Source organism: Leptosomus discolor, chromosome 3 (assembly GCF_034619465.1).
Source record: "Leptosomus discolor isolate bLepDis1 chromosome 3, bLepDis1.hap2, whole genome shotgun sequence".
Lineage (NCBI taxonomy): Eukaryota > Metazoa > Chordata > Aves > Leptosomiformes > Leptosomidae > Leptosomus > Leptosomus discolor.
Genome location: NC_141393.1, coordinates 14,798,489 through 14,919,750, shown reverse-complemented (window position 1 = coordinate 14,919,750; position 121,262 = coordinate 14,798,489). Strand labels below are relative to the sequence as shown.

The following is a 121,262-nucleotide window of genomic DNA, read 5'->3' as shown; positions in this document are numbered from 1 at the left end:
TTCTTTGCCAGAGGATTGCAGAACCCAGGGCTTCAATCTTGAGGAAATTAACTTGGACTGCTGCCCCAAATGCATCAATTTAACGGCTGCTATTTCAAGGGATGATCCCCTCCAACTTCATGTACAAAGCTCCTCAGGTAGTTTTCACTGAAGACTTAGCGCATAGGTAAGTGAATTTAAATATGCATATAAAACATCTTTGTAGACAACTGAAAATTCAGCACTCAAGTCATCCTGTAAAGTCATTGAGCGTCATTTTACCCCAGGAAGACACTTCATAGCTCAAATGGAGCTAAGTATGAAGAGTAGCAAGCCTAAAACCCCCAAACAATAACACCCCAATGTACAGCACTGTCACGCTCTTCGGCAAAATCAACGATGCACATTTTACACTGAAGATTTATGCTGCCAAGTAGAATCTTAGAAAGAACCTGATAATACACCCTAAGAGTATAAAGATTGTTCAGCTGAACTACTGGCTACCCTGTAAACTGGCTCTTCAGGATTTGCAGCGCTAATGGACCTCGATTGCACCACTATTTCCCTTGTAGGTGAGATCTACAGGAGGAACAAACCAAGCTTTGCTTGAAGACATTGAATAGATTTTGAGAGAGATTAGATAGCTGGGAATATTTGAACAGGAATTACATAGCTGGTAAGACTAGTAATCTGATGAGTATAGCTCTTGCCTTCTCGAGAGGACTCACTAGTCTAATATACTCCTAAAACAGCAAGCATGTCATCAACCCAATTAACTCTCTACAACTGCTGACAACATTTGCATTGCTTTAGTTAAAATTCACTGATGTAAATTAACCTTGTTCCCAATATGCTTAAATTCTTTGCTTAATCCAGCGATTAGATGCCACCAAAATTAAAATGGACTTTCAAGCAGATAGATTAAAGTAACCCTCTGTTTGACATTAGCTGCTAAGGGAGAATGATGCCTCTGCTTCACATCGCCTCTTCTGGTCCGAAAATCTCAAGGTGTAAATTGTACAGAAGGGAGACAAGTAATCACTAGTGATTAGAAACTGGAGGTCAAAACAAAAAGCAAAGGGGAGGAAATCCAGAATCCTCTAAAGAGGCCATATTTTAAAGGACACAGACTAGAATGGATTTTTCCAGACACACTGGATGTAAGTATTAAGAGTTTGCTAGCTCAGCGTTTGCTGACTGAGCAGTACTAAGAAATAAACTGGAGTGTGAGAGTATGCTTGTGTGTTTTGGGGGTGGTTCTTGATTGTTTTTTTCAAACAACCTACTCATCTTGACTGTTACATTTTTATTTCTGCAATGAATAATGAAGTGGTGCTTACTTGTACTGGTTACTATATATTTTGGTTGTATTCCTTCTCTGTTTTTTTACTGGTTACAGATCCTGGCTCTGACACTCCAAATTCTTTACCCAGGCATCTGGATTATTGTATTCCATGGGACCAACTGCCTTTCATAATTTGCAGCATGGGCTCCTTGGTATTGTATTGGTGTTCCCTGTGTATACAATGCCACAAGTCAAGAACTCAATTGGTAGAACAAATTAAGTTAAGAGGAAGAACCTGTCCAGCTAATTCTGCTGTCTGTAGCTGTGACTGATTCTTATGGGGAATAAAAAGAAAGTGATGGTGTTTGAGGTCATTAAATCTTTGAACTAATCACTAAAATCGATACAACTTTTGAAGAGGAGGCTTTGATCTTTTCACATGTCTGTCTTCAAAATTATTTTACACCAATTGTTTTAATAACCAAGCCCCGCTTCCTTGGACTATTGGGAAAGAACATCTAATAAAATACAGGGACAGCTGCCATGACAACTTGGAAAAGGGGGTCAAATTCTTACAACTATGCAAGCAGCTACTCCACAAAAGCAAAATGTAAGTCCCATTGTTTTATATACAACCATTAGAAGAAGGAAAAACCCACTTGTTTTGGTTCATTAACAAAAATAAAGCTTCAATGGCAGGAAGTAGTCTCACCCGGCAGCCTGTGTTTATGGAGTTTTTATTCAGCTCGGCAAGGTTGTTGTTTGGTTACCTTACACAGGAACCAGTATAGGTGAGGGGAAAAAATACCCAAATCTTCCTCATGTGAAAGATGAGCTGCTCTCGAAGATCCTGTGAAAGCCATAAGCACTGTTAGGATGGCAGTTTCTGCTGAATTATTTTGTAGTGAAAGCTTTACAGGAAAAGTGTTGCCATATCTGTAGGGAATACTGGTGGGTGGCTAAGTGACTTCAGTTCATTCACATTACGCCTGCAGAAATCTTGTGTCATTTGTTCACGAAAAATAGTTCATTAACAGCTGATACGGAGTCTCAAGCCCTTCTGTACGCTTGTGTGATGAGTACCACCATACACCGTACGGAGTGGTACCCCTGACTTGAGCTTGCCACTCAATATTGTCCACAGTGCCTTGTGAAAATGGTTGCATGCCAGTCTTCAAGATAAGGACCTCGTTAGCAGCTCAGGAGCTTGGCAGGCAGTAAGCCAACAAATTCAAATTGCTCCTTCCTTGGAAGGTGCTGCCTGGAGCCACTAACCCAGCTATGAATCACTGACAAGCGGGTGGACCGGAGCGATACAAACCGTGACTTCTCCGCAGGTGAGGGGTTCTTCTTGTTCCTCTCAGAAATTCTCTTGAGTTAGTTAGTTAATTCTACAAACAGACTATTACAACAAAGCAGGTTTGAACTACAATACAAATGATGCAAGTCTGGCATATTGGATGGTTACCCATTGAACAGTAGTTCCAGAGCACCACAGCCTGGAAATCAGGCCTTTAGCTGCCATATTTACACTATTGTTACAAAAAAAAAAAGCCAAAGAAAAAAAAAAGAATAAAAGAAACCCTGAAAAAAACTCAACCCCAACTCCCAAAGAATAGGCAGCCAGAAATGCTGAGCTCTGCCTCCTTAGTCTTCACAGAATCAATCACTTCCAGCCTCCGGAATGGTGCTCCTACAAGGGACCCTTGAACTGGTTTCCCGAAAGATGTTGCCTGATGGAGGGTTTGGAGCTCGCAGCATCACCCAGCTTTCGCCAGACAACCTGTAAGAAAAAAGAAAGGGGTGGGGGAGAGAAAGACAGGAATTAAAAATCCTCACAGCCTCTGATGAGTTGCAGTATTTTTATAATTGTAGTCTGAAAGTAAAAAAAAAAAAAAAAAAAAAAGCTGTTTCCCGGAGTTGGGCTGTAAGTCTCAGCAGAGCCACAGGATGGCATCCGTGCACCAGTTTCCAGGGAAAAAAAACATTGATGCATTTTTCTAATTAGTCTCTCTTGAAATTAGAACCATTTTTGCCTGGGGTAATAGTATAAAACAAATACACTAGGTTCAGAAGTTAAGTTCAACGGTAGGTCAGCTGTGCCATGCTTACAGAAATTATGTTACCATGAACAGAAAAGATAATGAAAAAGATAATGATTACAATTTTATATATATATATATATATATATGCATGACTTTCTAAAAACATACATTTTATCACTCTAGGGCCACTGGAGTAAGGGAGACTATTTTTCTAAAAAATAAGAAACTGCAAAGCCCTTCATAGCTGTCTGCAGTCTACATAAAATGAATATTTAAAGCAAAACCAGCTGATGATACACAAACAGAAATGAGTCCGTTTGGGAGGATGAAGTTACGGTGTTTTACCTTTCCCCCGCACGGCTACAAGGGAATGTGGCATTAAGCAAACAAAATACCCTAAAAGCAGGCCCTCATTTACTCTGATCCTGGCTTTGCTTATAGGGATCTAGAAACCAAAGTGAAGTGCCCCAACCCTTGCCAAAGACACTTGCAGTGATTTAGATCTGCAAGATTCAGTTGTGTTCTCTACACCCTCTTTTTAGGGTGGAGGTGGTTTTCAAGAATTTAAACAGAGGGTTATTCTCCTCTCTGCTGCCATGAGGCACTAAATGATGCCACTTGGGCTGACCTCTAACTCGGACTTCTGAAAGAGAAGGCTCCATAAACATCCTCCTCCCTGCTGGGGCCACTGCTGGTAGTGTCAAACAGCACGTCCCTGACTGCAGGCGACATGCAGCTTCAGCGATGTTCTAGCAGAAACCCCAAACTCTTTGTTCAAAGCCAAAGCATGGCCAAGCTGCTTTGAAGCTAGAGGCAGCGCCACAGCAGCAGGCACGGCAGAGCAGAGGTTTGATATGAACGCTCACCATACAAGACGTGGCAAGCTCAGTAAACAGTGTGGTTGCCCAACATGGTGGCAGTGCTAAAAGCACCTCACACACCATGATGCTGTTCAACAGCTTCAGACATGAATATTCTTCCTCTGATGTTATCTTACGGTTTAGGCTCAAACCCATTCAAGCTATACAGCTTTAAAGACAGCAACCAGTCACTGCTCAGCCCAAACTGAGTCCCCCTAAGGACACAACTGGAGTCAGCTCCTAACAGGACTCTCCAAGCCCTTTGCACAGCTCTCCGTCAGCTAGACTAGCTTACTCTGCAGCCTTAAAAGCAGCAGTGAGAGGTATCTGCTGAGCAAAGGCTGCTCCATGCAGTAAACAAGTCGTTGGGTTACTGATACACCAAAGCAGTGGTCAGCAGAGCCTCCACTCTTCCTTTGTGCCTATGGATCTCACACTGAACAGGGCTTGTATGCAGCAGACCCCTGTTCCTCCATATTTCTAACAAAAGACCACAAAATAAACCCATAGAGTTGCTGAGAGGAGTTATTACATTGCACATTTCACGAACAATCGCCTTCTCCTTTTCACTCAGGTCTTCTTCATAGTTGTCTTGCATTTGCCTGTCCAAATTTTCATGGACCTCAAGGACCTACAAAAAAAAATTACAAAAGCATTATGGTCCTCAAATAATAATTAAGTGTCCCTAACAAACTCATCAACCAGTATTTAAATTGGCAGGATTCACAAAACCTTGATGACAGTCAGAGAACTGCAAAGACGACCATGACACCAAGCTGGGTACCGACATCCTCTTCCTGCCCTGGTGATGGCACCTGCATGGCTGCCACCACAGTCCTGGGGGACCACGTGATAATTGTCAGTGACTTGTCTGCATCCACAAACACATCTCTTCCAGGAAGGCTGCTGGTGGCCCCACCTTCCAGGCAGCTCCCCCAAGGCAATCTCCCAGCAACTCGTGCTCCCTCCATTCCCCTCTTTGGCAGGAGCGGAGCTTCTCCACTCCCTTCTACTAATGTGAGTCATGGGGCAACTGTGGTCAGCCCAGGCTGGCAGCTTTTAGGTCTAACAGGGGTTTAGCCATCAGCGAAAGAGGCAAACGGAGGTTTGTACCACTGAAAAGCAGCAGTATTACCCACTGTGCAGCTTAAGTGTATGGTCTCCAATCAGCCATGAACTTTCAGATCTTAAGCAGGCATAGCAAATTTCACTCACCTTTTGGCTGAAAATTGTTTTTAACGCATTTAGTTTCTCAAGGGAACCCCTCAGAGGCCCACGATGACAGTAAGCAAGAGACACGCAGTTAGCACAGAGCCCTGGGACTCAGAGATCCCACTTTGATTCCCAGCTCTTACCCACTCCCTCTTCCAGCTGGATGCAGCCAGGCTGTGAAGGGGATGGGAATGGCGCAGGGAAAAAAACAGCACTGCCTCCCAGGACCCTGCGTGCCAACGGCAGTACTCTGCGGGCGCCGTCCCCACCGAGTGCTGAGTGCTGCGGCGAATCTGGGTCACCCTCTCCTTGTGCCACAGACGCCCTCTGAAGATGGAGATAATCACCTCGACTCCCCAAGCTTTACTTTAATCTCCATCAGCACCGTTTACAGCGCATGCCCCGTGAAGGCAAGGGAACAGGCGGCCCTCGGCCGGGGCTGGCACACACCCCACACCCAGGACCGCAGCCGCGGCTGCAGGGTGGCATTTACCGGCTGTCCGGTGAGTTCAGCTGGTACAAGCACTGCTGAAGACAGGCCATACCCACAAAGCGCTGGTGCCAGGCCCGTCTGGTCCTCCGCAAGCAGCTCCGTTTTGCCGTCTTTCCTCTCATGCCTGGCTACAGGCAGCGGGCCCAGGTACATGCCTGCAGCACCCTGCCTGCAGAGGCCCCTGGAGCAGTGAGGCATCGCCTTTCCTTTACCTCCTGCCCGTGGCTACGGGGCTTTTTCCACAGTATTAATGGGAGGAAAGCACTGGAAAAACAGGAGACATGGATGCAAAGACAGCAACAGCCTGAAAGGGGAAAGGGGGAAGGATTCGAGGCTGTGCTCTGTGGCTCGGAGAGCATCTCCAGCAGGCACTCCTGGATCTGGGAAGAACCAGGTTTCCTTGCAGAGACAGAGAAGTTACAGCTCCAGCACTGACACCCCAGACCTGACGTGTCCAGTGCTCGTGTTCGGGGGCCTCCTGGATGCCATTAGCCTGGTGGCTGCAGATGTGCCTTGGGAAGACAAGTAAATGAGCTGTGAAAGCAGCTCAGGACGCTGCAAAAACCAGTGCAAACATCCTGCCTGTGACTTATTTTCTTAGCTTTCAGGTTCACAAAGTTTGAAAATGGAAAAAAGTCTGATTTTTAACCTCTTTCTTTTAAATGGCACTTGGAGACGCGTTCCCCAAGCGCTGACCCCAGGCCACATGGCTGTTATGATGCAGCATGTCCAGGTGGTTGCTGTGTGCCCCCACGTGCTGCCCACACCTCGCACCTCTGTAGCAGCTGGGAGCCAGCCCCGACCCTCCATGTCCTGCCTGGGCACACACCGTCCCGCTCAGCCCCACAGAGCACCTCCAGGGGGGCAGTGCCCGGCTGCAGCCAGGTGGTCCCTCCATCAGAGACGAGGCTGCCTGGGGCTGAAGGCAGCCTTTGTGTCCCTCTGGAAAGACATCGACCCACAGAATACCCCCTCCAGCACACCTGCATGCATTCAGATAGCTCCTCCGGACGGGCATGTAGCACAAGTCGGGCATATCACAGTGCAGGACCGCCTCAAGATTTTACTGCTGCATCTGTGCTGACCTACATAGCTCAGCCAGGGCTCTGCCACTGATGAGCAAGGTGGTCAGCTCAGTGTGCAGGGTCAGAGCTTCTGGAATCACCCAATGCCATCAAATAGCGCATGGTCTTATTCACCACAGTACATCTGCATGCATATCAAGCTGTACAGCAGGTGTATTTGTGCATGTAAATATCCCCACACCTCCTAGGGAAGTACAGAGCTAGATGCAGTGCAAGGATGGGTTTCACCCTTTGCTGAGGTATACAGCACCGGCTGCTCCATGAAACAGGACAGCAGGGTAGATTATCCCCTGGTCTGCCTCGGCACAGCAATCCTGCTGTACTCGAACTGTGTTACGAACAAAAATAGGTCATTCTCCCAGGGTCCTTAACCTACTTCTAAAATGCACCAGCTAGTTTAACTGACATAGCTGGGACCAATCTTTGCACAAACAAGAATTGTCCACATCCCTTCTAAGAGGAGAGGAAGGGCAAGAGAGATGCAAAAAGCATGTACATGCTGACAAAGACGACATCTATTTTTTGCCAAAGAGGAGGGAATTAATTATTGATCCAGCTGGACTCGCACATCGAACTCGCTCGTCCGGAGTCAGCGTGCCTCCGCAAAGGCAGCAGCCTGCAGGATCACATCCCCGTGCGAAGCGCCAGGGCTGCCTGGCTGGCAGCTAAGCACTGGCTGTGTCCACAGGGCAAGCGTCAAGGACAACCATGGTTTAGATTAGTTAAAGATCACATCAGCTCCAGCCTCTGCTTCCACCAGCCATCAATCCTGCAGGCACAAGAGTATCAGCGGACAAAAATAAACAGTTTTTCTACAACCTGCGCTTAAACTGAAACTGTATTCCCTAGTCCCAGGAGGTGTGGAAGGGTGGCACGCCCCATTTCTTTCAGTGGAAATGAATGTGTTAGCATCTTGGGTACAGGAAAAGGGGATTCAAGGGGATAAAACTCAACAGCCTATCCCAGAAAGGCATGCTGGAAAAAAATACACTGTGAAGAGTGAAATCACCTCCTGAAGAAAGACAGGAAGGCCTTTTAGTGCTGACCCAGCCCCGGCCATTCTCAGATCCTGCCAGGCGCCGCCTCAGCTGTTTAGAAGGACCAGGCTAATGTTCCTCCAATTACACCGCTGGGGACTATGGATGTGCCTTCACATAAATTGTCTACAGCTCAGCTGAAGTTCAAGGACTACGGATTCAGCGTGGATCTAAGAAACTGGGATATATCCTCCCATGACTTCTGCCGCATCCCAACCCAGGAGCCCACGGAAAACAGACAAGCATAAGCCAGGCTGGAAGCGGCTCACACAGTCCCCTCCTTTTTGTTCTTCGTCAAGCTGCACTGACAGCACTTGGCCCTTTGGACGTGCTGGCGCTGTGTGATCTCCCTCGGTAAAACACCAGCCAGAGAGGGCAGCCTGCTCTGCTCAGGCAATTCCCCCTGCAGGCGAATGGGGCTGGACCAGCTAACGCTGCTCTTCTGCTTGGGGATGCCACTTTCCAAAGCCAGCCTGCACCTCACTCTTGATGAGCACACTGGCTCATCTGGCTTTCTCCCCGCTGATATGTAAACTATGAGGAACACCTCGGGTGTATTTAGTTCTCCTTCATGACTGCACTGACATCTGTGACCAAGGCAGCATCACCTCAAAGTCACCCAGTCCATCACATCCACCTCCCTGCTGACTTGCTGCACTGGTACGCATGACCACAAAATGCATATTTAAAAAACAAACAAAAAAATCCCCAAAAGAGTCAGAATGATAAAGCTTTGGAAGAGGAGCTGAAAGTGGAGGTAAGCGTTTGTGTACCAGGAAGCACTCTGAGATTGAGGGATGCTTTCTGAAGGTTGCAAGCTTCCCTGATTTTATTGATTTATAAGTCAACTGGACAAAGCACTGGGGAACACTGCATCCTGCTTTGGCAAGGGAACAGTCTATATGCCCTGCTAGGACTTTTCCCGAGTGTTACAGGGCCAAATCCTGCCTTATCCAACATCAGTGGGAGTGACTGATCACCTGCTCAATGGCTCTGTGCACATGGAAGAGGTCCAAGCTCCTGCTGCAGGGGGAGTTGGGTTATAGGCTAAATGTCACTCTTGTGCATTTGCCTCTTCCTCACCTCCCCACGTCTTTAGCAGGTTTGCTCAATTCCTAAGAAAAGTGCTTTGATGTTCAGCGAGATACGAGCTGTAGCATATGTACCTTTTATTCTTGTTAGCAAAAACAGCTGTTAGGAGTGCCAACCTGTCATCTTGCTCCTTATTTAGAAGGTGCAAAGAAACAAAAACTATTTTAGAAGCAAAAATAAAGAAAATCCCTAAATGTGCTCAAGGAAGAATGAATTTACGCTAAATGGCAGGCAGCGCTTCAGCCGCATAGCTAGCGTTCAGCTGCCAGAAAAAGCCAAGGAAAAAGCCTAGGGGACATTATGTAGATGGGTGCAGACGGAGGCAATCCAGAAGCCCTGCAGAGCTGTGCAGAGTGCACAGCCTCTCAGTGACCTTTGCGTGGGCACTGAGCCACATCCCTGCAGCCACAACGCTTCTGGACAGACTTGCATTCAAGCAGCCTGCAAGACAAGCGAAGCCAACTTCCAACTGTCCTTGCTTTTCCTCGTGGCCAGAAGCTAGCCTGCTACAGCCATAAGGATTTCTTTACACAACCAAGAAAGGCGTTTTCTAGTATCTGATGTGGTATAGCAAAAGCACAAAGTCTCGTTTGTAGGCTAGTCTCTTCTCCTCCTGAAGGGAAGGTCATGAGCTGTATCACAGGCAGCAAGGGTCTAAGCTTGTAGCTGCATCCAGTTTCCCACATGCAGGGGCTGGCACTGGAAAAGCTGCCCAGGTCTGCAGGGAGCAAGTAAGACCTACTCCATACGCTACAGCATGCCATTGGCCAAAAAACGTTATCTTCTACTCAGTTTAAGATCTACAACTGGAGACCAACAGCCACAATTTCACTGTGCCACAAGAAGGGAGGAAGAGAGATTGAGACCATGACCAGTTTCCTCAGCCTTTTCAATTTCCAGTAGATCTTTGGAAATGGGCCACAGGATGGAAAAATAAAACACCTTCTCATCCCTCCCTGACACACTGACCTACAGGAGAGTTTCCTCCTCACTTCATATGTGAGAATATTTTTAACCCTAAGTGTGTAAGCAGGACACATGACGTGAGATCATTTATGCCCCGTGACATGTAACTGCTATGCCACCTGCTTCCTCATCCCAGCTGTGGCACTTTCCAGGATTTTGAAGACAGACAAACGTACTCCCACTGGCCAAACTATGAAATTGCAGAGGAGAATTTCTTCCAGCCTTTCCTAGTGATCAATAAAGCTCTGAAGTAGAGGATTAATTATCATCATCATGATCATCATATGTGCAAATAACCAGTCATCCAACTTCCTTTCAACTCCTTTACATGCATCATTGCACCAGACCTCTCAAACCTAACTTCCAGTTTTCAAGAATTGTCCTCATTAATTTTCCAATTCTTTTCATAAGCTTACCAAACCACATCTTAAAACCATTTATGTTTCTTGCCCTCCCTAAGAAATTCAGTCCCATAACCCTAAAGCAAATAGGAACCTAATTTCCTCCCAGAATGTGCTCATAATCAACTTAGAACTATTTGATCTTTTAACTTAAAAACATTATCATCAACTCTGCTTAATATTGTCCCTCACCAGCACCTCACCAAATTCAATGAACAGCAGGAGCAGAAAGGTAAGATGTGCATGGTTTGGGAAGAAAAAGCCAACAGCAGTAGTCTGGACTGCATAAAGGCTTGGATGATTAAATGCAAGCGAAACTGGATTAGCACAAAGCGTCAGAAAAGCAAAGGTATGGCATGAGTCTGTAATGTTCCGCCAGGCACCGGTTTAGCAGATCCATATGCACAGATACACAGGAGAAACGTCACCCACAAGCGCAATGCAGCACAACAGCTTTCTGATAGCACAGAACCATTCACAAGAAGCAAAGAAGAAAATTGTCTGGAAAAGAGAGGACAAATATATGTAGGCAAGTGAACTGCCACTTGTGTGGCCAGGGCCCCTTTGAGAACTAGTAAAACCTGTATTAAAGGTATTTTTTAATCCTTGATGGTGCTGGACACCCTTCTCTTAAGATTCAATGAGAGTTATACAACCTGGGTGCATAAAGCCTCAAGTAAGCTGAAAAATCAAGATTTTCAGCTTGAAGGGTATTTTAGAATTTAAATTCAAAAGTGATCCAAATCAAATCAAACTTGTCTTTCCTTTCCTAATTCCTCACTCACCATAAACACATCAAAGATGAACTACTTGAGAAATAGTGACACTCAATATCCTCCCGGGATCTTGCAACTGCCTGGTGGAACCAACATCCTTGCCAGCTGCACTACCGCTTCTCCTGACGCTTGTTGGTTTTACCACCACCACCTGCCACATCCGTCCTGGAGCAAAGAGACCCTGGACAGGCACAAAAAAGTAAGCTGAAAATACTAAAACCTAGAAAATTTAGGGAACTTGCAGATCAGAGCTACGAGCAACACCTGTGCCATTTATTTAGCTGTCAGATGTGGAAAGGTACAAAGCAAAGAGCTTTGTAAGCACCAGTCTCCAGGTCTAGGACAGGTTAAGGTAGTGCTGATGCCACTGCTGGACCTTTTTTCCAGCTACGACCATGGGGATCTGAGCTCCAGAGTAACCATCCAGGAATCCTCCTTTGATTTGATGAAACAATTTTGGTTTTTTTTGATGTACAACTTTTTTCAGCTTCAACAAATCCAAATCTATAACTCTGTATATTCCAACCAGAGCCTAATCGAGTTAGAGACTTTCCAGCGATCCCTATGGCACCTTGGAAAGGATTTGTGCTTTTGTGTCCCTTAGATACTCAGAAGCAACTTGCTTAACTACTTAAACATGTAACACCAGGGTATTACATTTTTCCTGCTAATGGATGGTCACTACTGTGAGCTGATGAGAACTGCTGTGAAATCATGGTGCAAGTTTTCTCCTTTAACTCAGCTCACAGTGTCCCATGGTTTTTATTGATGACAGTCCTGATTTTAATCCCCATTGACGATGTACACATCTGCATGGGTATGATGTCACGTTTGCTGTGTATTTACATAAAATAAACTCTTTCTTCTTTGAAGACTGCTGCAGGATTTTCAATAACAAAACATAGGTAGGAACTGCAGGCTTTGTGTCCCTTTTAAAAACAGCATTTCAGTCACCACTGTCACCCCAGAGACTCAGTTTATGGAGGACTGATGAACAGAAAGGGTAATCAACGCCTTCAACATCAGCAGCTTTTGTTGGAGGTTTCCCACCCGAGAAAACAGTCATGCATGATCTTGCTTAACTCTGCAACTATTTAAGTAATGATCATTCATCGTGTCACAGGTGCTGGTTACCATTAATCTGCCTGAGTACTAACTTTCTATTTCTAGTTGTGTTTCCACAAGAAGAGCAAACGTCCAGTTCTGCTACTTTGGCATTTGTTGCACCAGACCACACTGTACCACACCACACTGCACGGCCATGTGGGGATCTGGGGCACCCTTACCTTCATAGCATGCACAACAGCCTCTGGTTTCTGACCAACAGGGACATATCCTGCCGCAGGAGAAGATGCAAGATCAGATGTCATGCGAGCTGGTCCCTGTTGAAATAAGAGAAGATATGCTTTAATTCCCTTTGGGTGATTTAAGCAAGGAGGAAGAAAATATCCAAAAAATTTGACCACTAGCTTCTCTCAAATTCAATCCCTTTCAGCCACCCGCAAAGACAAAAGACACCGCTACCCCTTCCTCACAAGACACTTGATTTAATGCAATTTAAGACCACCATCACTCAGTCTAGATGTACTCAGGCAGGAGATTACCCTTGTTTAAAGCTGAATTGATTCAAGAAACACTCTTTGCTCACTTAGGATAACTTTGTACAAGGACAAGATCAAGCAGTTCTCATCCTTCCCGCCAAGGGAGCGATGCATACAAGATGCTTTTCCAACATAAAGCGGTCATTTCTAAGAAGCTGCATTCATGAAAGAAACAGTTGGCATAACTTCATTGCTTTTCTGGCAACATTTTCTCATAGACATCAAGTACCAATCTTCAGCTACAGAGAAAATTGTGAAAGCAACCTTAAAACAAGCAGATGTCCAAACCTAATGTTGGCTAGGTTTGTTCCCAAAATGCTGGCCAGTCCTCCTGCATGAAGGATCCTATTGGGAAGGATGCCGAATTTACACTTTACAAAAGATTTCTGCTGTCCAAACAGCCTTGTAAGCACTTTTCATAGGGCTTTCCTTTTTTAAAGGCATCCGACTTGGATTATGAGAGACACAATATCTTTATTCAGTGAGATGCACCCTGCCTGTCCCTAATATTTTTGCATTGCTTTGTAGCAGTGGGAGAAATCAACAATGAAACCATTGACCAAACTCATATTTAGTCTTCACATCCTTTAGGAAACACAAAGAATGATTATACTGGGGCCTTCTGAAAGCAAATTAGGATGGCAGAGCAGCATGTAGCACCATCACAGGAATGCTTTCACGTACAACACATGAGGCATTCCATTTTCATCTTTTCCACATTCAAAACCACAGCATGTTTTATGCTTCATCTCATCACTTTGCCTTCTAAGCCAAGGCCAGCAAGCTAGTCGTGCCAGAAAGGAGGACCAGCGGACAGGTACTTCGCCACCTCTCATTCTTCCAAATGTTTTAAGTTGTGGGGGCCTTTTTACTAATAAAAGTGTTCATGTGCATACATTGAAGAAAAAGATGGGTCAATCCATTAGGCTAAAGATAAAAATAGCATGAAATGCATGGAGCCTTTCATGCCTAGGCCACTGATCTGTGCTTAACCCAACAGCCATCTACTCGTAACAGCGACCTTCATGAACTGAGTTGCTGGTGATACAAAAACTTCTTTCTGACAGGCAGGCATCTTAGAAAAAGGAAAATTAGACTTAATAACTCCACAGTAATTCTCCAAGGAGACTTAACAGACTGCCAAAGCACAGAGACCAAGAGACACTCACAGGCTGGGCATTGCTCTGGACTGGCTGGCAGAGAGTTACAGCTTGCTGGAGCTGTGGCCACCTGAGGACATGTCCTCAGCCATCCTGTCCATAGCCTCACACAGAAAACGCAGAGGCTGGGGTGGGAGCACCAGGGACCGAGTCCAGCCAGTCTACAGCTGCGACTTAAGACTGCAAAATGGGCTACAAATTTCTCACAGGGATGGTAAATGTAACAGAGTCCTTCCAGAATCAGCTTCCCGCAGAGGTCAAAAACACCAATACATGCGTAATTCCTCTGGCTTCAGCATGAAAGCTGCCGCCTTCCCATAAATAAGCATGATCATGACAACTGAAAGCAGAATATTCAGGAGTTTGTGGCCATGAACCATACTTGATATGGATCTTCCCCCATGGCTCTCCTTAGAAGTAACACAGGAAATACCAAGCAAAGGTCTAACATCGAGTATTTTTTCTGAGTTGAAAGTAATCTGGCAAAGTAAAAGGAATTCTGCTGGATCCTGCTGCTGACAACATTTTAAATAAAGTCTTCTGACCAAATTAGAGTAAATCACAAGGTCTCCTGTATGATAGAGTGGCAGCTTCTCCTCAAAGAACTGAAGTCACTAATGAGCTACAAAGCATTTCCATGATTGTAATCACTCTCAAAATTATTACGGAATACAAATGAAACTGGAATGATTAGAGAGAAGTGTTTTCTAAAGAGCTTGATCATACTTAACTGATCACCATACTGACAAGATAAAAGTAATCCTGCAAGCACGGTGATGCACTGGATACATCGTATCGCACAAAAAAAAAAAAAAAAAAAAACATTCAAAAGGTCACCTTCCTTCTTGGACAAGCAGCTGAAATTCAGCAAGGGCAAATAACTGAGCTCCACCTGAACACAGGTAGAGAATTTGACAGAAAAAGAGAAAAATAATGTTGAAGAATGAGGGATGCAGAAAGCAGGTAAACCCAAAACTTGCTGTCAGACTCTCAGTAACAGATGACTCCATTTCTAAAATAGGCCTGATCCCTGATCCTTAGCTTGGAAGTCGAAGCCCCCAGCCAACTGAAACAGATGTCCAACCTGCTGAGTGCAATCGTCGGCAATGGCGAGTGCACCGAACGACCACGCTGCCGGCCCGCTACGCCTCAAGCCACAGAGACTCCCCACCACGTCAGACTGTTAGTACAAAAGGCCAAACACGCACGTGAAGAGAGTGGGGGAGCAAGCAAGCATCTCACCAACGTCCCCACTCTTTGCAACTGCAGGATGCAACAAGTAAAAATACCCACGCTGCTAAGGGTGGCTTCGTACTTATCATTACACCCAGTGCTTTTCTGCAGTTGTGCCTTTAGAAAAGGCGCTTTCCAGACACACATAGTCACAATTTTATAAAGGGGGGAAGGTGCTTCATTCCCACTGATTCCAGTGTGGTTCACAAAAAAAAAAAAGCTTCAGCCAAACTCCTATCAGCTTCCTGCATGGAGGCATACATAAAGGAGGCCAGAAAAGAGGGGACTGTAGTCAGCAAGGAAAGCAGGATGCATTTGGAGGATGGAGGAGAGGAAAATGGGCACAGTTCAACGATAGTGTTAGCTGAAGGGGAGGAAATGGAAGGAACTGGAGATAAGGTCAACGTTGCTGGACTGGAAAACTGCCAACAGTGGGAGAGAAGGGAGGGAATAGGAAGAAAGAGGAGGATGTGCATTTTACCCAGCAGGAAACTAGTTGAGATGAAATGCAGTGGAGGGGGAACCAGAGATAGAAGATTGGAAGAAGGGCAGGAGGGAGAGGGAAATCTCACGAAGTCAGCATTAAGGCAGTAGCTGAAATCACACAGATGGAGGAGATTCCTCACAGCTAAAATACATGCATTTGGAAACTGTGGGCAAGAATTACCACAGCTGCACCCCAGCACTCTAACTCAGCTACTCTGAGAAGCTCCATCACTGCAGAAACCCATGCCCGTCTCATTCCCTATAGCTGACATTTTCACAGCCATGGGAACACAACTGACTCAGCATCCTCATGGACAATAATAGCAAGGTTAATCTGATTACATCCTAAGAAACAGAAACTGTCCATATAGGCAAAAAGCAACAGAGTGTGTTTTGGTGCATGCATCACTCTCAATCTCCTTCCCTTGTCTTGTTTTGTCAAACATGCACACTCTGTATTAGATGGACATCTGGATTTTCCACTTGCTAGGTTTTCATAGTGTTTGGTAGCTCAGAGATGGTTCACTCTTCATCCTCAGACATGTGGCTGAGGTGTCACATAATTATATAAATTAATGGAGCTAAAAGGCAGCTTAGAAGCCACCAAAGAGGATGCCATTATATTTATAATAAAGCTGCTGAGAAACACCATCTTGATAATTTTTCTGGTTTACTTCCCCTGAGGCTGAACCTCAGCAGAATGAGAAGTTGAGTCATTTCAAAACGCAAAGTTTCTTATTCTCTTTGGCCCCAACTAGCTTTAGAGATGCTCCAGGTTTACAGCAGCAGAAATGAGATTGGAAGTTAGGTTGTTTAACTCATCACTTATACAAGGAATTTGTAATCTATGTGTAGTGTCAAATGGTCACCTGGGTAGAATTACATTGCATACCACTTTGTTTCATCAACAGCCACGGTTACACTGCCAAAAGAAAGAGCTGCCCAGCAGTGAGACTACCAGCCTAATTAAGGTGGGCGGGGGGTGGGTGTTCTGACTTACGTATCTGATGCACTGGAGTTCCTGAGTGCTTGGAGGAAGGACCTTATTTTGCCTACACACAGGGTTTGTTGACCACTGCACCTCCGAGACCCAGAAATAGTTCTCCAAGGTATGTCTTTAAGAAGCAAAAGTCCCAGGGAACCAAAGGCTGTGGAGCCGTGTGTGACCCATCCGATGCCTCCTAGGTAAGTTGGTGCTTTTGCTGCTCTGCAAACCGCTGTGGCAGATCAGAACATTCAAAACTGCTGTAGCATAATCTCCAATGAGTTCAGCCTTATCTCTGCTGCTGGGACGGCTCTGGGACTCCAGTGTCCTGAGAGGATCCTGGTGAGGCTCTTCCCATTCCTCATGGGAGGCAAGTGACAAATACCCACATACCCAGTCTCTCTCCCCGTGGGGAAACTACAACAAGAGCTATTTCTCTGCCGCCTCTGTGCAGACAGCAGTACTGAAGCACCACTGAACACACTTCCCTTTCAGCCCTCGCTTGCTCCTCCATTTCAAGCAGATCAGCATCAGATATCTGCTGGTATCTGTGATGACACCAATGCTCTTCTCAGAGCTTACTGCCCCCACATAGCATCAGCCGCCTCGCGATCCCAGCAGCCCCAAATCATGCAAGCCCAAACCACAAATCTACCAGAAAAGCCCAATTCTGTTCGAGACCCTCCCAGAAACCTCTCACTGGAGCCTGCAGGGCTTGTGGTTCAATCTCAGTTTGTAAGGAGATTCACAGGTCAGCTGTATTGTTAATAGAATCTCTCATGCCAGAGCATCCTTGAAGCAATACACTACACACAGGGCATAAATTCCCCAGTTCTCTATTGCTAAGAATGATGCTTGACCTGGTGACAGCCTCAAATCCAAAGCAGAAACCAAACCAAACCAAACCAAACTAGCCCCATTCACTGCTCCAGCCCAGAACCCAAAGACGATCAGCGAAGCAACAGTGCTGATGTGAGAAAGAAAATCCAAAGACTGCCAATGATCCTTTTTTAATCTGACACCAAAAAATGAAGAGCAGAGACCTCAACTTGCAGCTGCTGGAGAACATCTGCTGCTCTGTATCAAGCCACGGTGGCATTGCCAGTGTCTAAGACAAAGTTGCCTAATGAGTCCTGCTGGCTCTATCTGGCTGCATGGGATGTGACCCAGCACAGATGCTGACAAACACTGCTGTCGATACTCCATTCCTACATGTTTGGAGGAACAAAATTAATAGAAGTCTCTATAATAGGGCATGCTGGGAACTCCAGATAACGACACACCTCCACAGAGGCAAAATAAGGCTTAAATATGAACATTTCTTAATAACAGTGGGAATGCTTTGGAACCCAAGAAGAAAAGAGCCTAACTGGGCATGACAGGTGTCTGCTCTTTTAGAGGTTTTGGGTTGGAAATCTCAAAAAGGAACAAAGAAATTACGATAAACAATTTCTTCTTGATTCCTCCAGGGATCTGAAAAGACATGAGACCTTGGTCCTGCCATCAGTTTTCAATCTCTTTCTGCTCAATTATATTCTGTCTTTTAATGACATCCTTTCCTACCTCAGCTCTGAGAGCTATTCCTGATCTGCAGAAAGACTGCAAAAGCCTAAGTTTCAAAACCCAGAGTAGAACGTCATGCGTCATGCTGATTTTACTTCACCTAACAGTCACCGCCCAGGCACTGACAATGCTTCAGACCATCGTGGAGTGTGTGAGCAAGCGTTAATGCTTCTGAACCTCACATCTTCTCCTTGCCTTCTGTTAATTTTTGTCTAACGTTTCAAAAAAACAAGCAGACATTTACGATTCAAACCCGATTAAATAAACCACACTTTTCTAATGGCCTACCTCAGACAACATTAAAGCTAAATGGAGTCATATCAGACACTGTGAGGTTTTTATTGCAGAGACAGAACAAGGAAAATTACATTATAGGCAGGCACTGCCAGACAACTCAGAATAAAATTCCCAGGCAAGTCTATTTATCTCACAGTGGTTTTGTTTGCAGCCTGCTTACCCAGGTTTGAATTATACTCAGGCCCTTCCTTAGCACCTGTCACCATCCAGGTGTTTTACATAAATAAAGGTGCTGACACCTCTCTCTAAATGAGGAACCATTAAGGGACAAGCAGGAGGCAGTAACATGCCCACAGCCATGTGGAAAGCAGGTGGCAGAGCCGGGCAGTAATATGGGAAGGTGCCATGTGTGACTGCAAACCTCAGCCCCAGCATGCTGGCAGAACGGGGGGGACCCAGCATATTTTGGTTTTGTGAATGGCACTTGTGGCTACAAAATTTAGAAGGTGCCTAAAGCGGCTCCAGCCAGAGACAGTTTTGGGGCAGATGGGGAAAACCAGCAGCAAAACCAAGGACTGAAAGCACAGGGCCACTCTCACATGGGAGAAGCACCCCTGGAGCCTCGCAGGGAATGTGCCGAAGCCCCGAAGCATGATGTCCCCATCAGAAACGTAGCACAGGCAGCACTGAGGGAAAAGCACTGGGCTCACAGTCAGTCCGTTCAGAAAGAGAAATCTCCCTTCACACAGAGATGAGCAGCATCCCCGAGAGACTGCACACCAAAAAAATAGCTCCCATTACAACCAGCCTGAGAAATTCCCTGCGCCCTACAAAGGCAGATCGGACCCCCTCATTGTTTTGCAGCCCAGGCCACATTTCTCGTCCTCTGCTGCCTTGCAGCTGCAGGGGGGTTAATGGCTGAAACAAAGCGATGGTGCTGCACAGCACTGAAGCGTGACATGACTCCCTCCCTTCCTTCAAAGCCCCTTCCCTCCCTGCTGCATCTTCTCATGCCCATGGCAGCTCTGCCATTGCCACCACACATGGCGCTCCTGAAGGGGTCTGGCTCGTCTCACGGCCCCGCAGGGACAAGGCTACCTGAAGTCACCCTGACAGCAGCCCCAGGGCTCCCTGCTGGCTGGAAGAAGGAGATTTCCCAGAGGTTCAAAGAATCAACTGGTGCCAGCTCCTTTGCAAACCACGCTGAGCAAAGCGCAGCCTTTTTGCCACCCTGCTGCGGGTGATGGCAGGCCTCTCGTGCCTGAGCACCAGACACGCTCGCCAGAGCCAGGGAGCACCCAGGTCCCTTATGTGTCCAGTCTGCCTGGCAGATGATCCAAAGCAACGATGACACTTGGTTGTTGTTATTCCGTGCCTACTGCGCAGAAAGCCTGCCAGCATCCAGCTCAAAACAAACCACCCGCTCCCCCCTTGTGCACTTCAATGGCTGCACGGCTCTACGTTCCCAAAGTCACAGCGGGCTGCCTCGCAGCTGCAAGCATTTGACACCCTGCCACCAGGCACAGGAGAAGGAACACGTGGGAGATCCCACAGACAGACACTGGCTCCTGAGCACAACACTGGTTTTGGCCACTGGCAGGAGTGAGTGCAGGAGCCATCAAGTACTCCATATTAGCATCTTCCCCATCAAATCAAGGAACTTTATTGCAGATGCTAATCTCCTTTGGCATTACTTAATTTGCTGCCTTTAATCATAGAGAGCAGCTGGTCACGTAAACATTCAAATCCATAAATTAACCGCTGGGTCCAAACAGGAGCCAGGCAGAGCCCGTCTGTACAGCTCAGCCACCACATCCTGCATCTTCACGGCCTCCACTGCATTCACACACATCTACCGAAGTAACAAAAAGGGCCTACATGGCCCTTTGGATTAACAAAGAAATAATTTAACTGTTTCATTGTTTTCTGAGCATAAACATAAAGGACACCTGACAAAAGAATAGCTCTTGTCCCCGTCAGGCATGACACAGTGCTGGCTGTGCAGGCTACGCTGGGGCACTAAAGGAAAGGCAGGATTTCAAGGACTGCCCCAGACAGAACAAACAAAGTCAGGACATTGTTTGCAACTGGATCTCATCTACAAACAGGAAGGGTGTCTTTTCTCAGCACTGTGCTAACGGTGGATTGCAGCTCCAGCCCTGGGAAACTCCTTGACGCATGCAAAGCCGGTGAGCCAGCTTCCTCCAGCAGCGGAAGGGGAGCGGAGAGCAGTTGCCGTTGGGGTTTGTAACAGCGCTGCAGAGCTGGAGCAGCTGCACTGTTAAAAGTCCCACCGACAGCTTCAGCTGCCCCCTCAGACTGCAGCATGACATATTCAGAGCAGTTTAAGCCCATAACTACCTGATACAAGCAAACAAGAAGTCTGACTGCTACAGACACAGAGAGCCAATGCTGTACCCACGGACAAAGCGCACTAACTCCAACTGACTCAGAGGGGCACTATGAGCATAAGTATTTTGAGAGGTGCTAGTTCTTTTAATAAAGGAACATCAAGCACATTTGATTTCAGAAGGGAACAGTGGTTATTTTTAAGACTTCCCTGATTTTGATGCAAATCTGATTTGGGGATTGCCCAGGTGAAAGCCTCTGGGTGGGTGAAGGATACACACAGACGTGGGAGGATACCCACGCACATTTGTATTGCCCCTCCAAGTCTCCATCTCAGCCTGGCTGCCCTGGCCATTGCTGGCGAAGCAGCCTCCTCCTCCTCTCAGGCCTGGGGCAGAGAGAGGGTCTGCTGTGCCCCTGTCTCTCCCCCAACCCATTGCCAGCCCTACACAAACACATGTGATAAATCAGCATGAGAACCTACACAGCAGATCCTCAAAGCAGATGAATTTTTCTCGCCTCCTGCAGTTACCTGTAAGGGCGGATTATGGATACGGCCTATCAGCATCTCTTGCTCATCAAATCCCCAAACTTTGTCATCGCCAAACTTTGTGCCGGTTGGCTGCTGTGGGGAAAAAAGCCACCCGCCGCTCAGAGCCGCTGCAATAACTGCTGATGAAGGGCAGCTGCTTTCAAAAATGGATCGGCTTGTTCTCAGTGTAATACACTCTGAAGGTTCACAATAGCGCTCCCCGGGCTGCAAATCCCGACAAACCTTTCGTTTTACTTTCCCTTCTGCAGCCACTGTTGCCGCAGCAGCCAAACGGCTGCCTTGAATTTCTCTCTTTGTCTGCTCAATAGCATCCTGGTGGTATCGGTGCTGCCGGCAGGAAGGAGCTGCCTTCTGCCACGCTCCTCAATCATTGTTTCTCCCTGCCTAAAATGGGATCATGGCCGTTACTGCTGTCATAGGAAGGTGAGAAACAGGCTGGGGTCATCCTCCGACACACGCTGGCAGTGCTCAGCTCAATTGACAGCCGTGGAGATGGGGTGTGTGGATGGGAGAAGGTGAAGGACCCTTGGGACACGGCACAGGAAAGGCTTGGTGGAGCCCCAGAAGGGGCTGAAGGCATTTTAAGAGGCTGCGACATGACGCTGAAGCTGCAAAGAGCAGACCTGGGGATGCTAGAGGCATGGGGCAGCTCAGGGGTCCCTGCGCCTGGGGCCTTTGGGCACCACAGCAAGGGGCTGGGGCTCTGCGCTGGTGGTGGCAGGGTTGCTGTGCTGTGCAGGGACACCTCAGGGAGAGTCCCCAGCGCTTCGGGTGGCTCTGCAGGGGCATCAATGCCCAGAGGGCTCCTCTGGCTCTTCTGGGTACGTCTTGTGGGCACCACGATGGGATCAGTGGTCTATGGCCGTTTCAAACTTGATTTTAAAAGTCAGGTTGGCTTTAAGAAGCTGATCCAGTTCTCCTCCCTGAGAGGAACAGATTTACTCCCACGCAGGCTGCGGAAGGGACTAGCAGACTTGCTCTGGATCTCCCAGTGAGACCTGAGACCAGGCTTGGCCCACAGCCATGTGTCCCTGCCTACACCAGGCTGGCGCAGGGGCCAGCTTGGTCCTTCCTCTGCAAGGAGCTGATGGAGAGATACCCAGTCACCTTCTTGCTTTCCTCCTGCCTTAGCCCTTGTATTGAAGAGCATGGAGACCACTGTCTTTACAGCCAGAAGGAAGAGATAGGACTGTTACTGGGGCTGAGGTTTAGCTACTACGTGCCCTCATATCACCTCCCTTCACCACCCTTCTCACAGGCTCAGGAGACAGCCACCATGTCAGCCAAGGACTCCCTTACCATCCCTTCCCACCCTATCTAACGGCTTCTCTTTACACCTACAGACCACAAACATTTGGGTTTGTTTTTATAATAGTGTGCACGCCATCTGGCAGAATGAAATATGCTTCTCACAAGTATCTCTACAAAGCAGAGCTACGAAACGCAGCTGGTTATGACAGTGTGGTGGGAATCAAGGGAAGGAGCTGAAGAAGCTGGTGCTGCAGCCAGGCAGTCAGAGTCATCTCCCAGGCTTTGCATCCTGCATGAAACAGGCACAGGAGAAAAACTCAACGAGAGGCAGTGCCAGGAAGCCAGGGACTTGGCAGTCCTCTCAGTTGCGTGCTCTCCACTACATAACCACACTTGTCCTGCTTCTTTGCGTTTTCCTATGGACCATGCTGGTTTTGTAGTAGATTTAGGGAGGAAAATGGAATTCCCAGCCTGACCTGTAGTCTAAATCAGACCCCTGAGAGAGATACCTTTGAATACCCTAATGGAAACCTCACTTTTTTTCTGGAGATACTTATTGTAGTCCCTAGGGACTGGGCAATGGCACCATCATCACTGTCTTCTCAAAAGAGGGAGCTTTGCTCAACCCTCACAGAGCATATCTGCAGGCACTTTCCTGGGGGATTCCCAGCTCCAGACCCTGGATGAGCAAAAGTCCCTTCCTCCAGCCACCACTTACAGCACCTGCAGACACATCCCCCAACACCCATCTGGGGCACCGTTGGGAGCTTCTGCTCCTCAGCAAGGTGCCACACAGAAAACGACAACAGCACAAACTCAGTACGAAAACTTAAGGAAGGGAAAGCTGATACTTACTTTAACATAAAACTGACTTCTCTAATGTGTCACTCACACCCACACACCTACAAACTCACACTCATTCGTTCACCAAAAGGCATACATCCATGTGGCATGGTCAGGGTCGCTGTGTGTGACACAGAGGGCAAGTGACACCCACCAGCAAGTCCTACAACAGCTCTGGCATCCCTCCTCATTGACAACAAAGAACTGGGTTTTGGACACATTTTTCACATGCTTTAGGAGTCAATGGTTATTACAGGCTGATCTTTTATCTCTGCATCTTGCTTACTCACCCCCCATAAACCCTAGGAAAGCTGCTGCCTGTTGTCTCCTTTCCCTCATTTTGGGCATCTTATCTAAGCCTTCCTCTTGGAACCACAGGAAGCACAACGGCACATCATGGTGTAACCTTACTCCCGTTATCAGGGAACAGGTCTTCTAGTGATGAGCCATCTGTGCTGTGTCCTTATCACAGCACAGACCTCCTGGTCCTGACGCATACCACACACCCCATAGTGTTTACCCATTTGTTTGCTGCCGGTTGTGTCTTTGGCCACCAGCACAGGCCATCCCTGCATCCCTTGCTCTAGTGTTCCTGCTGGTGTTTGCACACACACTTTTCCATTTACACTCCACCCATACTAACTTTAATACTTCCATTCAAACCGCTACAGTTACTTCCACCAAAGGCAGGATTCCTATTACAAATCACACGGACGCCTCTAGTAAATTTTAAGTCTAAGCCAGCCAGGCTAGCTCTGATTGCTAGTAACAGGCTGGTTCACTTTCAATCATGTTTTATGCCAATGTGGATAAATAGCTCCTTCAGGCAGCTGGCTTATGAGCTCCTCAAGGTGAAGGTACCTCCAACCACAGGAACATGAGCAGCCCTCAGGCCACCTTCCCATTCCTGGTCACTGAGACATCCCTAGGGCACAGCCACAGGGCAGCAGGCAGGAATGTGAAGGTCTGCAGGGACCGCGTGTCCATGTAGGCAGGCGGAGCACCCATGAAGAGGCCAAAGAGACCAGAGAAGAGACAGAGATGCAAGCTCTAGGCCATGCCTCAGCCACCACATTCATCCTCAGCTGTGCTACAGGGACCTCGAATGCTCCAGAGGTCAGCAGGTGAGATTCCACTTCTTAGAAAATTAACTGCTGAAACATGACTATGAGTAACGAAATAAAAGCCTTACTGCTGTGGATGAGGAATTTCCTTTTCCACCATACACTCTTCCCACATCAGAAATGTAACTAGCAATCATTAGATGTGACCAAAGGTTAAGCACAGTGTAGGGTGGCTTTATGAAAAGCAAGAGACCTGAGAGGTGACACCAAGCACGGACAACTCCACCTCCCAGTCTTCACTCATCATTTGATTAATGCTGGAGAAAGCCCATGAGAGAAGCAAGTGAACTCTCCAACAACACTATACTGTTCCAAAAATTAAACACTGCCTTTTTGTGTCCACCCTGGAGGATCCTGGAGCACTCAGTCCTATTTAGTTTAATGATAAAGAACCGCCTGAAAGCCATGGTATGGAATGGGTAATTTCCCACCCACTTCATTCAAGGAAAGTATTGCGGCACGGAGAGGTGAAAAGAAGGTACATATGTTTGTGGGAGAAGAGTCCCTCCACAGCAGCAGGCATGGCTCCCAGTCCTGATTGACAGCACTGTGCTGATAGGGCTCCTCCTCCCTCTGCAATGGCAATTACACAAAACTGCCGTTATTCTCCTAAAACTCTCGGTGTTACTGAAATGTAATTTCCACCTCACTAACCAGAGGTGAGACGATATGACCAGGCAATCCAGACTCCTTGGACAATGCCAACAAACAAAACTGAAAGCAGATAACTCTCACCTGGTACTTCTATACTCCAGAAAACCTCTGAGTGGAACAGTTTCCAGGACAGACTGAGCATCACCTTCTCTGTGCACTCCAGCCACACATCTGAGACTCCCCAACATCATTTCTCCAACAGCTTCCTGTGGTAAATCAGAGGGCTGCTAACTTGAGTGCAGCAACTCATCACAAGTGCTACTGCATCCACATGGAGGAGCAACAAAGGGAGCACATGCAGTGCAAGTAAGACGTGAATGCAACATGGGTGAAAAAATCTGCTCTAGGTACCACGGAGAACCAAAGTACTGAAGACATAGCAACAGCCGGGGCTAGCAAATGCAAGAACAAGCCCTCCAAGGATGTTTTGGAATCATTTCCATTGCTGATACACAGACACCAGGCTGGCTACTGGGTCCTCAGCAGTGCACTGCTTACAGGTACCTCCCAGTCAGCTCCCATGCCTGAGACATCACCTGATACAAGGCTGAGCAGGTCTAGAGGCTGCCGGCGATGGCAAAGATCAAGCCAGCCCAACCTGCTTGCCCTGGAGCCCGCCTCTCTCTTCCCAGGGGAATGGCAGGTCCAACAGGGAGCTGCTTGTTGCCACCTCCTCTCACGCCTCACTCAGAGTCCGAGTCCAAGGGAATCACCCTCACCTCCCAGAGGACATGGGGAGCCTCTTGTACACCATGAGATCTGCAGGATGTACCACTGACTAAACAGCGCACAGATTGTAACTGAGTGTCTTTCGATTCTGCATCCCAAGCGTGCACCAGTGTCCACGATCCAGAATCCATTAGAAACACCAAACTGTTTCATTAACTGAGGTACGTCAGGGCTGCGAAGAGCTGGAGTGATGCCTACGTGCAAACTGTGTGACAGTGAAGGATGTGCTGAGGAACTTCCCCAAAGAGTTGCACAGGCAGTGACGATGATGAAAACCTGAAAGGATGTGACAGGTTTGGAGCTGACACTGATTGTCCATCACTCACCCATGTGAAGCCTGTGCAGGCACAAAGAGGAACGATTTCTCACAAACTCATGCCTGCTGTCAAAAGAAAAGGCTACAGAGAAAGTCAGGTACATCTAACTGTCCACTTTCCGGGAGGTGCCCAAGACATTCAAAGACATCTGCACAAATTTGTGATCATTATCAGTCGTCACAAAAACAATCTATCATGTCAAGCCACAAACCAGAGAGATTTTGGTAGAAGTAAGTAAATAAATGGCTACGTAAGTATCCCAGATGATGTGGATTTGGATCCAGAGCTGCTTTCGTTTTTTTCTCTATTACCTTGCCACAAAGACGGCAGAACACTGACAGAGTGACAGATGAAGGTGAGTGTCATGCAGCACCTGGGCCTCTCCATAAACACCAGGTGCCACTCTTCCTTGAGGAAGGAGGGAAAGGAGGACAAGTGGCCGGGAAGGGCTCCAGCAGGCAGCACCGTCTGTCGCCAGCCCTCACACAGCCCTGGAGATCTGCAGGGGCTGATGCTCAGGCAAAGAAGTCTCCTGCCAGCTCCCAGTCCAGGCACAGCTCCTCTGCAGAAAGCTGCCAGCCGTATCCCACAAAATAAATGTAAAATCCTGTGTAGTGGCACTCCTTGGGGCAACCAGCACAGGCCAACTGAGCATCCCCCACCTGGAACCAAGCTGGGGAGCAAAAGTCTGAGGACAAGGGAAGCAAAGTAAAATCCCCAAAACTGTAAGGCACGGGCACAGTCACACAAACATCTCCAGGCTCATATCTCTCTGCCCTCCTTAAAAAGTCTCCTGACTTGATATATGGAGCATAAAGTTAGAAAAGTGGATATTTAGCCACTTTTATTTCATTTGCATGGTTTTGTCCCAGTTTTTTTGGCTGGAGGGTTTTCATCCATCCTGCAGTGCTTTCACACTGGAGTTTTATTTATGTGAACTTTCTTAAATTATTATTACCCCCTTTCTTACGGCTCTAAGCAGCACACTAAATCTACAGAATGACTTTTACCCAAGCAGGCAGCCAATGTACAACTGGTCCTGCAGCACCCACAGCTCTGCTGACCAGTGCCATTGACACGGAGCAGAAGACACGGAGCAGCAGGGAGGTCCCCTAGCTGTGCTGCCACCAGGCTTTTGCTCACGTTCACAACACACACAGCCCACTCACAGCAGGACTCCCTGACTGCACCTACGCTTTTCCTGCAATCTGGAAAATGATGTCACCAAGCAAATGCAGTGTCTCGGGCAGTCAGGCAAACAGCTAGAAGACAATCATCCGGGAGGGCTCAGCCTCCTCAGACATGCCTGACACCGCAGCACAGTATCTATCTTTCACAAGAGGCTTTAATCAAGATTCTTCTGTTGTTTGAGAAGAAGCAATGCAGGCAAATCTCAGGAAACATAAACCTCATTTGTGATACAGAAACACCTGCAATGAAAGTCCTAAGAACTTAATCGCTAAAGCAACCCCGACCACGCACTGCTGGACACCCGGCAAACCACCTTTCACTTTCATCCACGACCAGCTTTTTGACAGCAGGCATACAGGGCATTTACAAAGTAGGAGCTGCAGGTGTAACAAGGCTCACCCTTGCTTTAAAAGATGCACAACAGTGACCGTCAGTTAACCAAAAAACCTATGCTGGGATGTTGATGATCCAAACTGAGGTGAAGATCAATGTTTCCAGGGGCTCCCCATCCTCCCAACAGCTGCAGGTTTCAGCTGCGCGTTCGCACCATGGGTTTCAGGGTGAACTCTCAGCTGGGAGAGCTCCCCCATAATCTTCACGTGCCCCCCTCCAGCCATGCCCACTTTCGGGGAAACCCCGCGGCTCTGTCTGTATAGGTAAGGAAACGTCTCTTACGTTTTGCAGGGCGTCTTGATACTGCGGCAGTGACGAGAGCTGTGACTCAGAGTGGTATGGGGACAACCCTTTCCTCAGAGTCCTCAAGTCCCCTGTGCTGGACTGCTGCAAAGACAATGACAGAAAACACGACAGTCTGTATTACTGAGAAGAAGAAAAGCTGTGCCCTTCCTGCTGTATTGGCTTTTCCCATGACTGCTTCTGTCCCGTGACCTGTTCCCACTACTTCTCCCTGCAACAGCAGTGACAATGAACATTGTAATAAAATGCTTTTTCCATGCCCACACCTGGAGAAAACATTTGTAAGCAGATGGAGGTGAACTGTTCAAACTCTACTCCATTAAGTGATACAGAAGAAGGCATTTTTATTTTACCTAAGATCCTACATGTTGTTTAAAAACACTTGTTAAGATACAATTGAAAAAATATTTTTAGGACTTCAGATAAAATCAAAACCAGCAAAAGAAATCCACCAGGAGACATTTTCTAGATTTTTCTTTTTCAAACAGCATAGGCTATCCCAATTACCTGCAAGTGAAAAGCCAAGAGAGTTTGTAAATAGTGCTACTGTGATTCCCCTAAGCTTGCAAAATGTGTGACAGGAACAGTTTGTTATTTGGTTATAAATTTGCATGCACCCACAGGTCTTAAACAAAGTCAAATAAATAAAGGTAGTCTATATGACCCTAGAAACCAGATAAATGCAATCACTCGTCTGCGCACAAACAGAGAAACAGCACTGGGTGTCGAGAGTACTGGATAATCTCCCTGGGACAAAGTTTCTGCCTCGTGTTATTAGTTCTCTGTCTCTGTAATTCTGAAACGGGACAGTTCTAGAAGGAAGGAGTTTCTCATTTATAAAAGTACACCCATAAAAAGCCAATACACAAGCAGCCAAAATCAAAGGCCTGGAAGATTATATCTTTTTATTACCAATAAACATCCTCATTAACTTTTCATATTTTTAAGAGTATCAAGCAGTGCGCTGTCCTCCATTTTAAAGCTATAAAATCATGACCTTTTAGATTTTTATGCTCCATTAAGATTTTTGACTTGCATTTGCTGCAGAAATGATGTTTTCTACTTCAAAAGAACTAAAGAAAAGCCACTGGTGCAATAAAATTTAACAGGAGATCTCATAAATCAGCTCAACTGTATATAAACCCCCCCCAGTAACCTCAAAGGCCTGACCATAACAGAGACTGGGGACTGTGGCCATCACAGATCTCTGGAAACATGGAAAGTTTCTTTCCATTGCTTGCTCCCATTTAGCAGAGAAGAATTGGTGCATTCAGAGTGGATACATCATGTTCTATCAGTGTCAGAAACATTTTCTAGCAGTTACATGGCCTGTTTTAGGACATGTTCAGCTTTGGGTTTATTTCAAATTGGTTTTTTAGGTTAAAACATCTAGCGTGACCCAGTGCTTTCACAACCCTTCTGGCTCACTCACCCTATCAACTTTCCTTTTACCAGCTGTGAAGGGCAGTTTTCAAGAAAGCCATCATGAGAAATGGATGCTAGTCCTGTATCACCCAATCGGCTGGGAACTGTTGTGCCTCACATGGAGTCAAGTGATATCGAATGCCTTCAGCATATTGGATGTCTGGGATTCCTTGAATTTACAAGGTGGCATCAGAGAAGATCGTGGCCTATATTTCCTTCACATTTCACAATAGAGAGTCAGAGACAGAAAGATCTGAAGGAGATAACTCCTTCTGAAGCTAAAAAGTGACTGCTGCAAAACTGAGCTTCCTCCGCCATGCCTAGGAGGTGGATATATTTTCAAAGGAAGGTTAGCAGGTCACAAAGGAAAATGATGAGAAGACTCTTAGTTTACTGGCATTGTGCAGGGGCCTCTCAGTGGTTATTCTGAAAGGATTTTACCCTGGCTGGTTACACTTTCAGTGCCCTGCTGTGTGCAACCTCTTCTTTGTTACTGGATGTGCATGGGGGGACAGCAATCTCCTGAAGAGGTCCTGACACTCTGCTACCCACTCCTTTAGTTTATCAGCCCAGGAACTCATGCACCCTTCCCTGACATCTGTGACGAACGGGCACTTGCACAGGCAAAAGAAAAGCTGAATAAAGCAGCAGAGTGAAAACATGAAATTGTAGCTTTGTGCTGGAGACCCCACGGGTCACAGATCTCCTCGAAGGCTCTGCTCCAGAAGGACATGCGCTGCCTCACCAGTGTTTAGGGGTGCTGGATTGCCCAGACTTTTACAAACCACACTCAGACTTGCAAGATGCCACTTGCTTATGGGGCACCTGGAGTGTAGACACAGGGATGAGAAAGACAGATTTGGTGGACGTTTGTTTGCCTCCCAGAAACTTGTTGTCTTGCCCCCAAATTTGAATGGGTTGGTCTACATTAGACATAGCATGTGTTTCATCACACTACAGCTTGTCCTCATAGAAAGTCAAAACGCCTTGCCCCTCAAAGGAAGTAAGGCAACCCGACCTAAGTCTAGTCAACACACAATATCATACTGCTGTGGCTAAAAACATGCTAGTTTAAATTGATTTAACTGCCCTATGATCCCACCTGGAGCAAGAATCGGTATTAATTTCAATTTGGCTTAAATTGGTTGAAATTGTGTTAGTAAATATACAGATACAGTCAAAACTCTGCTCTAACAAGTGTTTATAATGGATTAGTTCTATTGCTTTTTTTAAGCAAATCCCAGTTAAGACAGTGCACTTGCATGTGACAAAACTATTGTTAGTTTGTTTCAGTGACTGCTGATTATGAATCTGACCTAATGCATTTAATTTGATGGAAAGATTCCCACTGAGTTCAACGAACATAAAAACAAGCTCTTAATTAAAGAAAAGAGAGGAGAGGAGGAGAGGGGGGGGGGGGGGGGGGAAGAGAAAGAGAAAAAGAAAAAGGAAAAAAGAAATCTAAGACAAAACCAGTGAACAGAGATATACCCAGAAGAGGAATGAGGTGTTTGGGGCATGGAGTGGGGTTGGTAGGGCAAGAAGAATCTTCATCTGCCTTTATTTATAACATATCCGTATTGGAGATGGCCAAAGAACCTCTTTTTCCTACCGCCATCAGCTGTAAAGTCACTCCTTTTCACAAGCACTCCACTCAATGCAATTTTCCTTCTATATTTTTCAGAATTTCATAATATATATATATATCCAAAATATATCTTACTCTAATTATTTTTTACAGCAGCCTACCACAGTTCTGCACTATTTCTTTTCCTTGCACTAAAAGCAAATGTGCATTTCTTTACCATTGAAGGAAAACTGCTTTTTCTTCCTTCTTTAAATTAAAATCATGCAGTGATATATATTCATCAGACCTCCCTAAACATGTAGGCATTCATTGGGCTTTGCTATCAGTGTTAGAGCTAACCAGGAAAAGAAAGTGAATCTCTCATTAAAAAGCAATATGACTAATGATGCATCAGAATGAGTAGCCATTACTCCACTTAAACCTAAATTAAAAATCCTGGTATTTGCATTGTCAATTCACTCACAAAATGGAATCTCTTATTACCTTACCCAATTTTCATTACTGAGATGTAAGTAGATCTCAAATTGCTTTTCTAGTCAGAATGGCATTTTAAAAGTACAATCCCTGATCATCTCTGTTCATCATCATTGTTGGAGATTATCTCAATTAATAGGTAACATGTCTATAATAAATTGCTCTTCAGGTAAAATCACTTCACATTTCTGGAATTTCAAGGAATTTATCAGCAAAATCATTTTCATCTGAACTGAAATTCCATGGGAGAGTGCTGTTTTGATAGAACTTTTATCGGGAATGTTTTCTAAGCTGAGGAGCAGAGAGGGAAGGACAGACACAGAAAATGAGACCAAGAGACACCTGAGGAAACTCATAGTCTTTACTTAATCTGATCAAATTTACAACTTGCGTAACCTGAAATACACTTGGTCCCAGCAAATGCCAACAACTGGCCATTGACTACTCTGGAGTAGCTCTTGCTCTTTTACTGTGAATTTCTTTCAAAACCTTGTTCCATTCAAATGTTTTTTAAAAAAAAAAAAAAAAAAAAAAAGAAAAGAAAAGGAAAGGAAATAGAGAAAGAGAAAGCATCTCCTGACTTTCACAGTGGTCTAACTCAGCACCATTCTACATGGTGTTGCCTCCCTTTACCAGCCGATGTGCATGGGGACAAGCCTGCAGACGCAATGCCTTCGCCTTCAGTGCAAACCTGTGCTACACACTACCAATGCCGACAGCTCTGCAGTGGTCCCTCAGGCACAGTAACTCTTCATTATCTGGAAATAATGACATGACATTTATTGCTAAATTTTTCAACTAGGCAGAACTTGAAGTGACCCTGGAAGATACTGTTCTTGGACCAAAGACAATCTTTGTCAGCACTGTTATGAAAGGAATGGACCTAGGCATGCCCTCTTGGCAGAGAAGGGAGTTTTGCCTACTCATATCAGTGAGAAAAGAATATGACCAACAAATCAGGTTTTTAGTAAAAATGGACTGCAAACTCAACTTTTTCTCTGCCTAGAAAGCAGAAGTAATTTGATTATTAACAGGGGTGGAAAGCGGTAAATATTTTCCATTAAAAATAAGGTATCATTTTAAATACTTCAGATATAAATTAAAATCTTGGTGCTTACGAGAGCCTAAAATCACATTATTTAAGAAATCAGCAAATATTCATTCCTATCAAAGCTTTCTATCCTGTTAGCAGGGAGAAAATGGTGGCCTCTGACTTTTTGACCTGACGTGCTGAGTGATTCAATTTGAAAATAACACAAATAACACAAGAAGATGGATGGTGTTTGTGGTATTTTAAGGTCAAAGTACTATGAAGAAACATTTATTTTCCTTTCCGTTTCTGTCCAGTGAAGTCAGATCAGTGCTGTGTCCATGTTGAACCAACTGTGAAGATAAAGTGTTGAAAACTTATAGACAAGTTAGACAAATTATCTTTTCTGTAACCCTTCAGTGTTACTTCTGCTGGAAAGGGAGAAAAAAGACAAAGATTTAATTCTGAAACACTTTGATGTAACAAAATGGACCATTCTTAACAGAAATTAAATGCAGAAAAACCAAAATTCACTTGATAGATATTTCTCAGTATTTATGAAAGAGATTGGCAAAAAAACCCAGAACAATTTGAATCAGAATTATGTGCTGAAGTGACCGAGGAAAATGAAAAAGCAACACTGTCAGCTTCCAGTAATTCATGAATTAGCATTCAAAACAGGGTTGTTACATAAGTAGCCTTTAATTGAAAACACTATTTTCTCCTTTTGTGTAAGTTGCAACAGCTGAAGGCTGAACAGAGGTTAAAAAAAAAATTAATCATAAATGATCAGTTTGACCCTGCTCCCTGTGGAAATATTAAAGCCTTTACAAAGGGTCACAGCTTCCCTTCTCCCCACAGGCTGCAAGGTCATCTTGGAGCAATTTGGGAGTCTACACACCAGCATTCTGTGCCTGAGCATATCCAAGGCACCCGCGGAGGCTTGGCAGACGTGACGAAGAGCTGCTAGAGACCTACGTCCTTCTGCTGCACAGCAGGAGCCAGGAGGGACAGCCCTGCTGGCACCTGAGGACTAAGTCTGAGCACCTGAGATGCTGCTCTCTTCACTTCTTTGTAAGTCATTTGTAACCTTCTGCATTGTGAAAGCTTCCTCTCCTGGTCCACATGCCATTTAAAAACCCCCAAAACCAAGCACCAATTCAAAGGCCAGGAGCCCTACAAAGCCCCTTTCTGTTTACCTCTGGGGAGTCCCTTTATTATAAAGGCATGTAAAAATGCGTCCAGAATGAAGAGGAGAATCGAGCATACATGAGTCACCAGCAGCAGACTTCCCAGAGGACTGTCATTTTGGAGGCTTTATAATAATCAGCTTCGTTTCCCTACAACGCAGACCCACTGGCACTAAGCTCAAAAGACAGCAGATTACACATCACACCACTTAAATGTATTAGTATTATAGCTGCTATTCAACATAACTTTAGAAGAAATTATGTAACTTAACATGAAATGCAACTAGACGGAAAGGAATACTGTTGAGGAACTCAATATTGGCAATAGAAAATACCCTTATTGACACCAGTTTAGAAAATTTTCTTTGGACAAACAAATATGCCAACACCATCACCCAGTCCTCAGAGAGATAAGCAATTTCCATTTTTTAGTGGCTACTCCACCCTTTTACAAAGCAGCTGTCATTTAAATATCACGGTGAACTTGGTTCTTAGCAATAGGGCAAGGCATTCCATCCTGACCATATAAGCCCATAAGGATTTGGGCTATGATGGGGTAATTCTTTATATGAAAAAAATATGAAAAAATGTCATTCTTACTTCATGTTCTAGTTTTACCCCATAAATCTTGGATGTTAGATGGAAAACTGCTGAGACTTTGGCTTTTGATTATACATATTTGTAAAGAGAAAAAGGAGGAAGGTTTTATTTCAGTCCACTGGGTCATGCTGCCTTCATCTTTATGGACTAACGTACTGCCCATTACCTGAATTACTTGCTTGTCACTATAATGTAAATTCTTAAACCTACTGGCAACAATTTTCTAAACCATAATTGCTCCAATAATTGAAATTGCCTCAATTTTGACACTCAACAACCCATTGTTTGCAACTGGGTAATTAAATGGAAGGTTTAGCTCAAAATCTTTTCCTGTTATTTCCTGCAGCAATTTAGCTAAAAGTATCAACTTCTCTTCAGGTAGGTAAATGTCTTTGGTTTGAAGATGCTCAAAACTCAGATATTACTAACGAATGTCTTTTGCACAAGTACAGGAGGGAAACAAAAAATAATTAGGGGCATATTTAATACATTCCGACGATTAAAAAATGGAAATCGCCAACATTAGCATGTGAAAGAACAAGCAAAAGCCCCAAACAACCAGCAGCAATATTAAAAGGCAGCTCCCAGATCCCAGAAGCTGATTGTAGATGCATTAGTTCTCTCTACCTTACTGAAATTTCGTGGCAAGCTGTTGCAGTCAGCCAGCTAGAAGGGAACAGAAGAACATTATACATTTGGAAACGTAATAGAAAAAAGTTATTTTATCATCTTGGAAAAAACTCTACCACAGATGACCAAAATAAGCTGGTCTTACATGCAGCACTTGATAAGATAATAATATTATTTGAAATCAAACACATTTTCCCATATTAATAAACGAAGTCCTGCAGAACCCATTATTATCTGCACAGGCATTAACATTTTACTATGGCGATTTAGAGCATGGTGACCCCACAAACAGCTGATAAAGCTTCACCACCTTACTCTTCTTCACAACTACAGATATTTTACCATACCCACGGCATTCAATGGCACTATCAGAACACACCACTCTGTAAGAACGACCTGGCTAAAGATATCCTTAGTAAGCTCAGCAGAGCAGTGATATTTTGCCAAGGCAAGGCAAAGCAGAAGCACACCGCAGATAACGTGAAGGAGATGCTGCGAAGCACTTGCCTTGCGCAGTCTCACACGGGCACCAGGGCAACGGCCCTGGGTTCTCGTGACCTCAGCACCACGTGTGAGCGGCCCTTTCAGGCGGCCTTGTGCCCCAGCAAACATCCCCTACCACACAACCTTGCACAAAGATTTCCTCCTTATCTCATTAATGTGTGTCTTAGGGTCCCATGCACCAGGAAGTTGAGGAATGGGCAATTTCACTGTGTGAAGCTAGCAAATAATTGAATTAAGGTTCAGTAATTGCAGTTATCGCTACAAGACATATTCAAGCAAAAATAAGCTCAGCAAAGCTCATATCTGACTTTAAGTATATGTGAAGAGTCCCATTAGCTTCAACAGCATTTATCAGGCAAGCTGGAAATTACACACACGAGAGTGCAATAAAAAAATCAACGCATTTGATTTTGAAAGAACGCTACAAATAAGAAAAAAAAATTAAGGGATGAGATTAAAACTATTTAACATCTTCCATGTCATGTAATAATATGAGATTTCTGCAACAGGAGAGATTAAATTCCTTTACACTGGTTCATATCCCTGTTGTACACGCAGCACATCCAGGGATCATTCCCTAGACTGGTGACAAAGGTTTTAGAGGACAATGGTCTGCCAAGACACCTCCTCTCCCAATTCCCTCTCTAGTATTCAGCCAGCAGGTCATAAGCAGAACCTCAGCCAGTTTCATCAGCAAAGACACTTTCAGTCGTTCATGTGGAATTGGAAATGGTACGGCCCCGAGAACGAGGAGCACAGCCCATGTACAGCAGCAGCACAGGGAGCTGTAAGGATGCATTTGGATGTTGTGCCATGGCTGGGCCTCAGCCATTCACAAACACAACACAGGAACGAGCATCCTCACTTCTGCCTATGCTCTGACTTTCCCCTCATATCACGAGCTGCATTCATACAAGCTGGAGAGGCAAATCAGCAGATTTCATCTGGTTGCAATGGTGACAACTGGAATTCTCTATTGTCAGGGGAGCTAACACTTTGGGAAAGGCTTAATAAATAATGGGAGACAGTAAGAGGCTTAGCAGATTTTACCATGTAAAACCACTCTTGGAAAAATATTTTTATTAGTATCTCAGTGGGGTACAGGCAATAAAAGCAGTGCAAGTTTCAAACCTCTCCGTTCTCTGTAGCAACTGAGGTAGGGAACCTTAGTACTGTTAATATTCAAAAGTGTCTGTATTTTCTTCCTGTTGTTTTATATCAGCAGAGAAAGATCAACCCCGTAACTCATGGGAGACTCAGATAATCAGCTCAAATCAAACTGCAGTACATAATTATAATCACACAACTGGCAGGCTTTGCTCAAGAGTTATATGGACTGGCACAGCTGAGATTCAAGCATCACAGCCTATAACCCAAACAGAAGTGCAGCTCAATAGTTAACAAAACCAAATGGAGCTATAACCATTGACATTCCGTGTAGCCCACATCTGGTCTGTGGCTTGTACGCAACGAGTTTAGGGGTCTCAGACTAATGGAGCCCATCCATACCTTATTAGCACTAAAATCAGTCTCTTCATTAGGGATGTCAACAGAGAAGCTACAAAATGCTGCCCCGATTCCACCAGGCAAGTAGATGCAGATGGGGATGTAGTATTACAGACACGAATAAGCTCACTGGACTATCCTCTGAGCCACCTTTCATTTTCTTCTGCCAGCTGCACCCCAGGCAAATAGGTTGAAGGGAAGCATTGCACCTCCTCCCAAAAGCTCAGCCACAACAATGCTGCTCGTGCTGCCTTCAAGGCACTCCCCACATCCCATAAAACGAGGGAGCTGGGAATAAGGAAGGCAAATCCCCTTCTCATAAATCAGAAAAGGTCCCTTTCAGGCTTTAACTAATGCTGTGTGCAAGGTGGCCAAGGGCTTCTGCTGGCCTCCTCTCTCTTCTTTTGAAGAGTGCTCGGGGCAGGATGGACACTCAAGCCCCTCTCTTCTGGTGGACCGCTCAGATGTTCAAAGCTCTCTGCTGAACCAGGACTTGAATAGTCAGGATGAATCAGTTACAGTCAAGTCGTAATTTTTATGAGATAGTTTGAATATTCTTTAAAAGTCTCCTATAAAGATTTAGATTTGCATTTTTGGCTTCATGAAAAGCAAAACAAAACTGAAAATTTTGTCACAAATTCATAGTTTTGGATAAAGCCTCCTTTTTTTTTTTTTCAAAAGCAATGAATGATTAACATCTTTCCTCATACTTCCCCAATTTGTTTTCAGATAGCAGACACTGAATTTTTATTGAGCTGGTCTTGAATTTGGCATCGAGCTTATTGCAAAAATCTGGTTTTAAGCCTCTGCAGCTATGGCTTAGTTTCCCCTCAAAACATTTTTCAGTTCTTCTCAGATGGACCGATCACTGAGAACCTGTGTACTTTGAACCTCTCTACACGTTACAAAGACACAAAATGCTCCTTCTTCATAGCCTGTATCTAACTGCAATTAAGAGCTTTTTCCCTGACCCTGTCCTCATATACAGAAAAAAGTAGAATCTAGTGAAATTATTACAAAGCTGGTTAAGCATCGAATATGACTAATCCCACATTCCACAGCTGGAGGTTAAACTGAGCCTCATTAAACCCAATGTTCTTGCTTACCCACAACAGAAACAAATGGGGCATGGCAGAGCTTTTCATGTGTGCATCTCTCACACTCACACTCTTGCAGAGAAACTCAGCTCTAGTCCTTTGACAATTTTGACCGAAGTTGCAAGAAATTATACGATTGTCTCAAATTCCTAAGATTCAATAAAGACTGTATGTTCCTGTCTATCTGTTAATCGACTACTGGATTCAGAACTTCTTGAATTATATTTCCTAGGCTTTTGGGGAATTCTATTTATATGTGTCAGGTAAAATCCCTTGCTTCCACAGGTGCCAATCCCCAGAACACAAAGTACATCATCCAGCTTTCATTAGAAGTTGAAAAAGCTAATTTCTGTCATTGATTCTGCTTTTAAATGAGCTCCTACCAATGCATGGGAGGTGAATACCAAAAGAATATTTTGGTACATAGAAGCCCAAGAATCTGATGTCCAAAGTCAACAGAAGGAACTCCATTGCCTTAAAGAGCTTGAAAGTATTTGGGTGCAAGTCTGAGACATCTTTGAATTGCTCTTATAAAACCGGGCATCTCTTATTTGGGGGAAAAAACATTTTATTCAATAAATACATATTGTTTGCTTAAATCTCAAGTCCACTTATTTGATAGCAAATTGGTCAGATCAGTTGTCACTTTAATTCAAAGGAGGAGGTGAAACTAAACACACTTAGACATAGATTGGTTTTGCACGCTAGTTTTTCTTGAAGCTTCTGCTGCCATAGCTAAGGAAGCTACTTTTGGGTGATTCTGCTAACATTTTTTGCATTTAAGCATGTAAGCAATGCAACGCAATTAGAGGCCTAAATCAAAGTTTGGAGACTGGTCTCGTGAAAGGTCTCATGAAAATCTGGTTCTGTATGAGCTGTACTCCAAAATGCACGAAGTCCTGTAGAAAGTCTCACCACTGACTTGAAAATTTGGATGAGGCCCCAAATATGCATCTCCTTTTTGATTAGTTAAAATTAATATGCAGCTAAACATTTAAACAGCACATAAGAACAGTAATATAATAACCTAGGGCATGTCCCCTTCAGTATTCTGAATTTAAATGGAGACCAAACACACTGGAAAGCTTTCATGTCTGAGTTGCTCTCTATTACAAAAAAATCCAATTTCCCTTGTGAGACCTTAAATTAAAGCAATTATACTAATCCTCCTCACACACAAACAGTAGGCAGACTTTGGGGAAATCAGACAGGTTTGTAATTTTGTTCCACTCACGGTGAGCATGTGCAATGCTCCTGGCGCAAGGTATGGCCTCACAACAAAACTCCGGAGCCACAACTCAAGGAGAGGCCCAAATGTTAAGCAAGTCTGAGAGCCGTGAGGCAACTCCACAAACAGGAACTGTTAATGGCAGACTTGGCACAAAAGCAACCGATAATAAAACAACAGAGGGAATTGCACTCCAACTCTCCTGGAGCCAGCCAGCACATTGTGGGCAATTTCTTTCTCTCCTCTGTCCTCTGCTCTTCAGGAAGAGATCAAGCTCTCTGCTGAACGGCATTTACATCTTTGTTGTCTGCAGTACTAATGATTCTCAGGCTCTCTTGAATCCTGGGGTCCAGTTTTTTCCCCTCTCATTTTCAAAACAATATGCTAGAAACTGCCTGCTGAGTGCATGTTTGTGCCAAGTTCCCATTTGCCTAAGAAGAACTGAAGCAGGCTATAGATGCCCTTACCATGGAAGCTCCTAGCTCAAAAACCTCAGCGCTGTTTTGACAGCAGTGTTTACAGGCATTATTTACTATCATTTTACTACCCATACAGCTGCAGCCTTCTTTTAACTCAGGCTAAGCATGCAGCTTCTTAAAAATAAGACTAAGCACAGTTTTCAAGACCTTCCAAGGATGCTCTAAAGATCTTCTAAGGATACCCTAAATCCCAACCAGCTATCAGGCACATACTGAAATGCTGTGAAGTGCTGGTAATGCTGAAGTCTGTTTGGCGATTCTAACTAAATACTCTAATGTTCCTCACAAATCCCAAGGGTTGTCCACTCCCTAGAGAAGATTTTTTTTATATTTCTGCTCTGCACCAGAGGACCTGAAATTTTCCCTGAAAGATGCACCAGGACCTCCTTGTCAAACACCCAGTTCCTCAGAGTTTTGCCTGCCCAATACATCTACTCTGCTCAAAGCTGGGCTTTTGAAACAAAAGCGTGCAATATGCCCTGGGCACCTTTGAGTAGGAAAATGCCTCTGGCATTCCTGTTCTGAAGGCAAAAGCCAGACACAGCTCAGCAGAGACTATAAATCAAAAAAAGTCCAGACAGACAGCCCACAGTGCACAGGACTTAGTTACGAGGAGAGAGAAGAGGGTGATGAGTCCACAAAGCTTATAAACTTCAGCTTTAGTTAAAAATTCCCAGTCCTTGACATTGTACAGAATGAGCTGAAAATGCAAAGTAATGTGCAAGAATGGCCAGAAGATTTTCATAATTATTATCTCAAAAATCTATGCATTAGTTATAAAACTAATCAGAATTGACCTTTGGAGCTCCCAAAGCTCATGAACATGGGTTTGTCTAATCTTGAGGGGAAAGTGTGTAACACCAAATTAAATTCAGTTTAAGGGTCAGTGTGAGGTGGCTTTAGGGGTCTATTTTCTGCTTGGACACTTTCAGCTCAGAGGAATGGAAAAGAAATATGGTCTCCCATCTCAGGGATTATACCTTAGTAATATGGAAGGTACCCTCACCCAGTCAACCAGACACCGCAGAAGAGAGGTTAACACCAGCTCTCCGGGGCACTCCCCAGAATGACACAGAGGAAAAGCAGGACTTCTCCCACATGATGCTGCAAAGATTAATTGCATGCACATGGCAGAACTTAGGGCACTTCTTCCCTAGAGAACTTAAGACTATAAAAGTGATGCCTGTGAAGCTCTCCAAAGCCAACACCCAACATTCCTCAGAGCTTACGTTCACCCACCTTCTTTACACTTCAGCTAAAACTTCCAGAAACCAGTTACACTTGTGAGAAGGGCTGACACCATCAACCCCAGGACACTGAGGTCCCCCACCTGCTCTGCAGGCTCTTTGCCACTCTGGTTACACCACAGGTGCCTACCAGCACTGGTAAGCAGGCATCAAGGGGCCTTCTCTGGTAGTGGCATTCGCTACAGCACCTCCCCAGCCAATATAAACCAGGGCAACAAAAGCTGTGTGTCATCAGAATTGCTGCCAGGGATTTTGCCACCACAGCGATCCAAGAGCATGAATTTCTAGTTAACACGGCCGTGCCAGCAAAACATTACAGTGCAAACCTGAGTCAAAGAAAGGTATAAAACTGGAGTTGTTTCTCCTCAGAGAAGGGAGAATGGGAAGAGCGATGATTACTGGTGGGTTAACAATGTCAGAAGCTCATTTCCCAACTGGAAATACAAATCTCCTTCACCAGAAAGAAAAAGAATTCAACCCCCAAAAAATCCATATACAGCCAAATAACATCCCCTTCTCCATTTACTTTCCTCACATTGCAAAGTGCAGCTCATGAGATGGTACTTCTTGATCTCCCAAAGGGAGGAAAAGCTCTCTCCATTAATCTGTTCATATGAGTCACCAGAAAAAGAGAAGTGTGGATCCCAGCACACCTGCGCTGCAGGTAACACGTACAGCGCAGAGCGGCTGCCTTGGCAAGGGCTGGAGAGCTCTTGCCTCTCCCACTGAGACTTTTTTATGAAGTGCTTATGAAGAAAGGAGATGTCAGGAAGCAGAAGAAAAAGTGCAGGCTGGGGACCCTGCACCCCTACACCTGCCTGAGGTGGTACAAAGACACCACCTCTCAGCATAGCTTCACACCGCAGATGCCAAAGAAGATAAAGCAACAAACCTCGCTCAGAATGCAAAGGGGCATTGTGTCACTGGCCACTGTAATATAAATCCTCCCGTAAAGCTTGCAGTATCATTTGCAGCACCGGCCTTCTCATGTTTCTCTGGGTGAAGCACTACTTCAGCTCTATGTTTAGCACTTGGAGAGAAGCCAGGCAGAATTCCATAACCACCACTGATTTGTTAATCCCTTAATGCATAGGCACTGTTTGTTACTTAGGACGTCAGGTTTCATCACTCCTCAGCGCGCTGGTGATAGAACTTCTTGACACCAGGCTGCAAATATTATTGCAATGTCGATACTCCCAGGGAGAAAGTCAAGCCGAGTTAAAATGTGACTTTGGTGTTGACAAGCCAGTTTGGCATTGGGGAGTTCAAATAGACAGGATCACCTAGCAACTTTAAAAACAGAAGAAAGTTTGCCAGGATCCTTTTGACTAGAGTCTTATCCCGAGATCCACACGGTAACAGGTAAACACTTTCCAATCAAGTAAGAATACAGTAAGTGGATTATGCTTTTCCGGGAAAGTGCTGGGAGCGATGTGTACATGTGCATGTGAGTTTGTGCCTATACAGGTTTTCCTCATCTTTCTCATAGAAAGAGAAGAAAATCCAAATCTGGGTTTGTAGCATGACAGACTTGGAGGTGATGCAGCTCAGCATTCCCAGGGAGTTCACCCAGACCACGGTAGTTTCAAGACTTCTGCTGTTGCGCTAAGGAAAGCTGTCTCCCTGATTACGATAAAAAGAGGTATTTCCCTGAGCGTGATCTAAAACAGGTCAGATCCTGGACTTTTTGGAGGCCTGTTAAGACATCACACAGGGGCTGCACAGAACATCACAGCCAGGCTGGCATCGGTGCCTGCTGCTGCCGGGGAGGCGGCTGGCCTTCTCCAGAGCACAGTGCCATTTCAGGATAATATCCCCCCCTCCTGGATTCAAACACTTGTAGTGACACAGCCTGAAAAGTGAAGACATGGGAGGATGACTGTGCACGTGGAGGAAAAGGCACAGCCTTCCCACCCAGGACAGCACGAAAGTGAAGGGCTGATGCGCGGGGGCTGCCTCAGGCTCACACACGCCAAGACTAACTGGGCTTCATCCTCCCAAAGCAATAAGCCCAGGCAGCTACTCAGCTCCTATTAATTTACCACCATTAATTACCAGCCACTTTTTTTTGACCTCACAAGGCAGATCTGACAGAGTAATGTGCTTGGCCATGGCATGACTAAGCCGGGCCAAGGGCACATCAAGCCCATCGCCGACCCCATGCATATCCCAACTGCCCACACACAGCCCATCTGCTTATCAATAGCTCCAATTAAATTGTCTCGGGGTTTCGACTGCCACCAGCTCACTCACGGGTTGGGAGAAAGACAGAGGGAGTTAAAATTAAATTAGCGATTGATTAATACATGAGGCCACTCGGTAGCTGTTGAACTGAGCACCCTTTTGGGGTTTTAACCCTTTGGTATCTTGTGAGTTTTGTTTCATGGCTAGCAATGACAATGTGTACACTGGAAATTTGGGGTAATCTTTAAGAAAAGCTCAGAGTCAGGTTGAAATGTGTATTTCAGTAAAAATAAGGTTTTGATAAAATTATTTTATTGAAATTTCAGTAAACTTAGAGCATCTTCTGTTTTTTGAAACAGGAATGTTTCAGAAACATGTGATACTGGAGCAGTCTATTTTCAGACTTGGTGAAGTGCAAAGAACAGCACAACATACACTGGCAAAAGGTATTTTTTTAAAAAATAATTAGGAGGATTTTTTTATTTCCAGTCCTTGTAATTGGAAAGAATCTGGAACAAAATGACTGTGAAACTCAGTGCTTGAAGTAAGACGCAAAGTACAGAAAAAACCCTTTAAAATGCCAGGGAGGTAGAATATACAACAGCAAAAGGATGCAAAGAACAAAAGAAAAAGGGTAACACTTCCAATGGTTTAAATAGACAGTGTTTCACTGAATTCAGCAAAGCTGCCCCCGTTTACACCAAATGCTGTGTTTTACAGGGGATCTAGGGGACATACCAGACAAAATGACTGTTTTCTTCCCGCTGCCTGACTTTGCTATATTCAAACAGGTAAGCACCAGGAGTGATCAAAAGCCCAGTGGCACGTGGAGTAGACTTTGAAGGGCAGATGCAAGCAAAAAGTTCCAGTTTAGAGAGGTCTGTTTGGTTTTAAGCAAGATCTCAAATAAAAGCTGGGAGCCAGCACTGCACAAAACTATTCCCAAGGCTATTCTTTGACTACAGCCTCCTCTTTCAACAAGATAAAAGTCAAATGTAAATGGGCAAGCAAGACAAAATCCTACAGCAAGGGCACAAGCAGTGCTGGACCGTCACAGCATCCCCAAGAGCAGTAGTGGATCAAGGTGTTCTGCAGGCACTTGTTAATGCATCTCCGAAACACACATAGACACTAAAAGGGTATACTTTTTTCCCTCTTTTTTTAAAAAAAAAAAAAAAAAACAACACAAAAGGAGACCAAATTCTATCCCTGGGGGCTTGATATGAAAAGACCATTATGCTCTCCCCCTGGTAAGGTATGCACCAAAAGCCCTTGTGCATTCAGTGAGCAGTCAGACACAACTATATGGAAACAGGAGAACACATTAATTAGGCAATAAAACCACATCTATTAGGCAATTAAAAAAACCTACCTGGGAAAGAAGCTTGTTGTCATCCTCCAGCAGTTTCACTTTTGTTTCAAGTTGCCTGATGTAGTTGGAAGACGAATCTTTAGGAAAAGAGAAAAAATACATTTCAGCTTCGCATGTGACAGGCAAGTACTGTAAGACAGGAATATGTTTTCCCCTTCTATCGAAGGCAGGTTTGGGAAAGACCTAATGAATACACATATTCATATATATAGGCTATATATAGGGTGAAGAGGGGATTCTGCCAAAAGCTTTTTTCACTAAGAAGCTGAGATTCAGCAACAGCAATATCTTGTGTGAATCTATATCAGTGCCATCAGGTTGGGCAATGAGGGGTACAGAAGGAAAGTGAAGTTGAAATACTGTTTCATAATTGTATAAAAGTAATTTCCTAGCTTTGCACCCATTCGTATTCATCTAAAATGCACCAAAACACTCAACAACAGAACGAGATGTTTCCTTTTAGGTTTGAATAAACAATCTCTCCACACACGTGCCTTTTTCTTTCAAAAACAACTGAAAAGTTCACAAAAATAAGCTGCTGGCACAGCTCTACATGGAGGTCACTGCCACAACTCTCAGTGCTGTAAAAGGGGAAGAAGTGAATACAGCAAGGCCACAGAGCTGCAGCTTGCACACAGCCTGACATACACAACAAGTGCCTACCCAGGACATCTGTTTTTTCTAGTGGAAGCATGTGACACAAACAGACAAAAACAGGAGGACAATAAAATACAGAATACCCTCACATAAAATGGTAATATTCAACCTGAAGGAATGTAATGGCCAGTTCACCATTGCAGTAAGAGAGCAACACCAGATCGGGTGACCTGGTGTAGAAGATAACTTGCTGAAGAGCTCTGTGGGTGGCTTACTGCTCTCCAAAACATCTGGGTTTTGTTTTGAAATGTGCTTTGAAGCAACACATTTGCAAATTTCACAGGAAAGAAAATAAAGGAACCTAGGAAATCCTTTTCTTCGTTTTCATTATAGCTCAGCAGCTTGCAATAGTTCCTTCTATCCATCTGGATATTTGCAAAATTTCTCCTCCACTTACAATTTTGGTAGCAGAGGCTGTGAGTTGTTACAGCAAGAGGAAAAGAGGGAGAGAGTTTTGCAGCTTAAGCATATGAAAAAACTCGAACCCTTTCTGCACAAATGTGAAATGGCACTATATTTTACGTCATTTCATTTATTATGGCATGACTGCAAAAGCCACTATTCAACCACAGGACTTCTCGCCAAGCATGAATCGTCAAGGAACTGGGCGTTCACACAACCATGCCTATGTCGGTGCACGTTGCCGACTAACAGCACTTTTCAGGGTCAGCCCCACCATGGTTAGCAGGCACCACTCTCTGCCCATGCACACGTGTAAGGTTTAGGCTGCCTCTGTGCTAAACACCTTACCTTTGCCAGTAGCTGCTGAACGCACTCGGCACAAGCCCGAATGCCGTCTCTTGGCCACTCTGGGGGCAGTTTAGCAGAAAAGCTAGCATGCAAGCTCCAGCTAATCACTGAGAGTCCTTTGACCATTCAAGAGAAAAATTGGAATATGCCTGAAAAAGTGCTGCCATAGACAAGTGCCAAACCGCACATAAAGGAACAGCAGGACGGACCAGAGTCAAGTGCCCATCTAAAGCACAAACACTCTCAGAGGAAACAGGCTCACTTTTTTGTTTGGATTGCACTTTGTCCAAACCCAGGAAATTCAAACAAGCCCTCACGAAAAAGGTTAAGAAGACACCATAGGAAGCTACTTAAGTTCAGTGAACAGTTTAAGTGGTGGTAAGGTTCACAGCAACACCTTCAGCTGCAAACTCTCTCTGCCCAACAACCTCCCCAATGTGGGAGGAGTCTCTAGGTCAGAGAAGAGGGCAAACCATGTAGGTTATAGGATCAATCCGTAGCACCTTCCCTGCAAAGGCATCCTGCCAACAGCATCGTGAATTTAGTCATGCATATCAAAAGGTGGTGAGTATAATGCTGCAGAAGATCAGTGCTTAAGTAAGCAAGATTTCAGCATCAGCTTGAACAACTTGCTGAATTAGTAATGAACCTGTCCTCCAGTGGGGTGAGAGGGGAGTTTGAGATTCTTAAATACAAAGCCAGGAAGACCATGGACCCTTCGGTCTGACCTCCTCTGTGCCTCAGGCCACCACACTTTTTTAACTTACCCCTAAATTCAGTCCAGTAATACCCATTTGGCTGAACAGTTCCCATAGCAGTCTCCAGCTCTGTCTGAAGACAACCAGAGACTCCATCATTTCCACCCAGGTTCTGGATACAACAGCCTCCATTGGTAGATCTGGTCGGATAAGGTGTCTTTCCCTACCTGCCCTCCAGCTTCACCAGCACCCACATGCTGCCAGGGCTGCAGCAGAGCTGAATGCCTCTACACAATGAATGCAGTGATCCTGATACAGCAAGTCCTGATTTACATCTCGAAGTATCAGGGCACTGAAAGCAGCTTCAACGAAGGATTCAAAGTGGTGTCAAAGGAGAGGCTCAATCCACGCCTGCCTGGGAATCAGACACATGCCTCTGGATGGAGCACTGTTTCTGTGTGCATAAGTGGCACAGACAGCAACACTTGCATAAACAAGTGTAAAAACGCTAAAGATCTTGATGTGATGCCGGTAACAGTTACAGGCTCCACAAGAGCCACAGCATTGACTAAGCCCGTTGCCCGTTAGCAGTCCAAGCCTGCTTCCCAAACAGCATGAAGCCTGCTATATGCACTGCCCCGCCTCACCTTTGTACTCTTAGCACTACTGTTTATATTGTGGCCCACCACGCCATGTCACGTGCAAAAAACAGCAACCAAAACAAAAAGCTTATGGGAACTGTTTCTGATACAAACAAGCCCTTTCTCACAGTTCTGTCCCCACAGAGGGCAGAGAAACTGCAGGAGGTCCTCTCCAGCAGCTCTGTGTTCAAGCACAGTTGGAAGTTACCCAAGGTGGAGGCTCGCAACCCAAATCTTGTAAGCAACCTCTTCAACATGTGCTTGTGGTGTGTTCCTGCACTGCTAACAGCTACAGAAAATTAAGGTTAAGCAGATGAATAGTGATGCAGAAGCTGTTGTGTTCAGGCCCTGAAATCTACAAAGACTGGTTGGTTGATGGATAGAATAGAGCATGTCTGCCAAAGAAACGGAAACAGAATTATTTCTTCACTTTGGTTTTGCATTCCTTGCAAAAAAAAAAAAAGGGTACTCCTTGGGAAGGCAAGCCCTGCATCCCCAGGAGCCAATGCACACCACAGCTACCCCCAGTCTTGAAAACCTGCTCTGAGATTTGCTAGAATTCTTCAAACACCACTGTTCAACCCTAAACCACGTCCGATGTCTGACTTCAGCCAAAAGCAACCTCAGCTCCACAGCAACATAAAATATGTGGAGGAAAAAAGAAAAAAGCAAATAAGCTGTTTTATCAGCAGAAGCTGCTCCATCTCAGGTAAAGTCTTAGAAACTGTGCTCAGAGCCATCACCATCCTCACCGTGTCCTCAGAGATGAATCGCCTCCATCTTCCAGACCTGCCTGTGCTGAGGTAGGTGCCGGATGAGCCGTTTTCATCTTGATCTCAGGTTTAAAAAATCCCATAACTCTCACGACAGCAGGCAGTAACACTGACGGGCTGAGCAGCAAAACCCCAGGCTGGGTCTCTCCCACGTTAGATCAAGAAACACATTCCCAACATTTTTCTGCCTCTGACCTTCCTCTTATCAGTGAGTTTCCCTCCTCTCCTGCCTCCCCCAGAGCCATGGGGCAAGGACGGCCCCACTAACCCACTCAGGAGAGGCACTAGAGCTGGACCACTGACAGCTCAGACCCCCTCAACCCCTTCATTAGAAATTAAATGAATGGTCCTCATTGCCTTGTCAAAGCCTGCCTCCAGCTGTGAGGAATGCTCCACCTTCACCAGCCCAAATACACTCTCCTCGGTGGCATAAGCAGCTCCCAAACCCGGCTGCTGAGGCATACCCCCAGCACACCCACCCAGCCACCACCTCATGGCACCAACTTCGAGTTCACCCACACCTGCTGGTGCCTTGCTGATGACTTGACACCTCATCCTACCCTGGCCAGACAACCACACCGGCTGGCTCTGCAGCAGTGTGGCACACTGAAGGGGACGCACAGTATCAGGGAAGCAGACAAGGAGCGGTCAAGAACACATGGTCAAGGACAGGGGTTCCAGGATAAGCTTTTGAGGAGGATGCTCTGGCACTTGGTGCTGCCTAGGATGCCAGTGAGGCCAATGTCCTCCTCCAGTTACTCCTCAGGGCCATGAGCACCAGCTCCACAAGCAATGGGTGTCTTACTGGACCAGGTGGAATCTGAGGGAAGGAATTTCCCATCAGAACATCTTACCTCCCACCCAACACCCTCCCTGTCGCAGCCATTACACTTGGTGCAGAAGAGGAGGTGAGGGGACAACAAAACAGATGAAAACCATAATCACCATCAGCCATCGCTCACTTGTACAACGTAAATGCTTCAAGCTAAATTGTTCACAGAGCTGTAAAACCTGAAGTGCCGTTTCATTACAAAGCCTTTGAAAAACTAATTGGATGTAGCTCCACACATTATCTCCACGAGAGGTAGAAGAGTTGCATTCCAGCCCAGGAAGGAGCATTACTGTTATTATCCACCCTCCTCAAGATTTACTGTCTTAAAAAATATACTCCATCTGGAATGGGGTGTAATTCAACTTGGATATAATCTAGCTGAGTAACTTTTCTCCACATAGATAAACCACTTAATACTCATTACAGCTAAATTGAGGCAAGACAAATCACTCTACCTTGTTTTAACTCAATGGCCTCTGAGAGAGCAGGGAACTGCCTGGCTCCTGAAGCTTTTTTAAAACATAAATTAGAAACTGTTTTAACAATCAAAACAATCTTGCAGCCCGCAGAGTACAGATCAGTGTCATTTTAAAAGACACTTGGAGACACTGGAGCCTTTCCGATTCTCATTTGAGATTTCAGAGGAATCTGTCAGAGGAGTAACTGTGATGAATTATACATTTATTTTGACAGTAGCAAAAGAAATGTTTTTATTTCCTTGTATGTCGTTTCTCCAACCCACAAGCACTCAGAGCAGAGGTTTGCATGGTAGCTACATGGTTGGGATCGAGACACTTTTATTGAAGACCTTTTTGTAACGAGGCCTTAGCACTTAAATGAATGTAAGAAAAAAAATGCAATGGGTTTACTTAGGGCAGTTCACAGCAGAGATGCAAGAAAAGGTTAATGTAGGTGTCCATGAGGTGAGTAAGCCATCAAGAGTCCTCTGATGGGACTCACAGCAGGATGGTCCCTACACCCAGCCTGGGCAATACTAAAGAACCCAACATGAGCAGACTTGAGACAACAGAGGTGCCTTAGTCCTCTTCCACGGCATCCCACTGAGGTTTGATTTGTCTTTTCGATGTCTGCTACAAAGAGGGGCTTATGTAGTGACCAGATGGGGTGCTGGCTGGCAGGTCAGGACTGTGGTACCTGACTCCAACACTGTCCCTGCATGCAACACGGAGGTGCCCCGCACCCCCAGCAGTGAGGCTGGACACCCATTGCCTCCTACTGTGTTTTCTCCCCAGGAGCTACTTTCACTAAGTATGATTTAAGACAGTTATATTTTGTCAATGTCCTGCAAACAAGGCTCCTCTTCTCCTCATAAAAAGCAGCATCCCCAGAGGGACTCTCCCAAATCCAAACCCAAGGAGGAAAGATGCAGGAAGGAGTGATGCTTTGCCAGGTTTACATCTTGCAGTCAGCTGCCACCTTCTCCTTCACCAGATGGGATGCTGATATTTTCACTTCCTCCCCTTCCATCAAAGACTGTCTCATAAAGAGGCCTTCACCTGTGCTCAATAAAACATTTTGCTGTATGTCGGTAGTTTCGTTACCACACCTCTGCTGTTCAGCACCATATTTCAGATTCGTATTGCTCTGCTGGTTTTGCTCGACACAGACGGCAGGCTGAAAAATGGGCCAGTGGTTACATCTTCTAAAGTTGATTCATTAAGGCAACAGCACTCTTTCAGACAAGCTGGGAAGCAGATGAAACTCACATCTCTCTATATATTGTCATTAAAGGAAATCATTGAGAGAGGTGGACAATCGCACCACCCTTGCATTTTCCTAGGCAGCCCCCATCTTTCTGCCCCCCCTCATCTTTCTTCCCTGACCAGCAAACTCCAGTCCCAATGTCCTGTTTCAGACTGGTGCGTGAGGCAAGTTTTCATGTCGAGCTTAACTTGGCAGATGGCTCAAATGTGAGCAAGGACCCCACAAAGCCACTGCTGAGTTACTTTAGTTTTGCAGGTGCTGCCCTCTGCTACGGCACTAGCAGGGTTTTCAGGGTATGCTCCTTGGTTCACCTCGGCATCCTCAGCTCTGCAGTGACTTTCACCCCGACTCAGGGAGAAGCCACTTCTTCCAGCACCTGGATGATGCTACTGGTGTCTGAGGGACCTGGCCCCATCTCCAAGTTAGCCCTTGTCCCCACTGAACAGAGGCAGCTCTCTAGCCTGGCACCCAGGCTCCAACCCAGCTAGTCCCCACTGAAAATATCACTATACGCAGCTGTGAAAGCGTGTGAGTAGATGGGAGGGCAGGTCTGCAGATGAAAAGCAGGTAAAAGCCAAATTAAGTATCCCAGCAGTGAGGTGAAGAAGCTCACCTGAACCCTCCTTCTCTTCTCTCAGGTCCAAAATACCATACTCTGTTAACCCCAATCCCCACGTCTCTCCAGTAGGAGGTTGGGCACAATTTGAGGGTCTCTCTCAGGACATGGTGAGAGAATATGCAACGACAAGGTCTATGGCAGACAAAAGCTCCCAGCTTTTTGTAGCTTTGCAAGACACTCTGCAAGCAAACCACACCACCCTGCTCTATGTCTTGTCCCACCACCTCATTCACCATGGGTTGTGTAGGGAGCAGCTTCCTCTGCATTCTGCCAGGCAGCAGTTTAAAGAGGTGGCAGGAGGGCACTTACAGAAACAGTACTAAGGCCAAATCTTGATTATTTCCATAGCCGAGGTGCTGCAGCACACTTTTACTGAATAGACACTGCCTTAGACTATGCTAAATAAATAAAACGCCCATATGTCGCATCCAAAGCCACCCATGATAACATCTGTCTGAATAAGACTGGTAGGATCAGCCCTCATTTTCAAGGTGCAGGTGATAGCTCAGGTATAGAATAGGTATTCAAACACCAGTCAAAACAACAGAGAAGTGTGTTGTCAGTCCAATCACAAATAACAAAGAAATCTGGTTTCAGACTAACACACATTTTTTTTAACTCTCACAAGGCAGTGGTTACGTGCTGGCGACACGGCTGTGCTGTTGCAAAGTGCCACTCCGACAAGATGGAACATATGCCACTGCAGCTATTTAATTAACATTTCATAGCAAGCCTGTAACTATGAGCTCTGAAGTTTTTCAAGACTGCACGTTCCCGACTCAGTTCCAGTTCATTAGGCCTGTCTGGGAGCTTAGCGACCCTCAAGTCAGCCTGTAACAGTCTGATAACGTCTCTCCTGACTTCGGCTCTTACAGCTCACTACTGTGACTTCCAGCCATGACATCACCTCCATGCACAGCAAAACATCTGCCCGCGAAGACTGTCAACAGGAGCTCAAGAGCTCCCGATATCTTATCGGGATTTCATTAGGAGGCAGTTGATAGGGAAGAAGGAGCGTGTGCATGTGTGTGCCCATGTACTGCAGCACAGCTGGGAGAGAGCTGCCTCATCCCGTCAGAAAGTGGCCACTGAAAGTTTCTCCTTCCTTGCTTGAGTGACCTTCACATTACAATCCTGGCGGGGGCTGTCCTTCTATCACAGCATATGTCTAACCCACTCAACCTGTAAAACCTGCTTAACAAGAAGGTGGTAAAACACCTTCCAATCCTGTAGTCTGACACCACACATCCCCTCTCCTGAGCTGCTCTTCTGCTGCTGGAGTGGGCAAGGACTGACAGAGCTGCTGCGGCTCTCCAGGGCTTCCCACAGCCCTCCTTGTAAGCCTGCTTGCAGAAGATGGCACCTTCACAGGATGCTCAGATGCATTCCCCACATGACATGCTGGTGCTGCCTGCATGACAGACAGGCTCAGCCCTGATTATTAGTCACTACTGTCTGTCCAGGTTTCCTGGGGAAATCCTTCCTTCTATCCCTCAGAGATTTTGAAGGTAAACAACCAAGGAAAAGACTGCATTTGTTTTACAAGTTGTATTTAACGCCTGACTGTGGGCATCACTCTGAGAACAGTGCGAGTTTTTTGAGGTTCAGCCTCAGACTGAGCTTTCAAGCAAGAGTGGACAGACTGTAATTAGATGCAATGAGCAAACACAGTGATAGAAATATTAATGTCCAAGACACATACAGCCAGACAGCCTTGACTGGTGTACATGTAACAGAGGAAAGTCAATTGACATCCACTGCAGCACTCTTCCTCCCTGCACACGGAAGCCTGCACTGTCCGAGGGAGCAGGTGCTCTCTGGATCAATTACAGGTGCTACAACATCTGCAACATCCACCACAGCTCAGTGACAACAGGCAGAATTCAGGTTTTCCTTGGCCTCTTTAAGAAGCCATTTGCTGTGCAACCATGTAGATATACTCAGTGGAGGACTGCCTGAATGCAGAATGGATGGTTCTAGAGAAAGTAGGACAATGTTCAAATTGCAGGTGGATCAGAGCGATCCTCCCTTCCAGATACTGCGGTACCAGCGTTTCTCTATCAGCACTTACTAGCTTATATGAAGGGAGACAACAAAAGATACAGAAGCTGGAGGAAGGACAGGGAAAGATCAGACTGACTACTGGATGTGATGCTGCACTCATGAAAACTTGCAAGAAAGGAAAAGATGAATAACACCAACAAACTGGAGGCTCTTTGCCTTGTGCCTTAGTCAACGTAGCTCCATCCAAAAAGCTTTGCTTCCCATGTCAGAGCTGCACTGCAGCAGTGCAAGATCTGCTGTCACCAATCCCAGCAAATTAAAGCCATACTGTTGACCAGTGCCAAAGCAGTGAATTAGGAGATCATCATAATCTTCCTCATCCTGTACCTCTCTACTATTGCCACAGATGGGCAAGGGCTGATCTACCATAGTATGGCCTAAGCAGAACCTTCCATGAGTCCCTAATTTTAGAAACAGAGAGATAAATCCTCTTCTTTTGACAGACCCATGGATTGCTTCTCATTGGTGTGATGGACTCCTCGATGCACAGGAAGGAATGTCCAGATTCTCTGCGTAAAGTTTGGGCCCTACCAGTCAGTTGTGCCAGACTCTCCCTCAGGGGAAGGTGAAGGTGAACGGAAAGTTGTGCCACCAGTGCTTGTTCGTGGAGTGGAGCTGCAAGTCACTCACTGCTAATGGGATTCTGCAGCTTTAATGATTATGAAAAGGTTAAAATGACCTGCCAGGCACCCTCAGCTGTTTAAGCCTCTTTTCCTTCCTCGTGCTGCTTTAATCTTGGTAGCACGGTCACGTGACCCAGTCAAAAAAAGCTCTGAAGCCGATTAGTGGCTTTCCACCAGCTACAAACCACTCAAAACATTTGGGATGGTGTGGATGCTTTGGAAACAGTAGCCTGCTTTGCTCCACACCCTCCTTTTGGGTGCACCTCAACAAACGCTGCAGCCTCTAGAAGTTGCAAGAGGGTACAGTCCCGGGCAAAAATCCCTAAAACCAAGGGGACAGGCTGTACTCATTTCCACCTGTATCAATACAGTTACTTAATTCCTCCCTCCCACCTCCAAAATCCAACCCTTCCTACCTGGCTTTGGCTACTAATACAGTAGCCACTGTCCCTGTCTCTACAATAGCAACCAAAGGCTAAGCCCATCCCATTGCCAGAGTGCTATGCTCAAAGCCTCTGCTGAGGTCGACCTGAACTTCTGTGGTAGCATCCTTTGATTCCTCATACACTGCCACTCTGTGAAAAAGGATCTGGGGGGCTATTGCAATTCATAAACTAGGCACGAATCAGTGTCACACTGGGGCAAAAGCAGTATGTGGGATCGTATCATGATGCAAAAACAAGAGCCCTGCATGTAAACAGGGGAAATAATCCTCCTTCATTGGTGCTCTTAAAGATCTTGAATAGGGATCTGTGTCCAGTTTTAGGCATCACGCTTCAAGACTCATGAGGACTAGTTGGAAGGAATTCAGGAAAGAAATAAGGAGGATCAGAGTGTGGAACGCATAATCTAGCAGGAGAGCTTGAAGGAACCCAGATTGTTTAGCCTGGAGAAGAAAAGACCAAACATAGATGCAGGAATGGATTTAAATATGTAAATGATTTTCAAAAAAAGACTAAGTGAATAAATTGTTCTCCATGTCCACCCAGGAAAAGCAAGCTCTTTAATAACAGGGATATTTAAGGGCTAAAAGAGGTTGCCTTGGGAGATGGTGGAATTGCCATTGACGATGGCTTTCATGAGCAGGTTAGACAAACATCTGTCAGGAGTCATTTAGGTAGAGCTGAGTCTGTCTTGGGGCAAAGGAATGGGTTACGTGACCCCTGAGAGCCCATCAGCTCTGTTCTCCATGCCTACCTTGGTACAAACATGACATGAGAAAATCTGTGGCTATTTTACTTCAATTCCAGAAAGCAAGCCCCACAATTATTTCAAGACAAAAATGAAATCACTAAACAGCCTTTGATTGGCATATCAGATTCAGTAATCTCAAATCATCCACGCATTTTGGTTTTCCATCACCTGCAGAAAGTCTCACCTAACTGCACGGTGTCTGGCAAAGAAGAAAGCAGAGCTGGCAAGAGCATGTGGAGAAGGACAAGTGTTGGGGGGTAAGGCCCTCCAATATTAATGGGATGTTTGCAATAAAAAGGTTATATTGGAAACAGTTGGCTGATTTAAAATACAGACAGGGATTTCAAGAGTTAGTTCTTATCTTCAAGAGTTATTGTTTCCAGCTTTTCCACAGAAATTCACAGTCCTAAATCACAGAAGGCCAACATGCATGAGGCTCAGCATGACTATAGTAACAACATATGGTCTCTAGCCAAGAGAGCTTAAAAAAAGAGGAGCTCACTGAATGCAGACAAGCTGGGGAATGCGAGGAAACCATGTGGGTTAGGAAACACTCTCAGCAGCACAGACAGCCCAACTGCAGTCAAGGCTCATAGGCACCACGACAGAGGAAGGGGCTGGAGAATGCTATGGAGACAGCCATGTCCACGTCTACAAGTCTTAGGGCAGCACAAGAGAAAGCACAAAGGTGCCAGTTCGAAAACTGAGTATGTGGGGAACAGAGGCCAGGTTGTCCTAAGCTATTTTAATAGTCCAGAAACCCCCATAATAAGCTTCTACCTTCCCCGTAACAACTACATGGTCTTTCAAGATAGAAGGTAGCTATCAGAAGCCCAAAGACTCTTGAGTTTGCACTAGGGAAACTGAGTTGCAAATGAAGCCAAGTTGGGTTCAGAGCCTTTTGTCGCTCTGTCACAGCCAGAAAGCTCTGGAAAACAGGCTGCTCTGAAACATTTGCGCGCCCAAACGCCCTGTTAGTTACCTTTTTCAAATCCACTGAAATGAGCGCAAGCGAATCCCAGAATCTGCTCCCTAGTTTCCATTTTGCACTATTGCTGCTCCACCTCTCAGCAAGGAGAAACAGCGAGCACCTGCAATTGGTATTTTTCTCTTTAAACTCATCACACTGATCCAAGCTGCGCAAGATACTTGCCGCCAGATCTGAACCCACCCAAACACATGCAGATTTGATCCCAGCCTTGAAAGATTTGGGGCAGTTGTTGGAGTTGCAAAAGTTTCACCATATTTGACAAGACCTTTGCTGAAGTTTTTCCATTTTTATGGCAAACTTATAACCATCAATGGTTCAAAAGCCTGTGGGAAAGACATCAGGTTAATCCAAAGCCTTGTGAAACAGAACAAGTGTGAGTGAATTTTGCTTTGAAATTTTAGGTTTGTTTGAATCCTTCAACATTTTCTCCTGGCTAGATTAACACTACCTCCTAGGTAAGAAGCACTGCCAAGTTTCAGATGGCTATAAATCTTATATTCGACATTGTACATACAATCAGGCTGGTGGGTTTTATGCAGAAATTCCCACTGCCTTCAAAGGAATCCTGTTTAGAAACTGATAGCACAAAGCAGTCCAGCTGCAGAAGGGCTCTCTTGAGTTTACAAAACTACTTCCTAAGCAACCTGCGGGGGAAAAGGCAGATTACCAGATTAATTGATGGAGGTTTTTTTGTTAAGAGGGTAAACAAGAAGATCCTAAATATTTGAAAAAGTCTTTCCTTGCAAACATCAAGCTGAAACTTTTGCAGGCTCTGAAAACACATTTTGGGCTGTAAATCTGCTCCCCCCTTTCACTTGGGAAGATTCTTCTGGACAATAAATGCAGCGAGCCCAGGAGAGGGCTGCATAATTATCCACTCCACACAATGGAAACCAGCCTTTCCAATGCAGTCCTCAACCGTCAGGAATCCAAGCTGCGTGATAATTAAAATCCAAAAATCCTCTTCTGTCCAGAGAGAAATTAAACTTTAATTTCTACTCCTCAAATACCCCCACCATGTTCAGGAAGCCCCCTATTAGGAAAAAAAAAAAAAAATCTTATAGATGCAAATGATGCCCTTCTGAGTACTGACAGGAAAAATTTAATTGGCAGCAAGAAAAAACTAATGATTAGGTTAATGAAAAATAGGCTCTATTGACTTGGGCCACTCGACCATTCCTGATGAGGGTAAACAGCCCCCCCGCTCCTTCTTCCCTGCTCCCCTCGGCTTTGTCTGCCATGCACTGCAAGGCTGAGAGCAGGGACGCATTCAAAAGAGATGCCTCGGTGGGAAAAGGCTGGAGACAGATCAAAGTCCTTCCACCCAGGGGCCCAGTTCTTGCTGAATGGCCTCGTGTGCCCAGGAATTCGTTATCACCCCCAACCTGGTCCAGGCTGCCCCACACACAATCAACAGCCCCAGCACTACCTGTCCCCATCTCTCCCCCTGAGCCTAAAAAATGCAAGGTAGCAAAGATGTTAAAAATTGCTGGTCTTTTTCCAGCAAAAAGCATTTGTCCAGTTATTGCTGGTGTTTACATACTGGGCAGGATGGTAACAAACCTCATTCCCACACCTGAGGCCAGCAGGGGAGGGCTCTTGCCCAAGTGACAAGCAAGATGCATGATTTCATGGTGTCACCCACCCTTGCACTCCACTTGGGATGAGGGCTGCTTGGGAATTTTTAGGTAAAGCAGTTTTCCATAGGAAAACATCGATTTATCAAGACAGCATTTTTAACACAGGCATCCGATTTCATGCAGTTTTTAGCTCAGGATGAAACTTCCAGTCAGACCCTCAGAGAGGGAAAGGGAGAAAGCCTAAAACAGCTGCGAGCCCACAGCTTAAGGCAATCGCCAGGGAACGTTTGAACCCCTGCGCACTAAGCTCTTCTGGAGTTGCGGACTGTATGACTCTGTGTCAAAGACACACAAATTTCTACGGCTAAGGACAACTGCGAGCAGAAACCCCAGTCCCGGTCCTATTTATTAAAAATAACTGCAGCTGTAGAGCCAAGTGGCTCCTACCAGCTTGGATGGGCACCTGCACAGGTCACAGCATTCACCCACAGTTCAGTTTTGGATTTACATGTATTTTGCAATTAGCTGGCTTAATGCGCTGGTCTCTCCCAGCAAGCCGGTTTTGGGAAGCGAAGCTCTGCTCCATTCCAGAGCACCAAGGGCACCCTGTTCCCCTCCACCCAGTCCCCTCTGATTTGGGGTATCTTCTGAGGTGGTTCTTCTTTCTTCCCCTGCCCAGCTCCTCCTTTCCACTCAGCAGCAGAAAACCATTCAGCCTCGCACTCTCCTACTGCAAACCATAGTTAAATATTATGTGCTGCAATTGCCCAGTAATTTACCCCACTTTTGATAAACACATTCCAATAGCAGCATGACCGTGAGAGGAAGCTGTGTTTCTTCCCAAACACCTCTAAGGACTCTGTACAGACAGGAAAAACAGCTACACATAAAAATGATAAAGTATGTACAGTTAATTCACTGTACTTCAGTGTCAAGCTGGAAGATGGCACAGATCCAATCCCTGCCAGATTTCACCTGAGATAAAATTTAACCCAAAACAATACCCCAAACCAAACCAGGGTTACAGAGCAGCCACTTTGTGCCATCAGATTACACAAACTGAGCAGAGACTGTTGCCTACGTTCTTACACAAGGGTGGAGGAAAATCCTTGTTTTGGAAAGCAAAACCTCGTACCTGCAGCCCTCTCCTGCCTGCACCCACTGTCCTGCCATGGGAGTTAGCAAAAGGAAATTAAACAGGAGAAGGGCTGTTGAGTATAATGTGTTGGCTATGCTGAATTGGCATGGGCTTTGTCGGGGCCAGCTGGGAGCAGCAGTAGGCCAGCCAAGAACATGCTATAACCCAAAACTGAGCGGAACAGGGACTCCAGATACCTAAGCCAAGTGACACATGGTATGGCTTAAGAATCTGAATATAGCAAACATATAATTAATGCCTGGAAAGAAAGGCTAGACAATACCGAAGCATTTCAACTGTCTAAAGGGAGTAGGAACAAGACAGAGGAGCGGATTACAATGTATCACTGGGCTGAGGAGACAAAAGGAAACAAAACCTGTTTTAAAATAAGTTAATAGTACAACGCTACTACAATAAAAATAGGATAAATCATTTAGAAATAGCAAGTCAGTTCTCAGATAAATCTCCCTGATAACTGTGACTCACTCTCATCCACACTACCACACTCAGCCAGGAGTTTTAGGAAGAGCTCTGCAAAGCCAGTCCTTGCTAGCACTGACCCTTTCCAGGGGATGCTGAGCAATCCCTGCCACGAGGGAAGGTGGCTAGGGAGCACCCCGCAGGATGAGTCCCCTGGTGATTACAACAAAACAGGGAACTGCACCGTCACCTTGCCTGGGGCAGCCAAGGAGAGCCCAGGAATTTGGCCACAAGGGATAATAAAATCAATCCCATAATGATTCAGAGAGCAAGCAATCAGAGGAGACTTTCTGATCCCACAAACCGAACGAGTGCTTGCTACGACTCTGCAAAAGGACTGTGCAAACCATGTTTCCCCTAAAGTTATGTTCAGAAATTAAAACTATGCAACACAGCCAGCTTTCCCTGTTACTTATTAACAGGTTTATTACCTCTCATTCAAGCCCTTTGGACTAGCAGCTGACCGCTCCCAGCAAGGCAGGTTAACAGATGCTTCCCTGGGTCTCCAAGGCTTGCTCTCAGTGTTCTAGTTTGGCTGGGGCAGAATCACAGCCCAGCCATGCTAGGCAGGCTGTTAGCAGTTTCCAGTCAGCCAGGGCAGCTGACCTGAGTTAGCTACAGGTGTGGCCCATACCCTAATGTCATGGACATTATAAAGGGGGAAGGTTTACTGAGAAAGGGGAGCTCATGTAGGATTGCTGCTGGAATTCTGCCTGATCCTGAGGACTGTAAGAGACACATATTCTAGGCTTTGTATACTTTATTTGTTTTGTGGTTTCATTAAATCTGTCCTTGCTTCAACCCTCAGATCTCTTCTCCTTTTCCCAGTTCTCCCTTCTTAACTGTGGAGGGGTGACAGAATAACTGCTATAGTTTAGCCCAAAGTACAAGCTAAATAGAGGCACTTGGCCTTGCTGCTTCAGTGGCATGCAGGCATGTGCAGGATCCGCCTTTGTATGTTGGCCTTCAGATGCTTGTTCTGCATTTTGGCCTTAAAGAGTGGGCTGTCAGCAGCATAGGCCCCTGCTTGCTCTGTAGTTTCATGTTTGTGAGGCAGTTCTGCTTATGCACATCATGGCAGAATGGGGGTGGCAAAGGGAAGGGATATGAAAAAGGACTTGATATAGAAAAGGACCTGACATGAACATCTTCCTTCCCAACCATGTGTTGCTCCAGGCATCTCCTGTCTCCTCACTGCAGAGGGTCACCTGGGACTTGTCTGCATCTGTCCTGGTTTGAGCAGAACAGCATCTCAGGACCACCTCAGAGCTAGCAGAGGGAGAGAAGATTATCTTTTTATTTCCATAGGACAGCTCTTTATTACATCCATAAAAGAAAAAGACTACTAAGCACAGGCCCCCTAAAGTCACTGATACGCCCCATCTCCCCCCCAAATAACCAGGCAGGCTTGTTTTCTAGGGTGCACATCACATAGAGATGGGAAATGAATCATTACACCCAAGATAAAGGGGGTTGCTTTGGTCCAGGCACAAGGATGGGGAAGGAAAAGTAATGGATGCTCAGGGTAACACCATTCATAAAAGTATAAAGATGTTTCAGGTCATCTAGCACAGAGGTTCCCAAACTATTTTGTTTGCCAACTACTCTCGCTAGAGGCATATGCCCTATGCCCTCCTCCTTACAAGCCAGGCAGTATATAGAAAGAATATTTTGAAAGACCAACAAATTTGAGGAGTGCTGATTTGGGGCCTACCAGAGCCCTGCCTCACACCAGGACAAGCTGCTGGCTTAGCAGTAACATCTTCCTTTTGTAGACAGCAGCCCCCAGCTCCCCTAAGTTCAAACCTCAGCTGAAGACCCTGCCCTGCAGAGAGGCAAAAGTCCCACTTGCAGCCCCCTCCATCCCTCCCAGAAGTGCACTGTTCCAGGGGGTGGGGTGGGTGGGTGTCATGGTTCCCTGGAGCCTCCTGAAGCTGCTGATATCACCCATCTCCTCCCCAAAGCCAGGTTCTACTCATGTTCTCATTTTAACATGACCCAACCAAGTAAGCACTCATTGCTTCCCTGGAACAGCTGTGGTGCAGCCTAATAGCTTTCACCTTGAGGGAACCTCTCCTGATGACTTTCTCCTTGCCCAATTCATCCCATTAATTCTGGGTCCACCCCACTCCTCCCTCACCCTGCAGATGTGGGAGCTTGGCAGGCACAGCCCTGACGAGGTCGCTTGCCCCCGCTGCCAGAAAAGCGGGGACCTGACCCTCACACTCACTTGCCGCAGGCTTAGCCTCTGCAGGCACGTGAGAAATGCCTGGGAAGTCATTTGCATGGAGGGATTTGTCCTTTCCCCCCAAAAAAGTGTCCCCTGAATGCAGTTTTAAATGACAGGTCGTCCCTGCCTTTCTCTAGGAAGTGCTTTGCAATGCCAATTTCCATCCCATGAACGCACAGCCTGCGCAGCACTATTTGTGTTGACCAACAGGAATTTAATCAACCAACAATAATAAACTGGGTAATACTCAATTGTATGAAGCTGCCAGTCAGATGAAAGGATTTAAAAAGACTGGATTGATCTCCAAGCCCTGGCAGCTTTCCCACGGTCCCCCTCTAATCTGTGGAGCCGAAGAGAATACGTGAAAACTCCGAAATCCGGGTTTTCCTGCGGAGTGTGTTAAGTTCAAATAAGTCTTTTGACTACAGATGTGTATTTTTTTTTCACGTCCCCCTGCTCTGTGGCTGGCCCTTACCTAACCCTAAAGGAGCATCATGCCAGGGCAAAGCCCCCTCAGAGACAGCCAGCTTATGTAACCGCTAATGCCGTAAGCACTACAATGTCTTTAGCGATAAAAAGGCTCAACACAGGCTCAGACCAACAGCAGCCAATTCACCACAGAGAATTAAAAGAGAAGAAACTGATGTTACTTTGGGAAATCAATCAGTATGGCCACTGTGCTTTAGCAGACAGCATCTTTACAGCAGGTATGGGAACATCTTCTGACATTGCAAAGCATTGGCAGGATGGTGTTTGCTTACCTGAGGGCAGGGAAGCAAAGAAATGCTCCAGGCTACCTTTCAGCTGCAAACGCCCTCGGGGAACAGCAAACCTGAGGGTGTCCCTGAGGGTGGCTGTTCGCAGAACCCCAGAAGGATCTTATCGAGGTATTGCCACGTGGCCCCTCTGGCTCTGCGTTGTGCAGGATGCTTGCACCCTCACCCTCCTTCTGCAGAACCTGCCCGCCTTTCCAGCTGGGAGCTCTGCAAGCCAGGGCCAGAGGAGGGTGACACTGGTCACGGCTGTGGGAGTTGACCCATTTGGGGTGGTTTTACAGCCATCTCCTCGCAAACCAGGCAAGCATCTGGGTTTGGGGGCTGAGCCACCAAACCCAAAGGTAACACTCCTGGCTTGGGAAGTCCTCGAGCTGCAAATTGCTGGTGGCTGGGCAAGTATCATAGGGAAACACATCATACGTGATCATCACATTGCCCTAGTTTTAATTCCCCTGGGCGCTGCTGGAGACAGGACATCAGGCCAGGGGGATATTTGGTCCGACCCAAAGCAGCTGCTGTCACAGTTTTAAGGCTATTATCACCTCTGCTCATCACATGGCTCGGAAATGATGAAGTGGAGGAGAGGATCAGAGCAGCAGCGTGTCCATTGCTCTGCCCCACATCCAGCCAGCTTGTAACCACACTGACCAGCACATCAGGGAGATGAGGGCAGAATTAAAAGGAAAAGTAAATTTAAACAAAGACAAAGAAGTATTCAAGCAAGGGGAGCAACAGAGCAAAAAAGAGCAGCACTAACCAGCAGCACAGGCAGGCTGGCTGCAGCTGCTTTCCAAGGGTCACCTGCAATATCTGATTCATCAACAATTCAGCCACATTCCCATCAACTGTCATAGCATAACACCTAATCAAAGACACCTTAAAAGTCCAGCAGAGTAATAATTTTACTAGGAGTAGTTATTCAATCAATTGATGAAGAACAAGATGGTCTGGGAGGGCCCTGCAAGCAGGGATGCCTCCCTTGGCTAGGAAGCAGCCGCGAGAGCAAGCAGAGAGCCCACAATGTGGGCTTCAGCTCTGCTTTATGGCCAGCCATGGTTTGTGGTAGGAAGAAAACAGGGACAGAGATTTCCTGTAGTGGGAGGAGGCTTGGGCAGAGGTTGGCAGCTTTCACCCCCCAAGCCAAGGTTGCTGTTTGGGTGGTCACTGCCCCCTGTCCACAGAGGTATTCACCACAAACACACATCAGAAAAACAAGGGAAGCATCTCTCTGCAGTTGTGAGTGATCCCCTCTCCAACCACCGCTTCTTCAGTCCTGGGGAGAGATTGAGTAGGCAAACCTGGGAGTCACACCTCCACCCTACCTCGGCCAGCTCACAGCACCACCACTGGTTGGCTCAAGCCTTGCAGTATGGCAGGGCCCTCCCTCCCCTCCAATCTGCACTAATCTCCTCTAGTGTCTGTGCTGCAGAAGGTAATTTAGAGGCAATGGCATGCTCCCGAACACATTGCCTTTCTCACACAGCAATTAAATGTACATCATTGTCTCACTGTCCTGTATCCTTGGGGCAGGAGGGATTGTCATCATCTTAAAGTCATGATTTACAGAGGTAATAATCATGGCATCAGCCTCATTACATGCCAACTTTCAGGAAATTAGGTGATAGATATTATTCATTAAGTTGCCACATGATACCCATATCCATCCATCTGTTACAGCTGAGCTAACATTTTGGTTTGGAGCATGCAAGCTAATGGCTTCTTTAGGAAGGAAGCAGGCACTGTCCTGAAAAGCAATGTGGAGAAAAGAGTAAGATTGCAACTGGGTAAATCATTTAAAAAAAAAAATAAATGAAATTAAACAGAGACCTCTTAGACCTTGGAGGCTTTGTGAGTACCCAGCGGCAGGACACTCAGGCCAAAGCAGAGCAATATGCAAGTCATAAAGTGGTGCTCAAAAATGGCACGCGTGAGGCAAAAGCTTTGTTCCTGGCGAGCTCAGCCCAACCAGCTGCACGTGCCACAGAATGCACTAATTTTGGGGTGCTCTGTCAAGCTGCTCCATCATACTGAGCTGCTTGGGACCCTCCAAGGACCTACTCAGACTTTGGCCAGCTCAGGGTGCCTGGGCTGTGGGTTGCCGCTCCCCTCTCAGTGACCAGGACAGGACTGCACAGGGGTACAAAATCACAGTATCACAGAATGGAAGGGGTTGGAAGAGACCTCTGGAGATCATCAAGTCCAACCTCCCTGCTAAAGCCGGTTCACCTAGAGCAGGTCGCACAGGATCACATCCAGGCTGGTTTTGAGTATCTCCAAAGAAGGAGACTCCACATCCTCTCTGGGCTGTCACCCTCAAGGTAAACAAGTACTCCAGTGTGGCCTCACCTTTGCTGAGCGTACACTCTGTCCCTTCATCCAGGTCACTGATGAATACATTGGACAAGACTGGACCCAGTATTGACCCCTGGGGAACACTGCTAGCTACAGGCCTCCAGCTGGACTCAGTGCCACTGATAGCAACTCTGAGCTCTGCCATTCAGCCAGTTCTCAGTCCACCTCACTGTCCACTCATCTAACACACTCATCTAGCAAGTTTGCTGATGATACAAACCTGGGAGGAGTGGCTGATACACCAGAAGGCTGTGCTGCCATTCAGCGAGACCTGGACAGGCTGGAGCTGGGCAGAGAGGAACCTAATGAAGTTCAACAAGGGCAAGTGTCGGGTCCTGCTCCTAGGGAGGAATAACCCCAGGCACCAGTACAGGTTAGGGGTTGACCTGCTGGAGAGCAGCTCTGAGAAGAAGGACCCGGGAGTTCTGGTGGACAGCAAGTTAGCCATGAGCTAGCAATGTGCCCTTGTGGCCAAGAAGGCCAATGGTATCCTGGGGTGCATTAAGAAGAGTGTGGCCAGCAGGTCAAGGGATGTTATCCTCCGTCTCTACTCTGCCCTGGTGAGGCCTCATCTGGAATATTGTGCCTAGTTCTGGGCTCCTCAGTTCAAGAGAGACAGGGAACTACTGGAGAGAGTCCAGCGGAGCACTACAAAGATGATACTGGAGCATCTCTCTTATAAGGAAAGGCTGAGAGACCTGGGGCTTTTTAGCCTGGAGAAGAGAAGACTGAGAGGGTGTAAGAGTCGGTCTGAGTGGACCGTGACAGAGGGGACCTTATCAACGCTTATAAATATCTAAAGGGCAGGTGTCAAGAGGATGGGGCCAGGCTCTTCTCAGTGGTGCCCAGTGACAGGACAAGGGGCAACGGGCACAAACTGGAGCACAGGAAGTTTCACCTGAACATGAGAAAAATTTCTTTAAGGGTGGCAGAACACTGGAACAGGCTGCCCAGGGAGGTTGTGGAGTCTCCTTCCATAGAGATATTCAAACCCCGCCTGGAGGTGATCCTGTGCAACCTGCTCTAGATGAGCCTGCTTTGTCAGGGGGGTTGGACTAGATGATCTCCAGAGGTCCCTTCCAACCCCTACCATTCTGTGATTCTGTTAATATGTGAAGCCACACTTCCTAAGCTTACCTATGAGGATGTTATGGCAGACAGTGTCAAAATCCTTGCTGAAGTCGAGGTAGACAACATTCACTGCTCTCCCCTGATCTACTCAGCCAATCATGCCATCACAGAAGGCTATCGGAATAGTCAAGCATGATTTCCCCTTGGTGAATCCATGTTGACCACTCCTGACAACATTCTTTTCCTGCACATGTTTACAGATGATATCCAGAATGAGCCATTCCATCACCTTTCCACATTTGCAAAAGCCCAGCTGCCCTTCACCCTCAGAGCCCAGGGATCCTCCAGCCATCCTTGGCTTCTATCAGGAGCCAAGATCGGCCTTTGACAGCCACGAACCATGGAGATACGTGTCCTTTGTCCCTACATTCTGTGTAAGCCTCCTGCCTCCACACACAAGGGAGTGAAGGAGGAAGATGCTGGAGATGTGGCTATCACCCAGTGCTGGGACAAAAAAAAACCCAAAAGTGCACTAGAGTGCACGTCCCAGAAGAGACCAGGGCCTCCAAGCGCTTCTCTGTTTCTTGCCCCAAAACTACTTATCCCCCAATTTTGCCTCAACAAACACAGAAATGGGCATTTTTAGAGAACTCATTTTCAGGATGATTCACTCTCAAAAAGGGGGAATGAAAAGGATTTCTCCAAAATATTCTTCATTTTTATCTTTTTAGGGAAGGTTGTGTTCTTAGGCACCAAAAACAGAGGGTAAGTGCTGAGACCTGAGAGGGACGCAATCCTACATTGCACAGATATCCACTCTCAAGTATTAGTCATCATTAGTTAAATAATACAAATGGTTTCCCAGCAAATTTCTTGCCAGAAGGAGGAGAAAAGTAAGTGCTGATGGTGCTGCAGTAGCCAATGCCTGCCTTTAATATGACGGCTCTGCAAGTCTCTGACAGAGGCAGAGGCAGAAAGAGCTTTGTGCCCATCAAGCTACAGCATGCCCAGAGGCCCAAATTTATCTTCTCTAACCCTACTCGACCCTTTTAACAAACGCTTCCTCAAGCAAAATGCATTAAGAGATATCATAAAAATAAACGGGTTCCTCCTGACTCCCTCAATGCATAAAAGTGCTGGTTTTGGCCACAGAAGATATCAGAGCTGGCTAGGGATCATGGATCTGGGAAATACTGTAACAGCAATTGCAGGAGGGCAAGGACTGGGGTTTGGGGGAGGCAAGCAATCAAGGCCTGGATGCTGCGAAGTCTATGTTATACTTAAAAGCTCGTTGCTAATGACGGGCAAGACCTAGGCTTTTGTGCCCATCCAACTGCAGGCAGCTGCCTAAAGGGGCAATGCTACCCCATGGCATCCCGCGATGACCCAGCGATGCACAGCATCCCCGGCTGGGGCTGGCACGAGGCAAGAGGGGACGTGCAGTTGGGCATGGGGAGCCAGCACTGGCCCTTGGCAGCCGCCCAACATGAGGTCAGTCGCACACGAAACCACATGCCCAGCACTTCATTGCCGAACCAGAGCTAATAGCTCCCCGCTGGTTTTTCCCCTCCGTAGCGCAGGATATTCGGCTAAGCACAATGAAAAGCACAAAGTGTTGTTATTTGGCAGTAGTTCAGTCCAGGTAGCATCCCAACCACCCCGGGTAGCAAACCTGTTGTCTCTACAGCATTAACAAATCCAGCACTGCCAACAAATCTGGTGCTGCCAATACACTACATAGTACTTACAGCACTTCCCACACAACTTGATAAAGTTCTAGGTACCAGGCTGGCGCTGCCGGGCTCCAGTGGTGCCGTACAAACCCCTCCCATGAGCTCTGCCCTGGGCCTCCCCATCGAAAGGAAAATTGTGAATAAACTACATATCAATAAAGCTAAGTGAAGCTTCCCGCAGAGGTAAGGAAGTGTAACACCCTGGCTGAACAGCTCAGTAACCTGAGGAATGATGAAAAGCCAGCGCCTAGAGTCAGTCATACATCCATATGCTTTGCTGCATCAGAGCTGTGCATCATGAGCCTTCAGCACAGCCATGAGCAGAGTCCTCCTTGCCTATCCCCAAGCCCCACTCTTCAGGCAGCAAGTTGCCTTCTCCCGTCCATTCCCCACATGCCTGACACAGCTAACGGGGCAGGGACATGTCCTGCTCGCTAGCACAGGCAAGGTGGAGGACGCAGAGTGCTCCACATCCCTGGCAAGACCCCACATGCTACTCAGCCCCAATGTTCACCTTTGCTTAAAACAGCCCAGGGAGGGCACCCAAAGTAAAAACGCTGAGCAGAGAGCTGCAAGGCACAGCAGCACAGTGTACGCCAGAGGAGTTACACTACCCTCTTTGCGAGCCACATGTTTCTCTGTAAATGTAACAACCAACTGGGAATTTTAAGGTGCCGTTGACTATGCTCCTATAGGTGTTCTTCCAGCATACGGCACTAGCACAGGTTCCCAGGTAGGAGCTGAAGGGTTAAGAGCCATTTTGCAGGGCTGCCTGTGACATCAGTAGCATATATCATGGCGTTAGATACTGTTATTAGGATGAAAGGGACATAATGATACCAGAACTCAGGATTCACACCAACAGATTCGTGTTCCTTCAGGACTTGGTAGCATTTGCCTTGAGCAACAAGACGGCAGGGAAAGCAAAATGTTCAGCAGCTGAAAGGGATGGACATAGACTAGATTTGAAGATGTTTAGGCTAAAAATTAGGAAAAGCAGGTATGAAATTCAGGAACAGACTTGTAATACAAGCAGTAGGGACAAAAATTTCAGAAGGCAGGCAGCATCAAGCGGGAGTGCTCACTATGGCACAAGACTGCATTCACGGACCCCAAAGGTCCCTTCTGATCTTGTATGTCCTTTAATACTGCTACATTTTGCATATATCTATATATAGATAGAGAGATATACATATATACACACTATCACCATATGTCACACACAGCATCAATGTAACATTAATCTAAGGGGCTGGCCATACTCACTGTGCTTGTTTTGGATATTAGAGCATTCCTCCCTTGTGACAGGAAATCTGCTATATTAGGCAAGGCATAATTAAAAGTAGATTCCACCCAAATTAATTTGCAAGCATAAAGATTCAGGAGCAAATTCAGTCCTGGTTTAATTCTACTGAAGTCCCTGAAATGACCACAGGGATGAATTTGGCCGACTTGAATACCCATGTCCCATTACTACCAGACGAGCTGTGTGCCCACAAAGGGGTAGTGGGTCTTTTGGACAAACACGACCACATGCAGAGATGGGCATGTCCAGGGTGGAGGCAATGGATGAAAGTGCCTCTTGGATTAGGATCGTCTAGCACTTCAACTGCTGGACTCATTGATGGTTTTGGTCAGGAAAAAAAATTTAGTTTCGGCTTTTCTACAAAATAACACAAGTAACACACTTTCCTTCAGGTCACTGCCACAGTATAGCAAGCGCTGGGTGGCCCTTGGGAACGCGAGCTTTCAGACAGATTAATACAGCTTGACTGAAGAAGGGAAGATGACAGACACTACTTAACAGACTCCAAATTGGGCTCATCCTTGAACTGAATTTTCTTCACAATCTCACAATTCCACAATTGGAAAAGTCAGTCCCCATATAATGAAGTGCAAATACTTTTGCTCTTGGTAATTACTTTTGATTTAGACAGTGGACAAAGGGTAAAGATTCATGCTCTGAATTTTGGGGTTTTTTTGCTTTTACTGGCATTGTCTTCATTTTTTAAGAGGATCTTAAACACTCAGATGCCAGAACCACAGCTTCAGTGACAATAACTTAACAAAACCACCATAACAAAATACGTTACAAATATTCTCATGTTTCCATGTAACAACTGGCAGCTTGTTAAGGTCCTATATGCTTACCCAATGGATTTGCAATCACCAGAAGAGCCATGGGGCCTTCCTTACACAAAGACCTTGGAAAGTTTATCATAGGGAGTTCACCACAGATACTGGTCACTCTTGACTTTTTAAAATCTATTGTGAATTATAACTAATGGTATTAAAAAGATACACATACGCTTGTCTGTGGTTTTGCCCATAAAGGACACCATCAAGGCCAAATAGCACAGATACAAACCAGAAAATGTAACTCTCTGTCGTCTCCCCTCTTGGCCCCCAAATTGCTGGTCAGTCTGCTGCGCAAGAGCACAAACTGGTTTATTTCATTCAGACCATCGGTGTGTGGGGTGCCGCCGAGGCAGCAGAGCCAGGGGTGCGAGGCAAGGCAGCTGCCTGGCTGTGCTCTGCCTGCAGAGCGGCTCTCCCAGGCTGCAGGCAGCCCTGCCGTAGCAGGGAGCAGGCAGCCCCACGGCAATGCACGTGCCACCATCGGCGTTTGGGGACCCACAACCCGCCGCTCTAATTTTAGCACTAACAGCCTTGCTAGCATCTGGGGAAGACGTCTGCCGTGCAGACGCAGGCAGCCGGCAGCCAGTGGCAGAGCCCCAACAACAGCAACAGCAAACCCCTGGTGAGATCCACAGAGGGCAACAGCATGAGGACACAGCCGGGAGCTGCATCTCAGCTGACAGGCGCGCGGAGAGCAATGGCAAGAGCGGAACAACTCTGGCCCAGAAGCGCAGGGAGGTTCGCAGCTGGAGGGGGCAGGCACAGCCAGCACCCAGGTCATCCCCATGTGCCACCCAGGTGCATGCAGAGCCCACCCCTCCCCTCCCTTTCCCCTGGAGAACAGGGAACTGTTCAAAACCCTGGTCAAAGATGATGCACTCCCCAAACCTTGTCTGATTCACCCACTGCTTCTTCCCCCAAGAGCGAGCTCCAGCTGTCCCCAGCTGCCAAGGCTAACACAGTTGAGAAAGGGATGTTATATTGTGCACCAAGCTATTGGACAAAATCCTACTTTTATCTTAGCAAAACAACTTTCCCTTTCTACCGCTAGCAAAAAAAAGACAGTCCCCACCTATCTGCATTGCATAATCCAGCTGCAGCATCTAAAGCAATGTTTAACCGGGAAAAAAGATACTGGGCAAATGCTTCGTGCCTGGTTCCCAGACTGCAATGGCACGCAGCACTTGGAAACCAAGAAAACAACAGTGGTGAGTACCAGCCAGACCCAGGAATCACCAGTTTGGAAAAGCAGCTGCCTGGGAAGACTACGCACATTAGAGGGCCAATTCAACATGAGCACTGGGGAGATAGGCAGGACCAGCCAGTCAGGCTTTTCCACTGCTGGTAGGTGTGATCCCACAGCAAGGTTTCTCCCCTGCCAGTGCAGCCCCTCAGAGACACCAAACCTGCTCTTGCAGCACTCATCTGCAAATCAGCACCGTGCCCTGTGGCTCCCAGCCCCACTGCCCTCTGCTCACCCCTGGAGCAGCTCCTCACACCCTCCTGCGTGGTCATCCAGGCTTTCATCTGCTCGGCATCAAGAAGGCCGTTCAAAGACATCGATATGAAAATGCTGGGAGCACTGAGCCCCAATAAGAGTGATTCCACCTGTCCTTGCTCAGGCATTGTGCCCATGCAGCAATGCGAAAGTTCATGCTTTATGTTCCTAAGAGGAGGAATCTTAGCTAATATTGAGGTTCATTAAAAACAAAACAAAACAAAACAAAAGGAAAAGCCACAACAAAACCCAAAACTCTTTGCAAGGCTAGGAGAAAAAAAAAATGTCCTGCTGTCTTGGGAAATGTCTTTCCCACTGCCTTCTCCTTAAGGATTTGGTTTAGGCTTGTGGGAACTTAGCACATTAGAAACTTGCCCATAATTTGCATGCCCCAAACAACAAGGAGATATCATGAGATCTGGTATTACTGAGATTTCTTTCCCTTGGCAAAACATATTCCAGAAGATTTACTTTGAGAAAAGTTCACACATCATTACAACTAAACTGTATGCGCCTAGTGAGTGAAGAAAGGGCACAAGATGACACATTACCCTGTGGTTTATACTGGCTTTGCTTCCTTACCTCATTTGCAAAATTAGGGTTGGTCATAATCCTTCCATCAGTCTTTCCTGAAAATTAGGAAGGGAGCAAACCAGATTTTCTTATTAAAAAAATCTTCCCACAGTTTCAGAGATGTGAAAAGGGATTTGCCAAGTATCTAATCCGAAGGAGCTTTCTGAAGCACCAGCTTGGCATCTGAATGCTGAAATGTTTCTTTGCAAGTGATTTGGGAGATGCTCCGGTGAATATTCCCCAAGAACACACACAGCCTAAGTGATCCCTTCACATTTCAGCAGTTCCTCTGTGAGGGAATGAGAGGGAACATAGGCCAGAGGGTAGACAAAGTTAAAAATCTTTAAATTATGTGCTTTAACAACAGCATTATTTGAGAATGCCTCTTATTTTCCTGCAAATGCTCAGCAGTGATAAATAGGTGCAAGGTGGAGCAAGAACACAGAAGCCTGCAAACCCCTCGGAAATGGGGACCATGATGCAGCCACCTCCAATGCCTTCTACCAGCCCTCTTTCTCCCTGAACTCGGCAAACTGATCCCAAAGAGGTCATCCAAGTGAGATGCTGAAACCCCCTCCAGGCAGGTCTGAACCACCTGTTGCTGTGCAGGACCCTAAATGGCATACGCGCGTGTTTCCACTCCTGCAGGGAGGAAAGAGGCTCTGCAAATCCAAAATGCAAACAGCACAGCTGCAGAGAGGTAAGCAAGCAGGGTCTCCTTCCTCAGGACCAAGGAAGGAGAGGCATCCCATGTACCATGCTGAGTGCAGGGGACAAGACACTCGGCACCTCAGCCCACTCAAACTCACCCATGGGTGGCAAGCTTTAGGAAATGTGTTCTCCTGGCTCCTAAGGAAGTATTTTTAAAGCAGTGGTCTACCTGAGCATGTTGGCCTTGGAGCTGGGTGTGACACCAGCACACAGACAACACACAGCAGAGTCTGAAGCCCCATTTTGCAATGCCCAGGAAAGCCACCGCTGCCCAAAGAGCTCATGGTTCAGTAGAAGAAGCCTTGCTATCCCCATTTCACCAACGGGAACCAAGATACAGAGAAGCTAAGTGACTTGCCTAAGGTCACACAAGAAGTCTGCGGCCAGTCCCAGTCCCACGAGGCCTAAGCCAGTGCTTTAACCACACGCCGGCTCCTCTCTTTCATGTGGTGCATGTGGTGAAGCTTAAGAGCTGCTGACATTTTGCTAGGCAAAGCCACATCCTCAAGCCCTTCCTTGGCAAGTGCCCCGCAGCAGCCAACAACTTCGAGAGCAGCAGTGAAGTCTCATGCAGCAGCTGGAGCTCATGGCCCATATCTCCCCTGCTAGAAAAAACAGCCCCTTGGCCCCAGCCCTTGCCCTGGCCAAGGCCAAGCTCTCCACCACCTCCTCTCCCTTACCTGCAGGCTGCAAACTAGGAGCCAGCTGTTGCCATAACAGACTGCATCACCAAGGAAATAAAACAATACATTTATCAATAAAAAGTGTTGGGTGTGCACAGACAAACCAGTTAAATTCTCTGGGGCTGGAGCCACTCCTCCTGTTCTCCAGCTCTCCTAACCCACCTGTGACCTTCTCTGCGGCTTTAGACATTAGCACACGCACAAGCAGAGACACAGGAAGATTTGCTGGCCTGCGGAGCTTCCTCGTTCCTTCAGTGCAGCATTGCAACGGCTGCCTGGAGAGGTTGCGTGGTCTCCAGCCTTTGAGGTTTTCCAGACCCAACAGAACAATGCCCTGAGGAACCTTCTCTGATCTCACGGCCAACTCTGCTTCAAGCAGCAGGTTGGAGTACAGATTCCCTGAGGTCCCTTCCAGCCTGAATTACACTCTGACCATTCCTGGTCCTTGCTCTGACTCCTGTTCCTCCTTCACTGCCACAAAACGCTCACCCCCAGCAAGCAGCAGCACTGGTGGGACTTGAGCATCTCGGTCTCCATTTGACCACCCCCACAGGGAGCATCCCCTTCCCTCGCTGCAGCTCCATGCACACATGGATGTCACTACCCACACTTACAGCTCTCGACTCTGCAAGAAATGATAAAACCTGGCATAGAAAGGTAAGAGACAGATTTTGTAAAGCCTTGTCAAGAGAAATAAGTCAGAGTCATTCATAGACATGGAGCTGGATGCAACTGGCCCAGAGTTAGGGAGCGAAGGCCAGAACCTCAGTCCTAACACTGGAGTTAACCAAATGGCTCCTTGAAATCCACCACCCTAGAATTCCCAAACAACAAATGAGGAGTATTCCCAAAGCCACAGCAAATAAGAAATTCCAATATTGACTCGAAAAAATAAATTGAAATGTTAAAGAAAAATTTTTAAAAGATCTAGACACATTATATAATTGAGACAGTAAAAATGTTGAGGGCAGTGTTACAACTTAAAGAAAAAAAATAAAATAATCTATCTGTAAAGCTCCTTCCCTGCTCTAGGATACTTTCCAACACATTCTTATTCTCTAGTATTTGCTTAGAGCAGTGGGCAGGAAAGACCCCTACCAGCAGTGCCTACCATGCACCAACTTCCCCAGCTACCACTCTCTTTTCTATGATGTTTTGGCTTGGATGTTTTGATAGACCTGACAGGAGGCCCAGGGTTTTCCCCCATATTTTTGTTAAACAAAATTTTAAAACCAAGCTACCTGAGTGCTCACATTCTTCCAAACAAGTTCACACGCACCTTCAAAATCAGGAAGAGGAAATAACCTAACTTGTGAAACAGGCTGAGATTTACTTTATTTTAATTTCAGGGCCTTCAATAATTCAGCTTAATTACCCAGGAGACAAAACTGTCAGACTGAACCCTGTAAAATACATATAAACAAACCAAAACATATCAGTAGCAGGCAGAATGACTCAATCTATTACCCTGTCCCCAAATAAAATACCACGCTGCCAAGCACTGAATGGCTGCAGGTAATAAAAGCAACGCTGAACGTTTCGGGAAGGAACAATGCTCCCGGGTGCAGTTAGAAGCAGGTGACAGCATCCTTTCTTCCATTCAAGTGGGGTTTTTTAAAGCCATAGCCCCTCAGCCCCTCCGAATCCTTTTGTTCAGCAAACAAGGCGCCCTGCACAGATGGCACTGACTTGTGAGACAAACCGCTCTCATAATTGCTCGTCCTGGCCGTGAGCAGCAGGAGAGTGCGTGGAGCCAGGGACCGTGCAGCCACAAACCACCCTGCGACGGGCATCTGCGCTTCCCCCCGCCTCACAGCTCTACATAGAGCGCGCAGGGGCGAGGACAAGCTGGAAAAAAAAAAAAAAAAAGAAGCATGCCCTAAAAAAACCCCTTATGTACCAAAAAGAGTTGAATTAGTCGCGACAGCAACACACCCAGCATCTTTGCTCTGGCTTACATGGGAAACCTCTCAAGCACAAAGGAGCGCATCCTGTTATTTATACAAACCACCGCCTCCCTCCGCGCCAATCAGAGCCCTGAGCTCACCCGCGTTTCCCAGCGTGCTTCTCTTGTTGCCAGTGAAAATGGACCCCTCCATTTCACTTAATTAATTTATTTCTTCTCCCAAGCACATTCAGGGGGGAGGGGAAAGAGGTAGGAGTGTCCAGGGACAGGACCCCAAAGAAATCTGCGTCAGCTTCTTGGCACCAGACCATTCCCCAGAAAAACAAATGCCAAGTTAAATTCCATAAGCCACCGTAACCACCATAAATGTAGATTCCTGCAAACACAAATACCATCAAAAAAAGGTCACATCAGTAGCAAGGGTGACCTGTGCTCGGAGCCAGGCACAGCCCTGCCCTCCTGCTTTGCTGCTCCTGCTCCCACATCTGAAGGAGATGGATGTCTGATGCTGCATCTCCATTTAGAAAGAAACTGGGAAATCTATCCCTTTCACGGAAGGTGCTGTTGTGGAATTCGGTAAATGGATAACATGCTCAGTATCTACTAGCATGACTATAAAGACAAAAAAGGAAAGGAAGAGCCTGCGGCAAGACTAATATTAATACCCAGCCATGTCACTCTCAATTAAGTTCATATCTAATGAGCACATTTTCTCCTTGCACTGTCCACTGATGCTGTAAGCAATGTCCAATGAAAAGCATTAAACACTGCTTCTGGAAAGCAATGATCTGTACTGGTGAATTTTGAACCGACCAATTATGAACATTATTTTTAATGGAACGAGCAGGGTTTCCACTGACTATAGTCCTCAATGCCAGAAAATGTCTGTGTCCACAAAATGTCCAGACATGCTTCTCTCAGACTGCAACCACTACTGCTGTTACTTGATTTGCTATTACTATTACCTCTGTAAATATATACATACATAATGTAAATAAATCTCCTGTGCACCCTAACTGACAACCACTCTCACTTGGTATTGGGATCGCCTGTTTTCCATAAACATCAACTGTGCCTCAAGATCGCACAATATCTAAAACTACATGTGGCTGAACAAATCCTAGCATCACTCTTTATTATTAGGTAAGATGTAATTTCGCTTTGTTGCCCTAAAATCAGCACTGTAGCATTCAAACATGGAAAAACTTACATCATCCCCCAAAAGTGCTTATCTGCTCCCTGCAGAAGGCGTGGCAGGGAGAACCAAGAGCAATGTCGGGCAGATCTCAAGCGAGTAGAGCAGGATAGCACTGTGGCCAAGCAAACAAGTCCTGACGCACAACTTTCCCTGGAGGAGGTTACGTGATGCCTGGATCCACCACTACAGCCTTCATTCCCACAGGCATCTGTCCGTCCCTGGGTTGTGCTCCATGACAAGGTACAGGCACACCTTCCAAATCATTCTAATGAAAACTAGTTGTAGGAAGAAAGTTGACCCACCTCTTCAATTCAGTTTGCTTTGTAGCCTTCATAAAATTAAGTTTTGGATTGATTATATTAGTGTAATTCATGTTAGTCTGCATGGCTGGAGGCTCCTGGAGGCAATGTGGAGCTCTGAAGCTCAGTGAAGGACAGCTGCTTTGCTCCCTAGGGGAAAAGTCACCTCTCCTCTCCCCTCCCAGGGAGCTCTGGAGCATACAACCACATCCAAGAAGCTTTCTACATCTCTTCTGCATTGAGGAGACCTAGGAATAAACAGGACCAAGTTCTTGCCATCATATGGACATGGTGCTGGCCTACCCTGCTCAGCCAGGGAGAGCACACTAATAACGGGTGGTTAAACCCAAAATACATTAACAAAAGCCATCCCAGCCATTGACAGACCTACTCAGATAGAGGCAGAAACAACCTGAATGCACGTTTTGAAGCCAGGCACAGGCCTGTCCTTTCCAGATGCATCAATGGCTGTGCCTGCACTGTTGGCTTGGCTTGCTCCACAGCTTTGGTCTGCCTCCATCCAGCACTTCATCAATAACATCCCACCTTCTGTCCAAAATCAACAAACAATCATAGGCCAAAACATTAATCCCAGAAGGATAGAGTGGGAAGATCATGTTGATCTTCCATCCTCCTTTCCTTCTACTGCCAGCATTTTCTTACAGCTTTTTCCCTCGTTTTGGTACTAGGTGTTTCCGGGCAGGACAGCGAAGGAACAGAGAAAGAAACATGCACTAAGGTACAGTCCATTTCTCAGGATTTTAACACACAGGCCGAATTCTCCATGAGGATTCCCCCCAAAACATTTAATAAGGAAAAACCATTTTTTTTCTCAGACTGGACCTGCACTTGCAACAAAATAAAAGCTATCCTTTGGGGTGGGAGAGAGGGGAGAAGAAATGCTCTGAGTCAGTTCAACCTCAAAGAAATAATGCTGTTGTTTTAAAATTACCCATCCTTCTGGAGTCAGCCAGTCAGAAGTGATCCTTTCCAAACCTATCTGCTTTGTTATTCCTCACTGCTTTAGCAAGGCTTTAAAGGAGATGGAGGATGGAAAAGAAAAGTGGGTATTTTCAGGAGGTATCTGAGCCCCACCTGACCCCCACACCCACATCCACACTGCAATCCAATACAATCATTTTATTATGGCTTCAGCTCTGCTAAATCAAATTTATCCACCAGGCCATAAATCTTGCTGTCTATTGGAGCAGAGCCCTGGTTTCAAGCTTCACCCAAGTAATGAATGTCCTGACTCGGTTATTGTTTAACCTGCGGTGTGGCAGGGGGAAACAAGCGGTGCAAACAGCAGACTTTGCTTGTCAGCGTGTGCAGCTCGAAACAGCAAGTCAGCAGATGATCGAGACCCAAATGTTTAGCAAATACCAAGGAATTAAAAAAAAACATTTCTATTCAACAGCTCCACCGAGTCTGTACAAACACTCCAAGGTCAAATCCACACGTGGACTGTTGAATGATCAGTCATGTGCTAAGAAATTCTCCCTCTAAAACCCTCAAGTTTTAAGACTACCTGGCAGAGACAAAAGATCTGGTAGGAAATCAAATCTATTTCACCAGGTAATTATCTTTCATCCTTTAAAACTACTGCCAGTACTGAAGAAATGGGAAATTAGAGTTATCACTTCAAAACGCTGCAAGAACAGCCCTGTGTCCTCTTGCGACATCCCCACGCCTGGCAGCCTCGCAAGGCTGAGCGCTTGCACAGCCTTGCACAACTATGGGGCTGGCACGTGGCCCACTGGTTTGGGGAGGGGAAAGCACAAAAGCAGCATCCGTCAAGAGCAGAGAGAAAAATGCACAGGGGTGTGATCCTGAGCTCTGGAAAAAGGCTGGAGGGCTCCTTTAGTCATTCCTTTGCCACAGGTAATGCCAGTTGGGACACGGGCTTGATGCCTGGCTTTGAGCAAGCAGCTTGGCTGCAAGGTACCTGTTGGCCATGTTTTGGGAGCTTGCTTTGCTGAGGTGCCTTTACCATATGTGTAACTGTAGGGGGTGGCTTGACTTTGATGCTGGAATTCCTGGTCATTGCAGAGGAGGGCAAGGTAACTTACAGCAGATTGGTGGTGAGGAAGGAGAGACTGGTGAGCAACCAGTTTTGCTGCTGAAGAAAACATGCTGGGTAGCTGGCCCCTCCCATGCAACCACTTTCTGTGAGGCTTGAGCCCAAGCATAAACTGCCATTCCAAGGCAGAGGAGGTTCCTCAACCTATGTCACACTAAGACAATAAGAATGGTCCTTTGGTTTGGTTTCATTGCACAAGGTCCTCACACACACACCACACTCCAATAGTTTCTTATGAAATCAGCTGAAACACTAGGAGTAAAGAAAAAAAGTTAATTCCTAAAGCAATGGCAACCCGCCAAGTTCCCTGGAAATTCAGGTAACTGCACGAGCAAAGTGGAGAAATTAAGTACTCCGTTCCCTTCCATCAGCCTCCTCTTTTTCATGTATTTCTGCTTGTCAGAAAAGACAGTAACAATAAAAATGGAAGCCGGGACTACAAAAGCAAGGTCCTGCTCATAGACACTTCAGGGACCCTGTAGCCCAGCCCAGGCTGCAAACTCCACTGGAGCTCTAACAACCCACTCAGACATGTGGGAACCTCAGAGGCACCAGCCTGTGCACCGAGAAGGTTTCTCCCTCTCTGAGGCCAGGCCATGAAGCATGTGCGCCGGTTATGCTGTCTTGCTCAAGGAGCTTGTTATTCCCTGCAAAGACTGACACACTGAGCTCCTGGTGACCAGCAATCGGCCTGTACCAACTCCTCCTTCTCTGCTTAGCATCGCCCTCACACAGCCAGCTGGTTTGGGGCATAACGCTTCAAAAAAAGGAAGCAGATTGATTTGACAGTCCACTGGGGAACAAGACTTCTCTGCAGCCTAGAAAACATGACCTACAAAGAATGACTGAAGGAACTAGGTTGTTTAGTCTAGCGAAGACTGAGGATAGACACAATAACTATCTCTAAAACACATGACAAGTAGCTGGAAAGAATAATCTGTTCTCCTCTCCTATGGCAGATTGGACAAGGCGAAATCAGACCTAAATTGCAATGATCAAGATTTAGGTTAGAGGTTAGGAAAAGCCTTCCAGTTGGGAATGACAGTGCCACATTGGAAGTCATTGCCTGGTGAGGTTATGGAATTGCCATCTGAGGAGGTTTTCAAGACCAGGCTATAGAAACATCTATTTAGATATCAGCTGGTCTTGCCTTAGGGCAGAGAACTGGGCTAGATGACCCCTGGAGGACTCTTTCATGTCCTATTGTAGCTTACTCAATTAGTAACAGTGGAACCACTTGTGACCACAAGTCAATAACAGTTCTCAAATCAATTGGTTGCTTTAAGGCCTGTTCTTGACGTCCACAATTTCATGCTAAGCCCAGTCCTCCCAGGACCACTGTACTGTAGGAGGCTGGTCCCAAATTCCTACCAACAAAAGAGGCAACTATAAAAGCACATATGCTTTACACGTTGGCTGCCAGTGGAGGAGGTCCAGAGCAGCTTGGCTTGCTCACAAGAACAAGATTTCTGAACAATGGCAGAGCTGGCAGAAAATCACACAAAACTCTGGGGTGTAGTCATTGCTCTCCTGAACTGGTGTGCCTTGGTCAGCTTGTCACCAATGCAGCTCCAACCTTGTACACGCAAATGGAGGGCACATCTCCATGAACATTTTTGTTGCCAGCCACCTAAGTCTGCAAGCTGACTGCTGTAATCACAAGGGGTGTATTCTGTCTTCTTGTACATGCGTACATTGCAGATATCTAAGACACAAAACATGACAGTTAACCATTGGGGGGAAAAAACAGTGTCTAAGCAGACATCAAGAACGTATCAACCTTTTGAACCCAACTCTTGCGACATGCATCTGCCTTAGATTCACCTCAGAGCAGGTTGTTTCCAGTTAAATTGATGCACAGGAGAAGACCCAAGCCTCTTCCACCTCCCCATGCCAAAGATCAGACAACAACACGGAAGATCCAACTAGGCTCCTGGTCAAAGACAACAGAGGGGGGCCAGGCTTCACTTCCCACCACAGCACAGACAAGCCCTCAGTCAGCATTTTAGCTGAAACATTGGCTTCCTTTGCTGGTCCCTCTCCCTCTTAAGGGCATCACTTCTTCCTGCCAGGGCAAGGCAATGGCCAGCTCATACTGGACAATACACATTTCTGGAGCCAAGGTGCCAGTTCAGCCCTCCAAACTGAACAACCTCCCCCTTAAAAAGCTCCCATTCTGAACTCCATTGCAACCCCAAACACATGACAATCATGACGGCACATAAACAAGTGTAAACAAGCCATTGGCTAAAATACACCATCAGAAATTAGGCACTGTGTAAATTAATAAAGGTTTGGCTTTAACAAGGGGGTATAAGGAGACATATTTAGCATCTTATTTTAATTCTTCCAAATTGTAAGCAGTTTCTTAGCTATATTAATTCTTTGAAGCAAGTGGTTCTCCCCTAATCATCCTGGTTTATATTTACATGATGAGGTGTAATGATGCATCTCAGGAATGTTATGGTATTAGTTAAATTAACTAAGACAACTCTGGCTGCAAACTGATGAATTTTAATGTGTCAACATCAGATATGAAAATGCAGTTGTGTGGGTCTCCAGATTCGTGTGACCATATGGTTCAGAATTCTAATTAATGCCTTTGGATTTTATTTCACATAACTTACAGCTACATTAATTCAATATTTTTTCAGAATTACTGAGAAACATATATTTTGCCAAGCTGTGGGTTTTCAGAGTAAGTGGGAGAAAAACCTTTTATTTCCCCTTTTCCTGACAACCTCATCTTACCTCCATGTGGGCTGGCAGTCTTCCCAAACCAGAGGTCAGCTGGAGCTGTTCCTCTGCCCCAACCAGTCTGGAGAGATCCACTTTGCAAGAGCCATAAAGGTTTATTACTAAAACCAAACTCATTTTCAAATCGTTATGTGCTGTGAGCAATCAGACAAACTCTCCAGGAAGAAATGCAATCCAGCCTTCTGAAACACAGTGGTTGTGACATGTAGGGATAGCACAGACCCTGAAGCCAGCCACTGCTATCAGCAATGCAGACCATCACAATCATATGAGCATTGACAGAAGATTTCCAGCTCCTAGGGCGTTGCACAGTGCATGGGTTTGCAAGTTCCAGTTTGGGGGCAGTGATATTTTCTCTTCTTCATCTGACCCCATTTCTTAATGATCCACATTCAAGGTCTCCCTCTAGGCAACAAACAACATTTACTTGTGCTTCTCATTAGTTAAACCAAATCTAAATAAAATGAAAGCACAACCCACATTCATTCCAGAAGTCAAAGCAGATCTGGTCAGATATACGTGCCATCCACTGTTATTTCAGAAAAAACATTTCAGCACAGAAACTAATAATCCTCGAGATCTACATGGTGTGAACAGAGCAACTACAGCATCACTCTGGGGCTTTCTGAAACACACGCAATGCTTTCAAAAGCCACGTTCATTAACAACAGCCCACAGTAGCCTTGAAAGACCCCCACAAGTGACCCTGGCAGGCACTGGTTCATGCCCAGTAGAAGAGGCCTTCTTATTTGTAAGCATATCTTGGCACGGTTACATTCATGTAGGACTTCTTCTGATATTATAGTTACACACTTCTCACAGCATGGCAGGGAAAGGATGGACTTGAGAGGTTTAAAGGTTTAAGATGTTTCTCTTATTTTCCTTCACAAGAGCTACATATAACTACAGGCACTACCAATTTAAGAGCTCAGCTCTGCAAGAACTAAACACACTCGGCTTACCATCCACAGTGCCCAGCGGGGGGAAGGTTTTAAAGCGTCAGACAATATTTCCTCCATTTTTGAAAGGGTCAAGAGGATCCAAGATTGGGACTGCCAGATCTGCAGTTTCCTGCATCCCTTACTACAGAGAATTGCTAGGGAAAAACTGATCGCAAAAAAAACCAACGCAAGTGCAGAATTACGGGTTGCACTCCCCAAGGTGGTATTACAGAAACATGGGTAAGGGCCAGGCGATACAACACGTAGTGACTTGTATCTCAAAAGGTGTCGGTTGTCTCCAGACTCTAAATGGAAATGCTGTGGAGCACACACAATGTTTTTGCTGACACAATAGTCTGTCCCTGCCTTATGTCTGAGATTCTGGACATTACTTGAATAATATAGCAAATAATTCACCAAAACACCAAAGCAATGGATTTCATTCTCGAGAAGCATTTAGGTACTCAATTCAATTTTCCTTCAATGGGCATGAGGCACTTAGACATCACTGAGAATTTGGGCTACAGATCTACTCTCTCGAAATGAGATTACTTCCACGTTCACATAAGAGAGGGTGAGAAAACATCAGAAAGCAGCAAGGCAAAGGGCCATTGCGGCTAAAACAGGGACACAACCAGAGTCCAGCAACTGCTGCTTTTCCCCTTCTCTCAAAGGGACTAAACCTGCATCAACACAAGCCACCAGCCTCCCCACTCCTGTCCCAGAGCAGCACACACTCACCTCCACCGGGTCTGGACCAAATCAAGCTCCCCTTGCCCACCCCCTTCAGCAAAAGAAGCAGATGGGAGAAGAGAGCCTTGTTCTGCAGAGACCCACTGCCAGGGGCTGGGAACGCCCCCTGGTCCTTAGGTTCCTTCCTAGCCCCCTCCCCAAATCCAGTTCCAGATCTGGCACCTCGCTTCTAGAGGGAGGCAGGTAGTCTGACTTCAGCAAAGTAAATAAATAGATCTGTTGAATTTAAAAGCTTCAAACTCCCTCTTTCCACCCCAAAGTGTAGCAAATGACCTGGATGGTAAGGGCCAGGGTTTGGCCTGTTTTAAAGCTCCGAATCACATTAACCATCAGTCTTACAGGGACAGCCCCCAGAAGTACTGAACAGAGCATTTCTGAAGTGAAACAGCTGCACAGTTTCCTCTCACAATCCTCTCTAAAAAGATGTTAGTAATGCACAAGAATCCCTCTCCATAAATGCTGCATGACAGGCAGTGAGGTAGAGCTGATGAGCACTTACTTAACAACAAAACCCCAGGAAACATTGAAAAAAAACCCCAATTGCAATCCTAATCCTGCTACAGATCTTTTGCTTAAATATTATTATTATGTAGTTGTTATTTGCATTATAAGCCTAGTCACAGACGACGAGCCTTGTCTGAGCTGCTGTTCAGACAGAAAAATTCACAAGTTTTTCATCCTCAAGTGACTGGAGACATCATAGCTAATGCAGCCACACACAAGGAACTGTGGGAGACTTGCAAGGGCTGCCTCCCAATTTCTGCTCAGAAATTAATTGCACCACGTGTGTGTAATCCTGCACTGGTACCCACCGTGGCAGAGCATCCCCATCTCAGGCTGTGATTAACCATCCCACCTTCCCCACGTACACACTGGGGATCTGTCTATGTTCTGCTCGATTTGTGCACAACACCTAATTGTTATTTCTCCTATGGAAGTGCCTAAAGACTCCTAAAGGGTTTACAGCCCCGTTACCCCAGGCACTGTAAAAGCAGCAAGCCCAGGGTCAGTTTCACCCACAGAGACAGGTGGGATTGCATACATAAACCATGGTGGTCTCCAAAGCCTCAGGTGGCCCCAGCAAACCTTTAATTCAGCCTGAGCACAGCAGCCAACAACTCACCCTGCACAACTGAAGAAGAGAGGTCGGTTTCTGATGAAGCAAAAATAAAATAAATTCTTAACATAAAAATAAAAAAGGAAGAAAGAAAAAAATAAAAAAGAAAGAAAAAGAAAAAAAGAAAATAAAAGGAAGAAAAAGTGATTCCCAGATCAAATTAAACCTTGTTCTAAATGGCTGTTAAGAAGGAAGAGTTTGCTTTGGATTCCACACTTTGTGTGAAAGCAATATAGTTTTATTACAAGAGGTTTCTTTTTTAAGGCCCCGGGACTTTCGTATGGGAGCTTCTCGCCCCATGGCGGGACAGCAGCACAGACACAGACAAACAAGGACGCAATATGCCACAACACTGCCCTCAGATGAGGGAGTTGGACATTCTTTGGTTCTGAACAACAAAATACTGTTTATTAAGGCTTGGAAAGCTGGTTCCTAAAAATTACAAACTTTATTCAAATCCCAGAGCAATTCATAAGCCTGATGCTAGCAGCCACCCTCATATAAATCACTGACTACATTTTGAGAGCAATCTCATTAGCTATTGTATAAGGAGCTCACACACATAGCGATGAGAGCTGCGGATCACTCCCTACCTTCCCACATCTTTTCAAATAGGTGGAACATGCAAAAAGAAATCTTCCGTAGGCTTTGAAAAGACCAAGACGCTTCAGAAAAAGTTTCTCATCATGATTTTTTTTTTTCAAATGCAGGCCAAAAAAAAAGAATCCACTGAAGTCTCTACTCTTTCGCTGAAGAGATGACAGCTGCTTTGCTGCTCTCTTTTCTAGCACTCAGCAAGCGGTCCTTTCTCAGACAAAATCCCTGCTGATGCAAGGGGAGTTAGGAGGCCAGACCCTAACCCAGGAGACCATCCGCTCCCTCCAAGGCAGATGGATCCCACAGTGTACCCTCAGGCAGGGCTGCTGCAACTGCCTGCCAGAGAGGGTCCGCACACCCTGCGCTCAAGGGGAGCTATGTCTGACCATGCCTTTGCCTTGTATTTATTTTCTTTGACCCTGTCTACATTTTCCTATCTTCTAGATTCATTTGCTGGTGTTCTTCCTCCACATCTTCAGTGCTTGCCACTTCTCTGCCTTCTTTTGCTGCTGTTTTATGCTTTACTTCAAATATACGTATTTAAACGAACAAAATCACAATACACCCATTCCTCCCTTTACACCAAAATACAGACTCTTGCCCCAGCAGTTTGATTGCTTGGCTCTGGTCAAGTTAGGCAAAGAGTTCATCCAGGCAATCTGTGAGCAAGGCTGATTCTAATTAATTAGGAATCTGCTCCATTGGCAGATCAGTGGAGCCACTAATCAGCAAGGGCTGGTCCCACCCTGCCGAGAACAGCAGCTTCTTCCAATGGGCCAGCCAGCTCCAAAAATGCCCCTTTTCTGCCCAAAGCCTTGTCTGAACACACGTAAGTCACATCACCGTTACAAAGACAGTGCAGATGAGGAAGAAACAGCCCCTTCCCTCTTTGTTCTGATGCCATCACACCGGCATACACATGCATTCACCACCATGCTTCTCTCACGGAGAACAAGCCACAGTGATGCACAGCACACTCCTGCAGCTAAAGCTACACCTGAGCCAGGAGTAACTACACGAGTTATGGCAAGTATAAAAGACAAAATAAAAGAAACACAAGAGGCAGGCACCAAACCCACAGAATTGGGTACGTACTTCTGCGGCGACACACCTTGGGAGCCTTGGGAGGCTCCCGTTTCTCCACCACCCAGCCCTGACAAGCGTGTGAGAACATAGCAGGTCTAGCACCACGAGCTCCTCCTCCTTCCCAGCGTTGCACTCACTACTGGCTCTCTTTTCAGAGAGGAACCCTTATAACGAGCTGCAGGGACACGCCGCAAGAAGAAACCCAAAAGCATCAAATGAGCCACAGCTAAAGGCTGAGGACTGGGGGCTTTTTTTTTGTGGTTCAAACTTCTTGAGGAAATAATGAATTATTTTTATTTTTTAAAAAATTTTGATAAATTAAATAAAAATTAAATAAATGCACCCAATTTTTAATGAATCAGGTCAGCTCTGCAACATGAATTGTACCCCTTTCAGCAGTGTAACCAGGCACTTGAAACCACTGCTGATAACAGCCCCATTTCCCACCAGCAGCAGCAGATAACGTTCTATTACAACATGTCCAGACATTAAGCAGATTAGCAGCAGCAGCAGCCTGTTTGAACCCGTTTTGCCGGCTTGGCTCCAGGGTTAGGCTCAGGCCGCAGGAGTAGCTCCAGTTTGGACCCACAAGCACAACTTCAGAGCCCGGCAGGTGCTAAAGTCCATCTGTCTGTCCATACTGGAGCAGGTCATGGGCAGCATTTTGGCAGCTTTGCAGGGTGATCAGCTCACGATCCCAGCTCATAGGATGAAAATTCAGAACTTGACGGCCACCCCTGATATACACCAACCTCTGCGCGATCCAAACAGGACCATGTCGCTAAAGATTTCAATGCAGCCATTGGAAAGCTGGCTGCGGGCAACCCCCAGGGCTGACCTGCTGCCTCCAAGCAAGGACCATTTAAACAGAACCGCTGTTATTTATTGCTGCCAGCGGAACCAGTCCTGCACGAAACCTGGAGGAAGACAGGGCACCTGACTCAAGTAGCTAACAAGCAAACTGCTGCCTGCCTAAAACATTGGCTTTGTGCTTTTATGAAATACTTAACATCCTCCTGGAAAGCATGAAGAGGAATGGAGAAAATAAAAACATCCCTTATCACTCAGGATGCTATAGCAGAGATTAGATAAAAGTCAGAGGCGTTTCAAAGCAGGAAACCGGGCTGGCAGGGGAGTCTGCCAGAGAATCTCTGACAAACTTGGAGGTTACAGACAGTCCAGGGGGTCACCCTTCATTTCTTTCATTACAGGGGAGAAAGTTTTGAATACTTTTTCTTCTGTTTGTCACCTAGGTCCATGCTATGGGAAGGGATTAGAAACACAAGCTGAAATTCTTCTTTCCTACCTAGCGTCAAGAAATTGAGTAGCCCTGCATGGATTCTTTGACTCAAATATCTGTTTTTCCAGCTCTGATGTCTGCCTTGCGAGATCCTCAATGCAGCAGAATTAAGGCTCTTTATTGCTCACAGAAGAGATTGCCTAATCAAAGCACAGGCTAACTCTCCCCAAAGCCACAAGGCTCAAGACAGCTCCAGAAGCAGCCCTAAACCCAGCAATAAAATAATCAGAAGCCTCTTTCCAGGTCCCAGCACCGAGCATCAGAGGAGGCAGAGGGCCAGGCAGGGGGGAGGAGGCTAGTCAGGTCTGTGTGGCAGTCTCCCTCCAAATCAGGCTGTTTTGGGGAGCAGTGCTGCTCCAAAACAAGGGCCCCAGCCCCCTTGTTCCTGGCAGCCTTCCTCCCACACCACAAACAGGGTCACAGCTTCATTCATTGAATGGTGAGTGAGCTGGACATACTTTAAACCCCAGGCAAAGTCCAAATGCTACTGTTCCTCACTTGCTCTCCCTTGCCCTGTCCCAGGCCCTTCCACAAAGGGAATAAAATCAGAAGGGGCTCTGCTATGGTAAAGAGGTGTAAACGGATACAAAAATTTTGAAGGAGAGGCTAAAATTTAGATACTTTTTTTCCTGTAGCATGCCTGGATGCAGGCCATAATTTCCAGCTTCCAACTCTTGACAGAGCTTATTCAGTCCCTGCAACTCCATCTCATCCAGCACAGCTTCAATGGCCAGGCCACGGAGGACATGGAAAGCCAGCGCAGGCAAGAGTCAACTCAGCTCAGTTTACAGCAATGAGGGGGTTTGTAGGTCCACCTGCTGCAGATCCAACTCCCTGGCTTGCTCTACAAATCAACCTTTCTGTTTGATGGGCTCTGTAGCAGAGCAAGCTTGCTTTTCCTTTGAGTGCTTGCACAGTCCCACGAGCAAGCTCATGAGATGGCTGCTCTGAAAGATTCATAGCTCAGGAGTATTTTCATGAATCAGTCATCTCATCAACACCAGCTGCACGAAGCCTTAAAGCACAACTGGAAAGCAGCATCTTGGCACTTGCCTTGTGGCTTCCTAGAAAAGCTTCCCTTTCCACCTCCTTCACCACAGGAAAACCTCACTTTCCAACTCTTAGAATAGCAAAAGCTGTGACTGAGGTATTCCTGAATGAAGAAAAAACAACACTCATTCCAAATAAATAGCCTCAAGCATTGGTTACAGGAGTACTTTTCCGAGCATCCTCACCGAGAACTTCTCTGAGCATCCCCAGCAAGGACTTTTATGAACATCTCGACAAGGACTTTTTCAAACATCCTCACCAAGGACTCTTCCAAGCATCCCCACCAGCGGTGACAGGCTGGAGCAATTTGGGTCACCAGGCAGCCTGCCCTGCCTGCTCTGCCCTTTGCAAGGTCCAACAGGGCAGGCTCATCCAGCTGCAGTGACACTGGTGCTGCCTACAATGAGCAACACTACCAGGAGACAAAAGTACAAGCTAACACAGCCACAGCCCCCACAGGGTTCAAATTGCTGCCACTTATTTCCATACAAGGGCTATTTAAATGCAAAGGCTGGTAACCATTTCTTTGCTGATCATCTTGCAATAGAACAAATACACCAGTGAATAGAAAGGGAAAGAGAACAGAAGGACCCCGCTTTGCCTCCCACCCTTTTTAAAGTGGCCTATCTGGATTCATGGCTCTTCACCTGGGAAGGACACCCATGCAGCAGACTTCAGGTTTCACTGCAGACTGTACAAACAAGGAACTTTGGAATGAAATGTGAAAAATCTGCCCCAACCTACAAACTCTGGCACTCAGGAAGGCCCCATAGCACCACGTGAATGCTTCAGAGCACTTCTCTCTCCTTTGAATACCACACAGCAAGAAACCATCTGCAATCAAGAATTTCTTCTAACTCTTGATAGCAAACAAACAATGTACACTCACTATTTTTAGTTATGACCTCGGATACTTCACAACTTCAAAACATACGCTTAATTCACACATATATAAGCACACACACAAATTACTCATAGGCAATGAATAACAAGTGTTTGACATTTAAATGTGACTTATTTGTAAGAGTAGTTAACATTTGTATTAATTAAGGAACACTCAATGCAAGATTGTTCTGCATTGATCATCCCAGTATATGTGAAGATTGTTGTCTGTCTCAGAAAAAAAAGCATGAAAATTAAGTGTAATTACCTGCCTGTACTTTCCACCTGGGTATCATTAAAGACAGCAGAATGACATCGAATTTTAATTCCATATTCTTGCTGAAAACCTCACAGAAATATCAAGTCCTGGATGTCATCAAGATCGCAGGGCTTGGTGCACAGAGGCAAAATGTATCTACAAATCCTATGGTATCAATGGATCAACAGCACTCTACTCCTTTGAAAAAAAATGTATCAATTTACCACATTTTCAGGAACGCCCATGCATTTAATCCCACACCTAACTGGATCATGCAGATACCTGGATTGGCCCTTTGACCTGCCTGGAGCAGCAACAGCAGTAATAAGGCACAAATGGCAGAGGGTGCGCTTCAACCTGGGGTCTGTACCAAGGAAAGCAAACTAAATGAACCAATATCCCCTCACTAGGCAAAAGCATTTTCGTGGAATCTATTTTCCATTAGAAGGAGATGCTCATAATTAGGATGATAGAAAACGGCCTCAAGTTGCGCCAGGGGAGGTTTAGACTGAATATCTGAAAAATTTCTTCACCCAAAGAGTTGTCAAGCATTGGAACAGGCTGCCCAGGGAAGTGGTTGAGTCACCATCCCTGGAGGTATTTCAAAGATGTGTAAATGTGGCATTTAGGGTTTAGTGCTGGACTTGGCAGTGTTAGGTTTACGGTTGGACTCGATGATCTTAAGGATCTTTTCCAACCTGAATGATTCTATGATTCTACCATAAATAATTCTAGTTTAACAACATTACTACTGGTTTTGTAGCTGTGAGATTATTACTGGAGTGAGCCCACCAAAGAAGACAGGACCAAGGCCCTTGGAGAGCAAGCAATGCCACCAGTTACTCTTCAGAAAGGCAACCACGCTTCTCCAACAGTCAAGCCACAGCCCCTTCAGAAACATAAACTTTCCTAAAAAAAACCCAGCTTCTAACGGCACAAATAAATAAATAACGATGTGTCCACAACCACCTCAGCTTTTAATTAAACGGCAACTGAATAAACAGCTTGGAAGCTGCCATGCCGGGATGGCCATAACCCCGCTCCCGCCGCTGCCCTTTTGGCTTTGTGCTCCTGGGGTCAGATTCTCGGCATACCCTTCCCTGCAGCCCTGCCTTTTGTTTGAACTGGCACAAGCCCTAGTTTTGTTGGGGTTTGGGGGATTTGTTTTTAAGGTAAGGGCAAGCAGCACGCCTACCATGCACCAGGCTGCTGCCAGGGATTTCCTTACCCTCCCTGGGACTGGAGATGTGTTTAGTAGAAACAGTTTCCAGGAGCTCAGAAAAAAGGCAGAAAGCTTCAAAAAGATATTACATTAATCTCAAGAGTTACTTCCTACTATCATTCATCACCTTCCAGGCGAGATCTTATTATTTATAACATCTATAAAAGGATCTGTGGCCAGGTAGCACGCATTCATCACAGGTGTAATTCCATCAGCAACGAATTTGGACAAACCCCCCCCCCTCGCTCGACTTTGTTGTGACCAAACACAGCTCTTGCCTCGAGGAAAGAAAAACCGACAAAAAAAAAGCACCACACCTTTGCAGCCTTATCTTATAATGCAACACAGTAGGTTGTCTTATATTAACAGCTCCAGTTATCAAGGTTTTCCACCGTGGACTGCATTATCAGATCTCCCTCATTCCAGTATTGAGAAAAAAAAAATAAAAGACGGTGCTATTGAAATGCAAGTACTTCAGAGTGAATTTGCATTGTTCCAGAGGAGAGCAGCGACAGCTTTTAAAAAGAAAACACAACCCTAAGGTACCAGGCATCATTTTCACTTCTTTATTAAGCCAAGGACCTGTTAAAGTGCAGATTTCCCCGCTGTGACAATAACACCTGGCAGTACATAAGAAACTGAGCACTTCTACTGTGATGATATTTCCATTCAAACACATGCAGGCATTTCACTACATTTCCAGAGACGTGGAATATTATTCAGCAAGGGAACACAGATAGGCTGGGAGGTGAGAAGGGGTAGAGGGAAAATTGCAGCAATTAGTATTTTCTTGACACAACTGTAATTTGTGAATTTGCAAAAATCCTCTTCTATAATGTTGGTTAATTTGATCCGAGAATAGTTCAACCGTGTCTGTCGCATTCCTGCTCCCACCATCACAGACCAGCACCCCCATATGAGACAAACCCAGTAGACAACGATGCAAGCCCCCCCCTCTGCCCTGTGCATCCATCCCTGCGGTGGGCGACCCCCTCCCACACCACCTAGGGAATCGTGGGCTCCCTGCAATTTGATCGAGGGCAGATGCACTCAGCAAAGGAACAAGGGAGGAGACTTCAAGTGACTAACAACACTTTTCAAAGGGAAAAAATGTTTTCCCATGGTTTAAAATTACCATCTGAACTTCAGTAGAAAAGCCATAGCACAGCCGTAGCCAGAGGTACCAGATAGCATTACTCGGTCCCCGCCATACGGGAATGTAAACTGCGGCCCCCTCACAGGTAATCCACGTTCTCAAAATATACTGCTGACCTACGTGCCCAGGTGCCTCATCACATAGGTGGTCCGCTTCTTCACAAGAATGCAACCGGGATTTCTCCGCTTTCATGTCTTCCCTGCTTTAGAGGCTTTGGGGGGGTCCCACCAGACGTGGGAAATGGCGAGAGAGCTGCTGGGGCTCAGGGGGGGGTTCAGGTGAAGCCTGCAGAAGGGGTAAAAAGTTTCTTTGACAAGATAAACAGTGATCACTTCCTAACAGCTTAGACACAAGTTAGCGCTCCTCATGTGAAAGTATTTACACCTAAATAATACCTCTCTGTGACTAAAGGCAAGGAGTAATCACAAGCTGACATTTCAGCTGTGCACTGCAAAAGTAAACCTCCCTCAAAAGTGGAATGCCAAAGGGAGGAACGCAAGAGATACGCTTTGATTTATAGGTTACTTTTAAAATTAGCGGTGGGGGAGTTCTCCCGGTAGCCCTTGAGAAGGTCTCTGTTTATTTGAGGAGCTCAGAGGAGCACAGCCACAGCATAGCCTCCTGTTCAGCCCGGTATCCCAGACAGAGTCCAATCTACTCGATCAGTATTTATTTACATTTAAATACAAAAGAAAGGCTGTCTAAACAAAAGTTGAGAGTGTCCAGCAGATAATTAAGTATGCTAACATATAAATCTATTTAGACAAGAACGGCTGTATTGGTATAATCAAAAGGCAGGTCACAGTTTATAGTCCATTCCCGGCACAAACTCCCGCAGTGCCCCTCACACCAAAATTGTACTGAGAGGTTATCACCCTCTCACTCACGATATCTTGACAAGTGCAGGATTTTTGCAGTGCATCTGCAAGGACATTGCATTTGGGCTGCTGGATGCACGTGTTTGCCAGTGCTCAGCACTGGCTGAACAACCCCCAGGCTTTGGCTCGTTCCCCGTTGTGTCCTCCTGAGCGCCCAAGCTCCTGGAGCCCCAGTCACCCATCGTCACGGAGCTGCCACTGCTGGTGGCACGCAGGAGTGCTCCAGCAGGCATCACAGAGCCCAAGCAACTTTTCGCTATAGGAGCTGGCTCAACTGTTTCAATGAAATCACAGCTTATCTATTTTTATTGTTCTCTGTATACCTGCTCCGTTTTCCTGTACATAAATTATTCTTCACTTCCTTCCGGAAAGAGCTATTATTTAACAGCATAGCTGGCATTAACGGTTGTATCACATTCCTCCAGAGGTCTATTAGAGCAATGATAGAGTACAACACCAACACAAAACCACACGCACAAACACTCCCTGAACTCAACCCTTGCAAGGCAGCCCCTTCAAACAGAAGAGGCAATATAAATAGAAGAAATCATCAGCCTAAGCCAGGACCCAGTGCAGAGTGTGGACAGATTACTTCCTCCAATTTACAAAATTAAAATACATGGGCTGTAATCATAGTTCTGCTTGTTCTGACAAATCTAACCATGAATGGTCAAAAAGGGATATTGCTGGGATTTCTTCACAGATATTGAGGGGTCAGGCAGGGCTTGCTTTGGATTCTCCCTCTCTCGAAAGCTGTCTTCATTTAATCTTAATTCAAATTATCTGAAGCAGCCTTCTCAGCTAACCCAAAGAAATAACACTGGACTTGGGCTTGAAAACTGTCCTCCCTAGTATTTCAAGGCAGAGACATCTCTTCATCTATGGACATGTTTACACAGTTCCCTTGCTGATATTGCACAAAAAGTCAACTAAAAGAATAATTCCACAACCTGGCTGATCTGAAGTAATACACCAGCCTTATAATGTATTTAAAACAGTTGTTTTATTTTACAGACATCGGTTTTTAGATTCTGATCTCATTTCAGCCTCTGTCCCCAAAGCAGTTTTCAGTAGATGATTCCTCCACCCTAAGAAAGCTACACTGGCTTCCTATACCCACACAAACCCACTGGTCTTTAATTAGGAATTCAACTGAATTAGTATTATAATGAGCCCCAGAAAGCTGCCTATAGGCATGGATTTATTTAACTAAGGCCACACTGTCTGGAGATTAGTGAACAAAGTATTCCCCTGGCCCCACGACGTGCCCCAGGAGCCCCCATCCCCGCGGGTGGGTAAGGGACTGCGCAGCAGAGAACAGCAATGCTGCCAGCCCAGAGAAAGGAGATGCTGGCAGGCAGTGAAGAGCACGCTGCTCAGTAAGCCTCCTCCTGAGACACATACACTCTCTCACAAGGCAAATACAAGTTACCTCAAATACCTATTGCTTGTGCTGTCCTTACCACCAAGGAGGTGGGTGGGAAGAAGTCACACCATCACCTTCCAAGACAACAGAGCGAAGAAGGAGCTCCCCTCTTCTGCTGCAGAAGGCTTTAGGCTTCTCTTAAGGCTTTAGGTCCAATCCTACTCTAACTAGCTCCAGCAGAAGTGTATGGCATAGGAGGTGTCTACCGCAGCAGCAACATTGCTCTGGAGCAAAGCATGCTCCAGCTGATCAGGTGCAAGCAGAAAACAAAACCAGCAGATGTGCAAAGCCAAAATTTGCATCAGTCCAGGAAACCTTCACACATGCCACGTGCCGCCCACCGCAGACAAGCAGCAAAGGTGTGGGCTCCACGACCTCTCCCCACTTCAGCTCCTGCTTCACTTCCTCCAAGCACCCCCAGAACCAAATTTAATCCTACCCAGAGAGAAGGTGATGCATGAAACACAAGGTTGGTGGAATAATACTCATTTTACACCTGCAGGGAAGATGTCAAAATGGCCCTGGACATGCCACCTGGCACCAGACATGCAGTTTGTATGGTTGTTTGCCATTCACAGATTTTAACTTCACAAAATCAGGCCCAGACCCAGATTTGCTCAAAGCAACAGAAACTTCCTCTTCAGATTCACTCCTTTTTAGCCAAAGGAGAGGACTAGTTAATGCAGAGCTTCCTTGAACAGAAAGGGAAGTCAGTGGCTCCTCTCCAAAACTCTGGAGGCAAAAGACAAACAGACAACAAGCCTCGGCTGGGTGATAAAAGGGAAAACAATGCAAAGCTGCGGGGAAGCTGATACAGTAGCCCAACAAGGTGCTCTCCCAGGGATGGGGGCCCTGACCTGGGACCTACCGAGGTCTTGCCAAGCTGTAGCTCATCCTTGGCCAGGTCCCTCCCTGGTTCTGAATGGACCATCGGAGAATTTAACATCTGCAAACTACCTCTTAACAGACTGGAGAATTTAACATCACAAGGACAAGGATTTGGTTTCTCCTAGGAGATTTCTGTTGCCTGCCACCTCTTGGAAGTAAATGTTGTCCCAATGATACTTGTTCTCTTACAGCAAATGAAGCTTCTCACCCCTTTTCACCCCCAAATACCAAGCCAGGTGTTCCAAAATACAAGTCTAAACACAGTTACAAAGGCCTAAGAGAAAACTAGAGAAGCAGAAATCCCAAATGGGTTTTGCCTGGAGGCAAGGGGCAAAGGCAGTGAGATGCAGTAACTTTAACAACATCATTTTACAAGATTAAAAAAAGAAATAGGTCATCCTGCCACAGAGATTGGGTGGGATTAGTTTAATACCAGTTTGCCCAAATAAAGGTCAAAAAGAGCTCCTCTAATCAATAAAGTTAACAGGGAATGGCTATTAGCAAGCTGGTTTCTTAGATCATATTTGAGTAGCTGTCTAGGTGGGTTTGAAGAAAAGGTAAATGCCACCCAAGAGAGTCCAGGATAAGGAAGTTTGCAGTGGCTCTTGAAGGCAAGTCATTTCCAAGTCATGGATTTAAAAGTTAGGGTTGCATGGGCTTGTCTGGATTCGCAGAGTGAATCTGCCAAACATTTCAATGCATATATTTGTATCACAGACCAAGATCTGTATACGATCCAACTGGAGGCTTCCACATTATGTTTAAAGGATGGCACCAAGCAGCAGGTCTCTGCAGCATGCCGTGAGGCCAAAGCTCCTCAAAGAGCAATCCTTGGAGGAAATCCAATAACAGAGCATACCACAGCATCACACTTACTGTGCTGTCTTAACCCTTGGCCCACGGTGATTCATCTTTGCTTGCAACCTCTAACATTTTCCACCACCATTCATGCAGACACATTAGGAGGATTCAGCCACAGCCTAAAACATCCAGCATAGATGAATCACCATGGGCCAAACCCATCTAAGCCTCTACCCTGGGCCGCAGGAAAGGGAGCCCTGTCCAAACTCAGCACCCAGCAACAGTCTCAGACAGAAAAATGGAAATATGGAAGAATTTGCTTCCCCCTTAAATACTCCACTTGACAAGTCGCTTCAGGCTGTAGGCTTCACCTTACTTTTGTCAGGAAGGACCAACCCCTGCTCACTGCAAATACTCTTCAGATCGGCCATCACAGAAGTTAAGCTGGGTTTGAAGTCAACAATTGTATGACTCTCTCCCCAGTTCCGTATTTCAGTGCCTGCCTCTCTGTCCCAGCACCCCCACAGTAGAGGCTGATCAGAACCTGCCCTAGACCCAGGTTATCCAGAAACTCCCTATCATATTGTCTGCAGTCACTCTGGCTCACTCAGACTGAACAGGCGCACAGTCTGCATCAGCATCCCTGGCTTCAATGCCTGGAATTAGGCTCTACAGATTAGGCAATGTGCTGAGGCTTATCTCTGTGTCTAATCACTAATAAAGTTGCAACCTGGTGCATTTGTACCGTATTAGGTCTCGCTCAACAACACGGGCTTTAAAGGTCATCTGCCTCCTCCAATCACTGCCAGGTTTATTGCGGTGGGCATGCCTGCCCCGGCAGGTCCCGCTCCCACCGGCTGGCCACTGCCAGCAGAAATCCAATTACAGGCACAATGGTCCCAGCCCGCCAAGGCTCCTGGGCCCCTCCACGCTCCCGCCCCGGCGCCCCTCCACAATGGCCGCTTTTGTCTCAGCCTCGCTATTGTTTGGGATTCTCTCGCATCCCTGGACATGGGATAAAGAGCCGTGTTTGGAGAGATGTTTATGAATGAGGTCTCAGAGCACAAGGGTGAGCAACACAGGGCTTGACTATGGACAAAAAAGGTCACGGTTTCTAAAAGCCACGTTGAAATGAAATCATTAAAGATGTAATATGCACTAGCCAGGAAAGAAAAGTTACGGGCAAACGAAAAAGAAGTGAAGTCCTAGTCCTTCCAAAGCCAAGGGAAGTTTTGCCACAGATGTCAGTGTACCCAGTGTGTCTCCCAAAATATCTATACTAAGTGAAATACCTAGCATATCCCATTGCTTTAAGCCACTGTTTTGAAAACATTTTACATTGTACTGATTTCCAAAGGGGGGAAGAAATTATTGTAGTTTAATGAGAAAGTTTTCTGATCAAAAACGTAGCAGACAGCAGCAGAAAGTAGTAGAATATGCACCAAAGAAACTAAGTGAAAAATACCAGCTAATAAAAATCTAAATCATTCTCCTAATGTCAGAGAAAATACTCTATTCTGATTTTCAGCTGGTGTAATGAATATGTTACATTGAATTCATCAGGACAAAAGACCCACACCTCTTCTATGACCTGCAGGAGTTACAAGGTTCTTCCCAACTAACAGCCTGTAAGACCAGGTCAGTTCTGCAGCGCAAAACTCTGTGAGAGCTCAGGCAGCTGGCAAAGTTAAGCTCAACTTCTAAAACACCTTCAGCATAACAGTGCTACAAGTCTTGCTAACAGACAAAACCCAGCTTCCTTCACATGGCCAGGCCTACCAGGGACAAAGCCACCCACAAACCCCATCCGTCATGTTGGAAAGTGTCTCTTTGTGAGGCTCTGCTGACCAGAAGAAGATAGTAATATTGTGAAACCTTTCTTGCCTTTAAAGAGTAGAGGCAGACATATAATTGCATTCAATGAAACATCATATGGTAATAAGCAGCAAGTATAAATCTCCCATTCAGCAGAGTGTCACAAGTATAAATCTATTTGCCAAGGATTACTCTGTAGCTCGTACCATAATAAATCATCAGAGAAATGCCTTGTGCACTGCTAGCAGAGCAGGGATTCAGAAAAGCAGGCAGGCTATTCTTCATAAAGGGGCACTGACAACTAGCCAACCTGAGAGTTTGTTACAAATATGATATTAATTGCACTCTGCTCATCTGGTATGCCTGCTTGGGTTGATTGTTTTTTCTTTTTTAAACCAAGACTTTCCTCCTTGTAACGAGAACACTGATAGACATAGACTGTAGTACTAAGCCAAAGTCCAGGGGTCCAAAGGGTCCACTAAGCCAAAATCCAGGGTCCAAAGTCCATTCAGTGAAGGAATTACTTTTGACTTCAAAAGACTTTGGATCAGGTCGCAATTCATCACCACCATTTACAAAAGAATGGTATTCTGGCCTAGTTTCTGCTCAATGTAAATGTTTTATGTAGGCTAATCCCAGATAAATAACTGTTTTCTTGCATTATCTAGATCTTTCACTAAACATTATGGGCTGTATTAGAAAGATTAAGCAGTCACAGTCAACTGAGAGCCTCTCCAGCTCCCAGCTCTGCCAGAATGCTACATCACATACTGAAATACCCTGTGTACCTGTGTTACTTGCCAAAACCTCTTGCTAATCACCTGAAGTTTGCTACCTGTAGCTGTGAGCAAACAGTATTTCAGAAAAGCTTTTGTCCTGTGATGAAGAGCTAACGCTAGGTTGCATTCCAGAAGTAGTCAGATAAGGAAAAAAGTCACATGCCAATATAGCATTTAATATACCAGAATCAGACTAAAACCACAGGACAGTCACACGGAGCACCAACTGCTTTAACGCCACTGAATTCAGTGAGACACGTCTTAAGTGCAGCAATACACTGAACCAAATTTCAGTAGATCACAAGCCAAACTCACCCTTGGTATAACTCAGCTAACTGGATGTAAAAAGCCTCAAAAATGGCCTTCTTCAGTGCAGTAATATCTCAAAATCAGAGACGAGTCTGATCTACATGTGGAAAGACAGAGAGTAAACAAAGCAGTTGCCTCTGAAAAAAAGAAAATCTGTACCTTTTTTCAAGTGCCAACTATCTTATTATTGCAGTTTCCATCATGCCAACAGAATAATAATCAACCATATGTAAATCTTCCTTAGGAAACTCCCCAAGTCTTTTCTAATAAAACTACTGTAGAAAACACAGGTATGTTCTCCTGTTTCAAATCCTCACCTCCAAACTTCCACTACAGACACCATCCCACCCAACATGGAGCTTGAAAAACATCTTCAGGAGCCCCTTAGTCTCCCAGCTTGACCACCTTGGGCCAAGAAGGAATACCGATGGATGAAAAGCTGGACATGACCCAGCAATGTACGCCTGCAGCCCAGAAAGTCAACAATATCCTGGGCTGCATCGAAAGAAGCGTGGCCAGCAGGTCCAGGGAGGTGATTTTCCTCCTCTACTCTGCTCTGGTGAGACCCCACCTGCAGTATTGCATCCAGCTCTGGGGCCCCCAGCACAAGAAAGACATGGACCTGCTCGAGCAGGTCCAGAGGAGGCCACAAAGATGATCAGGGGGCTGGAGCACCTCCCCTGTGAGGACAGGCTGAGAGAGTTGGGGTTGTTCAGCCTGGAGAAGGGAAGGCTCCGGGGAGACCTTTATAGCAGCATTCCAGTACCTAAAGGGGGCTTATAAGAAAGAGGAGGGCAGATTTTTCAGTAGGGCCTGTTGCAACAGGACAAGGGGTAATGGTTTTAAACTAAAAGAAGGTAGATTCAGACTAGATATAAGGAATGATGAGGGTGGCAAAACACAGGAACAGGTTACCCAGAGAGGTGGCAGAAGCCTCATCCCTGGAAACTTTCAAGGTCAGGTTGTACGAGGCTCTGAGCAACCTCATCTAGTTGAAGATGTCCCTGCTCACTGCAGGGGGGTTGGACTAGATGAACATTAAAGGTCCCTTCCAATGCAAATTCTACAATTCTATGATCTGAGACCACAAATGCTGCTCATTCTAACAACCAACTCTGCTAGAAGATGCATGGCCACATCATGAAGATCACCACCTCCACATCTTATGATTCTACAACTGAACTTTACAGACTCCTTGCTGGGATCCTCACTGGTGTCCAGTCCACGAAAAAGCACTGACATCTGGAAGCAGCTTTTCAGGTTAGGAATGTGAAAGCAGTGTGTGAAGTGTCTGCTTGCACATGATCATCCTACTTGTCCCTCTAGAACTGTCTTTCTGGCAGTTGCCACCAAACATTGAACGCACACACAAAATATTTATAAAATGTATCTACAATCCACATGATGCTCATGTTGCAGAACATCCCACCACATAAATCATACAAATAATGAAGACATTCTGGGATGAACATCTGAAGAAGCTGCTAGAGAAAAATCTGTGTGTGCCCATCACAGTGCCTAATCCCACCTACTTTGCAAGGCGTTTTTCACAGGCATCACTCTCACTGCCCTTTGACACAGGCAATTATCTGCTCCCAATCCCAACTGACCTCACATTCCTTACCCACCTGCAACTCTCAAGTAAAGATAACAGGAGTTTTCATTCACATTAGCTTAGTCTCTTTGTTCTGGGCAAGGAAACGATATTCATAATGCCCAAACTGATTTCATTCCAGCAGAGGATTAGCTTCAATCTCTGTTGCTGTAGAATGAAAAGGCGAGCAAGAAATTACCGTCGAATAATTACAATGCTTTTCACTTTACAAAGGATATACCCAGAGGTTTGCCAAAAACAACCCTTCTCCTGGATTGAATCTGCAGTAATTTTCTGAGCATGCCTCAGACACACTTAGAAAGCCTACCGAGTCCTGCAAATAAGGCCCAGGATTGAGGGTCGGAAGATGAAAGCTCTGTTGCCTGCTCTTTGCATACTTAGGCTAGTCAACATCCAAACCATAAAAAAAGGAGAATAATGCTACTTCTCAGGCTTATAAATATGCTATGAGGCCAAACTCATTAGCGTTTACAAAGCACTCCTAGACTCCTTGTCTGGAAGGAGTTATACAACCATAAAGTATTATTCATGCTGTTCTAAGGCAGAAAAGTACGTATTACTGCAAATCCAGCAGTAGCTTTTCATGCACCATTAAGGTTTACTACACTGTCTTAATCTAATCATAAGCACTTCAGAACCCAGATCTGTCATTTGAAACATACAGACGCGACTTCATCATTGAATAACCAACTGGGTCAAAAATATACAGCACAGGACACACATGCTTTTTGCTTTTTTTTTTTTTTTTTTTTCCATTTATCTCACACATCTACAACTGAACCATCTGTATTTTCAAAACTCCATCATTACTGGTTTTCCTGCCATCTTGCATTATCTCTACTCAGGATTTCAACAGGTTCAAAACTCAGGTGCTAGATCTGTTTGCACCTTTTTAAAAAGTCGAGATGGGAAGGAGTGCAAAGTTCAGGTCTACACCTCCTCCAGCATTTATCAAGGAAACTGGTTCCTTCAGGCAACTTTTTCTGCCCATTATTATTCTGGGATCTTCCTTGCTTGCAATTCTGAAAATGTATTCATAACTAGTGGTAGACTTGCTTTTGACTTGCTGATCAAAATACAATCTTTATAGCCCCAGGCACCATCATCAATGCTGTGCTGGAGGGAGTTCAATCCAGTTCAATGAAATCGGCTGTTAAAAATAACAGCTAGCTCCCAAACCACATCTTTGGACTCATTTACTCCATCTCCTCCTTTGGGCTGCTACCACAGCTCTTCAGAGAGGTCTCCCACTCCACCTTGAGCTAGGCAGGCAACTCTTGCTGCCCACCCCTCACCCACCATGAGGACACCTGCTCCCCCAGCTCAGCACAAGGGCTGCATGAGAGCTTCATCTGAGCTTGACAGAAGGTCTCCTGCCAACCGCTCTCTTGCTCTCTATCCTCCTGCAGCAGGTCCAGGGTGTCAGCACCTCCATGCCAGGCCATGCACTCCATGCTGCCCAGCCTTTCCCTCCAGCTCTACAGATGTTGTTTTCAAGAGAAACCCTGTCCCCTTGTGATTTATATAGTTTGGTTTAAATCCAGATATGAAATCTCTCATTTAAAAAGAAAAGATCAAATCCAAATACTGCCATCCTTAAACAATCTGGGAGTTTTACCCTTTAGATAACATTCCTTTTACAGAGCCGTTTTCCCCAAAATACTGCATTTGCTTCACTTTGAACTGCCAAATAAAAAAAAGTGACAGCTCTCTCATGGTTATCCAAATAAGGCAGAATGAAAGGACAGGGCAGCAGATTTTCCATCAGAAACCTTCCCTGTCCAACCTGGCCAAGATCTTGTAACAGGAAAAAGAGAAGTCTCTCCAACAACTGCATCACCTGCTGTTTACGTGATCCATTCCTCATCTTGCAGGACTCCAAGCAGGCTTGTCTCCACAGCTGTGGGATCAGAAAGCTTGTTGGACCTATGCTGTCACAGACAGAGGGCATTTACAGCTCTGCAGTGACACTTTCTCAAATACACAGCCCCATGGCCAAGAACATTAGCTAGTCACCTCGGATACTTCCAAGAGCAAAGTCTGAATCACATTCAGAATACTTAATCCTCTGAAAATGCTGAGCACCTTTGAACAGAAGATGCCTTCCGGGTATCCCAGGTGGATCCCCAAAAGCAGAGATGCTCTGGATCGCTTGTCATTGTGGAAACTCTTGACCTGCTGCTGCAGAGCCAAAGCAGGACTGTGACCTGCACATACCACCTCTACGTACACACCCACCCTCAGCTCTCACTTGCATTAGGTAGCAGATGCTATTGCGTTACAAAATGCTTCCTCTACTTATTGAAAGAAAAAACACAACAAAACACACAGAAGTGGATAAACACATGGCTTTACATTTAAGCATGGATTAAACAACACTGCTGTTTAGAGGAATGTGCTTTTAAAGAACAAATTTCCAGAGGAACTTAATTATGCTTCTAGGGTTAACAAAAGGATTTGCATGATCCAGTTCCTCTTCCTTACTATGCTATGAGTGATGGACACGACTGAATACAACAATCCACTTAACCCTACAGGACCTACACACATCATTTTAAATAATTAAACAGCATTCATCTGGGATGATCCTTTCTCTCCCGCTCCACACTGCTTAGCTTTACATATAGAAAACATTTAGTGTATAAGGAAAACAACAAAGAGGACTATAATTAGTCCTTTTGAACCGAGATGTTGTTTAACTTAACTAATTGAAAAGAGAGAAAGCAAAAGCTCGCACTGTGTGGCTAGTGGCGAAGCCATAAGATGTCACTTTTCTGAGGTTTGTACTCCAGTAATTATCTTTTATACAAAGAACAGTGACTCATAAATCTGCTTTTTCATAAAAACCCTGCACAAAAAAGTCTGCAATAAAAAAGCCTCCCCACACACACACTTTTTCTTGGTCAACTTGAGGCTGAAACAAGGTCTTTATGAGCTGTGGGAGTGGAAAGTCATCAGGGTTTCAATTCCAAATTAAAATTAAGGCTTTTAACTTCCCATACTACTCATACTGACAACCTTTCATACATAATTGCCTAGGAAGAGTTACTGCGGTCTTGTCACCCTCCTAACGATTCAGTGTTAGGCTGACAAATAGATCCTCCCTACAAATTCCACTACGCAAATGGGAATAAAAGCCCAAGGTGGTTAAGAAACATTGGGCTCAGACTCAAGAGTGACTTTGACGACTTTTCAGTCACGGCTTGTTACGAGTTCCCAAATTACCAGCATCAGAAATAGAGCAATCAAGGGATTGGGTAAGAATGTAATTGGAAAGAGGAATGGTGTCTTCAGCAATTATGGCAAAGACACCGCTGCTTTGCACTGACACAAGGAACAATGTGACAAGGACCTGTCCGCTGCACAGTTGTGATTCTTCATCTCAGTTGAAACTGCACTAGGCCGCCAGATAAACAGCATTTTAAATACATATATATATACTATATATGATCCTCAACTGGGCAACGCAGGTTGGCTGAGCTGAAATAACAACAAATTCCATCCCCACTCTCTGAAAGATATTGAGGTAACCTGTCGCAGTGACAGCAGCACCATCTTTCTGCACTTGTCTCTGTCTGTGGAGAGCCAAACACTGCTCTTTATCTTATTTTGCTCCTTGTCTTCTCATTTGGGAGAAGAATTATTGACAAGTTTCTATTTTGACAGTTGGCTAGAGACTGTCCATACTTCATCATCCTGTGATCCCAAGAACTGTATACAATAGAGAAAGAAGGACGCCAACACGTAAAGCGCTTTCATCCCAGTAAAGTTGAAACAGGATTTGAAGCAACTCCAAAACTGGGAATTAGAAATGTCTGGAGTTACTATAAAGGCTGCTCCTTCCTTGCTCCTTCCTTGCTAGCTCACTGTAACTCAAAAGCTGTGTTGTTTGTTATCACTGGTATCATAGCAATGGTTAGAGGCCCCATTTGATGTAACAGTCTAATTTTGTTGAGCACTGTATGACTCTATGCGCCACAAGAAACTTGGAGCAGACAAAGGAAATATACTATCCTGGCTGTATAAAAGGAGAAGCACAGATCATATCATTTACCTAAGACTATATCAGACAGTCATGTCACAGTGAGAAAGCGTAACAAATCTGCATCCCAATCCAGTGCTTTAAGTTGCAAAACCATCTGTCCTTCTTTTGTTATTTTAAAGCTTACACCTAAAACAATACAGTCTTAACTGACCTCATGAAAAGAGGACCATATTTTTACAAGAGGCCAGGAGACAAGCATGGAAGATTTGCAAACTGCTCAGAATCCAGAAAGCAAATAGCTACACCAAAACCTCAAAAAGAACAACTTTCAGAAGGTGGTTGAATACAGTCACACATGTGTAGCTACATCAACATGGCCTGGAGGACTGAGAGCTGCAGAAATCATTATTTTTCCTGAGGTGGAACCTGCAGCTACTCTGAAAGAGATCGCCACAAACAAGGCATATATTATCGTGTTTCAAGACATCAAAGAGGAATAAACGTGCAGGCTTTAGAAACTGATCCCCATCTTTTAAGAGGTGTAGAAAGCAGTTAAGAGGATGAAAAGGGAAAATACTGCAAACGTTATCAGAATTGGAAGACAGAAAGCCTGCTGCACTGGCTGAAATACTCAACTGGTTTGTAGCCTCAAAAATAAACACCACAAAGAAATGAACGAATAATTAAAATAAAGGAAGGAAGTACATAGGTATACATAACAGCAAAGGACAGGTGTATCAGCAGTCTGCACAGGAGTGAATGATTGACTTACTCCCATGCTGGGTTTGAGTTGCAACCAGGAAAATGAACAAGGGGACATTTTATCAGAGTTTTTCACAATATGCCATCTTTGTGCAATGCATGAGCCGCTCGTGAAGATCATATTAACCTATAACTACGTATCACATTCAACGGCAAACAAGCTTTTAACTCAGTGGAAAGGGATAAAAAGCTCCACAGATCCAAAGCATAGATCAAAGTTATATTCAGCTGCTGGGAAATATATAAATATGAGACTGCAAACCCTAGTAAGGGAGATAAGGAAATCAGGAAGACGAAAGAATACTGTACATCACAAAAGTGCTTTAAGATTGTACATAAAAATAAGACTTTCTTAACACCTTTGTTAGGAGCAGAAAAAGATTCAGCAAAATTAGTTATTTCTTATTACTGATACTCTGCTAGCATCTGACAATGCTACTCTGGCACAAAACAGTGGACTTTTATGTCAGTTGTCCTGGAGCCTTTTCTAGCAGAACCTACTAAAAACAAAAATGGGAGGAAACCAGTGAGAACATCAACATGACAATGGTAAATAGCTGCACATATATAACCAGGGGTAGTCCTCTGGTTACACAAAAATCAAACTATTAGGCCAGATTATGTCCACTGCTGGAGACTGAAGACACTATAGATCTCCTTTCAATAAAAGACTAAAGCAAGCGTAAGGAGTCCAAGTCTCAACTCCATTCAAGTCAAACAGAGGCCCCGCAGTAACTTCACTGAGCACTGAGATGTACCACATCACTGAATGGTGTGTGGTCTGATACAAAGTCACAGCCATCCTTCAAGGAGCACAGTGTCACAGGAGTGGCATTTATAGGACAAGGCATTATCAGTAAGCATTATGGAGTGAATGAAATGTACCTTAGCAAGTAAAAAACTGCAGATGAAAGATGGATGCCAACCCTCCAGAGACTGCTTAGCACTTAATGGAGAGTCAGAAACCAGGAATACAGGTTTTAACCTTGCATTTGTGATACACAGCAACCTGTCTTCAGATGATCCAGGATGGAAGATGTGGGAAGGACAAACATCTTTTAAATCTAGTCAACCCCACTAGATCAGAGACTGACAGCAAGCCTCCTGCTGCATTGGTTTCCATAGAAATATTAAGCTTTAGGGACTGGAAATGCTGTAAGCCTTACTTTTTTTTCTTTTCTGAAATAATGGTTTGGTTTTACTGCTCTACTTTGAGTGGTCCTTTTGCCTGCTCCTTTCCTCTCCATGGGTCTTCTGCAATGAGAGGACAGAGCAGCACCCACTCCACAGGTCTCCCCACCACACTGAAGCAGGGCTCTTTGGCACCACGTGGCCTCATCTCGTTGTCCCAGGAAGGCAAAGCATCTCCTCTTGCGTCCCAGCCCGAGCCCTACTCTATCAATTTGCTCTACACATTAAATCCTCTATCTCCCACAAACATTCAAATGCCGCTGACTCCCCTGCACACCAATGAAACCCCAGCAGCAGAGGAGTTTGGGGATGAAATGGGGGAAGAGGCAGCAGCAGGCAGTCCTGTGCGTCACTGCATGGAGCTGGGGGCCAGAGCAACGTCTGAAGGGCTTTTCAGACCATTCCAGCTTTGACTGAACTGATTCTGCCAGCAAGCCAGGGTTGACACAACCACACAAAACAGCTAGCGTGTCACCTCTGTGACTGCCCTTACAGCTGGCCAAAGCCTTGATGCCATAAGCCCAGCCCTTGCCACCAGTGCTCCCTCTGCTACAGACACCACAGCCCTCTCCCACCACACCCACCCCGGGCAAGCGTGGACATCCTGTCCTACAAGCCTGCAGGAGAAGCCCATGCAGATAATGAGATGATTCACACCAGATTTAAGATCGTTTCAATCTCACCACAAGATCCCTGAAGTGGAGGGTCTACAGCCACTTTGATAAGCCAGGTGACATGGCCGCAATACTGACAGTGCTTAGCACAGTGCTTAGGAGCACCCCACTCTCAAATCTAACTGATAAATAACCTGTAATATTCTTCACAAGAACTATCTTTCACAAAGACCTTTTGCAGGGCAGTCCCTGAGCAAGGTGGACATTTGGCACCACCATTGCTTGGGGACGTAAGAAGTCAGTACAAGCAGCGAGCTCCTTGAGAGGGGCAAATACAAAGGCGAAAAGCAACTTAAGGGAAGGAAGATTATACATATACCTGTATGCATAGGGACTGAAGTAACCTGGCATTAACGGTCTGGGCCCAGGCATGAGTCACTACAAAAGTGTTCAAAACAACCCTCACAGCAGCCTTCAATTGCCATGGTGATAAATGTTTCCTAATGCTTAAAAGCAGCTGAGTCCTGACCTCCATACACCTCATTCACTAACAAAAGTGCTCATTATATTAAAAAAAAAAAAATCACAAATGAATTGTGGCCATTTTAAGCCCTCCTCAGATCAAGGGCTGATTTACTCTCTCATTTCAATGGGGACTACTGTGCTCACATTGCTGTTAATTCAGAAGATGGAGCTGGCTTGCTTTTTGCTTCACAATTCAGTAGGCAAGGGAAAGACAGATTCTCTGAGACAGTGTTACTTTTTCTGCCAGGAGTTATCTATTTGCAGAAGTGGGTCAACTTTCTCTTGGTGGACACGTTAGTGTGCGAGTGCCTAGCAGCGCTGCCTGCGAATTTCTGCCCGCTCCGCGTGCGGAGGAACCTCTGCACATAACTATTTATGGCAGCCAAGTGTTTCATGAATTGCAGCAAGTTAACCACAAGGGGATGATGACATTTGGCGACAGGGCAGGATGAATTCTGGCTGGCAGACAAAAAGTCAGGTTAAAAATACAGAATGCAGAAGCAAACCCAGCCAGTCACTGCTAATTCACAAGAAAACTGGATGTGCAGCCCCTAAACCTTCCCTCTTCCACACGAGCAATGTCGTGTGTTTTGCAGCGGGATGCATTAAGGCCTGATTGTGAGCGTGGAAACGATTTCAGTCTTCCTGGGGCCAGGTGTTTCAAGTGTATGTTAAGTGAGCTTACAAATTTTTTCATTTGCCTCACTCCACAGCTTGTGATGTATACCAGACATTTTTGCCAGTTTAAGCAACTCACCTCCATCTCACCTACCAGTGAGATCAGCCATTATCGATCCTTGTTCTCCCAGAGCATCTCCAAAAGGCAGCCCCAATACAGAAGGATGCTGCAGGCCCAGCCTGAGGGGACAACATCAGCAGACCCTGCCATGGATATTTCTGTGTGAGATCCCTCAGATGCCTTCACTATCACCCAGGTTGCAGGGATGTGGTCAGCCTTGTCCCCACAAAAGCATCAACCTTTGAGCTTTCAGGTGCAACTGCTGTTGCTAACTGCTTGTTAGTGCCGGTGTTAGTGCCGGTGTTCGTGCCCCTCATCTCCACGCACAAGCCAAGTGTAACACCTGCCAAGGCTGCATTTTGGGTTCCCATGCCTGCCACTTAATTAGATCACCATTTAATTCGATCCTCAGCTTTATTTGATGAAATGCCTCCAGAGAACCAAATCATTTACATGTAACCAACACAGTTTATTCCCCTTATTTTGATTGCTTTTGACAAGTGTAAGTGGATAATTCCATCAAAGGCCCATAGAAAATTGCCATTTAATCAATAGGAGGTTTTTCCTTCAACGGGACAGCTGAGAACAAGATATCGCTACAGGAAATTGAAAAAGGAAAATAAATTTGAATGCACTACTATGCAGAATATATTTCCCAATATGACCCAGTTTTAGAACCTAGTTTAAGTGTCTTGAGCCTTGTTTTCAGGGCAGCAGCTAACCTGAAGTTTGAGAGCCTAGCAGGCTGGCACACAGGCAGTACCCCAGCAAGAAGGTAGGAGCAGGCAATGACAAAGATGCCTCAAGTGGAGCACTCCATTGAAGCCCCTTGGACGAGTGGCCAACAACTACTGGCTACAAGAAACTCAAGCTGTACCCTTAGCATCTGAGACCTCAGCATTGATGAGCCTATTAGCAGAACTCATTGAACTTACAGAAGAGACGGAAACAGGTATTTCTACAGAGGTCTTACATCTAGTGTACCAGCCCAGGACAGATTCCCTGGCTTAATCACAAGCAACCTGTACATAACAGCCTACATCACCAAAAATATTGACAGGTTAAATATGGCAGTATCAAAAAAAGGAAAGCTAAAGCAATGTTCAGAGGATGAAAAGTGGTCTTGTTATAAGAAAGATATCAATTGTTCAAGTGGCCAAACATCTGCTTAAGCATGGGAGGGGCCACTGAGCTCTGAAAGGTCTCCATCACAGGGATCAGGGCTTTCTCTGAGCCAGGCTGCTGTGCCCAGGCAGTATGGGGACTGCAAGGGGTGACATCTGACTGATGCTGAGAAACGTGCTCTCTTTCATCACAGCCAGCACAGCTGCACTGGGAGAGTGGACAACGGTCACAACACCTCGAACAGGGCTGATCTTACCTGACGTTAGATGGTTGCATATGAATTAGCCATCTAGGCTGCCTTCACATCAGCAGAGGGAAAGAGCATGATTAGCCTACAACTCTTCTCCCACTAAAGCAGACATAGTTGACATCAATCATGACACCACAGCGCCTTTCTCCACATGGCCGATAAAGGAAGCCCAAGGGGACACAGATGTTAAAGTCTATACTGGAGATATCTCAAATTAAATGGGATGAACCTCACCCTTTTCTTCTGCCCCTGCATCTTCTCATCTCAAAGGCCTCATTAACACATCATAGTAAATAATACGTATATAGATTATAACTACACTAATAAAAACAAAGGACTTTGGTGTAAAGGGTGTGTAAAGAAGAGGAGAAGTAAGTACGGGTAGCTGCACATCCAATCAATACCAACCCACAGGGAATAGCCATTTCTCTTTGCCACCATTTTAACTGTAATATATTGTACCCTCTAGGTAAATATGTGGACATTTACAAGTGGGAATCAATAGAAGCAGAGATCTTCCCACCCCCTCACCCGGAGGGACCATTCTTCTTCTGTTGGAGCAGACAACAGCAAGAGGCCATAGATTTATGTCTCTGCTACTACAGGCTATCTGCCATATCCACGGCTTTCTTCTGGGCCTCTGATCACTTTTTAAGTGCTGATGCTTTTAACAATCAAACACCAAAAAAAAAAAGAAAAACAACAAAAAAAAAACAAACAAACGTTTACGTTGATAAAGAAATGTATTAACATTTTACCCAACTGGAAAAACGCAAATGCCCATTTTAGGAACCCAGAGCAAGCAGCTTCAGTGGAAGGTGAAGGAGAAGTTCTACCAACGTTCAGTTGATGGGGTGAAGGGGGGGCGGGGATTAAAGCCTGAAAGCTTTGCCTGCATGCACAGGATTTTGTCCCAGGCATATCACCAGCTAGTGAGTCTGTAAGCCTCCAGGCTTGCAGATGGATAAACATTTGTCCCAGTCAGATCTAGATAAGGCTAAAACCAGTGGAAGCAGTTGCCCTGGCCTCAGGGAGCTTCAAGTCACTCTTCCCAATGTTCGCACATACCTCACAGTCCAGGGACATATCCTATGGCACCCGAAGGCTTTTGCCTTCCCCCAGGTCATGTTAGTTTCACCCAATGTGGCTGTCTTTTTTTAATTATCATTCAGGTTTTTTTGGAAACTTTATTCTGGCAGGAACCAGGGAGTAGCAATGGCCATTGCTCCAACGAGGCTGCCTAAAGCTGAACAGGCAGAAAGACTACATACACACACAGAGACTCCCGCTGAACATACAAAGGAAAGCCAAAGCACTCACAAGCACAACACAGCAACTGTGCCTCAATTTCTGTCCTGGATCTGTGGGCAGATTTATTTGAACTGTGGCATATCACTCAACATGGATGCAACTGGCCAGTTCCCATCACGTAGCTTGGAGATGCCCCTGTCCCACAGCCCAGGTCTGAGCTCACACACGGAGAATGGAAACACCATTTACCTTCAGATTGCGCAGAAGACTTCCTCTTGGCTCTCAGCAGAATATCCAGGCTGCATAACATTACATGTCTGATCTAATATTAGCCATTTTCTCACTATCAGTTATACTTACTACCTTATCTTCCATGAGCCGATAATTAATCATTGCGCTCTAGGTATCTGCTTCCATAACCCAGTTTATAAAAGTAAACAGGCTTCAGAAAAGTGATGGGAAGGTGAATCACAGGCTGGTTTGGGTTTTTGATTTTTAAACTCATACTACTTATACTGAATTCACATTACAAAACTAGAGTTCATCACCTCACATTGGGGTGGGTCACTGCGGTCTATAAATCAAGCCCTGGCTTACCAACTCACTTCCAAAGGATTGCTGAAGAGAAAATGAGAAATAATTAATCTATCTTTGCTTAATAATATTTCATTAAAAAGCTACCTCCCTAGGAGTGCTGAACAGCTGCCATACTCTTGACTCCTTCAGAAAAGCACTAAACAAGAGCAGCAGTCGTGCTTAATGCCTAGAAAAGCAGAGCACCACAAGAAGCCTCACTGATACCACTAGCAGGGGCAGTACATTCCAGGACCTTCCAGCTTATCCATATGCAAAAGTGCTCTAGCAAACAGCTCAGCATACCTTGCCCCCACCAGTTGTCGAAGGCTTCTGATGTGTTCTTACTATAGATGCTGAATTCTGCCCTGCATCCATTTGAGATCCCTTCCACCCTCTGTCAGAACGTATACAAGGGCTGTTCACTGCTGTACTAGTTGAGCTGCCCGGGCAGTTTCTGCTTTACCCACGGGTCAGTTATCCAGTGTTTTAAAGACATGAGACAACAGCAAACCAGACTGAAGTTTGTAACCTAAAAATGAAAGGCCACACTTTCCTCCTCTTCCTCCCTTCCATTTTATCCCAGGGGAAAAAAAATATCATTAGGAAAAGAGTACAAAAAGGCTGGGATCTAAGCTGCATGCACAGAAGGCAGAGACGGCACCAGGAGACATGCAGGGATGCTCGCTGCCAGGGATGCTCCGTGACAGCTCCGCTACTGGACTCCTGGGTTTGTTTTTCACGTTCTGCTGCCCTGCTCTTCCACATTGTCACAGGCTTAACAGAATTGCCGCTTAGTCCCAGGCAAGCCCCGCTCCTAGGCTTCTTGCTGTCAGTCAAAAAAGGAGCCCGATAAGCTTTGTATTTGCGTATGTATTGAGAGGCATTTCCAAAGGCACAGTCAGGGAAATGGCCTTGCTGAATACCGATGCTATCTGAGAATGACAACTATTCAAGTCATTTTACAGCTTCACTACCTAAGTGGAGAGATCAGCCTTGTTTGCATCTTTACAAGGATTATTAGCTTTAAAAGTGCTGATCATATCTGTCCCACTCTCAGAAATGAAGGCGCGCAGGTTTGCAGCAGAGCTTCCCACAGAGACCATCTTCCACAGGCACCTCAAAACCACGAGTCACTAAAACCTAAGGTCACGTCTGAAAAGCTTGAGCCCGTACTCCTTTCCATACAGGAGCAGGAGAAAGGGTGCAGAGGCAACCATGGAAACATATACATGCACAGATGCTTTACCACCCCTCCCTACACTTACTCTACACAGGGGAAGACATGAGAGTCAGCTCCCAGTCCCCCCCAAATGATGCTGCTGGGCACTGTCCCGCATACAGAATTTGAGGATGGCAATGAGGACTGAGCTCTGCAAGCAGAGACTTTTCTCTTCGTGCAGGCAGGGATGACTCGAATCCCACACGAAGAATCCCACGGTGCCTCACACCGGGTTTAAGTGACAGCTCTGAGGCTGTGCTAGTGTCCCATATGCACAAGAGCCCTGAGTAACAGGAATGAACTCAACTGGCTTTGTCCCAGTCAGCTGTCACCTAAAAGGGACGCAGTCTAAGGTTCACAAACCAGAACTGTGAAACCCTTCTGTCCCAAAACAGCAAGAGCACATGCAATATCCACCAAGTGCTCTCCAGGCCTCTGTGCAGAGCGATCAATGCTTTATGAAAATAAAGTCAAGTCACATCAGGAGTAGTAGCTATCTGCAGATTTACAAACTAGATATTTCTGATTTACAAAACACTAGGAAAGAGAAGGAAAAAAAAAAACCAACCCAAAACAAACAACCAAAACCAAACATTTAAAGATGCTTGCTGCACCCTGCAACATCTGGTGACTGGATCACCCTTGAAACCAGCAATCCCTGTCTACTGGGTGAGGTGGCAGGAACATCTCCAGCTGTGAGTGGACAGATAGGACCTCACACAGCAAATTCATGAGCTTGAGAACTGGGCTGATCAGTGCTGCAATGCCCTCAGATCTCTTGGACACAATGACTTGCCACAAGTCACCAAAAAAAAGGACCAGCACTCCCTGGTCCCATCAGGACCATCAAAAGCTCTGGAACCTGAAGACAAGTTATCTGGTAAACACATCCACTGCTGACACCAGTCGGAGCCAGCCTCTGGGGCTCCAGTCCCATCCCCGTGCTTGGAGGAGAGGAAAGGGTACCCTGAGCAGAAAATAGTCCTCTCTGGTTGGAAAAGAGGATTAAGAACATTAAAAGGGGTCTTATACACAACAATTAATTAGATTGATGCCTGGTTTGATTCCTACAGAACCCTCTTGGCCAAACTAATCCTTCCAGAAGTCAAGCATTTGGTGTCAGTTTCAAAACAGAAAAAGATCTCCATTTTAAAGACATTCCAATATTATTGTTTTAATGCCTGACCACTATTAGACAAGAGGAGAAACTGTGCTTCAATACAAACTGTCAGAGGAGGCTTGGCACAATTTCACAGTGGATCTCGCTTCTAACTTTAATGACTAGGCTGAACAAAATCGTGAGTACAGCGTCCCTTCAAGACCAATCTCTTCTCTACAAACAAACCCCCCGTTTCTGAGGCAAAGCAGGAGAAAGGGGTGGGGAAGCAGAGTTGCATCTCTCCAAACTGCTGAGCATGCCAGAGCCAGCCTGCCCTGAGAGCCCATGGAGCTAACAGGTGAGTGATGCTCTGTGGGGCAGACCTGCATCTTCATCAGATGCTTCCAAAATCTCATCCAGGCTCTTTAACAATCTTACCAAACTAGCAAACAAACAAGGCAAACATAAACCAAAATATTTGAAGGGGGGGGGGGGGGGAGAGAGAGAGGAGGAAGAGATGGAAAACTTAGTGTTTATTCAACCCTGAAAACGCAGGCTGGTTTTTGTTAAAAAAACTCAAACCAAAACAAACCAACCAAACCAAACAAAACACCAACCCTCCAGCTAAAAAAGGCTCCAACCCCCAGCCCCAGACGTGGGTAACACAGTCAACACCACCACCACCCCCCTCCCCGCGCACGCAGGTGCCCCTCCCCGCCCCCCGGGGCTGCTCCTCCGAAGAGGTCACCAAGCACGGGCAGGGGTGGGGACGGCAAGGCCTCCCCTCCCCGGCATCCCTCGCCCCACGGCCGAGGGGGCCCGGACCTGCCAAGGGGAGGTGGGGCAGGACATGGCCGGCGGGGGGGCGGGGGCTCACCGTTGAGGCCGTTGGGGATGCTCCGGTGGTGGAGGGGCGCGGACAGGTCATCCATGGACCTCCGCATGGCCCCGGCCTTGCTGTCGCCGGCCTTGTGGTGGTGGAGGTGGTGATGATGGTGGTCGGGGCTGCCGGCGCTGCCCGTGCTGGAGGTGCTGCTCCCGTCCCCCACGTCCCTGGTGGCCGAGCCGCCGTTGAGGTTGGTCAGGCTGGCCTGGCTGTCGATGGAGCTCCGCGAGCCGGCCCCGCTCCGCTCCTCGTCCAGCATGAGCACCATCTCCTTCAGCTCCACGTTCTCCCGCAGGAGGGTCTCCTGCCTCGCCTCCAGGTCCTTCAGCTTCTGCTGGTACATGCCCACCTCTTTCCACATCACGCTGGCCGTGTGTCTCCCGAAGCGCTGCCATTCCCTCGACAGCTTCTTGCCTTTCTGCCGGTCGTCGTCCAAGAAGCAGCAGAGCTCCCTCAGCTCCTGGTTGTCGTCCTGCAACTTCTGGTTCACCTCCTTCAGCCCGCGGATCTCGTGCAGGTGGAGCTGCAGCCGCCGGTTCACGTCCTTCATTAAGTTGCCGTGTTCCACCATTAAGTTCATCTTTTCATTCTCCACTTTCCTCAGTCTTTTCACCAGCTCTTCCTTGCTCCACCTCAGCATCTCCTCTTCCGAAATTTTGCTCAGGTCTTCTTTAGACCCTTCCAGGGAATTTTTTGCCATCATCTGTGCCTAGGAAGCGTTTGCTCTCACACAGTAACAAATGGTTCGGGTTCTTCGGATTATTTTGTTCGCCTGATTTCCTGGGACTAAAATTCACAGCAGCATCTTGGGGAAGAAATATTATAGTTCTCCGCAGAGCGCTGGACAAGGAAGGAGACCAATGCCCGACTGGAAGATCTGCTTCCCCACAGACCCCATAATAATAATAATTAAAAAAAAAAAAAAAAACCAACAACAACAAAAAAAACCCAAACAACCAGGAGCGAGGGGCGGGGGGGGGGGGGGGGAGAGAAAAAAAAAAAAAAAGGCGCCCCCCCCAAAGGGGGCTGGGGGCGGCAGGGAGCCGGGAGCCAAGCGCTGCCCCTCTCCGAGCGAAGCCTCCGCAGGGGATCGGCCAACTTACCCCGGGCAAAACAACTACGCGTCGGCCGCCCCCCCGCCCCGCTCCGTTCCCGGGCGCTCCGTCCACTTGTCCTGCCGCCCCCCCGCCGCCCGCCGCTCCCCGCCGCTCCCCGCCGCGGGAGGCCGGGCACCGCGCACCCACCGCCGCGGCCGCTGCCTCGCTCCGCCGCAGCTCGCCCGCAGCTCCGCGGCGACGTGGGGCCGAGCCCGGCGCGGCGGCGGCCGATGCCGGTGCGGCGCTACCGAGGAGCGGTGGGGGAGCCGGCGCCTTCCCGGAATGGCTCAGCCCTCGGGAGGGAGAGGGAGGGGGAGAGAGAGAGAGAGAGAGAGAGGGAGGGAGGGAGGGAGGAGGCGGGCGGCAGCGCCGGGGCTGGTCCCGCCTCCTACCGGGCAGGGAGGCGCGGCCCTGCCCCGAGCCGAGCGGCGGAGAAGGGGAGCCGGCTGCTGGCGGCGGAGCGGACGGGCGCGGAGCCCAGGCCAGGCCAGGCGAGGCGAGGCGAGCGCCGCCGCCCCCCGCCGCCCCGTTGGCTGTCGCGCTGGGCGCTGGCCGGGCCCCGGTGCGCCGCGCCCCGCCGCCGGCTCGGGTTACCGGAGCCGCGGCCGCCGCAGCCAATGCGGGGCCGCCTGGCGCCTTCAAACGGCAGGTACAAAGGGACGGGGCCGCTCCCTCCCTCCTTCCCTCCGCCCGCCCTGCCCTGCTCTGCCCGCCGCAGCCGGCTCACCACCGCTCCCTCCTGGGTCTTCCACCCCCTTTTTTGCCCTTTTTTTTTTTTTTTGGTTGTTTTTTCCTTTTTTTTTTTTTTTTTTTTTTTTTGAAGAAAAACTACCGGGGGGAGCACCAGCCCGGGGAAGGGTGGGGTTGGACAGGCAGGAAAACGCGCCCGCCGGGCGGCCCGGGGAAGCGGCGCCGGAGCGGCCCCGGCCGCGCTCTCGCCAGGCGCGGGGAGGCCGCGGAGCCGCGGGCGGCCGGCTCGGGCCGGAGCGGAGCGGGATCGCCCGGGGCATCGCCGCTTCTGCCGCCCTCCCGCCACGGGCTTTGTCAGCGGGGCCCAGCCGCGCTCCGCTCCGCTCTGCCCGCCCTCCCCCCGGGGCCGCCGCCTTTGTCCCCGGGTCCCTCCTGCCTCGGGCACAGCCTGCAGGTTGAAGGAGCCGGCTCCAGAATCCCCGCGCCTCTCTGGTCCTGGGGCCGACATATTCCTTCAGACCTCAGAGGTGCGGGAGGAAGCTGCCCTGAAGATGCAGGTGCTGCTTATTCCTCGGTAAAATCTGCCCGGGTCCTTCTAGTCCTTACTGTCAGGAGCAGGCGTGCCGGCATCTGCATATCAGGCAACCCAGTAAAGGGTACAGAAAGTTCATAAAGTGGATTTCCTAGGAAACATGTAGGCAGATTTCCTATATCACTGTATCATATCCCCCGACTTTTAGTCTAATGCACTTTTCCTTGGGCTATGCTATCTCTCTGTAGGCTGCTTTTGGCCACTATCGCATTGTGAAACTGAAAGATGCACCAGGACAAAGCGGTGCTCCTGCGTGAGTATCCTTAAAAAGCCCCAGGGAATCGACAGCTTTGTGCTCCTGAGGAATCTCGGTGAATGATTTGTCCAGGGTTAACCCAGCACAGGTTTTAACCTCAGGTTTCTGACCAAGCTGGAAAGCTGGTCAAGACACCCTCTAGCTATAAAGAAACATCGAATCCGATGCCAGAGCGTGGGATGCAGAGCAGATGGCCTGTGCACGGAAGGAACATCAGAATAAGAGAGGGATGGAGGATTGCAACTTCTGCCTTTTGGTGTTCTCTTCGTAAGTCTCAGTTAGTAAAGCTGCAGTTTCTTGGATGTTTTTCTGCACGAGTCTGTGCTCCCGGGTTTCTGAGGCCAGATACACCCTTGGCAAACTAAGACAACTGCCTGCTCCCTGCTGAAGCAGAACAGAAGTTCTCTGCTCCTGGAGGAGTTCATCCCCTCCATGAGCACTGTTGGTTCTTCTCTTTTCTCAAAGTTGCTTTTATCCCTTTATTATCAAAAGAGCTTAAAACAGCATGGACGCTAATTCACTTGATGGGGGATCTGCAGGTAGGTGATGGATCCCTGGTAACACGCCGTACAGACGTGAAGATATGAAGAGGACAATTCTCCCCAAGTGCATACCCACACCAGGGTCATTCCCTAGAGTGGAGGGAACCACGTCGTGCAAGCCAGTGGTGAGGCCTGTTTGCTTTCTTCGGGGGGGATTGCACCAAGTAGGTAAAGCAGGGGCCACCGGGGAGCAGCTGTGCCCTGACCTGGGTGCCCACCTTGGTGGGCAGAAGAAGGTGAAGTCCTGGCCATGGCTGGTCAACCCCTTCTGAGGTTACCACCTCTGCAGCAGTCAGTCCTTAGGATGTGGAAAGCAGCAGGTGTCTGTGCCAAGAGGTCACTGCTCCTGGGGTCTGGGACCGCTCTGACAGGTTCCGGGCAGGCCACGGCCAGCATGTTGCGTGACTAGGCTGTGCCCCATGTGCTTCTCACCACCCTGAGCCAGGCCACCAGAAGGTAGCACGCTCTGTAACGGGACACACTGCCACTGCTCACGGCTGCATCGTGTCATCATGCACCCAGGCGTTTTCTGAGCCAAGCCTTTTATTTACAAGGCTTTAATCACATCCTTCCCCACAGGAAGCAGAAAGAGCTTCTCCCAGACCCTCCCAAGCCCTGATCTGACTAGCAGATCCCTGGCCAGTGGCTGGGGGAAGGAGGAGCAGAGCAGGGGGACCCAGCGCAATCGTTCATCGCTGGCCAAAGTCAACAGGGGAGGAGAAGCCGCCGGCACCTGCAACACAGACACAGGTGCAGCTATGCCATGGCTGTGCCCAGCCTGGGCAGTGTGTTGCTGGGCCTTCCTGATGTTTGCCTCATCTTTTTCCCAAGAAAAGCTGTTTTTTCTAGGGGAAACCTTTTGATGTTTGAGCTTTAGTGATGCTTCTGCAGAGACTGAGCCCAGCAGACACGGGGGCGGGGGGGGGGGGGGGGGGGGAGGGTGCTCCTCAGAGGAAGCGAGGAGATTACTAATATCCACAGAGGAAGTCCCTGTGATGATTAAGACTTGATTTCAATACTTGGTGGCTATGTCTGTGCTTTCAGAAATGTTAATGGCACAGATCCACCCTGCCACCATCTGCAAGGGATTTGCTGTCATTCTGGTGCCCAGGTGGCCATCAAAGCATGGTGACCTGCTGTGCTTGGGCATCCGAAGGCCTGTATGCTCTGGGGGTGGCATTGAAGCTGCGGGGTGTCCAGATGGTGTCTGGTCCTGAGAGGTAACCAGTGAAAGACTCCTCCATTAGCAACAAAGAGACTGGGATGGGGTCAGTGGGTCTGAGTGAGCGAGACCTGAATCGGGTGGACACCATGCATTGTTGCCTGTTATACTCCCTCGTCTTCCCTTCAAGGCAGACCTTGCATTGCAGTAGAGGAAAATCCCTTCATCTTGGAAAGGCAAGGCAGCAGTGCTAGAGCAGAGTGGCAAAGCTTGGAGGTGTCAGAATGTGTCTGGCCCAGATGATCTACGGGCACAGCGGAACCGAGGGCTGGGATGAGGTAGGTATTTAAGTGCTTTGATACCTTGGAGGGAAAGGACTAGGTCAGTGCAGAGTTTTATGATCAATAGCAAAACCAGTGTTGCAAGCAGATTTTTAATCCACACAAATAATACATAACATCGGAGTATTTTTGATGGGTCTGTGATTTTACTCTTAGTGAACAAGCCCTGTTTCCCAGTCTTGTTCAGAAGGCCTTATGATTTCCCCGTGCTGATTTAAGATGAAGCGTAGGAGAAGCTGGTAAACAACACGCTATGGATTCCTGTTTGTTGCATCTGGCCATGGGGCCTTCTGCAAGCTGACAGTGAAAAGCACTTTCAATATGCGTGTCATCTTAAGCTTTTGATGCCCGTGTGAGACAGCATCAAAGCCTATGCCTCGCATTGGATCAAATGGACACTTTCACCCTCTTCAGTTAGGGATGAAATTTTAAAGCGAATTATAGCATGATAAAGATTTTAGGAAAAAAACACAACCTAGTGGGTAAAATTGCTCTTGATGTTAACTCCTGAACTCAGCAGGTGCCACAAAGAATTAATTTGGTCACTGATAGAACAGTGATACACAGCCTCATTGAAGTCTTACCAAAGCATTCCCTCTGCAGGGCTACATTAGTATTACAGAAGACACCACCACAGCTCAGGTCTGTGCTACCGCTTCCCCCTGCCGAGAGGGGTGACTCTCCTAAAGCCCACGCATCAGGTGTGGGAGTGAGCAGAGAGGCAGGAGGAATCCCAGTGGGATTCTCCCAGGACCTTGCTTTTCCAAGGCAGCTTAGGAAATGCACACCGCTGCGTGTGCATCAAGGTCGTGCTCCAGATTACGCACACTGAGGACCCATCTCGTAAAACATGTACTCCACGAATCATTTACACAGGTTGTAAATCCTCTGTAGCATTGATACTTTCTCATAAATCAGCACCAAGGACTAATCCTTGATTAATGTTTTGAAATACACCATCCAGATTGCAACAGTGGGAGCTCTGTTTTATGCAACAAAGCTGCGCGATAACAAAAAATGTGCCATGCTCCTAATCTCTGCTATCAAGATAGGTACTTCACTTCTAGCCTGATTTTTCAGCCAGAACATTTTTCCAGATAGCAGCTACCTGAAGAACTGTCATGCCTGATTCTTTTCCCAGATCAGCTGAACCTTCCTGTGAAAAGTCTTCATCCCTCCATTTGCCCATCTGGCTGAGCTATGAGGAAAAAGCAGTCGCTTAGAAGATTACATAGCAGTCCTTAATGCTGGCTTCTGGCAACATGACTGGGCCATCCAGTTCATTCACTCTCCTTATGGAAGTAGTATGTTTTAGTGGACGGTTTCATCTTGTGTCCACAAAGCCTTTTTATTTTGTGCCCTGAAACTGCTAGTAAAATTCTAAATTGTACCAACTTGTTTGAAAGTCTTCAGGATATTCAGGGAAGAATTATGGTTGTGACCAGCAAACTCTTTGCTGTGCCAGAAAAACAGGTCCTCCAAAGGGTGTAGGCAGTAGCCTCTAAACGTGCTACACAGAGCAGCATCCAAACTGGAGACCAGGGGAGATGGAGAGCTGGTCCTTGAAGGAAGGCACGGGAGGTGTGTGCACTCAAGGTGTGCCTTAAACTATAGGTATTCTCTAGCCCCATTTCAAAGTGTCCTGCATTCACCCAAGAGGTCCACATTCACATTGGGTCCAGATCTGCTCTGTGCAGGCACCCTTACAGTCGGAGCTGTTGGTTGTTGGAGCAATACCCAGTCAGATCTTTTACCTTAGTGGCAGCTACAGAGTAGGCATACATGGTATGTTTGAGTCAAATAGAAAAAGCCCATAAAAATCTCCTCGCTCACAGTGTTCACGAAAACTTCATTTTCACAGAAGTTTCTAACCATTTCTTGCAAAGCAATGGTGTTTTTTACCCTCATCCCTAATTTGTATGTGGGTAAAGGACCGGAAGATAAATCCTAAGAAGCAC

The 121,262-nt window shown here is 46.3% G+C and overlaps 1 protein-coding gene across 2 annotated transcripts; it reads right to left on the bottom strand.

Moving 5' to 3' along the window:
- Positions 1–2,957: 2,957 nt before the first annotated feature.
- CCDC85C (coiled-coil domain containing 85C) lies at positions 2,958–115,327 on the bottom strand. Of its 2 annotated transcripts, XM_086463182.1 has the most exons (7): positions 114,616–115,327; positions 44,758–44,834; positions 35,138–35,176; positions 28,183–28,287; positions 12,518–12,613; positions 4,702–4,800; positions 2,958–3,047 (listed from the first exon to the last, which is right to left on the bottom strand). In XM_086463182.1, exons 1-7 carry the CDS (start codon positions 115,325–115,327, stop codon positions 2,958–2,960), a joined length of 1,218 nt encoding a protein of 405 aa, XP_086319308.1. The 2 variants fall into 2 exon arrangements, with proteins under 2 accessions (XP_086319308.1, XP_086319309.1); XM_086463183.1 differs by lacking the exon at positions 35,138–35,176.
- Between the last annotated feature and the right edge of the window lie 5,935 nt (positions 115,328–121,262).

What these genes read in the sequence shown, in the direction of transcription:
- CCDC85C (XM_086463182.1), bottom strand. Translation starts at nt 115,327, where the DNA reads ATGATGGCAAAAAATTCCCTGGAAGGGTCTAAAGAAGACCTGAGCAAA. An exon ending in CATCCCCAACGGCCTCAACG is followed by an intron (nt 44,835 to 114,615) that starts GTGAGCCCCCGC and finishes CTTTTCCTAAAG; the next exon opens with ATTCGTCTTCCAACTACATC. An exon ending in TGCCACGAAATTTCAGTAAG is followed by an intron (nt 28,288 to 35,137) that starts GTAGAGAGAACT and finishes TTGTCTTTGCAG; the next exon opens with CAGTCCAGCACAGGGGACTT.